Source organism: Thermobia domestica, chromosome 3 (assembly GCF_964235325.1).
Source record: "Thermobia domestica chromosome 3, izTheDome1.hap1.1, whole genome shotgun sequence".
In the NCBI taxonomy this organism is placed as follows: domain Eukaryota; kingdom Metazoa; phylum Arthropoda; class Insecta; order Zygentoma; family Lepismatidae; genus Thermobia; species Thermobia domestica.
In genome coordinates this window covers 120,727,437-120,871,615 of record NC_137456.1, presented here as the reverse complement: position 1 = coordinate 120,871,615, position 144,179 = coordinate 120,727,437, and the positions used below count along the sequence as shown (strand labels likewise).

General features: G+C 35.0%; 2 protein-coding genes across 3 annotated transcripts; both read right to left on the bottom strand.

The window, feature by feature from the left end:
* Positions 1-34,647: 34,647 nt before the first annotated feature.
* LOC145680686 (somatostatin receptor type 1-like) lies at positions 34,648-37,636 on the bottom strand. The gene has a single exon (XM_081751576.1). The coding sequence runs from the start codon at positions 37,634-37,636 to the stop codon at positions 36,362-36,364; it is 1,275 nt and encodes a 424-aa protein (XP_081607702.1). The 3' UTR covers positions 34,648-36,361.
* A 622-nt stretch (positions 37,637-38,258) lies between these two features.
* On the bottom strand, positions 38,259-110,258 carry LOC145680685 (somatostatin receptor type 2-like). 2 transcript variants are annotated; one of them, XR_014130660.1, is made up of 2 exons: positions 108,016-110,258; positions 38,259-38,392 (listed from the first exon to the last, which is right to left on the bottom strand). XR_014130660.1 is itself a non-coding variant. In XM_081751575.1 (1 exon), the coding sequence occupies exon 1, from the start codon at positions 109,886-109,888 to the stop codon at positions 108,578-108,580; it is 1,311 nt and encodes a 436-aa protein (XP_081607701.1). In that variant the 5' UTR covers positions 109,889-110,258; the 3' UTR covers positions 103,532-108,577. The 2 variants fall into 2 exon arrangements, 1 of the variants encoding a protein (XP_081607701.1); XM_081751575.1 differs by lacking the exon at positions 38,259-38,392 and having other exon boundaries at positions 103,532-110,258.
* Positions 110,259-144,179: the final 33,921 nt, after the last annotated feature.

Sequence of the window (144,179 nt, the reverse complement as noted above, 5' to 3'; positions counted from 1 at the left end):
TGTGTGTTATATCCTATATCAGCGTTTTTTAAATGCAGGATCGTATATTGCAGTTTACTATATAAAATCACAGAATTGCGATGCAAACGAAAATTGCAAGCCAAAATGCGATGCATGTATGATTATAATTTTCTAACGAGGTGAGATACCTTAAGAAGAAAGTCAGCAAACCATAACCTTTCCTCCATGTACTTAGGAGTTCTTATCAAATATTAAATATAGTTATGGTAATTCTGCCTTTGAAAATGCGATGTTTTCCTTTAGGTTCTACTTTGGCTCTCAATAACACAAACCAATGGATTAAAGACTATAGACTAGATATTACTTTAGACTGGCTGTAGAATTGTCGACAAAGAAACAATATACACTTCAACATTTTATATGAAAATAAAGCACCTCAATGATCTTTCAAAATGCAAAATCTCAGCCTTCGTTTTGTAAACTAGATATCTAACAAAAAAAAAAAAAAAAAAAAAAAAACTGGTAACTTTAGCAGTATCCTCCTTTTATGTTTTCTTTTGTTTAAAGCTCTGATTAGTAATCCATAAATGACACATCTACACAATTATTTCATAGTGTTGATCCAGAAAGGTTCTTTTGTTACTTCGTCTCGTTTTCGATTGAAATGGTGAAAGAAATAGTATTCAGTTTAGAATTTTTTAAAAAGTGAACGAACGAACTCGATCAGGCGACATTTGGCTATAATATAAGTTAGGAAAGTAACAATCGTGTGATTTACGTTATTGAATTTTTACCATAAATATGAAGGATCCCTTTGTGGGATACCTAATGTCAAGTGTCCTTTATTTGATGATATTTCAGCTTCAGAGAAAAATTCCATATGAGCACATTCTAAACCAGCTACCATCTTAGGCAATCTACAGAATGACAATATACACGTTTCTTACATACAAAAATTGTTTATTTTTATTTCATGTCCACGTAAACAATAAAATACATAGATAATAATTAAGTTCTCTTCCGAAATTGCGATACAAAAATTATAAATTGCGTTTCAAATTGCTACTCAAGAAGCAAAATCTAAAAGCAATGCTGATATATATACGCATGTAGGTATGTATGTATGTACAGAATTACAAAAATTATATAAGGAAAATAATATTTAGTAGGCCTCCAAGAAGAAGATGTGCCCCAACGAAATAACGCTGGCTACGGACTTAGTTTGGAAGGACAGTAGAGGAGCGGATATTGATGGAGGCATCCGCACTTTTAACTCCCTTTGGCATGGTCGATGAATGTACGTAACAGCGTAAAAAATTAAAAAAAAATACTACTAATCCACTAAAAATATGGAACTAAATCCAAGATCATACTCTTATATCCACGTAGAAAAATATATTCTGAATTCATTGTTACATAATCTACAGAAGCTTCGATTACAGATTCAATAACCAATATTATCACCAAGTTTTGTAACGTACGTAACATCCACTTCACTGAACATTTCTAAATACTTCTTGCATTTATTAAACATATTAATATATGTTCTGCTGTAACATACCTTCAATACTATCTTCCCGTAAGTTTGAAGTTACATTTGCTCTAATTCTTTCGTTGTTACTCAGAATTAAGCATTGTCTACATGTAACGTATGTAACAACGAAATTCTCCAGTAGCAAAATTAAGTAATGATATAATTGATAGGTAAAGCGTCACAAATTTTATTGCACTTTTTTATAGTGAGTTCTTATATCTATAGTTGCTTTTATCAATTAATTCATTAGAAGTTTAACATTTCGTGTTGGTACCAATGGTACGAATGAGATCTATTATTTAAAGTGTAATCTGAACCATTGTAGTCCATCCAATGCACTCGAATCGAACCTGGGACTTTGGATACACCAAGAGCACACGCTCTACAGTACCAATTTAGACTGGGAATAATGTTTACTTACGTTTTTAAAAAGCACCTCTTTTCATTATAAGGGCTGTTAAAAGTCGAAACGATGACCATTTATGACCACGAAAACAATGATTGATTTTCGAAACATATTCATATAACATAGATGAAACTTTTAAAAGCACATAACTAATTACACTGTAACCTCTGCGATAAATACACAGTTGACAGAATTGTTCCGAAATTCGATCCGGGAATCATAAACAGTGGAGTCCCTAAAACTCGGCACTCGATTACCCGGCATGCCGGATAACTCGGCTACACCCTGGCAAGGCTAGAAACACCCCGGGCGCTAGTTAATTTACATTATAGACAACTTTATGCCTTGATAAACTATTTTTCTGAGCTCTGTCTTATCATGTAAGTTACTGTACAGTGTGTACAGTATTCATTAATTTTCATTTTCATGTATAGTAAAGGCTCTATGCCTTCATAAAGTACGTAATTTTCCTTTGTTTAAAGTTAACTGTACAGTTAATTCTATAATTATACAATACAGTAAGTACAGTACTGTATTTTCTGTACTCCTTCCTAACCCCATTCTCGATAACCCGGCATTTTCAGAAACTCGACCACCCTTCGGTCGACTTGAGGCCGAGTTTTCTTAGCTCTACTGTACATATATAATAAATTTTATACATTCTTTGCTAATAGTTTTGTAAAAATTAAATTATATTTAACAATACTATTACAAAAAACCTATTTAATATAAAATAAATGTAATATTTTTTTCAATGAGCATACCTAGGTTATACGAGAACTTTGTTCGCATCCAAATGATGGAATTTTATATACAGTAAAATGTTATTACAAGTTTCTGATTAATGAGTGACGACTATTTTACAACAACTCATAGATATTTACTGTTCAATAAGACTACTAAAAAAGAGAGAGAGAGACAAAACATTGCGGTGATTAGTTAACAACCTTCCTCTTTCCATACATAGGACACAGTCTCTGCTTCTACTATGACATGTAAATCCACTTCACACACCAGTTATCAATGACAGCACTGTAGGTTTTTAATAGCTACGTTCTATTCTGTTGGTAACAAACGATGAATTTTTGTCCTGACAGTTCTTTGAAATTTAATTCAGATAAAGCCCTCCCCCCCCCCCACACACACAAGCCTTTTCTCTCTCATGAGTTTTAACTGAGTTGTTCTTGTATCCCTATATATATATATAAACACTTTTAATTTTTCAATGTAGTGAATGCCTCGATTTACAAATGGACACGAAGTTTGGAGTCCCTTTTCATCCCTTCTTTTAACGATTTTGCAAATTTTCAATGTAATCCATTAAAAAAATACACCATTAATGGTCGCTTGAAAATAGTGTCAATTAGCTGAGAAGCAATTCACTTGAACGCATTACTGAAGGTTTCATTACAGTATTTTACTCTTCTTTTTCTTTTTAGACGATCAAACCTCGTGCTCTGTGTTGATTAGATTAAAGCTGAGAAGTTTATATTTTAAATGAGTATTTACTGTGACTATTAGAGTAACAATGGTAAATCTATGTTTCTTTCATCTTTTTGTAGTTTTCAATATTAAGAGTACCAAGCAGGAAGGATGCCACGGGAGGACGAGGGTGTTTACCCCCAACAAAATAATTAAAGAATAGCATTTAGATGATTTATTTCTACAAAAGAATTAACATATAATGAAAGATAAGATGATTTGTGCGAAGGTGAGAAATGTATGTCGATAGATATCAAAAGTTAAAGAAAGTTACATAGTTGGAAGCAAATCATCATTGTACTTTACTCTCTCAAAAAGTCGATACACGGTGCACTGTAAAAACTGTATAGTTGGAATAACCCAGAATTCTGGGTTGAAAAAGTGACAACCACGCCGTATTGTCTTAGAAATCAGAAAATATGGTTATAATAACAATACGAAAAGTCAAAACTAGTAAAAAATAAAAACCTCTGGCATGACCTGGATTCGAACTCACACCGCGCGGCTGTTAAGCGCGTGCGTTATCCACCAGACCAACCGGAATCTTAGTTTAGGCTGTGTGATAACAAGAATTACAGCATACTTTGGAAGCAATTTTTAGTCACTTTGAATTTAAAACAAGTCAATTAAAAAAACTAAACCAAACCAAACATCACCCGGAATATTGAATCAATGCCATTAAAAGCTAGTTTAGTACAGCAGCTATTTATCAATGTTAACGTATGTTTTGAGAGAAATTGTCTTCACTCTTGGCGAAGTGTACTGAGTGAACTGCAGTGCACTTCGCCAAGAGTGAAGAAAATTTCTCTCAAAACATACGTTAACATTGATAAATAGCTGCTGTACTAAACTAGCTTTTAATGGCATTGATTCAATATTCCGAGTGATGTTTGGTTTGGTTTAGTTTTTTTAATTGACTTGTTTTAAATTCAAAGTGACTAAAAATTGCTTCCAAAGTATGCTGTAATTCTTGTTATCACACAGCCTAAACTAAGATTCCGGTTGGTCTGGTGGATAACGCACGCGCTTAACAGCCGCGCGGTGTGAGTTCGAATCCAGGTCATGCCAGAGGTTTTTATTTTTTACTAGTTTTGACTTCTCGTATTGTTATTATAACCATATTTTCTGATTTCTAAGACAATACGGCGTGGTTGTCACTTTTTCAACCCAGAATTCTGGGTTATTCCAACTATACAGTTTTTACAGTGTGAAAACCCCGTTATTCGGACAGCAATATATTGTACAAAGATACGGAATCTATAAGTTTACTACGGAAACCTGTACGGAATATAAAGTATAAATATACATACATACTGTCTTTTTCCCGCTTAGATGTTACATCATACTGGAGCAGGATGTCTGACATCTAACAGTCTTCTATATATTATTACGTTATATCGCTATATATCTCTTAATCGACCCTCGTATACGAAGAGGATTTCTTGGAACTGCTACGCACCAGAACAAAAATTCTTAGAAACCGAAATGCTCTTCTGCTCACAAGTTTCTATGTGTCTGTGCATCCACTCACCTACTCTTCTCTTCGTACGACCAAATACGGATGGAAATTCAACTCAGCTTAACTCTTCTCACTTCTACCCAAAGCTGAATTCCTAAGCTAAAAGCAAAGGTGGACTCTACGTCATAATGTGCATTTTTCACAATAACATCTTATTACTTATATTATTATGTGTTTAAATGTGATTAATATGCTCCCAATAAGACAACATTCAATTAATCAACTTTTATGAGGGAAGAAATTACTTTAAAACTAAGTGTTGTGTGGGAACTACCGAACTATCCACTAGTGTTCCACTAGTGTATCCATACGTCTTCACAGTGACTATGAGCCATAACACGCAGAAGACGTGCCAGGCGTAACACCTCTAAAGGTTAAAATATATGCATTGAAAATATTCATCGTGAGTGTTAATCTCTAAATCAAGTGATAACATGTTAATAGTGCAATTGTGCATATATCATAGTGATTTTTTTATTTAACAGGATAAGTATTGTCGTATGTTGCATGCATGTTTTAATATTTCATTTTTGCCGTAGTGATAATGTATTTAACGTAGCGTAGTGCAAGTGTACATTGGTTCCTCTCTGCAACCATCAGGTGCTTATTTTACCTCTTGTGCTCCTCATGAGTTTCCTTCGTGAGGCTATAGCAGACACTCGGAAATATAAGTATAATTTATATGAGATTGTTGATAAGAAAAGTTCTAACCCTACTTTTGCAGTACGATCTGCCCGTCAGCAATGGTGGGTACATGACCAAGTCTCTTTTAATTAATTCGATAACACCCGAACCTAGAGGCCGTGAGTGTGTATTGTTCCCTCACAGGAACATGAACCCCGATACCGTCATGGAATGGCTTATCCCAAACGGGAACACACGGTAATCGAACCACACCCTCTCATAAAATGGTGTTCCTTTCCAGGGACTTATGCTTTAGTAGGGAAAGGTGAATCTTTGGACTGTGCTACAATATATTCAATGTCATTTTATTAGTTTAATATATATTGTGTTTTTGTAGTGTGTCATAATTTTACCATGGCAACAACGCGTGAGATAGAAACACTGCACGAAACAGTGAAAAAGTTATTCCCAGAACTGAACGAAACTAACCAATGTATACAAAATAGTCATGTTGAGTTAATAAAACAAGTCGATACTTTAAAATAGAAGTAGCTGAATTACGTGAAAAACACGATGCGTCAATTCAAGAGATTACGAACGGTATTTAAGGAATACAAATTTAGTTCAATGCTTTTAAATTAGAAATTAAAGCCGAAATAGAAAGTGTGAGGCGAGAACTTAGGAAATTCAAGATAGAAGTAAATGATCGATTCAGTGAAACAAAAATTCAAACCTGCGATCAGTTGTCAAAAGTGCGGTATGAGTTGTCACTAGCGATTCAACAAGTCGAAACCCGAAATAGTAGTTCTCTAACACAAATAAAGCATGACTTTCAACAAATTTCTAATATGTAGGACCGCAGAATTGTAGATCTTGAAAAGAAGATATGTTATAACCAAAGCATGTTAAAAGACATTCAGGGTAGGATTCAAACCCACCAAGCACAGGTGGTACAGTGCATGCAAAAGGTAACATTGAATGAAAGTAGCGTAAATAATAGTGGCATGAAAATTGATCGTATTAATCAATCCTTACTTTTTCTCAAAAACACAGTAGATCGCTATAACAGTAGTGTAGTAGAATTAACTAGAGACAGAGAAAAGGAATCAAAACAGTATGTCCAAATTCAGAGTACTGTTTTAGAGGTTAGAAAGGAAATTAGCAACCTCAAACAAGAATTACACATGTTACAAACTCAGTTGTCACTAACACAAAATCAAATTCTGAATTTGCACTTTGAGTCCAGACCTAGTAGCGTCAGTAACTAATTCACTATATGATAGTGTAGCTAGTACTTCTCGAACACGCAGTTGTTCTAGTCGTAGTAGTAGTGGAAGCACTAACAGCAGCTATGAGACTAGCGTTAAATTAAATCTAAAATTAAACTGGTTTTCCGCATAGTATTGCTAATTCGCTATTCTAATTCCGTGTAGTGCTAATGCTTGAACCTTTCTCTTTTATTTTCAGCTGGTCCCGTTGTTCTGCAGTAGTTGCGCCAGCATAGGAGTGTTCCAAATGGAGCCTGATTGGACGTGCGTATAAAACAACGATGTGTGATTCAATTCCTCATTGCTGAAGGAATTGCGCCAATTAAAATCCATCGACGCTTGGTAAAGATTTATGGACAAAATACAATAGATGTGAGCAATACAAGGTGATCGGTACGGCATTTTCAAGGTGGTGAAAAGGGTTTTCGTGAAACGCCACGGCCCGGTCGACCCTGCATAGCTGTCATACCTCGCAATGAAGAGCGCCTTGATCAACTCATCCGTGCTGATAGCCGGATAACGACCAGAGAATTGTGTACAAAGCTGAATGTCGGCTGTATTGTCTTGAAAAAAAAAATGCTAGAACATCTTGGTCATCGCAAAGTCTGTGCGAGATAGGTGGCACGGATCCTTACAGAAGAATGCCAAAACTTAGCGAATGGAAATTTGTTGGGATCTGCTGGACCACGTGCCTCTGAAAGATGGACTACGTGGGGTTCATTTCTTAGACAATACATCAGAAAAGAATTCCATGATGCATATATTGCCGCCATTTTAAAATATGGCGTTTAACAATAAAGGAAATCGACTTTTGTAGTGTGCATTACGGTGTTTAATGGTAAATAACTTTAAAACTGCTATACATATGCGCAAGTATATTTATATCAAGAACATTCAAACGAGCCCAGTACCAGTATTGTATGCGTTAAGATGGCAGAGATGTAACCTGTTTTATAGTGCAAGGGTTTATTTTCTCGTTTAAAGTATTAAGCGAATATGACTTCAGTAAAGTACTTATAGTGGAACCATTTCGAGAAGTACAAATAATTTCTTGCAGTAAATTCCCGGTCATCACGATTGTGGTTGCAGTATCTCGACTATGTGGTAACTGTGAAATCATTTGTTCATTCTGAGCGTATTGGTGATTGACACTTGCAGTTGTTTCTATCAGTCGTATGCTCAATCTCTTTGCAGCAACTGGACACATACAATACTCAAAATAAGCTAGCCTGTACTTGCAATTCATGTACAAACTTCCGGCATTTCATCCCTGGTTATCTGAACAGTTCATATCAAGTGCCTTTACAATCCGTCGATTAAGTTGTGAATGGGCTTGTTTCTGGCCAGACCTTATCATTGAACAAACGCTAATTAAGAGGTGATCTGACTCAAGGAAGGGGATTGTCTGACAATGTAAGATTGCTTTGGGTCCACACTATGCATATGTGCTTCGATGTCCACGAAGCTATGATTTCGTTAATTGTAAATCGTCACATTTCCGGATAACAACACATTGAAATGAGGACAACTAGAAGGAACCGTGATGCAGTTGATCTAAATCAGGTATCTGAATGGTTTAAAGTTCACAATCCATTTGACATCAGTGACGACTCACCTCGAAATTCGTGATCAGTACTCGTGCTCTTTTGGAAGATGTGATTAATTGTGATGTCGCTGAAGATGTTGGCACAAGAATAAAGAAGACGTTGGATGACAAAAATAAAGTGTGCAAAGCGTCAATTCGAGAAGCAGACCAAGTTCAAACGCTAATAACTTCGCAGAAAGGAATCAATGTTAGACACACAGTGCTCCACATTGATCCGTCCGTGCTGTTTTTAGGACTAATTACCACTGCTTAACGAAATAGAAATGTGGTTGAGCAACTCAAGTATGAGTTTACTGCTAAGCCTGCAGCATTGTTCAAAGACGGTTACATGAGAAAGCCCGACAAGGCTAACTTAATAATATTAATGAAGAACATGCCTGATGCTTCGCAATCTAAAGTGTGACAGATATGTCTTAGATGATGGAGCTCTTCTTCGTTACATTCAGTGACCTACAACTAGAACCTACTTAGACATCTGCCAACAGTACAGACAGCATTTTTTATTCAAATATGGAAGGTCCAATCAAATTATAGTAGTATTTGATGGCTACGGTGACTAGTCTTCCATTAAAGACCACAAACATCAACGGAGCTCTGCTAAAGTCAAATCAGTCAACGTAAAAGTTACTGAAGACACGAAAATCCAAACAAAGCAAAATGCTATCATCATAAATAAATACAACAAAAGACAGTTCATTTCCATACTCAGCAAGCATCTTCCAGACGATGGCCACAGGGTGATCGAAGCTTTTGGTAACGCGGACACCGAAATCACTACAACCTCACTTCAGATAGCTTTAGAAGATCAAGAAGTGACCGTAGTTCCTGATGTTACAGATATTCTCATTATGTCACTTTATCATTTAAAATCGGAAATGTCTAATGCCTACTTAATGTCTGGAATTAGATAGGAAATTGCTACTAAGAGTATTAGTATTAGCCATGTTAATGTTCCTTATATAAAGCGCACTTAGAAAAGTCGATTTATTTTATTGTTAGACGCCATATTTAAGAAATGGCGGTAACATGGGCAAGATGTTTTTCACAGAAGTTCTTTTCTCATGTACTCCCTGAGAAATAAACCGAAAACGTAACTTTTCTAATGAATGGCACAGGTTTTATGCATTTTTCAATGTACTCAAGTGAAATTTACGGGCGGCCATTTTGATGACAGCATATCTCGATATTTCTGGAAGGGATTTTGGTGGATTTGGTTATGTCGAAGTACAAATATAAACCTTTCAAACAAGCTATAAATCGTTTCTGTACCATTTTTTTCTACTGTACTATGTGTTTGTAGCTCTTATAGGAGTCTCATGATTAATTGTTCATTCTTGCTAGACGGGTGTGTGTTCTAACGTAATGGAACGATCCATCTTCTCGGAATGTTATTACCCAGTGGTTGGAAGAGGAAGAAGGGAGTGATGAAGATTTGACAGTTGATGAAAACTTTGCTTTAGAATCAGACCATGACACAAATTCTGAAGAAAGTGAAGAGGAAGAATGTGAAGATTTTCAAACATGTGATCCTGTTTCTGCCGCTGCATATTACTGTAAAAATGGATTCAAGTTCAGTAAAACAGCGTGTGTAAGTTCTTCTCGAGTAAGGGAATATAAATGGTGCTACAATTACCTGGATTACGTTTTAGAGCAAGTGATAGTAACAGTGCAAATTCTGCTGAAGTGTGGGAATTTCTTGTAACTGATAATATGTTGAAATATGTACTAACGTGGACAAACCAAAAATCTAGAAAAGAAAAGTGCTGTCTGAAAAATGGAACTTGCAATACTATAATGCCGCGGACATGACGGAATTGAGGGCATTCATTGGTTTATTGATATATTCAGCAGTTTTTAAAACAAACTATGATTATTTTAAAAACTTATTTGAAACAGACAGGGATAAAAGGGACATTTTTCGATGTGTGATGTCTAGAAACAGATTTTCAGTACATTTACGATTCAACAATGCACATACCGGAGAAGAAAGAAAGGCAAAACAAATTAACACTCATTAGTGAACTTTTCGAACAGTTTATAAAGAACTGTCAAGAGGTGTATAGCATTGGCACTTGTGCTACTGATGATGAAATGCTGGTTAGTTTTAGGAGACGTTGTAAGTATAAAGTTTATATACTAAAAAGCCTTGTAAAGATGATGTGTATGTTGGAAAAGGTAGCGATGGCTTAACTTTGTCTCCGGATGAACCAATGCTAACCATACCTACACAAGCTGTTGTGAGATTAGTTAGACACCTTTCCCATTCTAATCGTAATATCACAGCTGATAATTGGTTCGGTTAGATTGAATTAGTAAATATTTTGAAATCAAGAGGACTGACATTTGTTGGAGCACTTAAAAAGGAAAAAAAAAGAAATTTCGCCGGCAATCCTCCCGCAAAAGTCACGTAGAAGTAAATCCATCTTTATTTGACTTTACGCATGATATGACTTAGATATCCTACGTTCCAAATAAATAAATAAATAAATAAATAAAGTCTGTGATTCTTGTTTTCCCAATGCACAAGACAGGATTTTATGATGGAGAAACAGGCAAGCCAGAGATCATTTCTTATTATAACCTAAGAAAAGATGGTGTCGATTCCTTAGATGAAAAATGTGTCATATGTAACACTGTTAGACGCACTCGTCCTTAGTCTATGGCTATTTTCTTTAGGATACTGAACATAAGTATGGTTAACGCCTTTATTCTTCAACAGGCGTACAAAAAATAATTTTAGTTATAATAGACTGAACTTCATCAGGGAACTTATAGTACATTAGTACAGGCAACGTATAACACCTCTCATGCAAAGAAGATTGGCAAGTGAAACTCTTAGTTATAAAGTTAGGCCCTCCATAAGGCGTGTTTCGGAAGAAAAGAAGGATCTTCCTGTTTTGGGGAAAAAGTTTGCCAAAAAGAAAACATGCTACACCTGTAAGCCAAAGAGAAGAGAATGACGGGATACATGTGTCCACATTTCAAAAGCCAGTTTGCCTTGAATGTTTTGTTGAAGTTTGCCGCCATTGTACAAAGTAAAAAGTGGAAAAAAGCGATACAAATTGATGTTTTTTTTAAGAACATTAATTAATCTTGATCTCACAATGCAAAGGGAACAAATATTGATCTTTGGTACACTTTATAGTCACTCAAATTTTGAAATTTTTAGTAGAGTTTAATTTATCATGTAAAAGCGTGATTTAATTTATCATTTAAAAGCGTGACTTTTTAGACGTCCTGTATTTTTCTTAAAATGTGTGTCTTTTTATAAGTTTGTGTATTTTTCATAAAAAAGGACTTTCTAATTTTTTTTCACGTGGATAACAATAGTAGTATAGTACTATTAAAATATAGAGAAAATTTCGTCAATATATTTTTTATTTGTAATAGTTCTCATATAACAAATTTTGTAACGGCTACTTGCATTTATTTTGTTAAGTAAACATTGGCAGAGAATAAAAATGTACAACTTTTATTTTTCAGTACAAACATTAGTTCATAACAACTGTAAAGTCCAAAGGGAGTCTCACAGACGAGCCTGTGTTGTTATGTAAAAAGTTCTCGCGTTGTGTTGTTACGGATTAAGAAATGATATTGACGTTGGAAATAGAGGTATGCACGAGCCGGAATTTTTAGCCATGAATTTACGATGTGAGGCCTGACCCGAATCCGAAATATGATTTAGCATTTAGGCCCGAGCTCGGCCCGAGCTTGTGTGATAATCAAATAAGCCCGAAATGAGACCGAATTACAGAAACTTGATAATTAACGCAAAATTGTATTTTTACTTACAGCAATTAGAGGTTTAGTTTGCAGTTGTGCATTAAAAGTTTCCCAGAAAGAATTGGTCTAATGAATATCGTTGTGCAGTATATTTACAAAGTTAGGCCCGAGAAATATGGTTGTATATTTAAAAATTTACGGTCCGAGCCCGAAGTAATATATGCTTTGTAGTGCCGAGTTTCTGAAGACCTCTAGTTGGAGATTATTTAACTAGAAGGCTTACGCAATTTAAAAGAATGTAGCATAAGGGGAAAGGAACACTAATTTTTTGTTTGCTTTTTGTTTATTGGCTATTTTATACAATAACGAAGAGAATATGCAATTTTCTAAATATTTGTTTGACAATGTATATTTTTAATTAAATGTTTTTTGAAGTTGAATTAATAAATTAAAAGAGATTTAAAATGATGTAAATAGTTGACAAAATTGTAGTTGTAATAGTTTTTGGCTATTTTACAAAGTAGCAGACACTGCACATCCTTGTGGGGTATTGCACACAAGTTACGAACACTAAAGATGTAAATTTTAAGTGATCGCTAATATAGTAGTGGCTAGTGTGTGAACTTTCGGTGCAGGGGATACTGGGTTCAACTCCCGGTGGGAGAGCCACGAAAACTTTGAACGCATTAGTGAGGTTCGGTTTCCGCGTTAAACTACAGGTTCGCTTCTCATGTAGCATTGGTGTTGGAAGGGTTAGCTAAACTTCAATAAAAGAATAAACATATCACTTCCATCTCATTTTTATTTCATTTCCAAGTCATTGTAATTGAAGCAACGTTGGCGAAACTTCTACCATTCGACTTTTTGTTTGGCATTTCTATATTTGCCCATCTGTCGTCTGTTTGTTTCACGATTACTTCCGTAAAATTTAATAGATTTTAACTAAATTATTTGCGTGCCTTCTTTCAACTGGCAGAAGTAATACTGTTGCTTGAGGTTGCAAGCCATGAAAAATTGGTGGTAAAATCGCTTCCATTTTACAAGTTTGAACTTTTTCATAGAAAGCTATTTTGCAGAATAAACTACGCAAAAATGGTTCGATTTCGACAATTCGCATTCAACAGCTTTTTAAGGAGAGTTCGATGATCCTCACAGCAGTGGAGTTAAAATCTTCCACTAATGATAAGGTGAATTCCTATCCAAATTTAAGGCTGATCTTCCACGAAAATTTTATTTGAAAAACGTACTTGATTGTGATACAATATGTCAAATACTTTCTTTAAGAATTGCTAATCATTTCCTCTGGATGGACCTAGCATTACACAAGAATAAAAGGTGGATTAGACCTCCTGATCTACGTTCAAAAGTTCCACTTTAACTTTTGTAAAAATTATTCGATTTTGTTAGCAAATATGAACGTTTTCTTTGAGTCTACTCTACAGTATTCACTCCTTGAGATTAAAAAAAGTCAGGGGTGAATTGTGAACTTACCCTGCTGATGGAGAGTAAATACCCGTTCCCTTTGATTTAAAAATATGCACTACCATAAAAGAATAGATTTTGATAGAATATGGTCATATTTTGTGAGACTTCACAATTCTCTGCACTACTTGATTGTAAAATCGGTTGACAATGGAAGAGTGAACTTTTCTCTCCTCCGCCCGTGATATAAATTCTATGTTTAAAGATTACATACGTAATAGCTGTTCTATTTTGACACAATATGATGTACTCTATATGTTTAAGTTCATTGAGGCTGTCACAATCTCTAATACTTGGAGTTGATGTCAGCCAAAAATGAGCGACGCAGCGTCACTAGAAAACTAAAAATATCATTAAAAGTAATTGTGTTTAGTTTAGTGCTCAGGGGACTTGAATCTCCTTAGGTCCATGAATGTTCCATAGCTTACCTTTCAAAACATACGCGTAGTGAAGAAACCGTCATTTAAGTCTATATATACAACTATAAAATAAACAACATTTCTGTGGTGCAAAACGCCTTACATTCATTATGTCTTACAAATATAAATGTATGGCAACATAGACTTCACCATTGTATTTCTCTCAAAATTCTAGTCCAGTTTGGTATATTACATAATCCTTTCGTACTTAATACGAGTGAGCGAGATACAAGGTGGCAAACTTAAAGATGGCGGCTATGACAAGCTTACCTCTAAGGCTTCTTTCACATTATCTGGCGATTTGCCGGATTCGTTTTCGGCAGTATGCCGGAGAAGAAGTGTACCCTTTCATACTATCCGGCGCTTTGCCGTGGATAAAAAATATGCGAGCAGGGTTGCTGTGCAACTGAAGAAACAAAACCTTGTGACTTGTCGTGTTGTGGTAGTTGCAATGGACAGATGCAAAAAGTGTCTTCTACTCGCCTTGTTAAAACAGACAGAAAAAAGTCAGAGACACATATGGGTTCACCATTTTTTTTTTTTTAAGAGAGAAGTAGTATCTTGAAGGAGATTTTTCTATACTGTTTCCACAATAGATAGACTTGGCCAGGTTCTGGATATTTAAAATACGATCCCGATATTCACCTGTTGTAACTGGGAAAACCAGGATAAAGTTCCTTCAAGATAGTAGATGGTTGAGATCTATCCCGAAATCCAGTGGTGAATCTAGAAGGTAAAAACTGGGGTGTGGGGCTGCCAGATCCCAGACTATGATAAATATATCATGAGTTTACTTAACTGTAAAGTTTCAAAAATATATAAATAATAGCTTAAATTATTTTCGTCAACCTTAAAAGGGGGGGCTAGGCCTCCCGGCCCCGGCCTAGATCCGCCGCTGCCAGAATCCCAAGTCAATACAACTACTGAGCCCAAGGCTAATCTGTAGGCATTATTATTATTATTATTATTATTATTATTATTATTATTATTATTATTATTATTATTATTATTATTATTATTATTATAGTATGTCGGGTTTATCTTTTGTTTTAAGCGTTCCGACTATAGACTCAAGTCTCTTTAAAGTAATGCTCTAGTCCCTGTATTCAAAGGAATATTCAAGAAATTACACCCATGGAAGTGTTAAAGATAATTATAAAATATATAAACTACGGTATATTTATCGAATATAACATCCTGAATTCTCTCCTGCTTTGCGAAAGTACATAAAGCTATTATTACTAAATATATTGTATTGCTGAAATATTTGATAGTGTATATTTCAGCTTTGGGGCACTACAAATTTATAGAATTACAAGCTCATTTGCCCAGTGCTACTCGAACATTTATTCCATAATCTTCTATTACATAGAAAAATATAATTTATATTGATTTGGACTCTTTTAATCAACGACCTATGGATTCAATACTTTGGTAGTATCGGTCGTTTTCGATTATTTTTACATGTGATCTTTTTCCATATATTGTATGTAAAAAGTTTGGTTAAATTACTCCAGGTGTACTGGGCTAGAACATAACCACATACACAAACAGGCTCCACACACACACACACATGTATATATATATATATATATATATATATATATATATTGATAGATAGATAGATAGATAGATAGATAGATAGATAGATAGATACGTAAAACACACGCATCCATATTATCGCAGCCACTCTCTACTCTTTCCTGGCAACACTGCTTCCTCCCCCAACACCCATCCGGCAGTTTGCCGCGTATATGTGAAGAGCTTCATTGCTTGTAATGTCCCGCTTGGCTATACACGGCAATCTGCCACGCCGGATTCTAGCAGGGAGAGCCGGCTGTTTTTGCTCGCCGGATAAATGTCCGGCGACCACCGCACATATGTGAAAAGCTCCATTGCTTGTAATGTCTTTCTACCTTGTCCGGCAATTCGCCGGAACGGATCCGGTAATTCGCCGGATAATGTGAAAGGGCTGTAATAGAAGTCTCTTTCTCCCGGTGTCTAATAATATGCTTTCTATTTTCCATCTCTTCACACATTTTACAAATACCCTGACATTTTCAAAATTTGAAACACATTGTTCTGACTTATTCTGATCAATCATTTTTTTTTTCTACTGCGCCCGTCTATTGGACGGAAGTACGTTAAATTTTGTTTAAGCTAATTTCTTGATTTCCCCAGTTTGCTGCCAATTTTGGTCAACAAAGTCGATTTCGACCTCGCAAGATTTAATTTGTTATATGCTCATACGATGGGTTCGAATTTCGTGTAAGACTGCGATCTTAGACGAGTTCTGCATGGAGGAGGAACCAGAAATACTGCCCGACGCAACACATGAGGAAATTTGCTAGTGTGTGTGTCAGTTGTTAGGTGTATCGCACTTATCGGATTTTTATTTTGCTTCCTTGCCATTGTTAGCATACACTAGCATTTCCCATTAGATGGCGTCATGTGTTTACATTGCTTCAAATTTGAAGCTTAGGGACTGTTCTTTTCCTCTCTGTTTTCTTACTTGTGAATAAAATCTCCCAACTTTTGAAAACTTTAAGAGAAAGGAGAGTCGTTTGCAGAGAACTCCATACATAGAAGCACCTTCAACTCTCTGCCGCTGGAGAGTCATTTGGAACTACAAAGTCTGCAACAGAAGAAGTATCTGGGTCATTGTTAATAAAAAAACAACCTGAGAAACAGAAACATCAAAATGAAAGAGAAGGAAGTTTCAGGTGCTGTGTATTTCCCAGATGAGTCTCAAAGGAAGTTGCATCTGCTTACTCTAGTAAAGCCCTTTTTTGCCACTACTAAAGAATTTGAAAGTCATTGCAGTAACGAAGAAGTTACATTAAAGAACATGTCTTTCTGTATATTTTCATGAATGTCTACATAAAAAATACATGTTATGAGAATGTCTGTGTACATTCCCAGTTTATTTATTCATATTTTATTTAATAACAGCAAAACAATGAAAAATATACATATATCAATTTAATGAAAACATCTGGAAAATATATACCAGATTAATATGGTGCTGGGTCACCTTTCGCCTTCATAACATCTCAGATGTGACGTGGAATTGAGCCATAGAGATCATGCAAGTGGCAAGTGGAATATTACACCATTTCGAGTGCAGTGTGCCATTCAGTCCCGTGAGAAAGGATGGAGGTTGAAATTTGTGCCACTTTCGTGTCTCTAAAATGAACGACAGATGTTCAATTATGTGCAGGTCCAGGGATTGGGTAAGCCAGGGAAGGTTTTCAACTTCATTTCGTTGTTTCTCAAATCACATCACAACACCTCAAGCTGTATAAATAGGCTCATTTACTATCCTGGAGTATGATGTCATTGACCAGAAAGAACACCAAGATCATAAGAGACCTATGATTCCTTAAAGTGGCGATATAATCACGGTTAGAAACGCTATCGGTATTCGTCAGCACATGATCCACCTAAAACCAGGATATTGTGACCCACAACATCGCACAAATGCTGCTATATTTCACGGTTGGGCGAAGACACTGCAGATGATACGCTTCTCAGGACATCCGCCATACATAAACGGTCTTTTTTTTTTTTTAAAAAAAAAAAAAAGGTGAACCATAATTCATCCGACTATATCACATGTTTCTAGTAATCAGTGAGCCGCGTTACATTTTCACGGCACTACTGACGTCGTCATAAATCGTTATGGTCTCTTATAAGCAGTCTCGCCCGAACAACACAATTCCGTATGCCCACGTCATGTAGCTCGCGGTTGTAGGTCCTGCTTGAGTTCTCCTGTCACTTTCACTACAGTCCCATGAAGGTTCTAAGTAACAATCCGCTTTTATGTTCGGCGGAACTTGTCACTGATGGTTGTCTTCCGATCAGTATTTCTCTTCGCCGATATGATTTTGCTTTGAATTTTGAAAGTCGTCATTACTTTGGATGTTGCCTCTTCGAAAGTACCTAACATGTTTGGTACTTTTGTCACACTTGCCCCATGTAACCAAGCGCTAGCAATTTGATCTCTGGAAACCAGAGACGTCGCCTGTTTTACATTATTACTATCTGCTCAGTTTACTGCATACTGCCGTTATACAGATCCTCATATAGAGCGGAGTTTGCGATAACAATGACCGTTATGGCAACCGTTTGCTCAACCTTACAGCTGGCGTGTTGCCAATCTCAAGATTTTGTATTAAATTGGTAATGCGTCCGTAGTATAACAATACGCTTGAGGGCGGAGTAATATAGAAATAGTAATATGATTTTTCTTTTGCATATGACGAACTTAAATCAATGAAACAAATCAATGATAATATACCACTTTTTTTTTACAAGCCTCCTGTGTTAAACAAGTAAAAATAATATCGTTTTCACAGTAAGTAAATGAATTTTTAAACTGTTTCGAAGTATTTGGACTTACATTTCAATATATATGATGTTCTACACTTATATCTTGTAAGTATATTGTACAATGTTGCCTCCGGAGTTCAAACGTACCACAACTCGAACAATTTGGAATTCAAACAAACGAACAAACAAAGTCCAGCAAACTCTTCCTGGAAATCCAAACGCAGAGTACATTGTTCGTGTTTACGTTTTCCCAAAAAGTTCCCAAGACCTTCTCCCAAACAGGAAGGAGGATTATAATATATTTCGATATTATAATTGCCACTTGTATAAGCCTAATAAGTTATTGGATGGCTTTGGATCGACATTGGGTTTTCTCATTACACTTCTATTGAAATGCGTATCACAAACTGAAGATCGGCTTCAAAATTTCAACGCATAATAGCGATTGTGCCGTTTGAAATGAACTCTTAATAGAGCACTTGGGCCGAGATGAGATTTTATAAATTCTTTTCGTTTTTAAATACACATCCTATGGAAAAGGTGGAAAGGATTTCAAATATGCCTCTCAAACAATTTCTATAAACCCATTGTTTCCATGAAAACAACGAGCATTTCCCCTAGTTATGTTAGTATATGGTACTATGTCTGATAAAAGCAATGATACAGGGGCGTAATTTCTGACTTCGTTTGAGGGGGGGAGGCAAGAGCACCACCGAGATAACAATTTCACGTTTTGTATTAGTATATTAGTATACAATCGATTAAAGTGTATGTATTCCTCAAACTCTTGTGGTGGCAATTGCCCCTCCTGCTCTTCCTAACTGACGCCTCAGATGATAAACTGCAGAAAGTGTAAAACAACCTATTCATACTTACACAAACATAAAATTTAATACGTGCTAGAGATGCAAAAAGTTTTTCTTTAAGGATGAGTTTTATTATTGAAAAACTGCTTAAGAGGAAAAATAACGGATTTTTTTTTAATGTGTTGTTCAAGTACGAAGAAAGTGCATTTACCGGGTTGTTAAAAATGACTGATCCGATTTGATAAATTAACTGTGGCTTTGTTATTGGATATGTCACAAAATTTGCAGCCGTACTGGAAAATTCAAACAAGTTTTTTTTTTTTTTTGTCTCTGTGTGTGTGTGTTCGAGGTTCGCTTCTGATTTCTGCCACAAGAGATCAGCGGCAGTGAGCATTTGTTCGAGATGGCGACAGGCGCAGAAAAAGCTTATATTTATGCTCGAGTTTCATTCACATCACTCTGTACTAACAGTGCAAGGACACTTCCAAACGAACTTTAACAAAGATCCACCAACTGCAAAGTCTATTCGTCGATGCTATGCACAATTTGCGGCTTCAGGATGCCTTATTTCCATCTCGATTTTCGTGAATTCCTAAACAGGAAATTGAAACACCGATAGATCGGTACTGGTGGGGATGATGATCAGCAATTCCTGTCATGGTCCAGACCTACATCCATGAGACGTTTTTGTGGAGTTGTGGGAAAGACTACGCCTCCTCTACCAACAAACGTAACATAAATGTGAACTTCCATCAACAGTGCTTTCCAAGAAGCTTTCACTGCGCCTGTCACCGTCTTTAATAAATGCTCACTGCTGCGCTCTCGTGGCAGAAATCAGAAGCGAATCTGCAACACACACACGCACACACAAATGAGTTTTTCAATATGTCTGCAAAGTTTTGTAACAATATGTCCAATAATGAAGCTACAGTGATTTTATGAAATCCAATCATTTGTAATAACCCAGTATAACATTCAGTGCTTGTGAATCCAATATTCAGTTCGGGTCTGGTTACCTTGATTGACCTTTAACCTAGTGTTGCTACCCACAAATGTAAATTATGCAACCCACATATTCCAAGCGTTGTTCTGGTTGCCTAAATATTGTATCAAGTATCTGGAACTTACACATCTTGAAATACAGTATGTGTTTTATGATCTTGCATCGTTTGGCCTAATCCTCTTTTCGCCTAACCAATTATCTGACACTTTTATGACAGATAAAAGATAAGCTTTATGTCCGCCATTTTAGGCGAAATAAGGATACTCGTTTGGCCTAATCCTCGTTTTGCCTAAAATGGTGGACTATAAAAAAATCGTGAAGATAAAACTGGAGGGAAATTTTTCGAAAAAAAAAATATTCCCTACTATGTGAAGAACTGAGAGATACAAATTAGTTTTCCCATAACTAATTTGTAATAGGACTATTTGCTTTCGGAAAAATGTTTCGACAATTGTACAGTTACTTTTCCGTTCTATTTTGAGAATATTAATGCCCCCACAGGGTGTATAGTGACTATATTTGAGATGAGAGAAACACAAAAAGTTGCACATGTTATTAATTTTGTTTAAAGGTGAGTGCTGTTCAAAAGTAACTTTTAGTTTGCAGTTTGTTTCCAAATATCTGATATTGTCAAATGGTACTGCTAATCGGTACATTAAGCTGGATCGCTAGTCACCTTTAGGGTAAAACTTTCTCACTAGATGGCAGAGCACATTGCGATACATGCGATGTTGCCACATGAGTTACGGGTAGAAGAGTGTTTAGACACGGTCGCATTTTATACATGATTTACAACAAAGAGAAATTAGAGCTTTTATTTCCATTTTACCCAATACTGCCTGCTTTAAAATATGAATTAATTATATTCTTTGATCAAAAGTGATGTTTTAACTCATGAAACGTTATGCGTATCTCTCAAACTAGATGTCTTTATGGTGCAGATTAATAATGCCTATACTAACACAAAATCATTACATAAATTTCATCTTTTGGACAAAACAGATTCTCAGTACGCTCAAAAATGGTGTTTTATAAGCGTAGTTGTAATCCTTGGTGTAAAACATCTCTACTTTAGAGATTTAATATATCATGGCTAAAATTCCATTGTTTTCTGGTCAAAGGTCAATTCAATTTGCATTTAGGGGAAAATTATATCATTTCTATGGTAATAGTTTCTTAGAAAACGGCAGTTAAACGTTATAAGTTACATTTATTTATAATTAGATGCCTCTACGGTGCAGATTAAGGATACGTGTACAAATACAAAATTATTACCTAGGTAGATAGGACAAAACAGATTCTTAGTATGTTCAAAAATGTTATTTTATAGGCCAAGTTGCTATCCTTGGAGCAGCTTTACTTTAGGGGTTTAAATATCATGGCTAACATTCCAGCGTTTTCTGGACAAAATTCGACTCAAACTGCATTTAGGGGTAACGAAAACTACTTTTATAGTAAAATTTTCTCTGCAAATTACAAAGATATGCGTTTATCTACAACTAGATGTCTCAAAGGTGCAAATTAATACAAAACCATTACACAAATCCGATCTTTTCAACAAAACAGACTTAGGTCTTTCAGGCGTGGTATTTTGTCAGTTGTATTCCCGTGCAGGTATTTTGTAAGTTGTGTCCCCCAGTGCATATATTTTGTAAGTTGAATGTCTTAGTGTAACTTTACTTGAGATGGCATAATCATCAGGCCCGTATCCAGGGGGTCTAGGCGGGCCGGGCCCCACTAAATTTTGGCTGGCCCCCTAAAATTTTCACGGTGGCTTGCATATGAGCTATAATATTGTTGGATCGAGCCCCTCTTACTTCAGACAGGCCCCCCTACAATTTTGGAGTGGCTACCGGGATGATAATCATTATGGCTAAAATTCTAAAGTTTTTTGGACCAAACATGGCTACGTTAAATGAAAACTATCACCAACTTTTACTAGGTTGCTTACTTACATACACAGATTTGTTCCATAATCCAGGTGGAATGAGGAATCTGAGATAGGGCTTTATGCAGAGTCGTTTTGACGTATGATTAGCGTCATACTAAAGGCCTGACTACTGCAGGAAACATATGTTAGTCGAACTCTAGTAATCACGAATCAGAATGACTCTGCATAAGTTCCCGCAGCGAGTAAAACTGGGTGTTAGGGTGCCGAAGGCGCTATTTGAAATTTTCTAGTTTAATATTCCACGATTATAATCCGAATCTAAAAGGAGCAGTGATGATGATTATAGAAATGGTGGACTGAAGGAAGTGGGAAAACACCGAGAAAATACACGCACACTATGGGTCCTACAGAAAGTCTTCCTGGCAAAAAGTGGGATCGAACCAGCGATCTCGTGCTCCAGAGGTGATCTATCTACCAAGCTATTTACAACAAATTTTATTAAAATCTACTAGTATATTTAACCTACTTCATTTCTCCAGGTGTTTTGAAAGTACTTGCTTTTGCACCTTGATTGCTGTCCTTCATATATCACATGATCTTCAACAATAATAAGCTCAAATATGAATTCTGTAATTCTTGTTTATAGTGGAATATATTTAAAACAATTTCACGCTATCTTTTAGTACTGGTTCATACTTTATATTATGCACACCTGAAGATAATAACAATTCCGAATAAGAACACTTTTATCCAGAAACACCCGCAGGATTTTTCCAAGGTCGGGGAAGCGGCAAAAGCCCGACGCATATTGATGCGCATAATGCATGATGCAAAACAGTTATTATTGAGGCATATTGCATAACTTTGTGGACTACATTAAATAAGTCTATATTAAATATTCTAGTAGGTGTAACCAAATATAATGTTCCTTCATTTGTGTTTCTGGATAAAAGCGTTTTGAAACAACCAAACACCTTTCGAAAATGCAGGGTAAAGCGATTGTTCCCTTGCTTTCGCTGCGGACGCTCATGGCCTTATCGTTGACAGCGCATACGAGTCTATTGCTTTACTCAATGGTGTCATTCACCTAGTTCGCCCGAACCGGTTATTAAAATTTCTCAGGTTCTTGGAACCGGTTGTTAAAATTGTATCTCCACTTCCATATCTGGTACTTGCGGAAACAACAATTTTCTAGTGTTACGAGGTGTCAAAAAAACCTTTAAAACTTAAAAAAGGAAAATATTGAGTGAGTATGTAACAAATGAATTTCATTTTTCTACACAATCCACTTTACGCTCAATGTAAGTTTCTCATTACTTACAGTGTCCCAATGCCTCTAAAGACCTTTTTTTTATTATTTATTTATTTATTTATTTATTTATTTATTGGATACGCAATCAGTCATACACCATTCGTTGCACCTCTTCATCAGATTGCAACTTCTTTATCTTTAGTGCCTTTCACCACTGAGGCGAGGTACGAAAGGAGGATGAAATGATTTTCAATGATCGCAGCCATTGCACAGGCAGTAGTGTGAGGCCGAGTATTGTTATGTTATAGAGGAAATTTGTTTTCAGAAGTCCGTGTTACTTCGTATAGAAAGTTTAGGATCTTTTTGGAGATCGGAACACAAGATATTATTGACTATGCGTTCCCTATGCTGTAACGCTCCAAAATGTCACCCTTTTGGTACCAGAAGAAAGTACTAACTTTTCTGTAGATGGTTGTGTCCGATAATGGATACTGCCATTGCATGCTCGCTTTCTCACTTTCGGAATGTAATAATGCACCCATGTTTCATACCCAGTAACGAATCTCTTCTGAAAGTCACTACCTTCTCGTTTACGGCGTGGCAAAATCTCGTGACACATCAACACATCGCTGCTTCAGTTCGTCTATCAACTGGCGTTATACTATCCTGGCACACACATTCAGAAATCTGAGCACAGCGTGGATAATGTTACAGATTGAACAGTGACTTATGCCAATGATTGTAGCTACTTCATCCAGTCACTCTGCATTGCCCCTTATCACACTTTCAATTTACATTTCAATAAAGCAAAACGGTAAGCGATAACAAGAAATTATTTGTTGATATAGATTCAGCGTCCCAAGCATGGGGTCTATCTCCGCTCCTTATTCTTATGTTGAAACCGCAAGCGGTAAACGTATCACTTAGAATTCGGAATTCACGGATAATATTCGTCAGAATATTGGATCAATAAGATCTAGACATAGATCACTCACTTCTGGTGGGTCAGGTTTTTGGCTGGATCAGGTTTTTGGCGCCAAGTGAGCTTTGTGGTGGACAAACCATAAGTGGAGCTTTCTCCGGGTCCCTCCCTTTCTTTCATTCAACCATTTCATTCGTTGTCATCATCACCTTCTATCCTTCCTTCAAAGCACAATGATAGGACGTTACAGAAAAAAAAAACATTCATGTCTCTCGGTTATGCCATATTGGCTAAACGAGACGGTGATGATAAGAATGAATTAAATGGTAGAATGAGAAAGTAGGATCACAAAGAGAAACTCTGAGAAAATCCACACACACACATGGCGTGTGTCCACCAGAAAGCTCACCTGGCTAAGCTGGGATCGAACCAGTGACCCCGCATGCAAGATGTCAATGCTCTACCACGGAGTCATTGCAGCTCCGAAGTAGAAAAAGGATTTGCATTTCTACATGAGTAGTTGCGTTTCTCCAATGAAGCTATAGGGTCTGAACACTTTCTTTTCATTATAGGAAAAAAAATCAAGCTTTACAGTTTTATGAATTTTTCAATACTAACTAGAGAAGGTCGCGGGATATTGCTCTGACTTCATTTTGATATTATGCTCAGTCGACGCCTTTTTACATATGAAACAATTAGGCAACTGGAGAAATCCTCGATCGCAAGCGTGTTCGAATTATGAGCGTTAAAAGTTCAAAATTGAACAGATTTTGCAGAAAGTTTGAAGTACCATTTCTTGAGATAGACACTTCAGTTTTGATACCCAACACAGTAGTAAGATCAAAACGTATTCATTTTGCAGGATAAGGGCAATTATTTGGAATGATGTGAAGGGTAATGGCGTCTTGCACCTTGCAAATTGCCTCTCATTTGGCATAGTGGGCCAACCAGTAGTAAAAGTGAATCTGAAAAGGTGGGGGGGGGGCGGTAGGTAGCGTCATGACGCCACGCCGTTCCCCTGCATATCTATACCCATTATAGTTTTTTCGGAACTGGGGGGACGCCTTAATTTTTTCGAGGTGGGGGTGCGGCGTTCCCGCATTCTCCTTCACTTTTACCCCTGGGGCCAATAGGCTAAAAAAATGTATGTGATACCCCTATTCGACTATGTTGTTATTCAAACATCACTTTCCTGTGTGGCCACCTTCAAATTGAACAATCACGTTTGTCTTGGAAACGCTTTGCCAGGCGTGCAAAATTCAATGAAGAACGACGTGATATTCATAATTAAACTTGTGATGATCTATATTGTTGTGTTCTTCCCATGTCCGTATCCCCGAGGGGTCTAGGGAGCTGGGCTCCCCCTAAACTTTTACTGCTCCCCTAAAATTTTCACGATAAGCTTGCAAATGAACAATAATATGGTGATGAACTATAATTTGGCTGGATCGCTCCCTCTAACTTCTACCGCTTCCCTGCATTTTTGAACTGACTACTGGCCTGGTTCTTCCCCTTCTGTAGCTAGGTCCAAACAGCTCGAGCAGCGCCAGACAGGCTTACCCTGCCGCGGTACTCCGAATCCTGTCGGCCTATGCTTATGCATCGCAGAATACGGTGTTCGAATACATTATCGCTAGCCATGTGCTTAGTTTTCAGCAATTGGAATGTCGATTATGGGGAAATATTGGTCAAACTCCAGGAAATATTTTAAGATATTCGACGAAAAAATAGACCGAAAAATTTAAAGAAGAAAAAAATGGTTAGCGGGAATGTACGCTCAAAGTTGTGAACCGGGTGACTTTTATTCTCGAGAAAACTGCTGTTTGCATACATCATCTCTAGCCGATTGTTTGTTTTTTGGTTACATTTCTCGCGAAAAACCGTAAATATTGTTTGAAGTTTGGCCACTATTTTCAAACAATCGCCATTGAAATCCGTTGAAAATTTAAAAAAATGGCTAGCGATAAAATATTGAAACACCGTCTTCCACAATGGATACCATCATGTCCATGGATTTTCTCGGGGTACTCCTGTTTCCTCCCTTCTTCTCATCCCATCAATTCTTCCGTCATCATTCACTTCCTTAATCATCGTGTTCCTTAGCCTAAAGAGTATAATCATCGGATGTTAAACTGAAATATTTCATTTTTTCCACAATGCACAGAGGCTGGCTGGGTTGGAAGTCCCGTTGAAGTTAGTTCCGCGGCTAAGCGTTCTCGGAGACAAATGTCATTGTTTAGTGTTTAGATTGCCACACGAGAAAGTGACATTTGAATGACAATGCAGTTGGTTTCAAATAAATTTTATTATCCTATTTATCCTGTGTGCCAAATAGGATACAATTTCCAAGTTGTAATACGCCATTACCCTTCAACCCTTCCCCAATAAGTTCCCTAATCTTGCAAAATGCGTACGTTTTGACCTCACCATTCCGTCGAGTACCCAAAAGAACACCCCAGTACCAAAAATGAAGCGTGTATCTCAAAAAATGGTTTCTTCAATTTTTTTCAAAATCTGTTCAATTTTGAAATTTTAACGCCCATAATTCGAACAAGCTTGCGATCGAGGATTTCTCCGGTTGCCTAATTGTTTTATATGTAAAAAGGAGTCGACTGAGCATAGTATCAATATGATGTCAGAGTAACACCCCACGATGAAATTGGTTTCGTAAATAGCTTCTAAATGGAAGGACAGTTTGAGTACAGTTTTCAGTAAATTAAAAAGAATGTAATTTTCTGTACCTTCCAGCCATACCACATTTGTACGTTCCATCCCTACCACTGTTATTCCAAAAATTAATTTTACTAAACGGAAAGAACTTTTGTCGCTTACTGTATATACATTAAACTAGCAACAGTGATTAATTCGAAGAAAGATGTAATCAACTTTAATCTAATGCTACTGTTTCTTTAAGAGTGGTTCTTAGCGAAGTGATAACTTACAAGTAAGAAATTTAACGAACGAACTTACCTTAGTGTTTTTCAAATCTTTTGGATCTGGATGCCTATGTGACGTTACAGTTCGATGCTCTATAATCAGTAAACTCCTCATACAAAGCAAGGAGAAGGCAAAAACTTATCGCTGACAGAAGCCAGTAGTCTTAGGCAAACAAGACGTACATTGGTTTTACATATTCATTACAAATTGAACACTGCCAATATTAATTTCGTTTCCTATACTACTTACCTCATCACTCCACTTTCTCTTTCCTTTCTTTCTTTTTCTTTTTTGTTCAATTTGATTTCTCTGTTCATTAAAGCCCGCTTCTGTCATAGATCAGCGAGTTGAAAATATGACTGGTCTTTTTGTTCAGACACACTAGTGTTTTGCGTAAATCGCCGTAAGACGTCTCTTCGTCGAAAAAATATTGATTTGTCTTCCTGGTAATTGTGACAGAAGCTTGTTTCCGTACTCATTAGATCGTTCATACGTCTGGTTCTACTAAATTTAACATAGATAAACTCATTTCTTCACGTAAATGTGAAAGTAGCGTGTCTGTTCTAGGTTTTTACATATTGCAACAGGTATGTTTTTGTTGATGATCTGTACAAATTTTGATGATGAATATGGAATATAAGTGCTGGAATTTCTTTGAGTGGTGTTTAAGGGTAATAGTACCATATTTCACATTTACTTCAGGCCTTGTTCAATAGAAAAAGAGATTATACATTGTGAAAGATTACACAAAAAAAATGCCAGAACTCCCAATAGTTGAAGAAATAATTGATTTTGTTTTCTGGCAACGTGATTTTAGTAAGTCTTCTAGGGTTATCAGCCAGACGAAGGTATTAACACCCAATGTTTCGAGTGCAGATATTGCATTCATCTTCAGGGATTGTAATGAAGATGAATGCAATGTCTGCATTCGAAACGTCGAACGTCAATACCTTCATGTAGCTGATAGCCCGAAAAGACTTACTAAAATCCGAATACTTGCAGTGGCGGATCTAGGCCAGGCCCGCGGGAACCTAGGCCCCCAGTTTTTTGAGTAACAAAAATAATTTAAGCTATTACTTATATATTTTCGAAAGTTTATAGTGAACTCATGATATACCTATCATAGTCTGGGCTCTGGTTAGTCCCCCAGTTTACACCTTCTAGATTCGCCACTGAATACTTGATTCTTCTTGTTAATTTAGGCTGAGTAAATACAGCTTATCCTGCAAAGAGCTGATAAAAGTCTGATAGGTGATGAGTTATAACTGTTTAAACGTCACCAAGGAATTGCATAAAACACGTTTGTCCAAGTTTTCCGCCAATGTTTTTACATTAAAATATGTTGCATAAATGTTGGACGAGGAAGTACCGAAGCCAAGGCAAATGTCGTTGGAGGAACAGATTACACTTTACGACTAAAAGTATTTTATTTGTGTTAATCCTTAATTTACATGAACTTATTGGTATGTAGGAACTAACAACTAAGACTTCTTAAGAAAGTTCGTACGTACAGTATTAACATGATCTAGCTTGTATTCTGAATTGCAAAAAATGTTTGAGATGTTGAGGTAACAACAACAGGAAAATGTAATTTGTAAAATATGCAAATGACCAGAAGAAAAGGAGTGAATGCATCTTTTATAGGTGAATAATATAAGTAGAAACGATTATTGTCTTTCATTAAAATGAACCGTTGTTAGTTCCTTTAAATTTAAGGAAGTGAAGTATTTTGTTTCAGAGATTGCTTTTTGAGAAATATTCTATAGAAATCACTCGCAATGTTGCTCTTAGAAAGAATTTTAATTATTACATTATCGAACATAACTCACAAGAAATAATCGCTTAGAAATGGAGGAGATCATTATTTTATTTTGTAGTTCTCAAACACAATTGCGAAATTGAATATTGGAAGAATGAAAATCGTTTGAAAATTTAAAGAAATTGATTCAAATTCAAGTAAATAGGCACAAATGGGGTAGCTGAAGTTTTGTACTTAGATGATAGTAGAGTTGAGTGTTCTATGGTGTGAGACTGAAACCAGAATCTAAAACAGAATGAAAAAAAAAGATAAAGCTGTGCAGGATATGGTACAAGGATAATAGTTAAAATGATGACAATAATAATGATCTAAGATAAGGGAACTGTGTCAAGTAAACAGAAAAAAAGAAAAGAAAAAACAAGGCTAGAAATAGAGCAAATGAGATTAGTTTTAATGAGGCTTATGTCAACAGTAGCTACTACTAGAGAAGATCTAAACTGTAAAGAGAGAATAAAACGAAGAATTGGAATCCTACAGAAGCTTAAAGGAAAAAGAAAATCACATGTTATATGGCATGATAAATAAAAGTTACTGAAACTCATACTAAACGTTTCACAAACAAATTTACAGTGCGGATCGGAAATATTTACGTTAGGGTCAATCCATCTGAAGAGTTCCAAAGATGGTGAAAATGGTTGCTCGACCATATGCAAAAATCATAGAAATTGGACTGTGACGAACCGTGTGTATGAGAAGATCAAACATCATCCACGTTGTCGTATGTACAAGTATTGCTGAATGGCAGCCATCTTTGTTGAGGGTGGAGTGCCAATTTTTGCATTTGCAAGCGTTTAGGAAAACTAGAGTTATTTAAAACGTACGAATCACACAAACACCAAACATAAACGAATGTTTACAGGAGCCATAGAGATACACGGAGAATATAAACGTTTGCTTCTAAATAATTTTGCAGTTTTGCAAACCAATAAATGAAATCACCTGCAAAGTACAGAAAATTACACTTTTAAAGGGGCTGTATTTTGAAATGGCATATAGTAGGGGGTTCGTAAGTTTTGTGCTAAATACTATTATATGTAAAGCGTCTCCAGAAATATCCACAACTATGTTACTACTGGCACCGTAGGTTTATGGGGTCCGAAAATTGAAGTTGTGATTCAACAGGGTATACAGCAATTAGGCTTGCTTTCGTTTGTGTTCAGTTGTGCAAAAGCTTGTGAGTAGCGTTTGTTCCATCTTTCTAGCTCCATGATCATTGCCACGTCTATATGGTAAGGGGATTATCTCGCCCTTGCACAAACGACACCCATGTCGAACTGGACCGTGGTATTAAGGCACTTAATATATCAGCAAAGTATCATTGAAATTAAATCCCAGTTTCGAAAGTTAATATGTTTACATCTATCCTGTTGTTGTGTTACATCTATCCTAACTATATATAAAACTACATGAACTGACATAAAATAAAGGGGTACCTCCGGTTGACGTTAAAAGTTGAAATTTAGTATGATTATAGCTTCCAAGTACTAACACATGAGAAAATTGCCGAAAGTGAATTTTTAATTTTTAGGGAGTCTAAAGGAGGGATAAAGAAATTCCCCCTGTTATTTCAATAGAATTTTTTCTGACGTATAATTTGATATTTTAGTTACTTGAAATTATAATAAAAATTAGAAAATTCGACATGCTTGCATGTTTCCATTAGCGTTACTTAACTAAATGACCAAAAATAAAAATTTTCAAACGTAGGTAGATTTTATAGGGAACTGAAAAATCTTCCCAATATTATTTAAATGGGAGATCTACACCCCAAAGTGTTTAGGCACTTCCGGAAGATTAGAATGATGAAATTTAGCATGATTGTAGATTTCCGGGACTAGCCCACAGGAAAATTACCAAAAGTGAATATTTTTAGTTTTTAAGGTGTCTAAAGGGGAGATGAAGTAATTCCCATGTTATTTAAGTGGTTGTTTTCATGTGATACAAAATCCTATCTTTTAGATAGTTGAACTACTAAATGAACCTTGAAATTTGGTAGACTTGTAGGTTTTAGAGGTTCGAGGTCGTTGGCCTAGCAAACCCGGGGGACTGGGGGCGAAGCCCCGCTAGTATATGTAACGCAACCTTGTGATGTATAACGCAACCTTCAGAACATATTAACTTCCGTAACTGGGATTGGGTTTCAATGATACTTAGCTGATACATTAAGTGTCTTAATACCGAGGTCCAGTTCGATGATGGGTGTCGTGTTTGCAAGGGTGAGGCTAATCCCTTTACCATATAGACGTGGTAATGATCATGGAGCTAGAAAGATGGAACAAACACCACTCACAAGCATTTACACAGCTGAACACAAACAAAAGAGGGACTAATTGCTGCACCCTGTGTAGTTTTTGAGATCTAGCATGAAACATATCTAAACATTTAAATTTTTTTTAGGGATATGACCATAGTCACGCAGGTGTTTTCTTCGCGTTTTTACCATGTCCTCACTTTTTCTCCATGTAATATTAGTCATGAGTTTTTTTTCAATAGTTTATTCATATACATAATTACTTTGTGTCCTAAGCAGCAATTTTTAGCACTTTGCCCTTATAAAATATTACACCCCCTAAATGCCATCAAAATTACAAACTTCAATTTTCGGACCCCTATAAATCTACGATGCCAGTAGTATCATAGCTGTGGATATTCTACAGATTCTTTACATATAATAGTATTCAGCAGAAAACTTATGAAACCCCTACTTTATGTCATTGCAAAATACAGCTTCTTTAAAAGTGTAATATTCTAAACTTTTTCTGGTGATTTCATGTATTGATTTGCAACCATGCATATTTATTTAGAAGCAAAAGTTTATAATCTCCATATTCCTCAGTCTCTCCTGTAAACATTCGTTTTTATTTGGTGATCGTCTGATTAGTATATCCTGAGGAACTACAGTTTTCACAAACGCTTGCAAATGCAAAAATTGGCACTCCACTAACAACAGGGATGGCCGCAATTCAGGAACATGTGTACATACGACAACGTGACTGATGTTATTGACCTTCTCATACACAAGGTTCATCATACTCCAATTTTTATAATTTTCGGAGATGGTCGAGTAACCTACTCTGGACCCCTTCGTATGGATTGACCCTTACAGAAGGGCTATTAAACATTATCTGTAACTTCAAAATGTAAACATAAATGATACGTGTGAAAACTAGCTGGCTGGAACGGAGAACCAGTGATGGAATATTAGAAAAGTGGGAGTAATAGAGAAGAAACTCAGAAAGGAAGAAGACACTCCGAAAGACATTCTTTGAGAACAACTTCTATTATTACGGATGTGGTAGAAACTGTCAAAATGCAAAAGATAGAGGGAAAGAATAAGAATGTAATTGGTGGACGATGTTAAAAAAATCTTAGATCAAATCGAGATTACCTAAAGATTGTAATGTATAGAAGTTTCTAAATTTGTTACCAATGATATGATAGGGATAGGAGTGACGATGATAAAGAAAATTTTTAAACCTATGCTACATGTTTTTTTCTTTTTTTTTAAGTGTGTTGGTCTAAAGTGCAATTATTAAAATTTGGAAAACTAGCTTGGATTGTAATGTATAGAAGTTTCTAAATTTGTTACCAATGATATGACAGGGATAGGAGTGACGAGGATAAAGAAAATTTTTAAACCGATGCCACATGTTTTTAAAGTATGTTGGTCTAAAGTGCAACTATTAAAATTTGGAAAACTAGCTTAGGACTTATACACGTATTTTAGAGATACTTCTGTCTTTCTGGAGTATTTTAAAGACGTGATTTTGAGTAATATAGAGGTTACTATAATATACCCTAAATAAAGGGAATTAGATGTACAAGCAGTTTAAGTATGTCAATATGTAATGAAATAATAAATAGAGTTATGAATGATGAAGCTGTATAATTGGTACACTCGTTTAAATAATATTATTGTAGATGTGTGCGGTAGGGTGGGAAGTCATTACAGTTGAAGTGAAGAGAAAACAGGAGAGTAAAAATATCCTCGCACTGGAATGCTTAAACACACGAAATCCACATACATACGATGTCCACATGTATTTGAACATCTGTAATAATGATTACTAAACTATGAAATATTAAGGATGCAACTAACCATTAAATTCACTCATTAACTAAATATGAAATACACGTTAATTACATATGACTTACTATCATTGATTCATAAACTTCTAATAATAGTGCCAGTTTATTGGGCTGAATTTTCCTCCAATATATTAAGTGAGGAATCACCTCAATCTACCAGGATTTCCCAACTTGGTGGTAGATGAAGAAGCTCGGGCACACTCGCTACACATATTAAATGTTACTTTGGAGTGGTACAACCAATAATGGAGTAGTAACCGTATGAGATACTCGTGTAGAGGAAAAATTAAAGTAAAATTCATATGTTTGTGGAGTAGTAATTCTAAAGGCTAGATACCATGATAAAAGTTAACCGCAAGCAATTTAATCCATAACTTCCCAGCGTGTCCGTATGGACACGCAAATAGGGATAACTTTTTATGCCTGGGAGATTTTGTGTGTGAAATTTGTGGCACGGCTCACAGTGAACCCATTACAACAATAACAACAAAAATTTCGTTATTTCACATTTACTACGATCATATGGAACAAACGTAACTGAAAATATTATAAAATCAGGAAAAAATTAATTCGGGCAGTTATGGGTTAAACAACATATGGTCATTATTGCCCGTACGTAAAGGGATATTGGATTTTTGTTCATAGTGCTACAACTGTGAGATTTGATGAACTTTATGATGTACATATATTATGACTGTATTAATTTGAACCCAATAATAATGATCAGTATGTAGGAAACCATATAAATCGCTTCAGTGATTTGACATCTCGCAGGTGGGTTAGATTGTGTATTTATAAGACATCGTCTCAAATTGCAAACCTTTTTACATGCAGAGGAAAAACAGTTATGGGATAGATTGTAAGTTATGAAATAGTAGTGCTTTTGCTGTTTTCCATATTATATTTTTTAGGTTACTATCAAAATTGTTTCTATGAAGACAGCACTTGGGATCGCAACATATAGATATCCTTTTAGAGCCGTGAAAGTAATATAAAAGGAAAAAATCAATTTTCAACATGGCAGAAACTTTTACATGAATTCATTATCAAAATTTAATGAATATATTTTGCATTAAAATTCAAATGTTAGTCTAGGTGCAAGGATTTCTCTTAACTTACGAACCAACTGAATGATGATTGCTGTGCTTGTTGAAACTTACCTGCGTTAAAGATAGGAAAATTAGAATGACCACGAAAGGATATTATGAACTGGGTTTTGTATAACTCCAAATTCTAGGCAGGAGAAAGACAACATGCCATGATATTCTTAGTCAATTGATAATAAAGTGAAATTTGTGTGACAGTGAATTTTCTGAACACGTTCAACATAAAACTTAGGTTCAATATTCAGTGGGATATCTGAGTCTATGAAGAATATTTTGGATTCCTTTTCAATTCAAAATCTGGGAAACTTGATATCAAGCACCGTACTATCGGCGAGACAAATCAAAATTATTGCAATAATCATTGATACTACGTGCATAAACAAAATTAACACTTCTGTTGAATGATAATTTTGTTTACTCTTTTGCTAAAAGTACAAAATGAAGAAAAAACTATTGTTTTTGTTTTGAAATATTTTAATTCATATGTTTTTATTTTTTGGTTTTTACAGTAACAGATAGGACGACATATGATGACAGAACCTATTGTTTCTTTAGCATTTGGTGTAATTATAAGCGTTTGAGAAGAAAGAAAAATAAAACAGAATATAAGATTGTACAAATTATCATTACAAAAGTTTTCTTCTAGCAATGTACCAGCTGTAGCTTTAAGATTTTGAATATGGAAAACAAGTACTAAAAATATTAGCGTCATTTGTTCACAGAAAAGCTAAATTACATGAAAGTACATAAATAAATACATGTAATATTTATTTTTTATATAACGTGATTTTTCATTGACATTTCTTCTAATATATATACCTATGTTCTTTTATGATAGAAAATAAGCTGTATCATATTTTTGTGTATATATATAATGTAAGTATACCCTTCTTATATGTATAGTTATAAAACACTCATGAGCATATTTTGGACTCTTTTGGTTCAATTAGGTTCAATGAGAATGAACATCATACATTTTTATTAATTATTACATTTTTTGTTTGTTTAGTTTCGTAGAAAAATATTAATTAAATAATGCCATACTCTTTTGTGCCTTAGTAAGAGATGATAAAAAAGCAAGATATTTTTCCCAATCAACATGTGTTTGTACGATAGATTTCAAGGGCTCAATAAAAATCTCACCGTACAATAAAGCAATCAGGAAAATATCTTGTGTTAAATATCGTTTATCTCAAATCCTTTGTTTACTTCATCTTAAGTTGTCATTTGATGCTCAATTTGTCTTTTTTTATACATCTTAATCACTTTACTTTCTCTGTTTATGAAACTGTGACATAGAAACACGGTCGGATTACTTTCTTAATATTATTTTCTTTTTTTCATCTACAAAATATGTTTCACAATAAGTATCATATGTTGTTGTTTGAATGTATATATATAATATATATATGTATATGTATCTGAGCACCATTTATATGAGCTTAAATATTGATCTGTATATAGTACCCTGCATGAAACATTTGTGAACACATATATATATAAAACCATCCACAAATTATATTTATATAATATTGACATCCCTTTTTTCAATATAGTCGTTGATTAGTTATTTTGTTCAATAAATCACATTAAAGTTTAACATATTGAATTTATATCGTACATATATATATGTAGATTTATACATAATGATCACAATATAAATAGTACATAAACGGATTTGTAGGTCATACATAATAAAACATGCACATTTTTACTACATATGACGACATAAAACATTTTCCATATTTTCATGATATTAATTCATGTTAATTATTAACCGAAATTATATGCAGGATATGTTTTGTAATTTTTTCATACTATATAGAACACACATATATGTACATAATTTTATTAATATTTATCTTGTTAAGGTATTTCACAGTTCCTTTTCTTATCGAAAGACAGTTTGTGATATGATTTTCTTTTTTTATTTTTTTAAGCGGAAACGAAAATGTATTTACAGTGGTGATATACAATAACGACACATAACAAATAACTTCAACATAAATTAAGGAATTACATACAACGTTCATTCATACGTACACATACTCAAATACTGCGCTATGATTAATTATGTTTCGCTTAAGAGTGAAAGAATGATTCGTTTCAGGGGCATTTGTTTCCGTATTTTTTTTCTTTTTTAAATTTCAATGGCTTATGAACATTGTGTTTTGATAGGGTTAAACTTGCGTAGGTTGACTGATTTTAACACCGTTCTTGGTACTGTCTTTACCAACGCTTGTTGACATTGTGATGTTTGTACGTGACGTCATAGTGATTGAACTTGATGTTTCTTTGGCCTCTCTCAACAAAGGGCCTTCTTCATTTCCCTTGTCGCGTGGGGTTCTGATTTTTTCAGAACCTCCCCGATGTCTTCTGGTGAACACACTGTTTTCCATATGCAACTGTGCATTGACATCATTGCCAGCTGCACAAGTACAGGCTTTCACAAAGCTTTTCTTGAAATTGTCACTAAGGAAAGCGTATAAAATTGGGTTCATTGCTGAGTTAGAATAACCCAAACATCCCGTAAGGAGGTGAATGTTCAATGCAATACGTGAATGACATTCTTTTTGTGAATCGTCTTGAAAAATAAGAACTAACTGGGCTATCCAATATGGCAGCCAACAAATCACATACACTGTGATAACGGTAAGTACCAACTTGGTAACTTTCCGATGTGATTTCTTTTTCTCTTTAGACTTATTCTTAGGCCCTACAGTTTTGAGTTTACGGATTACCATCACATAGAAGAAGAAAATTAGCGCCAATGGAATTGCAAAACCGAGGATAAAACAATACAGAGTAAACGCTTTTAGGCCGCTAACTCTACCAGTATCTGGCCAAATTATGTTACAACTTGGTCCTGCAAGTCCAGCGTCCACAGTAGAGCTGTACAAGAAAATTGGAACCATAAACAGCGCACTGGCCGTCCACGCTGTCAAGGAGACAATCTTCGATATAATAGGCGTTCGAAGTCTTGTGGCTGATATAGGATGACACACTGCTATGTATCTATCAGCACTCATAATAGCTAAGAAGATACTACTGGTAAACTGGTTTATACTGGTCGTTGTCATAAACCATTTGCACATTAGATTCCCAAAAATCCAAGTTTTGAGGTTCATGGTGGTGATTAAAAATGGTATACCAAGAAGGAAACATTTATCAGCTACGGCGAGATTCACAATATACAAATTCGTTACAGTTTGCATTTTGGAGAAGCGTAAAACCACATAGATAACAAGCGTATTTCCAAGGAGACCAACAATAAAAACCACACTATACATAATTTGCTGGATAATAATGGCAGACTCTGAGTTAATTGGATCACATGTCCTATTACGAGAAAATGTGACATTTCTTTCTGATACGTTATCAAAATCTGAGTAATTTTCAGACAAGTTAAAATACTGTAATTCGGAAAAACTATCAAAAGTGTAGTTGACATCCATGACCAGCTAATGTTTAACAATATTTGGACCACGATTTTCTCAAAAGAGACTTTTGTAGGTTAATCTTTTGTTAAATGAATGATCATATCGTAATTTAGTTCACCATTACTCCGGACCAATTAGCAAATAGACGAAAAAGTATAAAAAAGATACAAAGCAACTAATAATTAACTATGTCTTTGTCTAACCAACATAAGATAATATTATTGTAAAAAATATCACAGAAAATTACGAAAGTGGAATTTATAAATATGTTCTTCGTCGTAAGAATATTAAATTGCTCAAATTAAAAACTGCAAAATTCATAACTGTATTATGAATTGCCCAAAAAAATACGTTTTAGTTGTGTGTCTATAATTATTAATACACGAATACAGCCACAAATTGTTGACTAATAGCGGTGGATGATCTCTTGAACCTCGAACATCAACCTAAGATCCACACAATTGCATCAAACATGTTATTTTATAAGATCTAACACTCTGTCCACATTGCCTTAATCCGAGCATTAAAGAAGATGAACAGAATCCAAAGGTATGAAATATTTGTTATATGTAATATAATAAATATAGTACATATGAGTGTGAATGTATGTACAGTATTTATGTCAAAAAAGGCGATGATTATTTATTGACTTTTTGCAATGTTCTTCATCTGATTTCACTCAGCCAACCATGTTGATGATTCTTGTTTAAAACCGTAGAAACATTTTTCTAATGTGTTTTGTCTTGAATATGCTGGTGTTGTTTAGAAAACCTGTGAAGAGAAAAGAAGAGAGAGTTGCTATGTATTCACGTGTCATAGAAGTATAGGTGAACAAACTACAGAACATTCACATCCCTCCAAAATAAAGCAAACTAAACTAACATTACGGCATGTATTAGCATAAGAAAAGCTTTTATTGAAAGGTCACAATAAGCACATATATACATATCTTCTTATTTTCTTATTGGTATTGAATATTTTCACAGTTTTCATGTGTTTCTTTCCGAATGAGAATTATTTTTCTGCTTTCTTTGAAATAAATTGAAATTTTAATGATTTGATGTTCTCATGGCTTCTTCTTCAATTCAAGTCCTTTAACCCATTGAATTTTAGGCCTAAAGTTAGAGTGCAGAGACCATGCTAACCGGACAGCATTAGGCAACAAACTGTGCAAACAAATAATCAATCACATTGGTTGCTAATACCATAATTGTTTTAAAATTATTGCAATTAAGATTTGGGTTTCCTGTAACCTAGTGGATGGAGCATTGAACTCATTGGAACATAATCTGATGAGTTATAGCCCTTCTCTTCGTCCATATTCTACTGCTTTTGTGATACAAAGTACAGAAGAACAAAAACATACATCTCAAACAGCAGGGGTTCGTACTCTCAGCAACAGATGGCCTAACAATCAATGACTACAGCAACGACAAAAGTACATAGACTTTGGTCCTCCCTGACCAAAATCATTCGTAAGTTTTCATGGCCATTGCCGTGCAAGAATTATTTCCTTTTCAGCCTTTGGAACCAGCTACATACGTAGTGGTGCAGGGAGGAATGCATACCCGAATACGTACAGGTCGTACATAATGGTAGTCAAGCGGTTAAGTCATAAAAATTAAACTTTTTGTCATTTATATAAAACCTTAGTGTTCAATTTAAACTTAAGTGATACTAATCGATGAAATCGAGCTTTTGGTCTTCAGAACACTGTAGATCAAAGTCGTGCTTAATGAGTCCTAACTGCTTATATTTAACTTTTTTGTTTGTTTGCGCATCAACTAATTTGCGCTCACAAAAATATTGGTGTCACGTCTAAACATGATTACAGTCCTTTTCCTAATAATAAGCAGCAAAACACATTCACATGTTGTATAATTGAATTGACACAATTGTTTTAACTCCTCAAATTGCTTCCATGCTAGCAATATCTATTAGTGTCAGCGTACCTATTAGCGTGACTATTACAGTAGTATTAAATATGCAAATTCCCTGCATGCTAACAACGTCTATTGGTGTTCAGTGTACCTGTTAGTGTGACTCTTACAATAGTTGTAAATCTGCATATTGTCTGCATGCTAGCAATATCTATTGATGTCAGTGTATCTGTTAGTGTGACTGTTACCATAGTTGTAAATCTTCAAATTGCCTACATGGTAGCAACATCTATTGGTGTCAGAGTGCCTGTTAACATGATTGTTTACTATTGGAAATTAGTATAACACACTGACATGTTTGTTTCTTATTAACAGTGTTAAATTTATATATGTAATGCAAATTAATTTTGAAAAAGCAAGGAACATTTAATTAGAGTTGAAGAAGATATAAGTAGCATCACTTTATTAAAATTCAAGTTCGTTTCAAAGAAGACAGAAAAATAATGCCCCATATTAATCACAGCGGCATAAAATTAATACATATGGCGCAATTACTCAATAGCGTTAAATGTTTCTAGGTAAATAAATCTGTTAAAAGTAATTACGAAAGTTCACAGCTATTTTGAAATGTGTGTAAGATTTAAGTTAATGGTTATTCTAAACTGTGTTTCGAGCTCCTTCGTAGCTACATGGTTAGTGAACGTGCCTCCGGCACGGGAGACCAAGATTGATTTCCCAGTGAAGGCTCATGTGGTTCGGATCCAATGTTAAGATGTAAGTATACGTCTCTTATAACCTCGTTGTTGAACGGGACGCTAATCTTCAATCCAACCGGCAGCCCTGAGTAGCGTAGTCACTAAAGCTATTGCCTTTGTCCTCACCCGGGATCGCTCGCACCAATTGTTCGAAAAGACACAACAGCTGTTTCAGGTTAACTATCTTGAGTGAGGGTTTTCTTTGGTTTCCCTCATTGACACCATGGAAACACCGAAATGGTACCTAACATATATGTTCCAGATCGCTTCCTTCCTTCCCTTGTTCTCCGGACAGTGTGCTCACCGACGGACATCATCCCTTATACGTGACTGGATTAAGGCTAGATGTCGGTAATCCCAAGAAATATATATAAATAAAATAAAAATCCGACTCAATCGACTGTATTTCGGTCAAATTACAACACATCGCTTACAAAATAGGATTAATATGCGACATCACTATTAAATAATAAGGACGGTATACAACATGATGGATATGTTTCATGTTAAAATAACAGTGATTGATAACCATTATTGTTGCTATCAATCGTTATCATTAATGCCGTTGTTATCATTAATATTGATCAGTCGTTATTGTTATTATAACATCAAAAGTATTTTTGTGTGTTCTTCTTTATTGTAGCCCAACAGTGATGGCACATCCGCATATTCATACGTTTCGTTGTAATTGTCTCAAAAATATTAAAGTGTAGAATGATCAAGTAAATATCTAAATTCTTCACTAATACACCTAGAGTATTCAGGGCTTCAACTTTCGCCTATTCAAAATTCGCCTAATACCCCCGAGCTTTGCAAACGCCAATCAAAGCGATGACATAGAGTTAATTTTCTTATTAGGCGAAAGTTGAACTTTTTTTTAAAAAAAAAAAAACTTTGTTTAGCTCGGATACGTTGGTAGTCTGCACTTCATTAATTGTTAACATTCTCTATTGAAACTATTTTTGCTCTTATTAAATGTGGGGGGAAATTTTGACAAACCCAGCAAAAATAAGAAGGTTCATTAAACTTTCAGGATAGTTTTCTTTCATCAAATATAGTAATATCCAAAAAGTCTCCGACTCCGAACATTTCTCTTGAGCTTCATCCAATATGGCGGCCATATCCAATTTGGCCACCACTATCTATAGAGCAATCATGTTTTCCTCTGATTGCTTACCTTAGGTGCAATTCTACGGTCTTGGAACTTATAACAACATATTTTGTATACAAAATTTCCTTTGTTTGATACATAATTCACCTCTGTATACAAATGATAAAGTAGGCTTGTATCGCTTAACCTTGTACCTGTGCTTTTCAGGCGTATTTTTTCTGATTGCACATATAATATTATAGATATAATATTTATATAAGTAAAAAATTTTAAAAAGGCATGTCAAGGTGCTATAATTACAATTGAAATGTACAAAATATGGTACATTTGAGGATAATGGGCATTATACGGCAAGCTCTGTAAACTTATTTAGCAAAATAATCCATAGAGAAAACGATATTTAAGTAAATTTCATGTTTTTACAAATGATAGAAATAATTTATACCACATAAAAGACACAAAAATTAAGCCATCTCTGGCACGGTGGATTGTTGGCACATAAAAGATACGGGTGTGTTGGATCAGACTCACTGCTGCTTCAGATGAAAAATGTCGTTAAAACAACGAGCTTTTAGGAGAGCGTTTATATTTTAGTAGGTAATTTACGTTTCATATAATAAACTCGGCTCCTTTCAGAATAGGAAAGGTGGTTATTATACTGAAAGACGAAAAAGGAAAAGAAAGAAGGAACTTCGAAAAATTCATGAAAGTAACTTATACTCGTAATTTAACACTAAGATAACGACAACATGTCATATTTTCTCGGTCGGTTTTTGATTCCCAAAATGTGTTTTCCCTACAATTAATACACGTGTCTAAGTAAATATATCTCGAACTGAATAGTTGGATTACATGAGGGTTTTACATTTGCAATACATAAGCTTCAGAAAAGAGTTTGGAGTTGGTATGTCCAAACAAGTAATTATGTAGCATTCTTCATTTTCTCCTCCGATCTCGGATCAATTGCTGAAATATCTTGCTCCATCCAAGTTTGCTCCTGACGATACAGCTTCAAACGTGTCGGCTGCTCGCACTTGCTCTTATGGGTAAAACTGAGGGATGAGTGAGTGGTGTGAAATAAGTTTTCTGTATGTGAAATATCGAAAGAAAGCCAGTGCGTCACAAACATGCGATGCATAATAGTGTAGTTGGAAATGTTATCCCACTTTTACCTAGCTCTTCAGGATTCATTGTTGAATATACTCATAATGTGTTGCACCTAACTGTCTATCTCTCGACTAGTTTCTAACAAGTTTACTACCCTTTCTGGAACAGAGACAAAGTAGTCATTTCTTGAAAATTCATGTAAAAACAGTATAACATTATCCATGTTTCCTCCTGTATTTTCATTATAAATTAAAATTTTGGTTGGTTGATGAAAGAGTTCTAAAAAATCAGAAAAATACGCTTGAAAGAAACAGATACAAGATTAAGTGACACAAGACTATTCTATCATTTGTAACATTACCTAGCCTACAGGCATTTATATTTAACTAGACTACGTATTCTATACCAAATGAAAGGAAATTTTATGTATAAAATATTTTGTTATGTTTCAATACCTTATAATAGAACCTAAGGTAAGAAATCGAGGTAAACATGATTGTTCTTTAGACGGCAGCAATCAAATTAGATATGGAAATCATATTGGGTGAAGCTTAAGGCGAGTATCTGAGCACTTCTAGGATATACTATACTTGATTGAAAGAAGATGTCTTCAAGTTCATTAAGTTACTATATTTTTCCGATTTCAGAGCCCTACGTACTAGATTTAAAAGTTTGCATTTAATTAAAAATTAACATTTTTAATGTCGATGCTCGATGTCAAGCATATACTATCGATCCATATACCGTAATCGCGCTTATATTGATTTTTGGTGCTTTGTTTAATTTTATTTTATAATTAATGCAAACACTCGTAGAATTTATGTTACTTCATTTTATGTTTTTCGAAATAAATTTTGTAACATTTTCATATGTCAGTGTCAAATATGTAATACCTAATCATAATCATATACTATAACTGTGCTTATTGCGTTTTAATATGCACTTTTTAATTCAGATACTACAATATTTTGTGTCATTTCTTGTTACTACTACCAACATAATTTCACATTAGGCAAATCTTGGAAAGGTGAATCTTAAATTCAATATTCGCCTACACTTTCTCTTGAGTTAACATTGGTAAATTCCATTGACTGAGGTTATTAGGCTAAACTTGAAAGTTGAAGTCACCAGAGTACCTAGTAGGACACACAATTAGCGATGCAGTGACACTACTGAATATCTTTAATTATTTTATGTATTTCTTCAGAAAGCCAAGATGATGATTATGATAATGCCTTACATAAAATTACTTGATAGTAAACTACGAACTCATAACAAGTTATTTCTTGTTAGCTGTCAATAATTCTATTGCTAATGAACATTTTTTTGTTTGGTCATACAGTGCGAACTAGGGTAGTACTAGTAATATCCACTGGGGTAATTATATTGTCATATATTTGCTTAAAGGTAAAAGTTTTGACTAATCGAAGGAATTAGAAATCTGACAAAATGCAAGTGCGCTAACGATATTTAAATCAATAAAAGCTGCTTGAAACAAGTAGCCATACTTTTGTTTGATTCATGGATGGATTAGAGTTTAGCGTCCCTTTCAGCAGCAAGACTATATGAGACGTAGATTTACAGCTTAACTTGCAATCCGCACAACATGAGTTCCCATCGGGTATCGAATCCAGGTCTCCTGAGCAAACAAAAATATAGTCACGAGGAAGCTCTTTACTTGTATTTGAAATAGACAAAACCATGTTATTAACTTCCAATGGTGAAACAGTAATCAATCGCAAACTATGGAGATTACAGAAATCAGATGTTTCAATAGGCAAAAATAAACATATTTTATAGAATCGATACAAGAATAATTTCGTTTTAGTGTTTAGGTATGTAATATACCGTAAACAGCGAAAGTTGATACGTCCTCATTAGTTGTACTGTAAGATATTTTAGTAAATTTGCGAAAGTCTGCTCAATTGCTGAAATTTCATTTGTTACGTTGCACTTATGTCTAATATATGAATCGGTTGATTTAAAATTATAACGAAATATTATAATCAGAATTAATAATAATAATAATAATAATAATAATAATAATAATAATAATAATAATAATAATAATAATAATAATAATAATAATAATAATAATAATTTGTTTATTTTAGTTTCGAACTTCTATTAAACTTTTTGGGTTGTATGCAGAATCGTTTTGATCACTGTATTAAGAGCTTGACTAAGGCGTGATTCTAACTTCATTATTTAGTAACACGTAAGTGAAATTAAGAACGATTTATATCTAGAAAGGCCAGCCACGACTTTTTTACAGGGTTGTCCAAACACATTGAGAGAAATCTAAGTAAGAGCGACATGTTCTTTCTTACATTCATCTCCACAATTTTGTTTGGACAACCCTACGGCGAAGTCGTGTCTGGTCTTTCTCAATATAAATCGTTAACTTTACTAACGTCATTCTAAACACGGAAGTTAGCATCACTCGTTAGTCAGACTCTAAATAGGACGCTGAAAACGATTCTGCATTATCTCTAATCTTAATATTTTGAACACATATCGTAAGATGGCTGACGATATATGACTTCTCTGCTTAGAGCACAGATAAAATTATTAAATTTTACCTCCTAATAACAATCTTATCATGATCCGCAATAAGGATATTAAATTCTAATTAACCATGTAGAATCTTGAATTTAATCAAAGTCTCTGAAGATTTATGCTGTTCTCTGCTCTAAATACAATAATCTGCATTGCCTCTGTGTACAACCAAAACTAACTTATAAAACCTTTACATTTCATGTATTTAACTATTGCGATGCAATGGACGGTTTCAATTTGAACAGAAGAAAAATCATGGTTTTCTTCTAAAAATAAAAATGTGTATATTTTTTTTTTACTAAATTAATCGAAAGTAAATGTTTACTATTTTCATTGAATGGGTTGAAAATGCTATATGTGAGTCATGTGAAGAATAATGTGTTTATGCAGTTTTCTACATAAATTATGTAAAATAGATAGAATGACATTTTTCTATGGAGAAACCTTCATTTACAGGTATATGATACATGGCTATATATTTTCAATACCTCATAGTTTTATAGTTTATTAGCTAAATAGATACATATTCTTCATATGGTAAGAATAGGTGTATGGGAAATGTATGGATCCTTTTCGCTCTTAAGGTGCGCATTTCAATGAAACTCTAATGATATAATCCATAAGATACTTTATTTTTACAATAATTTTTAAACACTCTATCCTTATAGAATAAGAACATTAATCAAAGTGACCTGATAATGACACACCTTGAGTTGGATACTGGGTATGTTTCAAAAGTTATTTCGAACAGGTCAGTCGTTTTTACGACCTCGAAAAGTAAATAATCGACAGCATTCTCAGTCATGTTGGATATTTTATTTCTCTTATCCCCTCTCACCTATGATGCCCATGCGAGCTGAATGTGGACTTAAACGGTATTGGGAGAGTCAGTCTTCCTCTCAGCGATTTCGAAAACAATGGAATTGACACTAAAATAGATCTATTCGATTATTTTTACATGTTACGCTCCTCCAACCCCATCCTAGAGTGCTACGGGTATTTTACACCCACTTGGGGATGAACTTGGACTTAATGGCGTCGGAAGTGTGAGTATTCAAACCAGTAACCCTTAAAACAGTGGATTCGATACTAGTAGAGCTAGAGGTATCTTACTGTACAAATACTTAGGTATATGTGTATAACAGAGATGTTACTCATTTTTTAATGAATCATGATAGCAAGAAACAAACAAGAAACAAGTTGTAAGACGTTTAAAATAGGAACAAACGTTTCATACATATTGTAGAAAGGAAAGATTACAATGCTACTTGAAACGGAAATGCTTCTCAAAGCGAAACAAAAATAAAAGCTAGCCAACTTTCTTCTCGATATGGACAAAGACACAACTGTACATGACAAACTTATAGATCAAACCAATTATGATCTCTGTTTCTCTGATCAACGCTCAAGATTCATTATTATGATTTTATTTTTACAATAGAAAATAGCATGTATTTGTATCCTTCCGTCGTATACAAAGATTTATTATATCTTCTTTTTAACGATGTATATATGTTTAATACTATTTTAGTTTACTCACAGCGAGCTATTCTTCTACTCGCTATGGTTTACATTTATTTGTGTGTATTTCCTATTAATTAATTATTTTACACTTATTTATCTCTACTCAATTACCACGGAAAATATGATGTTTGTTAGTAATTTGAAAACACCTTGTTCAATTTTGAATTTATGTCTACTAGAATTTCTATTTAAAAAAAAATACCATTCAAAATGTCCAATCATATTAAAAGGTGAACACGAAGCAGAGCGATTACAATCTTACGATCAGGCAAAGTTCCAAGTAATAAAAGAGATTACAGTTAAATGGTAAGAACTATTAAATTCTAGTTTATTTATAATACAAATACCGTATTTACTTCCTATCCTCCACTCCCATCTTTTCCCCCTCGCTTTATAGGAAATAATTTTGATTTTTTAAATTTCACTTGCGTAATTTTTTTGTTACACAACCTTGATAAACTACTAATACAGAAAGATGTAGAATTACCATAAATTGCGCCAGGGACGGATTCAGGACGGACTTCTGGGGGAGGCGGTGGGTTGTAATACTGCTACTTAGAGCTACTTTTAAGAGCTCCAAACTCTGGGAGAGTTCTATTTATATATATAATAAGAAAGTTTCTTCTTCTAAGGGGGGGGGGGGCGATTGCCCCGATCGCCCCCTGAATCCGTCCCTGAATCGTACTGTAGGCTTTCTTTCCAATAAATAGCAAATCAACAAATTTAAACTTTTTGTAAACACATGGACGACAGTAAGTCACTTTTATTAAACCAATCCTCCTGAACACGGAAATGCAAATAAAAAGTTCGTTACACGTAACGTTTTTATATGCCACAATCAAATTGGATTATGTCAAAAACTAGAAATTTATTATTATTATTATTATTATTATTATTATTATTATTATTATTTATTTATTTATTTATTTATTTATTTATTTATTTATTTTGTTACACAATTTTAATTACGCCACCATGATACTCATTTCACTATTGAATTTGATTAGAAAATATATTTATATTACAAACGAAATAACAGATTGTTAGTCTCACAAAATTAGCCTTTGATTTCAACACGATTTAATAAATTTCTCTCTTTTGCCACTTATTTAAACTGACTTTAACATATAAAACAAACAGTGAAGTGTTCTATATGCAATTTTGATCAATATTTTATTTTATTCAGTACATTAAGAAAATATTTTTTATAGTTATAAAATGGTTTATTATTCTTCTTGTTATTTATGTAGTAGTACTAAATCAAAATATGCAGTTAATGTACAAAGTGTTATACATTTATATTTATTACAATTTTATATTTTTTTTAAAAAAAACTTGCACTTTTTTCTTTTTCTTAAAAGTACATATCAATTTTTTTAAAACTAAAAACCAGGTGTAGATACCCATTATATGGGAATTTCACCTGTCTTGATACCTGTGTTCTATTATTTAAATACTATGATTGAACTTTACTTTTTACTCGTCGCCTACAGCTCCCAAGATTTTGGAGGAAATCCTATGTTAGAAAATACTAAGTAAATTTTCAATCGAACTGTCTATCGCTAAAACAAAGTTTTTCAATGGGGGCCCAATTTTGTATGTGAAGAAAATAACAAACAGTATCTTTATGTTAATTTACTGGAGCATACTTAGCATTGTGATGTATTTGTGTGTATGGATCCTTCAGAGAACAGCCTTTACAATGCAGTGTAATTCAATTACTCTATTGTTTCAGAAGCGAAGAAAGCATTTTCTAAATTATTCCTTTAATCTTAGTAATACAGTAATATTCTTCAAATTTCCATAAATTTTCTAGCAGATTTGTAATAATGATTCATATCTACTAATAATACAGACATTCTATCCTGTTTCCTTCTTGTCTATGGAATAAGACAATGGTATTGATGGCTTAGTGTTCACGTTGTGTAATAGTATTAGTACGGTGATACCTAGTTTAAAAGAATTGATAAGAAACTCCATTCTTTAGGGTATGTTGGAAACCTAGTATCTAGATTAAATTATCTATATTTATACAAGTACAAAGTGCTTTTTCATTGCATAATAACTCGAAAATTGCACATGCATTTTCTTTCAAAGATGGAATTTTATAACTGGAACCCAGTAAATTAAAACCCCTTCAGTCTATACCCAAGTACTTCAGCCAATACTTGCTGAAATTTAGTTTTCAGAAAAATTGATCAGAAAAAAATCTTTTCAGGTTTTTGACTATAGTTTGGGTCCAAGAAGTTCCGAATAATCATTTTATCTATTCTGCTCGAGAGACTTGTTCTAGCTTTGATGGAACATTAGCACATTTAATATTATTAAATCTTGTTCTTTTCGAAGCCCCCTACCCCCAACTTTTGTTAAGCAAGTGCTAGTTATCATTGCAAAGGAAACAAAGCTTAACTCTTAAGCATATGAAACCACTTGTAAAAAGGAAAGCCAAATATAAAATACAAAGTTTTCAGAATAAAATAGCATCTTAACCAATTCCCGTTTACAGGACTCATAAAACAATAAAGCAATAACATTCGCTAATTTAATCATATTTGTGGTAATTTGAATTGGTATACATCAGCTGAAATATTTTCTCCTTGCTATCTATATAATCACAAATTATAAAGTAGAGAGCAAAAAATAAATAAAATTTTTTAAAAACTTTGTATGTTGGTTTGGTCGAAATAGTTTCTTGAGCTAGAGACCGGTGCGTTTGCTGACGCCATTAATATGAGACATGCTATAAAAAGGAACAACAAAAGCATTGTGTACGTTTCTCTACGACGTCTAGGTCTTTAAAATAATTACCGCTTCACTTTTGCCATATTCTCAAATAGGTCAGTAACTAGTGTTCCCACCTGAGTTATAATACTTCGACACGAGAAGGTTTTCCCATTTTCCTTAAATATATATTACTCTGTCTAATAACTAACTGACTCTCACTATCTTTGCTATAATAAATAACTTAAACTAGAAATAGAAATTGCTGAAGAAAGCGACGTTTATTTAAAAAAAATAATAAATGCGTAACAGTTTCGCCAACTAACTGAATATGTTGGCTTCATCAGACGCTATCTGATAGTGTCTGACGAAGCCAATATTTTCAGTTAGTTGACAAGACTGTTACACAATTATTATCTTCTATCTAATTCATTTGATTAGTACGAAATTTTCCAGATTTGTAGGTGCTTGAAAATATTTTTAGAAGGCAATTTTCAATTCATGAATACTTCTCTTTTGTAGAAGCAAGGGCCAGAAAAAAAAATTAAAAAAGGAGATCCTATATGAAATTTCATAAATTACCCCCCAATTTAAGCTAAATTAGCAGTCTTATTTAGAAGTTAGGCAACATTTCTCAACACATTGAAACAAATAAAACAAGGTATAAGATACACGTTCTTCAAATACGATAATTCTGGTAGCAAAAGCAAGCAATTGTCCAAATACGTGTTTTTCTTTAGAAATATATATGCCAGTTTGAAATGGATTTTAATAATTTTCTATAAAAATGAAGGTGTTCGAACATTTTAATTCCACATTCGTCAGTAGCATATAAAATTGACCTAGTCCGCCTGCTTTCATCCATGTGGCAAGAACGTTTATAACTAGTTTAATATTACTTGAAATTTATTCATAATGCTCGTATGTATAGTCATGTCCAAAATGATTGTCGCATGTCTATAAATATGTTGTTGTAGGAATATAATTTGATAACGATTTTGCCCGTTTTTCTTACAATGTTACTATGTGTATAATCGGCAGAGATATGTATGTGGTAAATTTCATGTCAAATGAGCTGTAAATAAGAACAATATAACGAAAGAAAACTTTTCTTGTCCATTTAGCAACATTTTGCTGTGCCCATTCTAATTTTCGTATTTATGATTTTTTTCTATGAAATTTACCACATATATAAATTTCCCGATTATACACATAGTAACAGTATTAAAAATACCTTGTGATATCAGTATCCAATTATATTTGCACAACTAGACTGTTATAGATATGTGACAATCATTTTGGACATGAGTGTACATACTTCTTTTATTTATTAAATATTTCCTCTAGCTCTTTTTCTCAGAAAACAAAAACTGTGTAACTTTTCCTTCTCGATTTTTGTGTAGAAAAATATCTCTTTAAAAAGATAGGAGGAAATACGCAAGTAAATACGGTATCTACGAACCGTCATGCTTTGAAGAACTTTTATTGACTTTGTGTTACACACATATTTATTTCATGAAGCCCTAAATGACTGTAAAAGTACTGACGCTCTTATTTCAATGGAAAATAAAATTTAATCTTCAATTCTCCGTTCACTTCATACCTATTTTTAGTTTCTTTGAAGATCTTCTTATGTACCAAAATGATATATGTGAACTCGCGTAGGGAATACTTCAAAGACAGCGTGTGTTCATTTACTTCAATTTGTTTAATAGAGATGGCTTTGTATGAATACAGAGACGAGTCAAAATGCGAAAGAAACTCTACAGATTATGATATAAGAGAAACGATAATATTCCCATTAATTTTAATATTATTACCATTAATAATAATATTATAGTTCCATGACACAAATGAGCATTTGTCATATCCAATCAAACTAACATTCACTTGTTTGTTAAATTAACCTCTACCTCTTTTCAGAATAACTCTAATTTCATAGTTTACGTCTTCTAAACATACCAAATCATTGAGCTTTTTGCACACGAGATGGCATTAGCATCACAAATCTCAAGGTACGAGTCGCAGCGGGTCAGGTTCAACACAATTTGTCAGGTGTCTTTTCAAGCTAATCCATATGCAAAAGTGTTGGAATTCTTATAATCGGTAAGGTATTGTACCGTGAAAGTGAGCGAACTTTCCGTTAAAACACACTGATTTATATAGTTTTATATCGATAAAGACTCAAATGCTGTGCTTAAGGCCAAGATAAGGTATGAAAAGCAACAGTCAAAAGATGGTTTAGTTGTTCCTTTTTCAAAGTTACTTTTTTATGTCTAAAATGCCCCCGTAGTGTGCAAATAATCACACTAAAAGTGTATGATCCTCTGGCAAAGGTCGAGAAACACTGGCATATAAACAGTCATGACATCACCAACGACCTAAACATTCACCAACAAATACTGTACAAACTATTTGGAGAAAGTTGGCTACAAAGAGGAAGTTCGACGTTTGGGTGCTACATGCTCTGACTCAAGAACATTTACTCGATCGAATTTCTATTTACAAATCTCTACTGAAACGTAACGACATCTACACTAGCCATTTCTGAAGCTGTTGAACATGAATGATTAACAGTGGTTAACATACAACAACAATATGCGTCAAAGCGAGAAGCTCCACAGCCTGTTACAAGGCGCACGCTGACATCCAGGAAGATTATATTGTGCATTTGATGGGATTAGAAGGGTACTGTGCAACACGAGCTGTTGCCGCCGAGCAAAACGATAGACTGTGACCTGCAATGTCCACAATTAGCATCTAGCAATTCACAGAAAGGCCCGGAACTGGTCGATAGAAAGGGTGTCGTGTCCCAGGGAAACAACGCCAAACTAGATTCATCTTTAATATGACATGAAAAATTGAGAGAATTTTCTGGGAGGTTTATATACATCCACCGTTTAGGTTGTACCTAACATCGTCAGAGTATCATTCGTTACGTTTTCTCCGTACAACTCCCTGAACATTATTAAGCGTCATTATTATTATTATTATTATTTTGCCAGAAACCATAGAAATCTGTAGCGACTCTGTTATGGTGTTGTAGAAAACTGACAGAAGACCACGAAAGAAGTGGTTTTGTAATGTTAGTTTCAAATAACAATAAACATCTTCTCAATTTTGACCTTCAAAGGCCCAATACTTTTTTTTTCAGACAATCTGATGTTACAATCAGCATCTGATGTGACATGTGATATTGGATTGAAACTATTTTTGAAGTTCCTAGTTACATTTTGACACAAACATTAAGAGGGCCGAACATTCTTATGACAGTTTCTTCTTTACTTGGGAATGTTGACCAAATAATTTCACTACTCATGCGCAGCGTTTCTTTCAAAACTATGTTCCAGTAGGGCACACTTCGTATTCTGGGTGTCACTGTTGGTATTATTCTATATATTATTATTATATAGACATATTATTTTGTTTTCTTCCGGGGGCACTCTCAGAGCTCCGGGGGAGCAGTGCCCCCTCAAAACATTTCTGGAAGAAACACTGCTCACGCGAGTATATTGTAAACATTAATGGTGTCATTATTCAGATTTTCATCTTCTCTACTTGATTTAATTCACAGAGAAAAGAGAGCTATTATATATTACATACTGAGTTTACACTAAATTTAAAATAAAGGAAAAGAAACTTTAAATTTACTCTTTTTTTTAGGTTATGCTCTTCAGACTAAAGGAGAGGAATGACTAACGAAAGCAAACGATTATAAAATAAATAGTGGAATAATGAAATGAAAGAAAACAGAATAATTTATTGAAAACACACGAACATGATGTTCACCATGAATACTTATATGGTGTAGGACCCATTGTACAAAATATGAACGTTCTGTCACTCTTTTAAATGAAAGAATTGAACTACAGAACAATACTTTAGTTTTTTATATTAATTGTCCTTACTCTGAGTAACCTGTTTTTACATTTTGAGTTACTACAAGACTCGACAGAGATACGAACACAGCAAGATCGAGGACAGTTATAACCGTCCATACTCCTGGGCTTTCCATCCTGTTGCAAGAACGTTGAACATTGGGTCGCCGTCCGATGAGACTGGCAGAAGTACCGTATCTCTGAGGTTGCGAAGGGAGCTTGATTTAAAAAAAAAAAATATATATATATATATATATATATATATATATATATATATATATATATATCACGTAAGTAATGTTGAGGAAGTGGGTTTCCTTGTGAACATGTGTCCTGGTTCTGCACTCTAAGTCATTTATATTTTTTTTCCTATTTAAGTATCATTACAGTAACGAAAGAATGTGTTCTTCAGCTGATAAAATGCTTTACTTAATAACTCAGCAATAAATTAACCTTTTACAGTACCGTTTTGGTAAGTTATCAAATTATAACTATCCTATGAATGACAATAAAAAGATTCAAATTAATTCATTTGTTCCCGACTTATTGGCAAAAGAAAATTTGTCAACAGTCAAATACTTTCTTTTCCGTGTGTAACAAAAAGCACCTCTCACTGGAATAGATGGAATGTTATGTTTCCACGTTCCGTTAGAATATTTATCACATTATACATATTTCCAGGATTTAGCACCGAGTATCTATTAAGTGCTTGGTCGGCTAAAGGAGTTACTAGGAGGCAGAAAGTTTCGCATTAATGATTAAGTTGAAGAATTTGTTCAGGGATGGTTACACAGTCAGTCATATATTTATTTTCTTTTCTTGGCATCCAGGGACTGATGAAACGATTGCACGCCTGCATTTCAGGCGCAGAAAATAGTGTAGATTTGATCTTATTTGACTTTAGCGTTCCATTCAGCAGCGTGGTTATATGAAATGTGGATCTACAACTTAACGTGGGATCCGAACTACATGAGCTCTCTCCGAGAATTAAAAAAGTAATGTAGAGTTTTCGATTCCATTTTACATATTAAATGCACCAATAAAATGTAATTTAGAGTAATTTTCCATACCTCTCGTGGTAGATTTACTTCTGACAGCAACCAAAGCAATAGTGATGAAAATGCTCACCTGATAGGTGCTATACATTAAAAATTGGTAGACGTAGAAGTGTATTTAAAACAAGGAGAAAAAGATGTAATAGACAAGAAAATGTGAAGTAACAAAGTAGAGAGATAAGAAAGAATGACAGATAGGAACAAGGACAGTTTTACAACGAAATTCGTTCTTCTGATTTATATAGCGGCAGTTCAATTGACAAACCCATTTTTTCTCCACGTGGCGTTCTCTTGCGGGGAAAATCACGTCGTTTTGCCCGCTAAGACAGCGTTTCCCAACCTTTTTCAACTTGCGGCACACTACGGGTATAACTTGAATTCTCGCGGCTCACTCATAGATATTATTACGTATTTGTAATTATAAAATACCGTGGTATTTTTTTCTGTGATTACTGGTCTCCTTCTCATAGAGAAAAAGCTCGATCACTGGTTTTCACCCGTGGTAAATCATTATGCTTATTTTTATTGTAATTTAAAAATAAAAAACAATTGCAATGTAATGTTGGGTTCAGGTTTTTAAACATACGCTTTCTTTTTCGAAAACTATATTCAATCTTTCACTAAGAAGAAAGATCACTAAATAACGTAAGAACAAACAAATCTATTGTTCTTTTAGAACACAAATGTATGTAATTTATATGCATGTTTGGTTTGTCGAAAGGATTGAATGATATTTTAAAATTTTAAGTTACGAAATAGTCTGCAACAATAAAGAAGCAATAATGGTCATAAAATGATATCAAATACTTTTTTAACATTAAAAATGTACACAAAAGTAACAAGGTCTGAAACTTAAAATTGTAGATTTGTAGTAGAGGTCCATAGTTACGTTAAATACAAATATTCATTTTTCTCTATGTCTTGCAATTTGATTGCTATAGAGTTAATAACTTTATTTCATTTCCTCGCAGCACACCAGCGGCTCATTCACGGCACACCAGTGTGCCGCGGCACACCGGTCGGGAAACGCTGCGCTAAGATCCAACCAACAAAAGGAATGTGTACGTAAATATATAGTAATTTAATTTATATAAACTAGCACGATTGACAGATGAAGCGCCAAATGGCAGTTTCTCGCCATGCTTCTAATTTGTTTTCTAGACTAACAAATTATGTAAACATTATTTATTAACCATTAACTTTTGAAATACGGTTCGTTATGCCAAGAAATAAAACGGATTTTTTTTTTTTTTAATTTAGGGGCTCATGCTTATGCCTCTTAGCTTAGAAAGATTTTATTGGTTGATTAATCGGATTAATCACCCTACTGTTTTATTCTAAAGAGCTTCCTCTGATTATATTGTTAGTGTATGCGTCCTCTATGTAGGACATCCGGGTTCGATTCCCGGTTGGAGATCATTGTGTTCGAAACCAACATTAAGCTGTAGGTTAGTGTATAATATAGCCTCGGTGCCGAAATGGACGCTAAACTTTAATGGATATGAACCATTACGAAAGAACTGATGAATTGAAAATGCGGGAGGAAACGGGAGAACCCCGAGAAAAGCCACGAACATAATACTGTTTATCCATGAACTGACGTTTCTTGAGATCAAACCAAGAACTTCATATATCAGGTTCACTTCTTATACCAGTGAGCTCTCTACCATTGAGCTGCCGTGTCTACTGCTTATGCCGTTTTACAACTCAGAGATAATAGAACTTCGTTTAGAATGTTGATCAAGGTCTAGACATCTAAATATACTATGTCAGAATCAGCGGCGCAAATCTGTTTTCAACATAGGGATGGGTAAAAGAATTCCCATAATCTTTTTTTTTTTTTTTTTTTTTTTTTTAAGCGATGTTCAAAATGTTTATGAAATTGAAAAACAATGCTGTTCAGAAGAACAGAGTTGTCTACAACATTGAGAGCTGGTCAGATTTGAGACTTATTCTGAAGGAGAGATGCGATTCATATTACGGTAGATGAATCTGATTTTTGAGGTGAACTTGTTGTATATTTTGTATCAGGCGATGTAGATGAGGTAGTGGTACATATAATTGTTACAAATCAGTGACGTGAACAAATTCTGAAATTTGAAACGTATGGCAAGATAGCCCCCCACTTTAGAAAATTGAAACAATGACTAGGTCATTCGTTTGTACTATGTTTGTACCGTTTGTACCGAAAATATTTTCGTTTGTACCATTTTCCTTATAGGGTTACTTGAGAGGTCGACTGGAGGGGCTATCTTGGCGCCAAGATAGGCCCCCCGTATCACGGCACAAAAATTGGGAATACAGCATTCGAAAGCAAATCGTTTGTACCGTTTGTACCGAAAAAAGTTTTGTTTGTACCCTGATAGTTTCCGAAAAACAGGAGATGACGTTTGGGGGGGCTATCTTGGCGCCAAGATAGCCCCCCCCGTATCACAGCACAAAAAATTGGAATACACCTTTCGAAAGCAAATCGTTTGTACCGTTTGTACCGAAAAAAGTTTTGTTTGTACCCTGATAGTTTTCGAGAAACAGGGAATGACATTTGGGGGGCTATCTTGGCGCCAAGATAACCCCCCGTATCACAGCACAAAAAATTGGAATACGTCATTCGAAACAAATCGTTTGTACCGTTTGTACCGAAAAAAGTTGTTTTATTTGTACCCTGATAGTTTTCGAGAAACAGGGAATGATATTGTAGGCGGGGGGCTATCTTGGCGCCAAGATAGCCCCCCCGTATCACAGCACAAAAAATTGAAATACACCATTCGAAAGCAAATTGTTTGTATCGTTTGTACCGAAAAAAGTTTTGTTTGTACCCTGACAGTTTTCGAGAAACGGGATGAAATTTGGTGGCTATCTTGTACGCAAGATAGGCCCTCTAATGTGTACTTTTCCAAGTCCATTAATTAGTATTATATGTTTATCCATGTGAATTGATGTGTATTTAGAATTCTGGTTGTGCATATCAAAATAAAAAATGAATTTTTCAGTAATAACTCAACGTTAGAATTGAATCGGCGAGTGAGAAAACATTGTGATTCCAAAATAAACCATTTTGAAGTAAAGGCAAAAATAACACTAAAGATGTAGAACTACAAGTTGTAATGAAGAGGAGTGCAATTTGCAAGACCTTGCACGTTATAACAGAATGCTATAATGTCGACTGTACATTTGTGGCATTAACAAAAGAAAGTTATTTTTTCAAATATCTCAAAATGCGTTTTGTGGACTAGTAGTGGTTTTCCACTCACCGATTCAATTAAATTCTGTCTATTTCTGCCCTTTTCCTTAAGTAAATACGTGTTATTCAGCAATGACCTATTTGGTTTCGTCTATTGCCTATGAAACCGGCAAACTTCTCGAGCCGTTAATGTGACAGATATAAACAGCTAATTTTTTCAGTTGATGTAAAACTGAAACGTGGAAAGACGCAGTTTAGGTGAGCAAACATTTCATCTTTTAGTTTTCTTTGTTTAATATTATTTCTGTAAATCCAGTTTCTTTCTGAATTTGTACACACTTTGTTATTCTTTTTACGGTATTTATTTACGGAAAAGGGCACAAATAGAGAAAATTTAATTGAATCGTTGAGCGGAAAAACACTACTAGTCCACAAAACGCATTTTGAGATATTTGAAGAAAGAACTTTTGTTTGTTAATGCCAGAAATGTACAGTCGACATTATAGCATTCTGCTGTAACGTGCGAGGCTTCCAAATTGTACTGCTCTTCATTACAACTTGTAGTTCTACATCTTTAGTGTTATTTTCGCCTTTAACTCAAAATGGCTTATTTTGAACTCACACTGTTTTCCCACTCGCCGATTTAATTTTTACATTGTGTTATACCCAACAAGTCCTTTTTTATTTGGATATGTACAACAAGAGTTCTAAATACACATAAATTCACATGAATAGACACATAATACTTATTAATGGGCACGGAAAAAGTACATATAAGAGGGCCTATCTTGCTTACAAGATAGACTCCCAAATGCCATCCACTCTTTCTTGAAAATTATCAGGGTACAAACAAAACATTTTTCGGTACAAACGATTTGCTTTCGAATGGTGTATTCCAGTTTTTGTGCTGTGATAGGGGGGGAGCTATCTTGGCCCGAAGATAGGCACCCCAAATGTTTATCCCCTGTTTCTAGAAAACTATGTGGGTACAAACAAAACTTACTTTCGGTACAAACGGTACAAACGATTTGCTTTCGAATGGTGTATTCCAATTTTTTGTGCTGTGATACGGGGGGGCTATCTTGGCGCCAAGATAGCCCCCCGCCTACAATATCATTCCCTGTTTCTCGAAAACTATCAGGGTACAAACAAAACTTTTTTCGGTACAAACGGTACAAACGATTTGCTTTCGGATGGTGTATTCCAATTTTTTGTGCTGTGATACGGGGGGGCTATCTTGGCGCCAAGATAGCCCCCAGCTCAAAATATCATCTTCTGTTTCTCGAAAACTATCAGGGTACAAACAAAACTTTTTTCGGTACAAACGGTACAAACGATTTGCTTTCGAATGGTGTATTCCAATTTTTTGTGCTGTGATACGGGGGGGCTATCTTGGCGCCAAGATAGCCCCCAGCTCAAAATATCATCCCCTGTTTCTCGAAAACTATCAGGGTACAAACAAAACTTTTTTCGGTACAAACGGTACAAACGATTTGTTTTCGAATGGTGTATTCCAATTTTTTGTGCTGTGATACGGGGGGGCTATCTTGGCGCCAAGATAGCCCCCCCAAATGTCATCCCCTGTTTCTCGAAAGCTATCAGGGTCCAAATAAAACTTTTTTCGGTACAAACGGTACAAACGATTTGCTTTCGAATGGTGTATTTGAAATTTTTGTGCTGTGATACTGGGGGGCTATCTTGGCGCCAAGATAGCCCCCCCAAATATCATCCCCTGTTTCTCGAAAACTATCAGGGTACAAACGAAACTTTTTTCGGTACAAACAGTACAAACGATTTGCTTTCGAAGGATATATTCCAATTTTTTGTGCTGTGATACGGGGGGCTATCTTGGCGCCAAGATAGCCCCCCCGGTTGACCTCTCAAGTAACCCTATAAGGAAAATGGTACAAACGAAAATATTTTAGGGAAAAACGGTACAAACGTAGTACAAACGAATGCCCTAGTCATTGTTTCAATTTTCTAAAGTGGGGGGGCTATCTTGCCATACGTAATTTGAATACATGCATATTTATAATTGGTATGTTTCTACTTAGGTAAAAAACCACATTTCAAATAGGATTATTGGGGAGGCAGTGCCCCCCAGTTCCAAGATTGGAGGACATGTCCCCTCACCCCCGGGATTTGCGCCAGTGGTCAGAATAGTCCTAGTAGAATTGTCAAAAAAAAAAAAATACTGGAGAATGTTAGTGAGGGTGAGAGGCTGTGTATTTTGGACTCTGGATCACATTTTAAAAGCATCAACCGCAGGAGTATTTTGTGACTTTCGATTGGTGGTTTAAAAGTTCAATATCAAGACGTAAAATATAGGTATATATTAATAATTTTGATTTTGTCAAAACTCTGACATGTCGATATTTTGATCAAGTTTACAGTACTGTTTGGCTGATAGTACGCTATACAATATGATCCTTATTTTTAATCAGTGCCCAATAGCTAACGCGTGTTGCTTCTTGTATACATGGTCCTGAGTTCTATTCTAGGTGAGGCTATTTGGCATGGGATGCAAAAACATAAGTGGTTTGCATCTCATTTTGAGCAATAGTATCCTCTTCGTTCAATCTAGGTACAAAAAAAAAAAAAAAGAACTTCAAACTTAAACTAGCCAATTAGAGTTGCCTATGAGACGGACCTGAGGTTGTCTCGTCTCGAAACCTTATTGAATAGGCGTAGCTACCTGATTCTCTTTTTTAAATATCATTCATTCTAAACTTCTATTTCTAGCTTTTTAGTTCACTAAAATAAAATTTTATCTGAATATACAGGGTGTACCAAAAGTCCCTTATTTCCCTTTTAAAATCCACATGGATCTAGTTTCATTTAATGTTGGATCAGTGAAACACATTAGGCTCAGGGAGACACTTTTGGGAGTATGTCACATGTACGACGGCCATCTTGTTTTCGTCACCTTGGATTCGAAATTTTTATTATGAGCCATAGATGGGTAGTGTGATATATGACTATAGACTGGAATTATCTGAGGTTGTCAAATATGCAAACAGATTTCATGTACCTTAAGTTGGTAACTGGCAATTGAAAGTTATATTTACCTGTTACACAATGTGTTTTATATGTCCGTGTTGAGCAATGCATGTTTGCAGACAGTTCTCCCAATTTCTGTGAACATCGAAGTAAGATGTCGAATGAAATATGGGCACAGACCGGCAATACGTTGTTCCAAATGACGAAGATTACGTATTGTTACAGCATAAACCGTTACCTTGACATACTCCCAAAATTAAAAACCAAGAGGTGTTAGGTCTTGATTCGCCATTCATCAGACAGGCCATTCATCTGGCTCACGTTGACTAATCCTTTCTCAGAAAATTGTACTTCCAAATGGTAATGCACCACGACGGCATAAGAAAGTGAGAGAAATCGTATTGAAGATACCGGGGAATACCGTCTTCGATCATTGCAGCTGGCAGTAGCTGTAACAGCGCGAGATATCGTTCCGCAGTTGAAGTTCCTGGATTAAAAAAGGGATCGATTATCCATGTTACCCATATGTCTTCCCACACTGTAATCTCTGCACCGGTCGTTTTGGAGGGATCTGTCAACGTGAGGTTGTCAGGTAACTAATAGCGCATGTTCTGTCTATTAACCTCCTCATTTACGCAGAAGTGAGCTTCATCTGAATGAAATATCTTCGTAGCGAAGTTAGAGTTTAGCTGTTATTGCTCGATAGCACAAAACTGCAGTCGGCGATCAGGATTGCCTTAGGAGAGATATTGGTGCATTTGTATCTTATACGAATGCCACTTATACCCGTGTATCATTCTGTGCACTAAACAGTGATTCGTCACACATCGCATTCATAAACGACGTGTGTTCCGCTGGGGTGACATCGAGAAGAAGGTCAGCACTGCCGTAGCTGTTGCTTCCTCCGTGGCTGTCTGTAGTCGTCCGCTACGAGGTCTCTCACGACTGTGCCTCTCACCTAAAATTTGGTTAATACTCGTAATTATGACACTGCAACATATGACACAGAGTCATGTTGTGGATGACGCTGGTTGAAATTAGCACGCATTACACGAGCGCTCCTTACACTCAACAGTTTGATTATCTGGAGGTGTTTCTCACGTTTTACGACATGGTTCCATACCTGAAAGAAAGAGGTAAGCATAACTTTCATTTGCCAACAATATTTTACCAACTTAAGTTACATGAAATCCAATTGCACATTCAACATCTTGAGAAAATTCCAGTCCATGGTCATATATCACACTACCCACCCATCGTTAATAATGAAAATTTCGAATCCAAGATGAAGGAAATAAGATGGAATCCGTTCGCGTGACATATTCCCAAAAGTGTTCCCCTAGGCCTAATGTGTATCGCCTATCTCACATTCAATGAAATTACGCTTGTGTGTACTTTAAAAATGGTGGTACGGGACTTATGATACAATCTGTACACACAGCTTTCAATAAACTCGACTATTTTTAGTAGAGAGGATCAAGCGATTCCGTATCTTTTTATTATAGGTAACCAACATGTCTTTGTTACTGTGCAGGTAGCATGGAAAATAGTGAATTTTATAAATTTTAAACAGAGTAAGGGTAGTCACCGTTACCTATGGAAATATTAATAGACCGTGGGCTAGGGGGGAGGGAGGGAAAAGGTCCCCCATAGAGAATTTCTTAAACTGGAATTTTCAGTTACTTTAAGTTGGAGAGCGATACAACTTGTTTGCCTTCCACAGTCTTGTACGTTAAGTTACTAGGCGTGCTAGTGTTGCCAGATATCAACTTTTTATTATTTTTGAACGGCCTAAAAAGTTTTGTCTTTGTATCATTATAACTGATTTTTTTACTGTCTTGAGGTTAAGGAATTTTTATATTTATTTATAACCCTCGTTATTCAATTTGACGTCCCTGGCAAGAAGAAGGAAAATTTTATGGGAATTTTACAGGCATTTTGCAGATGGTCTAAAAATATATTTTCTAAATGAAATATGAAACGGATTTCTTAGTAGTAATGTATTATTTAAAAATAAGTTAATTTGTGACACCTGCTGTACAATTTGACTTTTCAGACAAAATAAAGGTAATTTTCCGGGATTTCCGGGGTATTTCGGGGAGTACGTTTCAAAGTATAGTCTTGTAATTCATTCTTGAAATGAAGTTCGTTGGCGTTCTTATGATGTATATATTTTATTTTTAAAATAGTTGATCTTCAATTTGACTTTCTAATCGAGAAAAAGGGAAATTACATTTGGTTTACGGAAAATTTTTCAAGAAAGTTCTAGGCTTATGTTTTAAATTTGTTTTTAAAGTGGAGGAAATAGTGTTAGCAATTGACAACATATCTATAATTACTAACTAATGATTCATTATTTATTGTTACTCAATTATGTTTTGGTTAGTAATAATAATAATAATGCTTTTATAATAAGACATGATACTAATGCGTACCGTCAACTTTTGTCATTACAGGGTATAATGTACTATGCTAAAATGACTGACGAACATCCTGTACAACTAAAAGATACGCAGAAACGTAGGCGAAATGTGTTACCTAAAGACAATGTAAGTACACTGATATGTATTATACACTCAACAAGAATTGGAGCAAATAGTGAAGCGAGACCACTGACTCCAGCGACTCGAATTAAAATGGAAGTGTGTAAACTTCGCGAGAAACAATGGAGCGCATCTTTACGTCTGGATGAGATTTATAAGTTAATTCAGAAAATGTTAGACGCCAAGTTTCACGGGTTCCATCGAGAATGTTATCAACTATTCACAAATGTAAAATATTTAAAGCGTTCCCTAAATAGACAAGAAGAGCCATCAATATCAATGAAGCAGAGAATTTCTCGAGAAAAGAAGTTGAATACTTTACTATTTCCTTCTAATATGTGCATAATTTGTGGAAAAGGTACAAAGTGGGTACAGTAGAAACAAAAGAAAACCCATGTTTTAAAACCATTAACTAAGTGTGTTACCCTATCAGCCCAGGAATCAATTCGAAATGCTGCATTACTTAAAAATGACCAAAATATTCTTCGTGAAATTTGTGACGTTCATCTCATAGCAAGAGAGGCACATTATCATAACACCTGCAGGCTAGATTATACGTGATCAGAAGACAGAAATCCATCCCATCCTGAGTCAGCAGCATCTGCAATGCTACTAGCACATGAGAAAGCATTCAATTATATTTGTGATTATATAGAGGCGAATATAATTGGTGGTTGTGTGGTAGAGAGAATGACAATGTTGAAGGAGAAATATATATCGTATATGCAATCACATTACCCAACATTTTATAATCCAAAATATAAAACAGACAAATTGAAACACAAATTAATCAATCACTTTGGAAAAAGAATCTATTTTTGGCAACCAAAATACAGAAGTGAACTTGTTTATTCTGAAGAAGTTCCCAAAGAACAGGCTATAGAATCTGCCTTCGAACTTTCATCGTCTGATGATAGAAGCTCACAAGAAGCAGCACTTATATTGCGCAGACATTTAATCGACGCGTTTAGCAGTTCTTACGAATTGCCATGGCCACCTTCTGTAAAGTTTCTTACATCTGAATCCGTGAAAGTTCCACATTTCCTAATCACATTTCCTCAACGTATGATAGTCAGTAATACAGATAATGGAATATCTGTTAGAAAGAAAGTTCTGATAAACTCGATCGATGAAGATCTATGTTATGTATTAAGCAATGGACAATGGAAGATGCCAAAACATTTGCTACTAGGAATGTCAGTTCGACACATTACAAGAAGTGCAGAAATGATTTGCTTGTTAAATTGTTTAGGATATTGTGTTTCTTATTCCACTCTTCTCGAACTAGAAACTGCTATATGTGAGAAATAATCGACATAAACTCGCTTGTGCCTTCTGAAATAAGATCAGATTCAAATCTAATTACGCATTTTGCTTGGGATAATTTTGATAGTAATGAGAAAACACCAACAGGAAGTGAAACAACTCACTCGACACATGGTATCCTTATTCAGGAGAAAATAAACTCTTTTAGTTCTTCAGAAGGTATTGAATGCAAAACAACAAAAGAACGAACAAAAAACGATCTGTCTCTCCCAAACAATCCGATTTAGAACCATGTTTCCTGAAGTCTAAAAGTGAGATCTGTTTGCAGATGGGGTCAACAATTAATATCACATCAGAATCCGTGAACATACCTGAAATATCAGATTTTCTCTGGATACTTGCACGAATGAAGTTTTCTAATAAGCAGTGTGTTCCAAGTTGGTCTGGTTGGATCATCAAAACGAGGGGCAGTGTTCTGAATACACAAGTCTTATCATCAACGATATCTTATTTGTCACCCACACCACACCCGATCACTGACAATAAAACTGTTCAACATATACTTAAAATATCACAAGTGTCCTCTGAGTTGGGTCAATATTATACATTTGTTACTCTTGATATAGCTGCTGCCAGGATTGCATATTCTATTGTGTGGCAACATAAGTCAACCTTCAAAAATGTTATTATCCAACTTGGTTCCTTTCATATAATAAGTATTTAGGGTGCATTGGAAAGTTCTTAAATGGAAGTGGGTTTTCTGAAGTATTAACTGAATCGGTAATACGTGCAAGTGGTTTTATTGAAAAGGTTATCAATGGAAAACATTATAACAGATCAGTTAGAATTCATAAGACTTTCTATTAGTCGTTAGAGAGACTTCCGTTGAAGAAATTTGTTGAGGAAGAAACCGATGACGAAAGGCTTTCTTCTGTTATGAACGAGTTAATGCACTTCAGAGATTCTGGAATTAGATTAACTTTATAACTAGAACAAAATAGAAGTTCTCGTTGAGAGATATAAGAATTTCAAAGATAAAGTGCGAAATAGAGCACTGGGGAAAACTCCTCAATTTTGAGTTCAATACATGGATAGAGTAGCGTGTTTATTGAAGTTATTGAGATCAGTCAATCAATGTGTTTTCGATCTTTACCTTGCCAGCTTAACTGCTATGTGTCCTGTATTTTTTGCTGCTGATCATCAAAACTATGCAAGATATTTATCTGTTTATATATCAATACTACAAAATTTGGATTCAACTCATCCTGGAGCAAAAGAATTAATGAGAAATGGAACATTCAGCGTGTCAAGATCAGCAATTAAAAGATGCAGAATACCTGCGGATATGACAATAGAGCAAACAATAAATCGTCATGGGAAAACAAGAAAAGAAATTATTGGATTTAGCAGAAACTTTCCAGCATATTTTCGATGGTATTCAACACGACATGAAAGAGCAAACTATACAAGTACCTTGATGGAAATTTGTGACATGGACGACTCTTCCCATGGTCACAAAGACTGCCGCGTATCTTCCATCGCACATTGCGAACAAGACGTATGTAATATTCTACGTTCAATAGAAAATTTCATCAACCTCTTTGACATTGATGAGAAAAATACGTTATTTCTCAATTTCATCTGGCGTCCCTGCTACACACGAAATTGAAAATGATTTGATCAATGCAGATACAAAAGGAAAGGCTGTCTTTGAAGAATTTGTGGAGAAAAGATTACAAACAAAAGATCAAAAAATTAAAGTTAAAAACATTCGCTGAATTTACGAAAGTAAAGAAAGTAACCTCAAGTGAAAAGAAACTTGTACAGTTATCAGCTCAAAGAAATGTATTTTGTCAACTCATTCTGCTTTGAGAAAAAAAAAATAATGTAAATTTGCAAAAAGTACTATCTTTTCCATTTAGTCCTGTGTTATTTAGTTTGGGAACTCCAGATAGCTTCCCAGTCAAAACTGACAAATAAAAACTTCTTCATCAACTAGAAAATGGAGCAGTTTACACGGAAATTGAGTCAGTGTCAGATTCAGTTCATATAATTGATGGAAATTCTGTAATGCATTCTTTGACACAGCTACCAAATACATTTGGAGAAGTAGCTCAAAAAGTATTCAGTCTCCTTCCCAAAGCTAGAAGACTAGACTTTGTTACTGATAACTACTTGAAACTGTCTATAAAGTCATACGAATGAACAAGAAAAGGAAGAAGTGCTCCATACATTGTGAAAGGATCAGCCACGAAAGTTCCTAAAGATTGGAAATCATTTCTTTCCAATAATAGCAATAAGTTGAATTTTCTGAAGTTGTTATTTTTTGACAGGATAAGGAAACAGGATAAGTACGCTCCACAATTGAAAGGTCTTATTTTGCTTTTTGTGCTTGAGAAATCGTGCATGAGCTTAACCAGTTTAGATGGAGTGAGAACATCCGTTACTACTGTTGAACTACATTCTACTCAAGAAGAAGCTGATTCAAGGTTTATTCTTCAATGTTATCATTCGGTGATAGAATCAGAATCTAATATTGTTGTAAGATCTCCCGACACTGTCGTGTTCATCTTATTGATTCATCATGGTTTTAACTTACCGGAAGAGAAAATTTATTTTGACACAGGCACGGGAAACAAACGTCGGTTGATAAATATAAATACTGTGATGGAAAAGAATGGAGAAGATAAGCTCTGTAAAGCTCTTTTGGGATTTCATGCTTTCACGGGAAGTTATAGTACAAGTGCGAATGTTAGAAAGGGAAAAGTGAAACCTAAACATATTATGTAGAAGAAACCAGAATTCGTCAAGTTATTTCAAGAACTGGGAAATAATGAGAATTTATCGGAAGGGCAATATGATTTGGCCGAAGAATTTACTTGTGCTTTGTATGAAAAACGTTTCTGTAATGATATCAACAAATTGTTCATGGAAAGATATGTTCATGATACAATATGTTCATGGAAAGATATAGCTCTCGAGAAGACGGACTCTTAATTCCAACAGAAGGAATTGATGTTAGTCTGATACCTTCTTGCAAGTCAACTCTTAACTTGCATGTTCTTCGTGCTAACTATCAATCATTAATTTGGAAGAAGGCTAATATTAGAAATCCCGATATACCGAGCCCTATTGGACATGGCTGGAAGTTGGGAGATAATCAGTTAGAAATAATGTGGACAAATGATGATATTGTGTCCAGGGAAGTTATTTATATTTTTCCTGAAAATTTTGAGGGAAATCCTGACGATTCTGATAGCGATGCCTATAACGGTGATAATAGTTTGCCGGAGAGCATGGTAGATATCACATTGGACACGGACTTTGATTAAAACATCTTATTTTAAAGTTAAATTCAGATTATGTGTTCTGTATTCCTTTCATGTGCCTAGTTTATTTTTGAATATCAGAATTTTAGGAGCCTTTCATATGAATAAGGATTTTACATATCAGTATGCACGTAGAAAATGTCAGTTAATTGGCTACAAATGTATATTAATTTGTATCCATATGTATACGCAAATAAAACTTACATTGATAGTAGACTTAAGCTGTCGCTAAAAGGTTTCTTAAACTAATATTCATGTACAGTATATTGCGTTATTGTAATCTTACTACGTGAGTTGTAACATGTTGAAAATGTTTACATTAGTATTACTTACTATGGTGAAACATTTTAAAATGAAACTTATATTGATAGCAGATAAAAGCCGTTGCTAAGAGGATTCATAAACTAACACTTCATGTGTATTACGTGATTTTAATCGTAATGTATAAATTCTAAAGTGTTGAAAATATTACATTTGTATTGTTCAGTGTGGAAAATATATTTTAAAATGTCCGTTTTTTTTTGTAGATAGTGTGTATATGAGGATATATGATGTTCTTTAATGTCTCATGAAACTTGTTTTAAGCATTTTATTAAACTTTCATTGTAAAGAAGAGAAAATATAAAATATAGCCTTTACTTATGTTAGAGAACTTGCTATGTAATACTTAATAATTCTATTGTCGAAAATAAAAAATGTATCTCTATTGAAGTTTGTCTCTTGCATTGACATGCAACTTATTTTTGGTCAAAAAACTAACGATGCAATTCTTAGACCATCCTGCATCAGGATACATAAGTGAAAAAAATATCCCTAAGGGGGGGATGGGAGTCCCAAGCTGGCCCTCGGTCTATAACGGATTGACTCGGCGAAATAATTGCTCTAGCTGTCGATTGAAAAAAAAACTTTTCATTCAAGAGTTACAATATGGAGTGACAGATGGACAAACGTACTAACAGTACAATGTTGTAAATCCCACTGCGTAGTCCTAATAAAGTAAGCATATGAGTAGTTACAGTAACAGAGTGGATATACTTTCAATTGCTTTTGAGTACACCCATATCAAAAGTTCCGCTTTAATTACCTTTGTTCACAATAGGAAAATATCTGCTTTAATTACGTTTGTGCACGTCCGTATAAAAAGTTCTGACTACACTTACGGTTGTCGTGAAATCAGTAAGGTCGGTGCCACTAATGGTACCTTTTCCGCACTAGCCGTCATCGAATTTCCAACAAAAGTGCAAAACGCTCCACCCTAGTGAATAATATCCAGGATAGTTAAAAAAACCACCCTCAACCTGCAGAAATAATGTTGTTGTTGTGGTAGTCCATGTTGGGTAGAAAACTTATGAATTCAATGAAATTCTGGGAGAGAATGACAGAAGCAAGATTGAAGAGAAAAGCCGAATAATAGAGAAGAAATTTGGTTTCGTGCCAGGACGATCGATAATGGATGCAATATTTACACTTAAAATGTTAATGAAAAAGTACGGAGAACACAAGAAAATTTTCATATGGTTTTCATCGAACTAGAGAAAGCGTGCAATAGAGTATCACGGCCTTTTAGTTGGAGAGAACTGAAGAAAGAGCGTGTTCTGAACACATACATATCTCCATAATTCAAGAAGAACGTGTGTTAAATAACAGAAGAGTTCACAGTAAAAGTGAGACTTCATCAGGAATCTAGTCTTAGCCCATGCTTTCTGAAGTTGTAATGTACGAGCTTACAAAGGATATTCAAGAGTTAGCACCTTGGAATATGCTATTGGGGACGAGATTATGCTGGTGAGAGACCAAGGTAGACTGTAGGAGGAATTAGATACTTGAGGAGGAGCATTGGAAATCAAACAGCTTAGAACTAGTAAAACCAAGACAGAATATTTGCATTGTCTATGCAGCAAAAATGTAATGTGGATGAATACGATTGGAAGAAGAGGTGGTGATGACGAACAAATGCAAGTACTTGAGATAAATACTACAAGAAAATGCAGGAATAGAAGTGGATATTGAAATGTTTTATAGGTAGAGTCAATAATGGTTAGAGATTTAGCCCTTCACCTATTTTATTATAAAATAGTTCTTTCATGTTTTACAAAAGTTCTTATAACAATGTCTCTATTATGACCAAGGTTGAAGGTTATATTGTTTCGTACGGGGAACACCTTCACTTCATAGTAGCCTCCAGGGCTGTCCAAGGATGCGGTTCTAGGAGACTACAGCTTATAGCAGCCTTCTTGAGGTACGGTAATGTTTAAGGTATACCCCTTCGCTTCATCAGCCTCTAGGGTATAGTTGTAGTTAAGAGGACCCCTTCGCTTCAGAGCAACCTCCAGGGTTATTAGAATAGGTTGCGATCGGTGACCGACTGATGCTTGTTTTCTCCGTGGTTCCTCTTTTATATGTCCTCTTCGGGTAGCTCGTCTTCTTTCGGTTACTTTCGTCTGACTCGTCTCCTTTCGGTTCCCTCCGTGTCTTCCCTTTAGTGTATCGTTTGTTTATTTGTACATATTAGTAAGTGTTATTTATGAGCATGTGCTTGTGTTGTGATGTGGGGATCCTTGCAATATAAACAGTAGAATTAGCAATCATTGGACAAAATGGAGAGGAGCGGCAGGAGTATTGTGTGACTGCAAGGTACCAATACGTCTTAGAGAAAACTTTACAAAATAATAGTGTGACCTGTCATATAATGCACAGTGGAATGTTGGACGACGAGGAAGAGAGAGGAACAAAAATTGCGTGTTGAGGAGATGAAGATGCTGCAGTGGATGTGTGAAGTGACGCGGAAGGACAAAATTAGGAGCGAAGTGATCCGAGTAAGAGTAAAGATGAGGCCAATAGTAGAAGAAATGCAAGAAAGTAGACCTCGATCGCTTGGACACATAAGGAAAAAAACTTCGGAGTACGTAGAATACGTTATGCTCATTATATTTAGTTTTACTTCACTTGGGACTAATGGAGATCGTATTCTGAACGAATGACTATCATGCACAAATGGGTATGTGCGAGTATGCAGTAGATAAGAATCCTATTCAGCACAGATCATGAGTTGGCTCATAGATTATGTTTTAAAATAAAGATATGGGACTAACTGGAAAGTACATAAAACAATAATTCGTTATATATACAGAGTGTTTAATAAGTAATGGTCATAAATTAAACCGTAGATAGTACACGCCAAAACTAACAAAAAAGTCTTAGTAAACATGTGTCCGGAAACGCTTCGTAACGGAGATAGGGGCTGTCGAAAGTGTACGAAAATGAAGTTTAGAGACGAATATCTCAAAAAGTATGAATCGGACAGAGGACGTTCCAATTAATGACTATCAAAGTCAGACCTGCGCTATGCAGAAATGCATGCTTGAGAACTCTGCAATGCGCGCGGAAGGGATTCCCCAAAGAAGCGGAAGGATTCCCGGAAAATTGTCCAAGGAAAGGGGGTTCGAGATGAATATCGAGGGCGAGTCTATCCACCAGTAATTCATAAGTCGTGGTACCAGGTCGAAAAGATACAAAATGGCGGACAATGTTTACGTGCTCTGTGAGGTTGCATAACCAGCAGGAAATGAGAGAGGCAGTCAAAGAAAGGTGGTGGTGCATGTTGTGAACTACTTCAGAGGACATTCCTACGACGAATGCACAAGTGCGGAGTAGTGCTTTACTGTACCAATACAAAGGTAAAACAAACGATGCGCGAAAATGAATGGAGTGGCCGAAAGGAACAGGATGGGGACGAAAGTGGATAGGACGTGTGGGTCCTATTGCTTGGCCACCGCGCTCCCCGGACTTAAATCATTTAGATTTCTTTCTCTGGGGCCATGTGAAATCGCAAGTTCATTCTACCCTTGTTTCAACATTAGAAGACCTTCCAGAAAGGGTGGAACAATGTTGCGGACATATTCAACAGGATGCCGACATGTTATCACGAGTACGTGGATCTTTGCAAAGACGGGTACGAGCATGCATTAGCATGAATGGACGACACTTCCAATATTTACTTTAATGATAGACATACGTTAATTTCTCATGCATCTTTTCTGGGGTTACACATCTGGGTATTTACTGTTTACCTTATGATTAATACTGTACACATTACCAACATGACGATTTCTGTTTGTTGATATGGACAAACACGACATGTTCATCATTTTTTGTTTGTTGAAACACTCTTACGCGTTCAACATGCGGAATGTTTCAGATTCGCCTCCCACATACTCGAATATTGTCATGCTTTTCCCATTGCAATCCAGTTTGCGGATATTCGTTACGTTAACTGCTTAGCACATAATGCTTCATCAGTGCCTTGCATATCGTTTGATTTACCTAAGTGCTGCCACACTTGTACGTATGCATTAGTTGTCGGAATTCTTCCTGGAGCCATTTACAACGTACATCACCATACTTCGATTGCCTCTCTCATTTCCTGCTGGTTATGCAACCACACGAGGTAAGTAAAAAATGTCCGTCATTTTGTGTCTTTTCGAGCTTTCGACCTGGTACCACGACTTATGAATTACTGGTGGATAAATTCACCCTCGATGTTCATCTCGAGTCCTCTTTCCTTGGACAATTTTCCGGGAATCCCTCCGCGTCTTTGGGGGATCCCTTCCGCGCGCATTGCAGAGTTCTCAAGCATGCATTTCTGCATAGCGCAGGTCTGACTTCGATAGTCATTCATTGGACTGCCCTCTGTCCGATTCATACTTTTTGAGATATTCGTCTCTAAACTTCATTTTCGTACACTTTCGACAGCCCCTATCTCCGTTACGAAGCGTTTCCGGACACATGTTTACTAAGACTTTTTTGTTAGTTTTGGCGTGTACTATCTACGGTTTAATTTATGACCATTACTTATTAAACACCCTATATATAACGATATCATAACAGAGCAGTTGTAGTTTTATAAATGTTGCCTGCTTTGCTGTCATCCGGACCTTTAGGGAGGTCATCACTACAATATACCGGAAAAGTTCATCCAATGATAGTACTAAAATATCCTAATACCTACATTTCATTCTCTAAATAGAAGGCATAACTTTCTAAAGCCCACCCATATTTTTTGGGGAATTAAATATCTTATTAAAAGAATTTACGTGCGTGAACCCTCTCTGGTGTTTAGTACCACTTTACAAATTGCCGGTATTTTTGCTAGTAGCAATGATGCCTGGAGCTTTCCCATACACTTTTGTAAAATAGTAAACATGGCAGATTACAAGATAAGTGTTTAACAGAGAGACAATTTATCACTGTTTGGTGTGGAGTAGGGATTAATGTGTGTGACTGTCAACCTAGTGATAAGTGTTAAAACTTCATCCATTTTATTTTTATTTATTTATTTACTTTACAGTATAAAATATTATTGGAAGCTAAATATGAAAGGAAACAATTGAACAAAGTGGAAATAGGTGAAGCAATAGAAATAAGCAAATTGGCGTACCACCCAAATATGTGAACATGTTTAATTTGTGCAACACAGTGGACATTATGGTTGTAGATGTTGTGACAAAGACACAAGTAAATTACATACATGTGGATTATATGCGTATGCCTCGCGTAACAAGTGGCTAGGAGGCTAACCTCCAATGTGTATGAACTCCCTTGTATTTAAATGGTTAGCGTACCCGCCTTCGGCGCAGGAGGCACAGGTTTTATTTCCGGTGGGAGCTCATGTGGTTTAGAACCAAAGTTAAGATTTACTTCTACGTATCATACATCCTCAATGACGAATGGACGTATTTCTGATCCTTTACACTATTTCCATTTTTTTCATTGGTTCCTTCCAGATTTGGCTTGCAATAATGTTTTGCACCTAAAGAAATGTAATGGGATTTGAACACGGATCGCCTAATTGAATGTTATCCAAATAGTGGAAACTTCTCTCTGTTAGATACTTATTTTATAATATGCTATTCAGTGTTGCCACATCGCCATATTATTTACCGGATACTACCGCCGAAGCAACGCCCCGAAGGTGAAAGGCATACTTTGTTCTCCTCTTCCTTTTATATCTAGCACTTTCCTCCACTGAGCATAGGCGGAAGTTTTGGGCCACTAGTATGTCGCGACACAACGGTTGAAAACCAGTGATGTAGATGTTTTAGATTTTCTGGCTTGTTAAATCTAGATGACTACTTTATGTATACCACATAAGTGTCAAAAGCAATTTTGAGGTTTATTACTGACTTGCTAAAGTGTTCCCAGTTTCCTTCAATACAAGGACTGAGAAATGTTAGATTACAATGTGTTTTACAACTTCTTTCTGGAAGGAGAGAAAGTCCTTCTCCTTTTGTAGGGTTAATAATAAGTTTACCGAAGGAACGTTGACCGGTAATTAGTGTTCTTGATTCACAATTGGGAAGTTCCTGATTCGAATCCGGTGACCGGCCGTTCTAACTAGAGGTTTTCGTCAGTTGAACCTGTTGACAGAATACCGGGATTATAACATGTCTTTAAATATAGAACTGATCGACTTCCTTCCGCCTTCTTTCCCATTGTTATAGTTTGCCTTGTTTTTAATTGCTAATTATTTCAGTGTAAATAGAGAGCACAGGTTAAATCTGGATGTTTGTTAATAAATAAATAAATAAACAAAGCATCACCTCAGTAGTTTTTCTTTCTTTTTTTTTTAAGTTTCTCGCAGATGATTATGCTATACCCTCGGTATTGAAAGTATAAACTATACATTTTTTTTTCTTTTTTGTGGATGACCAAAATGATTTCTATTTAATTACAGATTCTTTTTTACTAGGAAGATAGAATCCATAAATTGGGAGGATAAACTGTTAATTATGTAATATAGTACGAAAGCAAATAGAAGAGATGTATAAAAGTTGAAACTTAACTACAAATTGAAGTGATAGGTGGAATAATTAAAGTAAATCCAATTAACGTTAATAACTAAAAACCTGTGAATATTTTTAATTATTGCTCTTACTATTCACCCCCTTTTATTTTATTTTATTTTCGTTCTACACAACACGAAGCATATCGTTCACTGTGTAAAAAAATGAGCTATGAATGAATAAGTACAAATATAGTGAAATATTGCAATAATTAAATTGAAACTTATCGTAATGATATTGAAGAACTACTGATACATACTGTACAGGGTTAATATAAATGATTCATTCGTATTTAAAAGGCTATATATTCAAAAGTGTTACATGTAGAAACACGAGATATTTATTAAAATAACAAGAAACTCACGAAGTTTTCTGTTTTGTTTACATGGCAGTTCTTTTCCTTGTTCACTTCTGAAAGCGTGTTATACTGCTATAACAGACAAATATCTCGTATATTCTAACACACAAAAACTCTTTTTTTTCTTCTTTACCTCCATTTCGGACAGCTACAAAAGTTGTGCTGCCATCTAGTGCCATCTGGAATGCAAACTTGATGAGTTTATGGTTATTGAATCAAAAGGTCCAATATAGCCTATCTCAGGCAAAAATTTTCTTGTAATCCTTATATCTGGAGAACTACATATAGTGTAGCCAAACCAAAATTATCATTTAACTCTGTATGATATGTTTATTCCGTGAAAAATACGAAAACTCGATTTAGGGTCCGTTTCAAACTTTAGTGGGCCTTGATCCAAAAACTAATTATTGGCCATGACGCAATCTTTTGATTCATTATTTTGGATCATTCCTAAAGTTCTTGTTTTCATATATATCTCATGTTTTTACATTTGAAAGGCTTTTGAAAATATATCCTTTCGAAAACGAATATCTCATTTATACTAGCCATGTATTTTGTGTGTCAATGAAGTGGAATACTTTATGAACACAATTAAATAGTTAATTGTAATTTTTACCTTTTAGTTTTCCCCTCAGATGGTTATGCTGTAACCAGGAGAGCAACCATAGGCATATAGTACATGCAAAATCAGTTTGGTAGCAGAACCATAGCTAGAGATTTCGGCGCTTGGGATGAAATAAAATTCTGTGCCCCATACGCTCATCTCACCAAGCTTTTCCTTCTGTCTTTATATGTAAGAGAAGCAGCTTTTGTCGTTATGCTACGCTGAACTTTTATCAAGCTGTTTGGACAGACCATTGCAACAGCCAGAAGCGATCATTATGTATTCTTTTACCAATAAGAGATGGTTTCAAGTGGCTTATTTTAGACGTTTTGTTGTTCTCTCATCATTTTTCCATATCTTCAATAGTTACGAATGGTCCACAAGTCCCAGGGACACTTATGGGACACTCTGCATATAAAACGGCATACTTGTATCTTATACTATAGAAATCTATTTCATGGCTTGGCACATTCTTACCCGTTAGTCAACTGTTATTGAGACCCTAGACTATTTAGATTTGTTGTACCCATATTACAAGAGGGACGAGGGAGTTCAAAGAAGACAAAATACAGACGGAACTCCTCGTTAAAAATAAGTTGATATATGTTCAAGCGTTTCCGATACTTCTTATAAGAGGGACAGTGTCCATAAATACAAGACCCTGACTAAACTGTAGGTAAATGCAACTGTAAGGCTATTTAACTTTTATTATGGTTACGCAGTGGGGCCTATAAAATTGCAAACTTAGGTCCGTTCGTCCGTTATTTCACAGCATAACTCTTGAACAAAAGTATTTTTTCTTACTTTACAAGACAACTACAGCGATTATCTCAGCCCAATTAGATAAAGAAGTCTATTCATTAATGTCTTCACTGTTAATGATGAATTTAATGGTAGTTATCCATACGGCATGATCTTATTAACATAATTCCTTTTATTTTAGAGAGACAATGGAAGAAAATATGAAGATTCTGCGAGGTTTCAATGCATTTACACGTTTCATGACCCTTCCAAAAAAAAAAAAAAAAACATAAAAACTGATTATTCGATGCATGTCTGTGAGTTCGTCCGTCTGTTCCTTTCGTCATAATATAAATGTGTTCATCAACCTAGACACCAAACATAAGCAATCTACATTTACCAATGACGTACAATAGATTTATTTATGTCTGTGTGCTCGTCCGTCTGTTTTTTTCGTCACGATGTAAATGTGTTCATCCGCCTAGAGGCCAAACATAAGCAATCTACATTTCCCAATAACTAGGGATGGGCACGAGCGAGTTCGAGTGAGTTTTCAGTGAAAATCGACTCGACTCGAAACAAACATCTTTGAGCTTTACTCGAGAACTCGGCTCGAAAAATTTCCTCTAGCTCGACTCAGAACTCGACTCGAATTTGACCCGAGTTTCTAGTCGAGTCGAGCCAAAACGAGCCAAACCGAGCTAAATTCTGTGTGTAGTTTCATTTATCCTACATACTACAAGTATCCTTTCTACAAGAATCCTAGGTAGGCAATACAATTATTATCAATGATACTACAATACTACTACTACTACTACTTCTTCTTCTTCTAATAATAATAATAATAATAGTATTATTATTATTATTATTATTACTATTATTATTATTATTATTATAACAATATCGTGTATAAACACAAAAGTTAGGCGGTTTGTATCTGAATACTAAAAACTAGTTTACTGCTGAACTCGGTAGTCGTGAAGTATAGGATTCGTTTACGAGTTGCTGTGTTTGAGTTCCAGAGGAACAAGTATCCGTCTCGAGCCAAAAATTGTTAAAAGGTAGAGGTCGCCGGCCAAACGTGTTCAAAACTGCTCAGCCCGGGTTTAGGATTGTCAACGGCAAGAGCGGCTCGTCTCACAGTTCATTCACTATTGAGCTAAGCCAACGGCTCACCCAACCGAGCCGGCTCGAGCCGAAACAACCGAGCTGATGGCTCACCCCAACCGAGCTGGCTCGAGCCGATGGTTCACCTGAGCCGAGTCGGTCCCTCAGTTCAACTGAGCCGACTCGAGCTGTTCGCACAGTTGAATGGGCTTCTGCTTGGGCTCAAATCTTCGACTGTGCAGGTTTCAGCCTTGGTGGTAAGAACTACAGTATATTGTAAAACTCTGTGCCATATAGGATGTAGGTAGAGCGAGGTAATAAAAATTGTGTCCGGAATCGACTCCCACTTCCGGCTTTTTATTATAAAATTCACTAAAACAGTATTTTACAGAAATACTAAAAATATATTTTCTCTATACTTGTGAGGTTGAAACAGGTAGTCTTTGACCGAGTGGTCGCAGACAGGATCTCCACAAAGTCCCGTAGCAGGCTAGGCAGAGTGGAGTGGAGTTTCCCAAAGCTCCGTAGCAAGCAGTGAGGAGGTTAGTAGTTACAGAGCCCCGAAGCAGGATAAGCAATTGGGTGTAGGATTCCCGACAAAGCCCCGAAGCAGGCTAAACCAGGTGAAAGGAAAACCCAAGAGTCCTGGAGCAGATTAGAGGCTTGGGGTTAGGTTACTCCGAATGTTAAGAAGCAAACAGTAGGAGGGACACCGGAGAACTTGTCCTGGTTCAGTGTCGGCTGCGAATTTATAGGTCCTCAGACGGCGGTGGTGCTGCTGCTCCGATGTCGTCGTCTGCTTCGTAGAAGCCAAAAGTCCGTCGTCTGCTGGTTTCATATGAATTCACGTAGTGCGCAGTATCTTGACGTAAAACCATGTGGAAGTGTTTATAAACAAGCGTAAAGTGTTGTTTGTACACAATACCACGTGGGATAATACAATATACTTATGTTGGTGCTAACAACATTTGAGGCTGTCTCGTTATAAAAATCCATTGCCATCTTGTTAATGGAGACTAGATGAGATGCGAGCAGTGTCCCATCTCGTGAGCAACACTAAAAATATTACACATTACTGCTTACATTTCTCATAACTTTCGCTTTCCAGTCTAATCAAGTAATGTTTTCAAAACGAGTTAAAACGAGCGAGCCATTTATAAAACTCGACTCGACTAGAAACTCGACCTTAAAACAGTGACTTCGCTCGGAACTCGACTCAAGAATATTACCTTTGACTCGACTCGTGCCCATCCCTACCAATAACGTACAATAGGTTTATTTATGTCTGTGTGTTCGTCCATCTGTTCCTTTCGTCATAATGTAAATTTGTTCATCAACCTAGAGGCCAAAAATAAGCAATCTGCATTTCCCAATAAACAGATTTATTTATATCTGTGTATTAGTCCGTCTGTTCCTTTCGTCATGATATAAGTGTGTTAATCATCCTAGAGGCCACACCGTTCAACGTATCTGCACCAAATTTTAAATTTAAAGTTTCTATAAAATTTTATAAGGATGTTTTCCTAATTTTCTTCTTACCCTAAAAATTAAGAATAGTTTACTGAAGGATGAAAATTGGAAGTTGCAACTTTCTCGGAAACGGCTCTTACGATTTTCTTTAAATCCCGTAGGTCCATATTTCGTTAACAATCCTCTACTGTGTGGTATGTCATTTCTCTGGAAAAATACAGGAAGGGTAGTTTACCCTTAGGAGTGAGTTCTTGTAGAACGATTTTATCAAAAACGTCTGAAGCGATTTTGTTCATTTTTCATAAACGAGTAATTCGTTAGTAACCTGACAATATGGTATAATTCTGAAATTATCCTGAAAATGTTCAAAAAGTGTATATTACTCTTGGGGTGAGCTTTCTCCGGGCTATTATTTGAAAAGGGTTTCAGGCGATTTTGTTTCTATTTCATAAATAAATATTTCATTCCTAACATGACAATGTAGCATAAATCACTTGTTGCGAAAAAGCATACAAGGCGTGGTTTACTTTTTTATGTGAGTTTTTCCGAGTGATTTTCTCAAAAATGCCGCAAGTAATGTATTCATATTTCCTAAATATATATCTCGTTAGTAACCTGAAATGGCACAACTCATTTGCCCTGAAAATATACTCAAGAATTAGTTTACACTAAGGTGAGTTTTTTCCGGATGTTTTTTTTTTAAAAAAACGACTTAGGTGGTTTTGCACATATATCATTAAGAAGCCCACATTATGGCATAATTCATTTTTCCAGAAAAATTCCACAAATGGTGGTTAACTTTTACGGGTAAGATTTGTTTGGACGATTTTCTCAAAAGCAACTCATAATTCAATTCATACTTCATAAATAAATATCTCATTAATAACTGAAAATATGGCATTACTTATTTCTCCTTTAAAAATCTACAAGGGATAATTTAATCTTCAGGGTGAGTTTTTTTCGGTCGATTTTCTCAAAACCAATATCTGACTGAATTATGTTCATATTTCTTAAATAAATGTTTCATTATGGAAATTCACATGGGGTAGTTTACTTTTGGGATGGGATTTCTTCGGTTAAAGTTTTTCTTCGAAAACGCCTATTATTCAGTTCATATTTTACTAATAAATGTTTCAGTTATAACTATAACACAACGTGATTTCGTTCAAGAAATTGGAGCGAAGAAGTTTAGTGCAGTATCCAGTACAATTTTTTACTTGTGTCCTCTTTCAGCTGCGAAACTATATAGAAGAAGACTTGTAGTTTTAATTACGATCTGAACCATTGCACTATGTTCGAAGCTTTCCCCTCTGGTATTTGCTGATATACTGCTTTCCGCAATGTAAACCTATGCATCAAAGCCATTTGACTAGTTATGAGGGCTGTATTATTTACAGTTTGAGAACGGAGACCCCCCAAGGCTTTCCATCTAATCACTTCAAACAATTAAACCTGGCTATTACTTACGTTTCAGTATTGGAGAAGATATGTTTGAAGAAAATTCCGAAACAAACATAGCTCTACATATTGTACACGGAAGTTGGCAGATATGGTACTTACTTTTGCGTAGTGACGAAATCTGTTGTATATTTGGCTTCAAACCTGCAGTGACCGGATGACTGTCTTATGCTGTAGAACTAATGGTATCTTAAACTCCCAACTCCTATATCAGACATAAATAAATCTATAGTACGTTATTGGGAAATGCAGATTTCTTATGTTTGCATAATATAGACGAGAAGTTGAATGTGGTCCACAAAAGCGGATGGCACCGTTCGTGCTTCACTTTCATGCGTGATGTAGGGGGGGGGGGAGGTAGAAAAGGAAAGCAATCTAGTGTTTTATTTCTGTAGGGTGTAAATGGCAATAATTTGTAAAATGACAATATACTATTTTAAATTTTACGCTGAAGGTTGGTCTAGCGCAGTATCTACTGTCTGCATCAAAAAGTATGACCTTCAAAAAATATTATATGAGTTAATGTCATCTACAAAGAAAGAGTAACCAGGTGTAGTCAGACTTTTGTTTGGTAAACACGTTTTTGGGTAAAACTCACAAACACATGGGAAAGTGTACGGTGTCCAGTGTCTTGCATTTCAAGATGTTGTAAGTTCTCTGAGGAGAAACTGACAAATTTCACCAATTCGCCATGTTCCAATCGATCTACATAACTTGCAATCACTGTTTGAAGTATTTATGATGTTATACGGTATGACTTACAGATCTAACGCTGAATACTGACACAGTATTCAGCATTTTATATTGTGCAGGATGTGATGTTATATATGAAAAATTATATTTTCACAAAGTCAGTGCGTGATGGGTACCCAAAAGACAAATGGATGAAAAGAAGAGGAAGAGGATGATATCATTCTTAGACCATTTAATGCATCACGCACAGAAAGCACATTCCTTTCTGGAATCTACATTGACTGGTGATGAGTCTTAAACATTTCACTATACTTCCGAAACAAAACATTCTAGTGTGATATGGAAACATTGTGGTTTTTATCTTATGCATCAATTTCGTCACTCACTCTACTCACAAAGTTGTGCTAATAGTACTTTTGAACCTACAAAGCGTTCCTTTGGTAGAGATTCGTCCATCTATGACTATTACAACGGTTACCGCCTATGCTAACACGTTAACCAAAGTGAGTTATATGCTTCGTCAGTAGCGTCACAATAAGATATTCTTAAATGTCAAATGACCTCATGACAACGATGACCTCCCTTAAACACGTTTGTACCAAAATTGTTAAATTTACCTAGGAGTTTGTGCTTGAGCACCCAAAAGCCTTCAACATCCATAATTTTAAAAGAGTTCACCACAAGAGGCATATTTGTAGGTAGAAATCTAGTAGTGTAAAGGTATGAGGATGGGGTGGCCAGTCTTAGTGCCTCGGTGGTCAATTAAATTGTTTGGAAACTACACATACAAGTGTTAAAGAAGATAATTTTCGTAATTCTGAGTGGGGCATTGTTCTAGTAACAAGAGAATATACAGTGTCAACATTGACAGCGAGATATTTTCTGCTAATAATCAACTATACTTCATCATGCATAGGTTTCCGTTGACAAAAGAAACAGATAAATACACGAATATCCCTCACAGAATACCACATCATGAATTCTCTGGGAAAACCTGCTGATGTGTCAAACTAATGCGTATTACTATAGGACTAGTATCGAAAGTTTTGCTCATTCACCTTGCTCATAACGTAAAAGTTCGCCTTATCTGCTGAATAAGTGAACAGAACTTCGTACGTAAAACCTTTTTTTTTCATATTTGTTTTATAGACCATTTCACAAATTTCACACGACGATCAGGATCTTCTTCAGAAAGGTGTTTGTGAGGGTGCAACTTATTCTCGAAAAAATGAACATACCAAGTTAATGCACGTGAATTTAACACCACTTTCATATGCCTCACGACGAATTTTTCACCTAAAACTTCTGTTGAACGTGGCGTATACACTATTTAACATTTAGTTTGGAGGAGTTAGTTGACGTGTGTTTTTTTGACTGATTTTGTTAATCGGCCAAGGTTCCAGTTTCTATAAATTTTGCTATCAGTTTAGAAACGATACCATTGTTGATAGGGTACTGTTTGGGCGACTGCGGCTGAAATCACTTGCAATACTTCACTCTCCTAAGTACAAGTCTATATTGATAAATAGTTAAAAATGATTTTAAGAAGATTGTACTCTTTATATCTTTCTTACCGATTACTATTCTAATTCATGAGAGAAAGTGGATTTATTTTTCTTTACTTTCATGTTATTATTGTAATTACTTTCATTTTATCAAACGGCAAGTTTTTCCTAATCATTGTTCTTAGAAACTAAACTTGTCTTTTATTAAATTCTTACATTTCACAAAAGCTTCTATTCCATTAAAAATACCTCTTCAACTTACTCAGACACTCACAAGTGATGCTTTACTGATGTGCCCAGCTAAGTATGCTACAGCCTTTCCCACAGTCTATGCATTCTGCGAGTATCTGCTTTATCGATTTCTCCTTCCTAGTGTTACAATTTTAAAGTCAGCAGTGTACATAATTCTCTTTGCCTATGGTGTATAAACCCAGCTTCTCCTTTGTACTGGTCTTTTATATTTAAAAACACCCCAAAAACATCTAAAAACAAAGTGCAATTGTATCCCTTCGTTGGTCATTGATTGGAGACAAAAGAATAAAGCTTCACTACTAGTCACTATGATGATGATGGTACAACTGAACTGAAGTGAAAGACCAGCAATTGCTGAGGAGACCTCATAATGACATAATACACGATTGTGGAAATTTCTCGTTAGATAATAGCTTTTACCACTTTCATGTATGGATCTCGATATTTAGGAATAAATGAAAATACTTATTTATTGGATTATTATGGTTTTTAAACTTAGATCTATTTTCTGATGATGCTCCCTTCTACATTACATTTCAGATTCTGTGGCGAAACAAATGCAACTGGCTAAGTGGTTTTGATTGGAATCACTCTAATAGTGAACCAGCTTAAGTGTATACAGGTAACATTTCTATTTTACACCTTATTTATATCATGCGCTTAATAACTTTATATAATCAGCTGTAGCTGGACATTTCGAAGTTCTCCCTCTCTTTTAAACTCGATATTATTTACTTTTTCTTTCTTCAAATAATTTCCTGTGTGTAACTTGACTTATTACCTTTATGTATTCCAACTACTTAACGCTTTATAGAGCACTTACATTTCTCTGAACGTCTTTTAGAACCACAAATAAACACTGTGACCGTCAGGTTGGCCACACAACTCACTTATTGGACGAACTGTATATTTTCGCTGACTCTAAATTATCATGCAAAATTAATATTTTATTCAAGTGAAAAAACATTTTCTTTGTTCGTTCTGGACGCTTTGTAGCAGTAGAGAAACTACTTTCCTTCTTTTGCATGCAGGTGCGCTCCAAACCTGTTGGCGTCGAGAATAACACAAATGAACCACTCTTTATTGAACTGAATGTTTATCTAATTAACAGAGTACTTCGGAAAAGCAAACTTTCTATCTTTTCTTGAGTGAAGTTATCAACTGACGATTTTGGCCACTATGTGTATATTTCCATATAAATGATTATCAACGCCTAGAAACCTTTCTAAATACGAAATTGTTCCATTGACAGACAAGGTGCACAGCTCTTTACACTTACGCTTTGTTATCTAAACTGCTTGGAGTAACTTGTGGAGACAACGCTTGCAGTCTGTATGAATTGCAGGTGGGAAGCTTACTATCCAAAATTGCCAATCTTCATTCTTTTCTATTAAACTGTTTTCCATTTGACTAACATACGATATATTCTTTAGTTATAGACTCAATTTCTAAAGATGATCTGCAACACTTGCTCCACCTCGATAACTTTTACTTTCTCACGGGACAAAAAGACGAGTTGTCAGGACTACTTAATATACAATAATTATATTCTTGCATAGATTGTGAATGTAAAATTTATGATTTCTTTTTGAGTCATTTCTAAAGGACACTGTTAACTAGAAACGTTCTTCAGGGATATTCCCAAGTGTCAGTGGTAGCGAGGAGTTCACGTCTATTACTTAAAAAGGAAAGCACTTTAAAACCTTCTTAGAACAGATTTACTTTCTTTAAGTTGGATGCGTACTATATCTCACATACGGCCTCGGTCAAATATTGAATATATTTCCAGGACTACAACCCTATAGAATACAACAACTGATAAGTGAACTCAAAATGCATTCTTCATAACTTGGATTACAAAAGTGTGTCGTTATTGGAGGAACAAGACTTCATTGGAAATTGGTGTGTTTTCCTCAATCCCAGTATTCACTACGTCGTTTAAAACTGAAAGCTACTTACCCAAGTGAATAGTGTTTTCGCGTGTGTGACGTAAGGAATAACTATGCGTTACGGGCTATATTCATAGTTCATTTACTTTTTATTCGTATATCTTCATATTTTTTTTATTGTTCGTTGTACCAAGTGTTTCATATTTCAAAAAGTGTGTGTGCAGTGTTTTCGCTCAAGCATTCGTGCTTTATCAAGTTCGAATTTCTGTGTACTTATCAGTATCCTTTCTTTCGGTATATATATATATATACATATAAGTACACTTAATAAATATAAATTCGTTTAAGGTATTTTTTCTTTTCATTTATGTGTGTACGAATACTTATGGAATTAGCAACTCACCAGTCGTATATATGCATACATACGCAAAGGTGTAAGATACAATGAAACCTTGATTTCCGAACTACTGAGGCTATCCATGTCGTAGTGCTTACTTTCTACTTTTGAACTTGCGCTTGAAGGGAACATGAACTCTGAACCAGGTTGTTATCAACTGTTTCCCTGGGGACTATTTCAGAAGCCAGTATCAAAAGGAGACGGTAGGTAGCAACATCTATTTTATTTCCATCTGCCCAGTTTTGTCGGACTGCTGTAGATGCACAATTAACGCTTCGTTTTAAGCAGTAGGTTCCCAGAACTGACTGGAGAATGTGAAACTCATGATTGAAACCAGGAGCTCATCACACATAATGAGAATATATACAGATGCTTATCAAAATAATGAAAATACTTGAAGAAAATGAAACTTACCTTAATAATGCGGAGTTTGACAACCTCTAGGCTGCAGAATGGCTCTGGTTCGTCGTGAATCGCGGACGTATAAGTCATAAATTATTTCCAGAGCCACATTATATCATTGCTTATGCAGTTCAATTTCGTGAGCGAGGATGTTCCAGAGTTTAAGGTCCAAAACTGACCACCGGTGTTGAATAACGCAGAGATCTGGGAATTGGGTGAACCACAGATGTAGCTTATTTCAATGTTCATGAAAACATACCTCAATAGCTCCACTAATGTGGATATCTTCATTAATGTGTCGTATTGTTATTTTGGAAAATTTCGTCTCTAGCAGGACCCAGGTTGCGCATCGACACCTAAACTGTGAACTCAGAATGTAAATGATTCCAGGAAATTGCGAACCTCATAATCACAAAGCTACTGTCTTGTTAACAGTAGGGAGGAGGCTATTCGAAGCATAAATTTCTTTGGGTGTCCACCACACAGGACACGGACCTGTTGACAGCTTGACACGAATGTTCAGGTTTTGCAACTATCATCGAACTGTGATTGTCAACAGTAGACTGCTCAAGGCGCTGATTAAGTTCTACAGTCTCTTTTGCCGCATTCTCTCTCTATGGTCTTTGCAGACAATCTTTTTGAATGATCGGTGATCCTACTCTTTCTTGATATTGCTTTGCCATGACTTCTATTAGCCATCATCACTTTGGCCATTGTTTCTTACGGCGTATAGCAAATACATTGCCTACTTAGATACAATTGCTTCAAATAATGGTGTTGGTATCTTTGAAACTCACAGAGGTCCTCCTTTTGCATTACCACCGTCTGCTTTCTTTAACACATCCAGCACCATTGGTTTCCAGACCCGGCTACATAATATGGAACTCATACTGTAAATATTATGACTCATTGTTTATAACCTAGTAAGTCAAGCAACCTTAATATGAACGTATTTTTTTCCTTTTCTAAATTTTTTGAGACAAAACCAACTAATCATCGAAGTAACTAACAGTTCTGTAGAAATTTTAAATCATAGTTGAGTTTCTTAATTCTATAGCAGATACTGTATTCTACAAAATATATATATCTTTGAGAAAAGTTTTGAATTGATATTTACAAAAGAAATAGGTTCAAACAAATGCGAATCTTTTGACATCATTTTCATTCCGATGTATTGTTACCAAAATATGACCATGATAACAAAGGTGGAGGGGTTCTGAATAAGAATGTGACAATTTTAACTTTTACTATCTGCTCTCACGTTGTATATGTGTGGAAGATTTTCATGCCAGTACAATGACAAAAGATTTTTTATATATAATTCCTCTATCTATTCCTATAACCATCACAATCGCTCATTAATTTCTGATCGATGAGGCAATTAGATCCCCGCTTGTCCCTAAGGAAAGAAGGGTATTTAAAGTGTGTATCCTTAAAACATTGGTATCCTCCCAAAACTTCATTTTTATTATGATAAAACAGAAAATTGTATTAAACATGATTCTTTCCTGTTGTTATGTACGTGGTGCATTGCGAATTTCTCCTATGACTCTGTGTAATTTTAAACCCGTCGAACATATTGACAATGTAAATTAAGAACAGCAGGATCACAGGTGTAACAATATTTTTTTTATGGATGTATGTATTTCAAGCTAGAGTGACAAACAATAGGTGGTGTGGCGGAAGTCGGTTTTATAAATATTAGCTGTAGTATCGCGTATTTCGGTCACGATTGTTTGAATGGCTGTTGTGATGAGTCATAAATAACAATTATGAAATATTTCAAGTGTTGTATAAAGGAAATAAAATTATGTAATCATAATGATATGGCTTATATTAGGACTGGTACTATTTCCGTTAGTTCTGTGAGGATGAAGTCAGAGCGTGAAATGGGCTTAAATTTAGTCTTGACAGCTAAATTATGGTAATATCAGGTCTGGAAACTGGAACTTTTCATAGAAGTAGGTAAGATTTTTTATACAGAAAATATATAGAAAAATAGTTGTAATTATGGATAATATAAAAATTGACTATTAAAATTAAATATTAACTAATAAGTTACCATAAAGAGCATCGCTCATTTTCTAATGTGAGTTTATGATTCTGACAATCTGGGGACATACCACAAATTCAAGTGAAATCAGATAACCTCTCAGGTTCTCTGGGTCTTCTTCAAAATCTTTAAATGTTGCCTTCCGATAATGGACAGTAAACAAAAGAAAATAGCAATTATATAATGTATGTAAAATATTCGACATTTTCTTGTCGATGACTGTACCAAGGACAAACGATTATGTCTTGGACCTTGGTAACGTATACTGGAAATGTGTTAGAGCCTTTACTTTAAATTCATGTTGTTACTATATTTGGTACTCTAGTACCTAAACCAGATTTTTGTCTGCCACGTATTTGATAGCAATCTTCCATTACCTTACGAGGTAGACATGAAGCGGTTGAGCCAAGGTGCTGCACTCACCAGTTACAAACTCCCTTATGACCTCAAGCCTTTGAGTAGCAATGTATAGTAAACAGCTGTATCTTTCCATTCCATCTCTTCGTCAACACTAAGGAAAATCATTTCTCTATCTTTCATCATTTCGTAATACATAACTTAGTGGATAATGGCCAACATCTTATTAATTATGATTTGCATTGATTTGAGTGCATAATTCTACACTATTTTACGAATTTACTGAGGAATATTTAATTTAGTTCTCAGTCTAAAAACGAGAACTTACATAAAGTCTTTCGTTTGATAGTCGTTTCATCGTACAGTTCAGGGGTATCACTTGGAGAGTGCAAGGGTGCAATTGATCCCATGAGTTTGAGAAACATGTGCGGTTTAATAAATTGTATACTAATAAAAAACCTGGCCAATATTGCTCCCCTCTCCCCTGACAAACCTAAAATGATGTTTCGGGTACACTTTTACTCTGACATATAGGTTATTTTCGTACAAGATAAAAGAAATCACTCATCAGTAATGTATTGTTTTGGCCTGAAAGTTCGTGCGCTTAAAATGGCTTTAGTATAGAATTTAATGAATTCTAAATGAAAAACAAGTTTCTTAAATTGTGAAATGAACTGAAAATGAAATCTTTGAGTTTTACCGACTAGGCTAAAGGAGATGGCGATGATGAGAAATGAATGAAAGGGTGGAAAGAGGAAAGTGGAAGAACTCCGAGGAAACTCATGCACACGGTGTTTGTCCACCACAAAGTTCACTTGGCTCGAGCTGGGATCGAACCAGTGACCCCACGCACCAGAGGTCAACGCTCTAGCACTGAGCCACCACAGCCCGGTCTCTTAAATTGTATTGTGACAGTTGCCATATCAGCAGGTATTCTGTTTTAATCTTATCCAGCTTGGTTCAGTTTCATACAGTCAGTTTACTACTGAACATTGAAGAAAATTAACATTCAAGAAACGTGAAAATGCATCTGAAACAAATATTCAAAAATATGCATAAATAGAAGTTTATCCTCTGTGTTGACAAGAAATTCTAAGTGATCCAATGTTTCATAAATAGCTTGCAAATTTCGTGATTGAGATTCCTTGCTAAACAAAGATATCACTTAAGACTCAATGAGACAAACATTTAACTGTAGCAGAGAACAGGTATGCACAAAAAGAGAAAGACAAAATAAGATGCAGACTGCCTGAGTCATATGACATTGTGGTTATGGTTGATCTACAAAAATGTTTACCTCCCCCTAACCTGAGTAATGCGCAATCATTTTATCTGCGAAAACTTCGGACATTAAATCTTACTATTGTAGATGTAACAACTCAGGAAAACCATTGCATGATTTGGGATGAGTCAATTGCAGGTCATGGAGTGAACGAGATAGAATCGTGCATTGGAAAACGAGCCCAGTGTTTGCTAAATGGATTGAAATTCATTGAAATTGTCTGGTCTGATAACTGCGCATCCTACAAAATAGAAACATGATGCTTATTTTATCATACTTTTGGTTGCTACATATTCACCCAATTTTGGAAACAATCACAAATATTTGTTACGTGGGCACACTCACATGGAAGCAGACTCTGTACATGCAGTCATTGAAAGAAAGAAGAAAACCTTACCCAGTATGTCTGACATAGTTACACATGACTGGGCACAATTGATAAGGTCATGTGGGAAAAAGAAGCCATACAATGTTACAGAGATGAACCTTCAAGATTTTCAAGACTTTACATTTTTAGCAAAATCAGGATCTTCTTTCTTCATTTCTAGAAAGAAGAACAGTAATGGAGAACAAGTTCTCTGTCAAAAATTGTACATTTACAAGTTTCAAAGGACACTTTCGGTATCATGAAATACAAAATAAGCTTCCAGGAAGATTTTAAAGAAGTTGACTTCAGAAGAAGCCCAAGAAGACCTTTGACTTTACCAGAAAAATATCCCCCAGGCAGGGAAACCTTAAGACCTATCAGTACTTCCAAATACGATGACCTTATGAAGATGCTTCAGTGGATCCCGCACAGCTTTCACAGTTTCTTCAGACTCCTTCCCCATTCAGGAGAAGCAGCGGAATTCCCAGAAAGCAATAGCAATGAAACAGCTAATGAAATGTAGTAATAGGTAATAATCTTAGATTTAATTCATAATTACTTAACACTAACGTAGCAGTCTTCATGCAGAAACAAACTCTAAGAAAAGAGTAGAATGTTGTAATCCATTTTTGTACTGTTTTTCATGCTGTAATCCATTTTTGTATTTTCTTCATGTTGTAATCCATTTTCGTATTGTTTTTAAAAAATAGTTTTAATGCATATTGGACACCTGCCGAATGAGATGAAAGGAAACTAGAGACTGATGTCCATTAACTGTAATAATAATACTAAAACTGGCATTGTTATTAATTCAGACCAACATAAAGATGCTTTTATTATCACTTCAAATAAATAGGTATTCATATTAAATGTGTAAAACATTCCAACTTCAATAGAAATGTAAAATTAATAAAAAGTTCACACCTTGATTTCGTGTTTTTGCTTCTCCTGAGAAACTTGATTTTGTGACAACTGCCCTTAGTGAAATAAGATACTTTAAACTTAACATAAATGGTTAGCATAAACTATTTTCAAAAGAATTCTGATTGATTCATAGTATCCAAATAGCGGGGCACAATAGAATAATAGCTGGGTACAATGATAATAAACCTCTTGTATTTATGCCTGTGCTAAAACTGTAAATTTGACATTATATTCGAGAGAGACAAATATCACTGGGGATACGGACAAAATCTCGCGGCCGAAACATCGCCGCCCAAAACCTCGCGGGACAAAATCTCGCCGGGCCAAACCCTCGCGTGGCCAAAACCTCGCCGCCCAAAACCTCGCGGGACAAAATCTCGCCGGGCCAAAACATCGCCGCGAATGAAACTTTTATTTAAAATTTACCCAATGAGTTTCTTAATATGCAATTCCATATTACAAATAATAATAAGAAGAAGAAGGAGAAGAAGAAGAAGAAGATACAAAACATCGTGTGCGTGGGCTTTCTCGGGTTATTCCCGTTTCCTCCTACTTTCTTTATTCGATCATTTCCTTCATCCTGGTCATCTACGTCTCCTTTAACCTACAGGACATAATCAAGGAACGTCGTAAAAACTCATATATTATTTCATACTTTCATAAATATTATTAGATTTTTGCTAAAATTTTAAGTTTTTGGATGTTCTAAAGTTCACGAAACTAACCCCGTTAGTTGTTATTACTTTCCTTATGCAGACTTTCTTTCCCTATAACCAGTTTAAAAACATTCTGTTGCCCTACCTTCACATTGAAATCCTCTAATACAGAAATAGAATTTTCATATGGTATCGCGGGACTTGGTCAAATACCCGTGATACTTCTTCTGAAACAGCGTCTTTTATACCGTCATCCTTATCATCTGTTGGAACATTTACATTTTGGTCAGGCGAGATTTTGGGTATGGCGATATTTTGGGGCGCGAGGTTTTGGAAGACGTGGTTTTGGCAAGGCGAGGTTTTGTCCCGGCGATATTTTGGGGCGCGAGGTTTTGGAAGACGTGGTTTTGGCAAGGCGAGGTTTTGGCCTGGCGAGATTTTGGCCCGCGAGGTTTCGGGTGGCGAGGTTTCGGCCAGGCGAGGTTTTGGCCCCGCGAGGTTTTGTCCCGCGACGTTTTGGGCGGCGAAGTTTTGGCCAGGCGGGGTTTTGGCCCGGCGAGATTTTGTCCCGCGAGGTTTTGGGCGGCGAGGTTTTGGCCAGGCGAGGTTTCGGCCCGGCGAGATTTTGAGCCGCGAGGTTTTGGTCCGAGACGTTGTCGCCGCGAGGTTTTGTACCCAAACCATATCACTGTATACTTACATTAAAATAAAAAAGCTTTCTTTTGCCAAACGAAATGCCTCAAGAGGCTCAACGAATATTGACATGTGAGAATTCAACAGCAAATTAGTATCAAATACTTCGCTCTTTTGGTGCGACCGAAGTCATGTTGCTTATTTTTCTGTATGTAGCAGAACTAATTTTAATACTTGTAGAAAAATACAATGAAACAATCGAAACTGGTCGTAATGAAACGTTTCATTGCACAACAAATCAAACTGTATCATTGTACCCCGTCTGTAGCTACTAAGAATAATATCTAAATTAACAAACTTCGTTAAGAGATATGAAATTTACACATACATAATATTTTTTTTTCGAAAGAGAGTTGTAACCTATAATTTGTATCAACTCTTCTCTGTTGAGTGAACATTTTAAGTAGCTCTATGTTTCAATTATAAACTTCAAAATTCTACATTCCGTCAGAAAGGTTCCAATAAACCGTATGGAGCACAGAAATCACAGTTGGTATGGTAGGGATTGCGAACTAGTATGAATGTCACTTTTACCACAGTTTTGCTACCATTTGAGTTTGAAATGTTCACTTCCGATAGTCACTGAGTAAATCATACGATTATTCAATGTGCCTCTTTTCATTGTACCTCACTTTCACCTATTCTTGTTTAAAGAAACTTTATGCAGTAACCGACGATAAACATCCTGAATTAATCAACACAAAATACATAATCTTTCATCAATATACTACAAAATTAAATACTTCTTCAAAAGCATCAAGTTAAATCTATTACAACTTGGTTATGATATTCTGACTCCTCCGTCGTATTTATCATATAGCGCACTGCAGTATATATACTTAACCAAATCCTTTTAGTGGAAGAAAATTAAATTTCCAAGAAAAATCCAAAGCTTTTTTTTTGTTCAAAAAGATTAAATGTTCTGGGAAAAGAGAAATTAAGAAGTTCCCTGAAAAATAGCAGAAGAAAGTAGTAGAATAAACTGCTGAGTAAATTAAAGTAAATAGAGCACAGAATACAATAAAGTAAAAATGCATTCTGGCGCTGTGGAAACTAGAGTTTAAAACAAGGTCTGGTCTATGTTTTCATTCTCTATGAACTAAATACCATAAGGTTCGAAATGATGGCTCTACTAAACACTCTGAATACGAACCGCTAACGCGAATGATTTTAGAGCACGAGAGAACCGGTGAAAAAGCCTCGGACACACTATAGTAGTTCATATCACACTCTCGTCCTATGTACAATCGCTGCTGGTACATAAATCAATTAATGTGAAGCGTACTTGTAAGAAAATACAGATCCTGGCGTTCAAGCACGAAGGAAATATGACAGATATATTTTAACGTAGATCATACATCTCAATGTAGTTTAACCTCCACTATGTAAAAGAAAATAATGCAGTGTTTTCAAAAAGTTATGTAATCTTATGAACAATTTCATGAATTGTTTATGTTTTGTTACGGGTGCTATCGCCGAGTAGCCATGGATTATACGTTGCAACGGTGTATATTCATTGTGACAGAATATATCCGTACCAGCAGTTATGCTTCAGCACGAGGGTCTTCACAGGAAAGAATGGAACAGATTCTCCTACCAAATCCTCATCAAGCGGCTGTAGAACAAGACACACCGAGAAGCGGTCACAAAGGTTGATAAGAGAAGAACAGTTGATCGGTGTTTAAGCTACATTGTGAGGCAGAAAAAAAATCAGTGCGACGACTTTCGAATTAGTCCGGGTTTTCCATTGGCAGTCCATAAACAGCCTTGCACAATTGTTTGAAACTGTGGCTCTATAAAGTTAGAGCAGTAGAGCAACTCCAGTATGAAGCCATGGATGTAAGAAAAGACTATTATCATTGGTTGATGGAATCTGTAACACCAGAAAGGAAAGAATTCGATGATTAAAACTGGATTTCTTTTTGAAGGAATACCTAAAGAGCTTCTTCTACAGTATTCATCCGCACGATATTAAGAAATACGAAGTGCAATATTTGTTGCTCTGTTCGTAAGATCTCATAGATATCCTTCGAAAGGATTATCAACAAAATCTTTGTAGTGTCCAGTTTTATGAAGAACAAAATCGCAGTTACTTTCAGTATTTAATGTTGTAAACGTAATATAAAAGAATAATAAGAAATAATATGAGTTTTCAAAGATGGTTGCAAAACTTTTTGAACACCCTGTATTTGGATAATTAATTAGTTATTGAACCTTTAATTGGGCAACAAAAGCTTAACATACTGTAATATTAATTTTCTAATGCCAATGAATAGACAAATATGAGTAAGAAGAAGGGTGATCATTCTGCTGCAGAAATGAAAATAAAGATGTTGATAGAAATACCAAGCATCATTATTATTATTTCGCATTTTCTCCACTCCTCATCTGACTTGCGAGTAAGCAATATAATAATACACAGGTTATTCATGTATATTATTGTTTTTATATATTTTTTCATTCATTCTGGGGCTAGCAGGAAATTACTTATAGCTCTGCATGTGTCAAATATTACACTCTTCTGTATTATTTATGTCTTCAATTTCAATCAATGCTACTATCTTTTTCAAGGTTTTGTGGAGCACTCTGGTATCCGATATTACTATTGGTTTAATTTCCCATTCTTGATCTTCTATATATTCTGTTTTTGTAATGCTTGTATCATTTTCGATTCTTCTGTCTGTCTTAGGTGGAGTGATGTATATTTGTGGTCCGCTGTTACTATTGCTCTATTAGGTTTGAAGTGTTTTGCTTTTCGTAGAATTGCTTCTAATGTAAATTCGGCTATTGATTAGTCTTCGTCTTTCTTCCTTTCGTGGATGTAGGATATGTTCTCTGTCTATATTGTTTTGGTTTTCATTTCAAGTCTGCTAGTTCACACTCTTCCCATTTTATTACTCCAAACAAGTACGATAAAACCGGTATTTAAAGTACTGCTTATGTTCTTAATGTTGAAGATAGTTTTCGAATCTTTCGATTTTTGTTGGTGAGTTTGTTATTTTTCTCTTTTATATTACTGCATCGTGTTCTTTTGGATTGGTTAACATATAGACACATGCATACTTTTTTTCGTTTTATGTCTTTTATTATCTCTTCTGTGGTTCATTGATATTTTTGTTTATTGATTTCTCTTAATTTACTTGTACTATTTTAAATTTCTCTATTCTATAAAGGTAAACAAGAAAGTTTTGTCGCTTTTGTGGAGGTATGTGTTCAGTTAGCCCTCAAAACGCGAGTTGAATGCGAATGGAGATAAGGCGAAGGAAGGTCAGTTGTTAATGTGGGTATATCCAACATACTACCTGGTTGTGGCAGTTTAGTTACACCGTGAACATGTCTAAGGACAGAGTATGTTGGATATACCATGGACCTCCACAGAGCGTCATATTGTACGAGTTCAAACTTGGGTCAAACGCCACTACAGCGGTGCGGAAGATATGCCTGGCCTTTGATGAGAGTGTCATGACGACGTGAACAGTGCACTGGTGGTTTAACAAGTTTAAGGATGATGATTGAAACACTCGAAGACGCACCACGTGCCGGAAGACCAACACATGTACAAAACAAAGGTTATTAGGCAGTAATTGAGGCGAACAGTGCCCAGACATGTGAAGAACTGGGACTACAATTCAGTGTGAGTTCATAAATCACTCGGCAGCAAATCCATCAATTTGGGAAGCACTACAAGTAGGGTCGATGGGTCCCACACGATTTGACTCCGGGCCAGAAGGCAACACGAGAAGACACCTGTGTTTCTTTGCTGTGTTTGAGGAAGGAGCCATTTCTGGACAGGGTGTTGAGACGTGACGAGGAATGGATCCTGTACCAAGCTCCACGGCGAGATCATCATTGGTTAGCATCCCATAACCGGTTCCAAAACAGTCAAAACCTGCACTGCACCAGAAGGAGGTCCTCCCCTGTGTTTGGTGGACTGCTCGCGGCATTGTGCATAAGGAACTTCTACCAGCTGGTCAGAACATCAATACAACTATGTACTGTCAGCAATTGAGCCGTTTTCAAGAAAAACTCAAAACCCTGGAGCCAGCACATCTGAATCGCAAAGGGGACCTCCTGTTACAGGACAACGCTAAGCCTCACGTGGCTAGAATGACCCGAGACACCATTCTACGCCTTGGATGGGAAACACTATTGCATCCGCCATACTCCCCGGACATTGCACCGTCCGATAACACCTGTTCCATTTCTTGAACAATCAAGTTACGGAACGCCAATTCAAATCCCTAATAGAGATGCAAAATGAACTTGATCCTTCTTCGCTTCGCGGCACACCAAGTTCTACCGCGGTGGAAACTATGGCCTTCTAGAACATTGGCAGGAGGTCGTCCATGCTGATGGTGACTATTTTTGATCTTCCAGTTACGTCTTAGGTGACATATTGATGTTCAAAACTGGTGGATGAAAAAGCGACATAACTTTCTTGATTGCCTTTATAAATTCACTCTTACATCTGTCGAGAACATTTTAGTGATTTTTAATAGATTCCTTAGTTGGCTTTTCGTGCTGGCGTACACTTTTAAATCGTCTCTAACCATTAGACACATTACTTCAAGTTATTTTTGTTTTGTTTAGTTTTCTGTACACTTCCATTTCTACTATCATACTTCGTGTTGTCCATTACTAATTATCATTAGTGTTTGTATTGCTAATAACAGTAGTAATGGTAGTAGTGTATTTTTTAATATTACAACTTCGTATTAATTAATAAGCTTGGATAATGAACACATGTGCCATATTTGATTTCAAACTTGTTAAGTCTTTCTCAGTTCAATCTTTACATGTTACAATTTGCCTTTAATTGCATTTTCTTTTTAACATCTTACATAATGTTAATGTGGGATTGTCATGCAATATACAGGGTGTTTCAAAACAACAACGACAACGTATGGGAGGTGATTTCTGACATAAAGATAAGAAGAAAAGTATAGACCAACCTGGGTGCACAAATGCTACCTTTCGGAGTTATAAACTTCAGAAACCTGAAGAAAAGCACTTTAAAAGTCCATAGCTCTGATACTATGGGACCTACCGTAGTCGGACCAAGACTTTATTTAGGAACTACTATATGCTCTATCTAAATATCAATGTTTCAAAATCCTGCGCTACTTCCGCAACAATTTTTATAGAGGTATTTGGTGAGTACTTCAAATTATATGCCCGTATCCAAACTGCCTCTATAAAAATTGTTGCGTGAGTACCTTAGGATTCTGAAACATGTATTTTTGGATAGCGCACATATTAGTTTTGGAGCTATGTGCCTTTGGACTTAATTTTTCCATGTTTTCGGCAGCCTATAACTCCGAAAGGAAGCATTTATGCACCCACGTTGCTCTATACTTTTCGTCTTATCTTGGTGTCAGGAATCACCTCCCAAACGTCAGTGTTGTTTTGAAACACCCTGCATATTTTTCACACAGATGTTTGAAATTAAACTTACAACTATTGTAAGGTTTAAAATAAAAATGATTAACCAAAGTGTATAAATGTACTATCTGTTTAAAGCTAGAGTTACAATCCTGAAGTTTTTCTATTTGAAATCAAGCATTATTTGCCTAGTGAACTGACAAATTTACACGAAACTCTATCACGGGAATCGTTTGCTCCTACTTTCAACGAAAATTTCTTGTTATTCATAATCTTCGTAAAAGGAATCATTCTGGTCTTGGAATGAAGTGAAATGTGTCAAGGATATGGATGATTAAAGAAAGTGAAAGATTATAAACTATTTGGTGGAATGAAAATGTGGGAAGGAACGAGAGAACCACGAGAAAACTCACAGATATGGTGTTGTCTACCACAAACTCACTTCCAGTGAGGGATTCCTAGCACAAGATATGAGCGCTCTACTATGGAGCAGCCTCCTCCTAGTCTTGTAATATGTATTAATATATTATTAGTTTTCCTTTCACAGAGAGTGCGTTATCATTTGGCAGTAGTATCGGAAGCAAAACATTTTTCAAATAAAATTCATATTATAAATAAACTATAATAAATATATTATAAATAAGTACTTCTTTAGACTCATTAAAAATGTGTTAATGAAGAAGTACTGAATGTAATATGTTAATTTTATAATTGTTCTCTTAAAATCGAAGTTAATTCTGAGAATTTGTAAATTATATTTCAGAGATAGGCTTACACTGTTTACAAAATAAGTCTAAGTATATTAGTTCAATATTCACCAGGTTAATATTAAGAATAAGTCTGCTAACTATATGTAGCCTGCGGGACAAAAAACTTTTTTCAAGGAAACAAGTTCTAATGAACCTAGATTAAAACGCCTCCGCTCAGAATTATAAAAAAATGAAAATGAAAAATATATATATATATAGTGGCCTAGCTTGAAGACTATGGAACTCATTGCAAGCGATTCAGGGAATTATCCAGGAACTAGTATGCATTCCAACGAAATATACATGTTTCAGAAAATCTTTATATTAGTCCAACGAATCGTATAAAGGATCTGGGTAACGGGAATACACTTTTAAGTAACTATTAAGCATTAATAACAGTATTCAGGTAGATGGTATTTTAAAAAAAATGTTTCATTTTTCTGAAACAAATCGAAAATGAGTAGTATTCATGTTAAATGAAGGAACGATCACATATTTGCCATGCTTCTTGTGATTTTTTTTACACACGTTTGGACGGCTCTGTGGATACTACAGAATTTTCCCCACAGGTACACTCATGTCCAAAATTATTGTCGCATGTCTATAAAATGTTGTTGTAGGAATATAATTTGATAACGAATTTGCCCGGTATTTCTTATAATGTTAGCATGTGTATAATCGGCAAAGACATGTATGTGGAAAATTTAATGTCAAAAGAGCAGTAAATAAGAACAATAAAACGAAAATAAATATTTCTTGTCCATTTACTAACATTTTGTTTTATTCAATCTAATTTTCGTATTTATATCTCTTTTCCTATGAAATTTACTACAAATATATATTTCCCTATTATACACATAGTATCAGTATTAAAAGTACCCTGCAAAATCATTATCAAATTATATTCTTACAAGAAGACAGTTATAGATATGAGACAATCATGTTGGGCATGAGTGTACATCTGAACTTGTTTTCTTATTTTGATCATCTTTATATATATATATATATATATATATATATATATATATATATATATATATATATATATATATATATTATACCGAACTACCAATATTCTGCATTCAATGAATCGACATAATTGAAGTAAATTAATATCTATCTATCTACCTATCTATCTTAGATATATATTAATTTACTTCAATTATGTCGATTCATTGAATGCAGAATATTAGTAATTGCAGTTGGTAATTCGTAATCGTATTGGTAATTCGTTGAAGTTTGTCCTCGTAAAAAAAAATATCTTTTGAATATATGCTGTACTCAGGTATCTACAAGACTCTACAGATGTGTGAGTTGAAAACTGGGGAAAGCGCGCTTTGTTTCATGATGTCTGGCACAAACATTGTTCTGACTTTGTAGCGAGAAATGGGAAAATTGTGTTGGCAAAAAAATCAAAAGATTTGTACCACTACATGACGACGCAGTTTTAAAGAATTTTGTAGGTTTAATTATGTGAAGAGTAATAAAGTTAGTCATTTTACTAAATAAGCTGGGAGCAAACTATCAGAGACACTTTATTACATTAGCAATTAATCTGTGAATGATGACATCTTGTTTGGTGCATATGTTAGAAATGGAAATGAGAATTAGCTTATGATCGTTAGGCTCATCTCTTATTACTCTAAACATACAATTTATTTTATATTTACTTTTGAAATCCGTTTGTGGGCTATGTACTGTATGAGCTCAACGTGAACTTATGAAGAGATTCCGCTGTTTTAGCTAGCTTTTTGTGTTCTTCTGCATCCAATATGTTTTATAAGTTAGGTAATATACAAAATTTGGGTTGAAAAAGTTTGATTATTTTCTCACATATGTACGTACCAGCTGTTGTTTTGTGTTGTTTGTGTTTTAATTTCAGGTTTATGAGGAATTTTATGGTTATAAGCAGGGCCCGGATTTTGTTGACAAGTTAACTTTTTTCGGTTACGCATAGGACAAGGCAAGTTCAAATAAAAACGTTATCCATCAACTCTAGGTTTTAAAATTATAATTTTTTAGGGTCAACTTTCGGGCACTTTTTGCCGTTTTGAAGTTTCAGGTCATTTTTCACTATTTAAGGTCACTTTTAGGTTACTTATGGCCTTTTTATTCTTTTTCTTCTACATAAGTAAATCTTAAAATGAACACTGTTTACAGATGTGAAAAAGACGAAGTTAAATCATCTCCTTTTATGCTTCCTGATTATTGGGGTGGAAAAACTGCATTCTTAACAAGCTAATGAAAACAAAGCTGTAGCGGGATGACGAAAAGTGTGGGTTGGTAGGTGGCCAAACAGATAGTTTTGGGTTGTTGACCACAAAGGATGTGATCACGTGAATAACTAAAAATGGATTAGAAGGCGTTCAATGATTTTAAACAGAGTTTTTATCTATTATTCTCAAGTAGTCTACACTTGCAAACTTTTATTGTTTAAGAGTGCTTCCTAGTTTCAACTCGGGAGTGAATTGACGCATTCAGTACGTACAATGCCGTACAATGGACTGATCAATGGACATAAATGATCAATGGACTGCAACTAACTGAAACAAAACTTTGTGAATATGAGTGAGAAACGTTAATTAAAATCTAATAGATATTTTTAAAATAGTCAATGTTTAACGAAATAAACATTTTTAAAACACGCAAGTTTTAAGGTCAATTTTTGTGATTTTTAGGGTCATTTTACAGGAATTTTAGTGTCTTTTCATAGGTCACTTTTTAGAAAATTATAGGTCAACAAGATTCGGGCCCTGGTTATAGGTAACTCAAGCGAGTACAACAATTGATACGTCTTAACTATTTTTTTAACAAAAATGAATAAAATTATTTAGAAATGAAGAATATACTAAGAGTACCATAATGTTTCATTGACTCCGTAAAGAAAACACAACAATTTTATATTTGTTTCCTGCATCTGTCAGGTGTTTCGAATATCTGTAATTTCCTGCGTCTCAACCACGAAAGAAAGAAGTTATCAACGAACAATTTCAAAATTGGATTCAATATTCTTGATTTACCAAGCCGATTCTTCAATACTATCTACTAGTGACATCATTTGAAGTCAGTCTAGAATGTTCTATCACTGTACCTAGAGAACGAGTGATCTCTCCCCGGTGTCGATTAAAATCTAGGAAGCAGCTTCAATTTTACCTAAAGAAGGAAACTATAACCAGATCTATTGTAAAAACAGATTTTAGATTTGGTATCATTCTCAATGTCATGACCTGTCTGTCACAGGGTCGTTAGAAATCTAACTGAAAGATACTGATTTTGAGTTGAGTTGAGTTGATTTTGAGCTTAATGTTCCTTTGAACAGCGAGACTATGTGAGGCGGGACTTACTGATTAATGTGGAATCCGAACCACATGAGCTCCGCTGGGAATCGAACCCGGACCTCCCACGCCAAAGGCTCGTACGCTAACCGCTTAGCAGCGGAGGAGCTCTGGTGCTAATTTTGAGTGTGTATCTTATATCTTATGCCAATCCAAGAGTAGAGTAGTTAACTAGGATACACCTGATTTGTGGAAGATTGAAGTTCTCCTACTAGTTAGTTACCGGTAGAACGATATGTTGGAACTCACTATCAAAACAATCCTTTCACCATTTCTACGGTTGCTGCTAACACTCCTCAAAATGGAGGTCGTGATGGAAAATCTTCCATAGCGCAATTGCTCAAAGTCGATCTCCCGTTATACTTACTGGTGAGGGAGTTCCTTTAGTGAGTAAGATTCAACAGGCATATCACGTGTCGGCATCGAGTATTATAGTGAGTTTACTTCCTGTCAGTAGTGTCAGGAAGCGTCCCAAGACCACCAAGTACTTTACCTCACAATTTCCTATAACCAATCATAATTGAACTCAATCTAATAGGGAGCTTCAACTGAAGGAGGTCATATGCTAAGTGAGTGACAAAAATTAACATATTTACACTAAGAGCTGGGCTACCCAATTAGGCGCAGCGGAAATCATTCCTCTTTTAGCAGGTTCTCAAAATAACTGTCTAGATTTAGTTGCAAACTTACCTTTTATACTAAAAAAAAAATCTTCCAAGAACAATCGAAGACCAGTAATATATTGTAATTCATGTAATCTTTACAATGTGAGACATGTTATTCGATATACTACTCAGTCAGTATTATATGAATTACGTTATTTGTTTCGCAATTAACGTATATATAGGAATAAAAATGTTTTCTGGCACATGCTTATTTTCTTCAATACATTACAAAATGGATTAAATTTATATACTACACAATATTTCATCACACGAATAAAAAGGACTATGGTTCCCATCTGTCTGGCTTGAGAAACGTACTTTGGAATGAAAATAAATTTAAATTAAGTGGACATTAAAATATCACGCAATGTTATAGTAAATAAGAGAAGATGCTATAGTTGTACGTAAGAGAATGTTTAAAACACATAAGAAATGATAAAATAATTACATTTTGCAGATACATGCCTTCCATTTTTGTGGAGTTATACATGTAAATGACAGATGCAGAAACTAAAGAAGAACGGTGATGTTTACATAGAAAGAAACGAGATAAAAGAGGCTTATTAAACGTATATTCGGTGAAAAGATTACTTCTTCATTGAAACCAAAACATTACATTTTGAATTTAAATTACGTCTTGAATTTTTAAGCCCATAACGTCAGAAGAATATAAATATTATGAAAATGTTTATACAAACTAAAGAGATAATTATTTGAAGGAGAGAAACACACAACAAGTTAACGCCCTCACAAAAGTTAATATGGAACGTTTCGATCTCATGGTGACTTATGACATTTCTCTAACCTTATCAATTAACAACATCAACTAACTTTGATATAGTTCGTATCGTAGGTTGATGAGGTTAATGAAGAGCTGTACTGATGAGCTCGAAATTCTCAGTATTATTTTTTCTTTTGAAGACTACTTTGTTTTATATATATATTATTTTTTCTTTTGAAGACTACTTTGTTTTATATATATAAAACAAAGTAGTCTTCAAAAGAAAAAATAATACTGAGAATTTCGAGCTCATCAGTACAGCTCTTCATTAACCTCATCAACCTACGATACGAACTATATCAAAGTTAGTTGATGTTGTTAATTGATAAGGTTAGAGAAATGTCATAAGTCACCATGAGATCGAAACGTTCCATATTAACTTTTGTGAGGGCGTTAACTTGTTGTGTGTTTCTCTCCTTCAAATAATTATCTCTTTAGTTTGTATAAACATTTTCATAATATTTATATTCTTAATATTTATATATATGGTCTCAAATATATATATATATATAAATATATATATATATATATATATATATTTGAGACCATATCTTTCGCCAACGCTCTTTAAATATCAATGAAAATATCATTACTAAAGGCACGAACGCGGCATTGCATGTTTGGGTAATACAGTGTTGCATTTATATTAAACATATTAATTGTAAATTTTCCTGAAACTTTCATTATTATATTAAAATATATTTGTGCTATTTTCTCATAACTCGTACCCTGACACAATTCATGCATTTTCTTCTCCCTTCCGAGCAATATTTTTTTCTTAAATTTCAGTTCCTACTATATCCAACAACCTCTTTTTCTTCCCCCTAGTTCAAGTCGTGTGTGTTATAGATCGCTCAATCCAAATTTTGTACATACTATGTATTTCGCACATTTTGTCGTATGACAAAATGTATTCTATCATTATTTTAAATCGTATTTGCTCACTTTTCGAAGCACAATTTTTTTTTTCACTTTCTTCCAAGGAAGAATATGTTAATTACTATATTATATAATGTTACATTCATCCGACGTTTAAGCACTCTACAAATTTACAGCATTTTAGGCAATCTCTCTCCCCTGATATGCATCTTCCGTCAAACCACTTTGTATATTCTGACAACTAAAGATCTTATATGTATTAACAACTTATTACGTACAATTATTGTAAATATCTACTGAAAAATTATTAAGATATCATCAACTCAATTAAATATTCTACGCATAATAATATTTAACATGTACACGGATTTCTTTTCAATATCAATTTATTTCATCAAAAGTTGATTAAGTTTTTCGTTACATTAAACTAGAAATATATTTTTAAAAAACATTTTATACTGCAGTCAATAAATAGGTAAGCATTACTAATAATATGTAAAGTTTATTTTCGTTTAAACAATAAATAAAATATATTGTATTTTAATAATTTTCAGTTTAAATTCGCAATTAAAATTATTTTTGTTCTAAGCATGGCTATTCTACATACATATACGTATATACTGCAACAAGCATAAGCTGATTCCTAATTTACATAACTTTTGCTACATTTTTATTTATGTATATATAAATGCGTTATCTCTACCGAAAAGCTTCAAGCAAGCTTTATATAAGTAGTATATACAATCAACAAATATTGTTAGTGAATAGCATACCTCACCAACATAGTAATGAAAATTTATGAAACAAGGAATTAAACATATTTTCTTTCGAGGAAACCAATCTTGAGTATATCATTACTTTTTTATAACAACAATAAGTAGAACTTATCTGTTTGCAGTACTAATAGTAGGCACGATGGATACTGAATTAATGTGATCAAATTATTTCAAACAAGAAACTAAAAAAAAAAAGAAAACTGTGGTGTTGAATGTCAAAGTTGTCTCGTCACAGGTCAGTAGGAGCAGTGGTTAGCATGAGACAGTAACGCCTCTCGTGATAAATATGTAGGGAAAAAGAATGTAGGTGATGTAGCCAAAAAGAAACAAGTCGTGGTGTTGAACATCAAAGACACCTCATCACAGATGCATAAGAGCAATGGGTAGCTTGATGAGGCAGTAACGCCTCTCGTGATAAATATCATAAGTGATGTAGATAGAAGTACCATAACATGATGTCCTGTAACCTCACAATTTGTGTGTCCTAATACCAGTGAGGACACATTGTAACACCAATTAGATTGGTTTAGAGTTTAGCATCCGTTTCAGCACCGAGCTATATGAGACGTGGACCTACAGTTGAAGGTATGATCCGAACCAGATGAGCTTCCACCGAAAATCAAATCCTGGCCTTCCGCGCGGCAGAGACACATATGATCTCCATATAGCCACGAGGGAGTCCTTTAAAACACATCAATTAACATATACCAACACCTGAAAAACTTTTTTTTTTTATAACACAAGTTGTGGTTTACATTAACATCTTAATGTACATGTACATTTAAATCTTAATGTACATTTAATGTACATGCACGTTACATTAGTATCTTGGTGCTACATTAATTCTTTTAGTGGGAATAATTTAGTAGTTTCTTAGCCTTTTGAGTTCAACCAACTACTCAGGTAACCTCGTAGAAGCTCATGTAACTATATATATATTCTTCCCTTTTTTTATGATTTGGTGAAACATGTTAACATGAAATAGTGTGAGTTCGGAATAGCATCTTCCTTTATTGCTAAAAAAAAAAAAAAAGAAAAAAGCAAGAAATCCACGTTCGAAATAGATTTAATTTCTGAGTGCTAGTTACATGATTTTCAAAGGGAACACTTTATTTCCTTCAATTTGGTATGTCTATCAGATTTCAGAACCATTCCTGCTTTTTCTTTGCGGGGAGGAAGAGAGGAAAGTAGCCTCAGGAAGGGATAAATCAGAAAGCGTTATGATAAAAATTATTCAATTTCTGATAGGTTCCTTAGGCTACGCTTGCTAGAGTGAGCATAAATCATACCTGTCATTAATCTTTGATCTCTTCTGCGTATTCTACTTTTCGTTTCATATCTCTATAACGATTATAGAATTAGTGACTGGCATTCGAAAATAACTATGAATATTGAATTTCGTTCAAAAAGCTGCTTCAGTTACAAAGGAGTTTCGTTGTAAAGCCGGCTCGGAATACGAAAGGTTAATTTTCAACCATTATGTTTAGTCGATTTCAATCTAAGAAATTAAGGTCATTCTTCAAAGAAAATACATTCTATATTTCCCAATATTCCGGAAACTTCTACAAAAGTTGACAGAACCAGTTTTGTCGTAATATTTTTTAAAGGTATAAGTTTCACGTTAGTTAGCTTTTTACACTCACTTTTCTAATTCTTGCTCTAAATAGCAATTTCAGGAATCACCCATTTTTCGGAGGTCTACATACGCAAATATTTCACATGTGTACTAGGCAAGTGAAGGTCTGCCTTTATGCCAACTTGGGTCCAGGTTGAATAAGTACTTTAGATTGCCTATCACGATATACGGAATATTTTCCCTGTGAATTAATTTATTCTTTTTGTTTTTATAAATAACAAATGAAAGATAACCTCATATAAGTAAAATAAAGAGTTTATTTGTGTGTCTGTCTGTCTGTGTGCGGCCTGAGAACCAGATGAGTGGACCGAGAGTTACTAAATCTTGGTCACAGACTCCAGACCAAGACGAAACTTTTTTTTAAAAAATCGAACCAGGGGGTCTCAGACGCTTACTGGGACATGTAAAAGTAGTAGAAAATTAAATATCACATTCATAGTTTTCGCGGTCGCTAAGATCAATGGTGAACCTCGGATCGCATTAACTTCCCATTCAGCTCATTCGGCTGCGCGCCGGGGGTCACCGGGGGAAAATACAGAGACATGTAAAAATAATCCAAAATGGCCGATATTAGTGTCAAATCCACCAGTAAAATAAGTGTTCTTTTTCTTTCGTTGTTCGGTTTGTTCACATAGATCTGGTCCCTGTAAAGTGCCATTTCAGCTAGTAACCAATAAAAGAGTGAAAGGTTATCTCGTAAAAATGTCAGTATTATGTTCTTTTTAATATAGCAGACTCTCGACTATTTCGGCCTAATGTGCTGGAAAGGCAAGATAAAAGAAAAAAGTAGGATAGGCTAGAGTTACATAATTACTCATTTCTTGACCCATTCATACCATTAAAAGCACAATTGCTTGTGTCGAAACCCGTTCTCATTCATGTGTTTTGATCTCATAGTACAGACCAGTACATTATAAATGTTTGTTATGTACCATAGTGCAAATTTTAAAATTACAGAAATGTAACTCTAAGAATAAGAATATTGTACACATTATAAGATAGTGCAGGAAACATAAAATTGTGTACGCTGTATATATATGTACAGTACATACATAATTTTAAAAATAAACAAAACACTAAATAAAATGTAGAACCAATTCTTAAATATATAACTTAAACTTGCTTCAGTGTTCATTGATAAATAATTACACAAGTGTGAAAAAGAAGGTTTGAAAGTCTTTTACTAAAATATCCTTGATAATTACTGCTTTTCTTCGCGTTTTTACAAATGCGTTGCAAGTCGAACATATTATGCAAAAAGTATTCCTAATTTTATTACAGAGACTTTTATTGGAACTAGGCCGGAGAATCGAGAGTCAACTATACATATAAATATATATATATATATAAGCATGCCATTACTAAACATATGACTGATCGTCCACAAAATTTAACAATAGTAACGTATGCTACAAATTTCAAAATAAAATAATTTAAGATTTTAGAAACTTTTATGCTTCGGGGCAAAGCGTAGCTCATTGGAAATTTGTAATACTGTAATTATGACAATTTAAGGATACACTTAATGAATTTCTTAAGATAAGAAATGAAATAACATAAAACATTTTTTGCTTAATATTTTTGACACCACACTACAAGCTATGGATTTGAAATTATTTTAATTACAAAAATTTACTAAATTGTATTGGCACAGAAACTTAACTATTATGTCTATTTATATCTACTTGATATTGTAAATAGATGTAATATATACTGGTAAATTTAGCTTAGATGAATTTTTTTAACGTTGACGTTTTATTATCAGATTTTAATTTGAACTTTTGAGTTCATTCTTCGCATCAACCAGCATCAATTTCTTCCGGGATTCTGATACTTCCTGGTTGTAGCGTAGAGCTTAGCTCAGATCTCCTTATGAAATTCTTTACTATGTTATTTCCTTATAGGAAAACTTTTATAATAGTGGTGTGGTGCCTATGTTACCCGTTTCTATTCTTTTAAACAAATAGCTTGATTATTGCTTTTTTATTTTACAATAGCCAAAATAAATTTTCAAAATATTTGTTTGAATTTTGGGTACCTTACATTAGTTGATGATATAAAGCGAAATATATTTATTATGACTTTATTTTTGTCTTACCATTGAGGAACAAGCTAATTTAACATACTGCAGTTATAGTTAGTGAAGCTCTAATTGATTGAGGTGTCTTTTCTTTTCGCTTGCTTAAAACTCTCGGTAGAGATAAAGCACTTATATAACACTCATAAATTTACCTGACGATAATTCAGCGGTAGACGTGACTGATATTTCGACGACTATCCACCATCTGTTGATAAATATATATAGGCTATAGGTTTGTAATTTTAGACGTATCCTCATGCAGTAGTGGCACGTGATCCAGATGAAACTAGAGATAGACAATCATTCCATTTCACACGTACACTCACGCACATTAGAAAAAAGCACAAATCTTCTGCTGTTAGGACGATGCTTGTTTTCAAAACACTGAAAAATAAAATATCAATTCGTTCTCAGTATTTTCGCCATTTGATTACCCAGATAATCATCTTGGTTAAAAATGTGACAGGATTAAGTATTAACATTAGTGTTTGTGAAAGAAATCCAACGTATTTATGGAGAAGAAATACGTGAATTTGGACGTGCTCATATTGACTGGTGCTTCGATATTAAATCTGTTATTTGCCCAGAGGTAAAATTGGTCGAAATATTGATAGAAAAAGGCTAATTTGTTTTGGAGCCCAGAGTGTTGAATAAAATTGTACTTGGCTGTATACATTTTTGGTGCTGTTTTGGATATAATGATTCCTTTTTGTTTTATAAAGAACACACTGCAATATTCTGTTCCGATTCTTCTGGTTCATTCGTTTGTTCTGTGTGTGTTCCATTTCTGGTAGTGCTTTCTTTCTCTAGACTGGTTGGTAATGTCAAGTTCGAACGTGACGTCATTGTAATCCCTGTTGAGGCCTCAGTACCATCTCTAAGTAGTGCACCCCGTTCTGAGCCTCTATTTCCTTTGTTACTCCTTAGCTTTTCGGTGCACCCTTTCTTTCTTTTCTGGTACACACTATTCCCTGCATTGAGAGCCGCATTCACTTCATTGCCAGAAACGCAGGTACATGCTTTGACAAAACTCTTTTTGAAATTGTCACCAAGAAAAGCGTATAAAATGGGATTCATAGCTGAGTTGGAATAACTAAGAAATCCCGTGAGTAAAGAGATTATCACAACCACTGTGGAATGACATGCAGATTCTCCGAAAACAAGTGACAGTTGAGTTATCCAATAAGGTAACCAGCAAATGACGTAAACGGTGATAACCGTCAGAACAAGTTTGGTCACTTTTCTGTGTGACTTTTTCTTCTCTTTTGATTTGTTTTTGGGACCTACAGTTTTCAGTTTAAGGATCACTTTAACATAAAAAATAAACATTAATTTTAACGGGATTGCAAAGCCCAGGACAAAAGTATAAATAATGAATGCTTTGCCGTGTGCTCCACCATTTGACTCAGGCCAAAAAATATTACAAGTAACTTTATTTTCTACTTCTCTGATGGACGAGTACTTAAATATTGGAATCATGATGATGGCACTAATTGTCCAGGCTGCCAATGAAATTAACTTAGATATGAATGGTGTTCTTAATTTAGTCGCTGATATAGGATGACACACTGCTATATATCTATCAGCGCTCATAATTGTAAGAAATATAGTACTTGTAAACTGATTCACCCCTGTACTAGCCATGTATATTTTACACATTCCATTCCCAAAAATCCAGCTCCTAACAGCCATTGTATTTACAAGGAACGGGATCCCTATAAGATTACATTCATCACATATGGCAAGGTTAACGATGTATATATTGGTCACAGTCTGCATTTTGGAGAAGCGTAATACAACATAGATAACCAAACTGTTACCGATAAGGCCAACAACGCACACTAATACATACATTACTTGTTGACTGAAGAGCAGCCAAAATGATTGGGTGCTTGGACATCCATCGTAGCATGAATAATTGCCTGTGAAGTTGCATGTGGTGTTACCTTGAATATTCGACAGTGAACAGTTCTCCGTGAAGCAGTCGGGAAAATCAAGACCAGGAATTTCAGCATCTGATGTCATGGTGTTACGTAAAATACATAAAAAGAAACGACACTTAATAATTTATAAATATTACTTTCCTAATACGAAGAATTTTAGATGAAGCGTGTCTTAACACAGTTGACGTTTTAGGTAGTTCATCATCCATGACTGATTATCGTAATACAGTATTCACAAATTTTCGTCATATAAATACAGTTTTGTTTGCTTAGATCAATCAATACTGCTCAGTAAATATCACATCGAGCACACACATTTACTAATTTTTAAGTCGCTATCAGCAACAAGTATTAAAAGACCGGGAAGAAGACGATGAGGGGATCACTGTAACATGGAGAAGATTTTTTAAAAAGGAAAATTAAAAGTTACAACACTCAGATCACTCACACTCTTCCACAGTCACACACGCATCGTAGATTCAACTCTCATCCAATTCTGAGGCGAGAATTCCTATGTGATCAAGTATGATGAAGAATCTTACGAGTGACTACTTCAGAGTCAGCAAACAACCGTCTTCTGGTGCTGATCCTTGCTCTGCAAAGAGAAAAAAATATAGAAAATGAAGTTTGTAGTGTACTTAGCACAGTTATCTAGTTAACAATAAAAATCTAATCTACTATAAATAGTTGTAATTAAATGTTAAGAATAATATACTGTGCTATACACAATACAACCTTACAATTTAGTATTCAACGGAAACTCATGAACGATAAGGAAAGTAAATAGAATCAATGTAATTGTGCTGACGGATAAAGACGGCTGAAATTTCTGCTTGAGTTAATCTCCATTAGTTTATTTGAGTTGGCGTTCATTAGTTTACTTGAATTAACATCCATTAGTTTACTTATGTTAATGTCCATTAGTTTACTTGAGTTAACGACCATTAGTTTACATGAGAAAACGTCCATTAGTTTACTTGACTTAACATCCATTAGTTTATTTGACTTAATATCCATTAGTTTGCTTTAATTAATGTCCATTAATTTACTTTCGATAACATCCTTTAAGCTACCTTGTCATAATATCTTTTTTTTTTTTTTTTGGTATGAGTTTGCGGTTAAGAATATTGTGTCCAAGGATTTTTTTGAAGTTCTATCGTTGCTTCCCATCCTGTTTGTTTCACCAATTGTATTGCATTTATTCACTTCCAGTTATAATACGTCCCCTTAAGCTTATAGATATACCATGGGATATTTTTCATGCAATAGATTGTTCTTTATCTTATTTCTTCTTCATGTCAAACATCGTTAAAAGTAGTAAAGTATGTTAAAAATGTATTTTGGTTTCCTGAAGTATGCCATGAAGCAAAAATAAAATAAAGGATCTCGTTGTATCTATTAAAAGAAGTCTTTTGAAGTTTGTCATGAAGTAAACAGAAAGTCAACATGTTATTATTTCATAAAGAAAATACGTGGTTTTAGTTTTGTAAATAACTTGTTTCTATCTTGTTTTCTATAGAACAAGATAAGTTGAACCTCAGTTGACGATTTGATATCAATACAAATCAATCAATAAATTCAAAAAAAAGTACAAAATACTGAATGTTATTTGCTGTTATCAAAGAACAATCTCAGTATAATTGAACACAGACGAAAGAACGATCTATGAATTGGACCCAGAATAAAATGTATCAGTACTTAGCTTGTGTCAGTGTCCTACCCCGAAGATAGATTCGAGAATATGACCAAACGTAGGTAGATGGAGTCGTTAAGCAACTAGAGCAGTGGTCGGAAAGTGACTTTTGTTCCCGTTGGGTTGTAGCTAAAAGGCAGGAGTTGGTTATGGCTTCATTACAGAAAAAAGGAACACTCGAACACTCTTAAAATTCGTATGGTATCAAAATGCCACATCCTTACAGAAAGATGAACAACAGTATGAGGTGTTAGCTTTTTAATAAGTGAATTTTAACACCAATATCATCAATAACAATAACAATTTTAACAATAAATAAGAATTATATTATAAAGTATAATTTACCGTGCAAATTCATATAATTTTACAATCCTGTATCTTTAAGGCAATTAAAGTCTTTGCTAATATATGTTACATCTGAACATAAGTGGAGATACTTATTTACTGCACCAAGTCTAAAACTACACACTTTTTAATTAAACAACTGTTAAGCATTTTAACTAACAATGAATTTTTATAACTACCTAAATAATGTAATCTCCTTGTAAAGTTTATTTTTAAAAAATTATAAATATAATACATATCTATTGATCGAATTTTAAAATTTTCCATTCTGAAGAGTAGTGCTTCTCAACTATTTTGAGTCTAGGGCCCACTGCGGTGAATGCAATTGTCCGGTGAGTGCCCAATGTCATCTTAACCCAATCCAGCCATGAACACCGAGAAAAATCATCCCTATCCGGACAGCGGTATGTTGTACAAATACAAGGAATCCGCATGTTTACAATGGAAATCAGTACGGAGCATGCGTTATCCATATGCTACACATATTTTCTTGCTTAGAAGTTACATCATGTCAGTGCAGAATGTATGGCATCTAAGAAGCCTTCCGTATATTACATACATATACCTATATTACATACGTCAGCTATGTGTTACATACATCCATCTCTATGTGAGATCCTGACCGCCTATATACAGATGGAAAATACGTTTATTCGGAACACTTGTACGGAAAGTACGTCTGAAATATACTTTTTTACTTATACGTTTGCTATACGTTAAATCCAAAAACTACAGGATTTACACATGTAACCTATGTTTTTACGTACGCCACATACGTTCAGTGCACAGCCCACCCACTTGGATGACTTTTATATTACTAAATTACTGCTCAGGTGAGGAGTGGGAATTATATTATTATTATTATTATTATTATTATTATTATTATTATTATTATTATTATTATTATTATTATTATTATTATTATTATTATTATTAATTATTTGTATAAGAGATCAAAATTGTAAAATAAATAGCGGCTTTCATCCAATTATAAGAAGCAAGTCTGACATCATGAAATCTCAAACGCCATCCAATGCGCACGTTGAGAACCACTGTTTTAGATGAACATAAAGGAAACACGTTTTGTTCCGTACTCTATTGTACATATTAATTTCTATCTCTGCATTTACTTCCTAATTTAAAACTTGGAACTCCGAATGGCTGTTTTCCGAGGCAATAAGCCTGTATTTCATTTTCAAGACAAACTGTTTATTCAATTTTCGAAGACGTGAATTTCATTCAAGTTTAAATGAACAAGATTCCTTTGCAAAATGGCTGTGTTGTTTCTGCGCGGTATGCATGAAATGAAAACATAAATGTATTTTGCATAAAAACAATTAGCGTGTTCTGTCTAGTATAATTGAAAAGTGCACGTCGTGTACCTAGTTAACAAATTAAATTTTACTATGCATTATTCGGTCTACTGCAATTATATATTACTGAGCAAAAATATTACGTATTCATCTTATTTCATTTGCTTGTTGATTTTATTTTTATTTTGAAGGAACTTTATTCACAAAATTTTCTTTCTTGTAAATGGGAATTACAGTGAATTGTCGCTTCCACAGAACAATACTTGTATTTTCGATTATGTTAGTGTGAAAACCTCAATAATACAAAATTGGTTCATAAAATTTGAGTTATAATACGCTTAAAGAGCATATGCAGCACAGTCAACGTTTGTGGTTCAAAAGGTATTATATTATATGCTCAAACAAATTAGTTTGGTTTCATAATGTGAATCTGCGGTAAATGTCCATACTATAGAGCAAGGGCGCCCATCAGGGGGGCAAAGTGGAGCGCTTGCCCCCCTAGAGGAAATTGTACTTCAGAATATCGAAAATCCAATAGAATTTTTACATTAATTACAGCAAGATTTGAAACTATTTTTGAAATGTCGCTTATACTTGCCCCCCCCCCCTTGGAAACCACAACATGGGCACCCTTGCTAGAGCAATATAGAGCAATATTCAAAGAAACAATGCAAGTGATAGATTTACACGTCCTGGTTTCAGGTAAGAAGAATAAAAAGAAGAAACCTATTTTAGGAATGTTGGATCAATATCAAAGACGATTTCTCCCTATCTCGTAGCTCTTTCTTTATGAAAACCCAAAATTGAGACGGGAGCAGGTCAAAACTTCCACACTCAGAAAATGTCAAAACGCCCACACAAACGGTCATAACTCTCACACAAATGGACAAATCTCCCAAATCCACGAACGGTCATAACTCCCATTACCAAAACTCCCACGAGCTCCCTTGTGGCTAAGTAGTTAGCGTACGCGCCTTTGGCGTGGGAGACCCGGGTTCTCTTCCCGGTGGGAGCTCATGTCGTTCGGATTCCACGTTAATCAGTAGCCCCCGTCTCATATAGCCTCGCTGCTGAAAGGGACGCTAAATTAAATCAACTCAACTCAACCAAAACTCCCACACTTAGAAAATGTCAAAACGCCCACATAATCGGTCATAACTCCCACATAATCTCTCAAATGCACGAACGGTCATAACATGTCCATTTATGTGGGGATTGTGACCGTTGCTATGTGTGGGTGTTTTGACAATTTTTGTGGGAGTTATGACCGATTCTGTGGGCGTTTTGACATTTTTTCAGTGTGGGGGTTTTGGCTGTGGGAGTTATGACCGTTCGTGCATTTAGAAGATTTGTCCGTTTGTGTGGAAGTTATGACCGATTGTGTGGGCGTTTTGACACTTCTTGAGTGCGGGAGTTTTGGCTGTGGGAGTTTGGACCGTTCGTGCATTTTGGAGATTTGTCCATTTGTGTGGGAATTATGACCGATTATGTGGGCGTTTTGACATTTATTGAGTGTGAGAGTTTCGGCTGTGGGAGTTTTTACCTAGACCCGTTGAGACGGGACGTGTCATATTTCTTCAACTTACGATTTGGATAGTAGGATTAAATCCGATACTGAATTTTTCTCTCTCTCTCTCTCTCTCTCTCTCTCCCGACCGACTGATCTCGATCTAATTTTCAACATAGGTGAGGTTCAGGCTTGGGGTGGTTTCTATCATTTCACTTTGACGGTGGAACTTAGGGAAAGGGAAGGAGGAAATATACAAAAATAATTGAAAAAACTGATATTAGTGTCCAATCCATACTTTTCAAGGTCACTGAGATGAACAGTGACACTTCTGATGACGTTTAAATCCAAAGTCAGTCCAGCAACTTGAGGGAGGTGGATTAACTTTATATATGCATAATGATCGAAAATAAACGATACTAGTATCGATACTAGCAATTTTCGGGTTCGCTGAGATGAACAGTGACAATTACGATGCTCTTTAAATCCAAATTCTACCATGCAAAATGGTGGAGAATGAGGAGGGAGATATATATAGAATTGATCGAAAATGAACGATATTAGTGTCGACTTCATAGTTTTCAGGTCTCCCTTAGCGTAAAGGGCATAATCATGGGATGTTAAATTGAAGATTTCATTTCATTTCAATTTCATTTTCTTCCGATTTTAACGTTATTCTCCGTACAAAGAAAATGTTAAGAGATATCGAGAAGTGGATTTTTGGAATCCATTCAGCATGTCAAAAAAAAAAAATACTATTTCTGCATGTCTTATTGTACTGAAAACTGGAAGTGGTAAAGTTAACTAGGTATTTCAGAAACTGTAATTGAGAGTGACCAGAGTTTTCTACACCAGAATGATTCAGGGTTCAAAGAATAGATTCCATATCCACTCTTAACTCTCTATTTAAACCGGAAGTGGTAGAAATAATCAATCTTCGATTTCAACATTTATTGTTTTTGGTAGAAATAGTCCATTTCTGGTTTCAACATTCATCGCTATAGTAGAACGGAAGCGGCAACAGACAGAGACAAACGTTTTCTTGTAATCGATTCAGCTTTTTAAAGAAAAGATTACCCCCTTATCTTGTATCTCTCTACTACGACCGGAAGTGTTAGAAATTTACTACTTAATATCTTTAATTTACCTACCTAGTGCAATAGAAACTTATAGATCTGTTTCAATATTGATTTGACATAGTTTGGAAGTCTACCACAGTTCCACAACTGTGAAATAAGACTACGTTATTATTATTATTATTATTATTATTATTATTATTATTATTATTATTATTATTATTATTATTATTATTATTATTATTATTATTATTATTATTATTATTATGGAGAAATATGGATAGAATTAGCTGAGTCGAGCGGAAAACGAATGAGAGGGTCTTAGAAATGGTGAGGGAGAAAAGAAAAATTTTATATATTACTAAGAAGAAGAAGATAAACTGATTGGGATATTGGCTAGGAAGGAACTGTATCATGAGGTACGTGCTAGAGGGTATGATGCCACGAAGGAGAGGGAGAGGGCGAAGGAGACTACAATTAATGGACGATATAAAAACAGAAATATCGTACGTGAAGACAAAGAGGTTAGCGGAAGACCATGGAGCATGGAAGCTTCTCAGTTGCCGCAAATGGCCTGCCAGTAATGGGAAAATACCTATGATGATTGTTATCTTTATCATGAATTACAACTTAATGTTTTTCATGTGATAAGTCATCAGTTATTATTAAACAAATGTGGGTAAAGAGTACAGAGATTTAAGATATTTGTAGTAAGTTTTGGTGATTCCAGACAGTCGCTGAATCCGGACACCCTAAGCTTATGATAATACTGTTCTTTGCATGCGTAATGTGGAGACTTATTGGGACGCCTATTTGAAGCACCGTACCTTCCTACAGTTCAGTGCTTAGTAGGAAGTGCAAAAAGTATTATACGTAGTTTCCAAGGTGGGGGAAAGAAGAAGAAGCAAGAAAGTTCATGCACGTTTTTTTGACCTGATGTAAGTTTTTAGTGGAATATGTTATGGTTTTACACAGAAGTGGTTGTCAGCAAATGGTTAAGTAACTCATATATCGAAGCGAAGACTTTATTTTACTCGTTGCATATTCGAGGAATTCTATTACTTTGCGCGCTCCTGCTCAACGCGTGCACAAGTTTACATGCTCAAAACAGGTGAATCCGGACGTTTAGGGAAGGGTGAATTCGGACACGGTTTATTACGTTAAGGTGAATCCGGACAATGTCATTAATGAACTAAAAGGATTCAGAACACTCACTCTTCTCGCTTTTTGCTTGATGAGTGTGAAATAGTACGTAAGTCCTCTTGCTTATTTCTAGCGTCTATTCATTTTTGCCATAAATGGACTTCGAGGGATCACCAGAAAAGCTAGAAAATTATCTTAGGATCTACCAACACAACTAAATTACAAAATAAAGTGCTCAGAAATTTTATACTACTGAATGGCTACATCATCTGGTATATTCCAATTTAATCCGCAATTTAATTCTGGAACATGAATTTCTTTTGTCGAATGAACATGATCCGCCAGCAGGTAGAAACAATTTCTCTTCTGTGTCATCAGACTGATCCAAAAATACGTGTCAACCACCTTTAGAGTCCTCAATTAAACAGTTCCTATCTTTTCCTGCTGTTGCTTCTCGCAAACCCACATCCCTAAGTCAGGAGCTGCTAAAAGATTAAGTATCACGAAACACAGTTTGTTTGAAACTGTCTCCTCAAACACAATCGAAGGTATGGATGAAAACAACTGTGGATTTTGTGGGAAGAATTTTATGCACCACCATCAAGCATATACCGTTCCTGGATGTCCTGTACTGTGTGTAAGACCTGGTTTCATGAAAGATTCGTGGGAGGTGATAAAGAACTGTATTGTATCTGTGCACGATGTGTCTGAATTATGACTAGTGCTTCACGAAATTCACAGACATCATTAACGCAAGAAAAATAAATGCCTGTCTCAGTGTACACAAAGCATACATTTTACTAATAATCTAGTTATTACAGCAAAATCAATAGTAGTACAATGTAGTTCTAGTGGAAACAAATGTGATTACTATGTTTAATGATCAAACGCTATAGTGATAGTTACGCTACTGTGTATTTAGCCTACAATTTCAACAGAAATTAGTATAGAAATTGCTGTTAGTAATTTGTATTTATTTATCATGTATTTGTTTTTATATTTATATTCTGTACTTATCATGTTAAAAAGTTAGTGTAGGAAGATAGTAAGCTAAAATAAACCTATCATGTATATATATTTTCCTTCAAAGTTCAGTGTCCGGAATCGCCAACCTACTGTCCGGATTCACCATTCCAAATTTGCAAATCAAAGATTTTGTCAACTTTCAGAAAATTATTATTTTTATTTCTTAACATGCCATTCCAGGAAAACTATTTCAGTTGTACATGCATACCAACATATCATTAAATAATATGACGAAGTATTGGATATTTTCGTTTAGCGGGGTAGTAGTAAAAGAAAGAAACATCAGAACTGTCCGGATTCACCCAAACTTACCCTATATGCAAAACAAGATATTTATTTATACCAAAAACACTGTTTGTTAATTGTAAAGATTAGTTATATTTATTTCCTCTTTCGTGCTGTGGTTTATTGGCAAATTAGCAGTACGTGTTCCCTTTCACAACCTGGTGGAAATCGATTTTTGATTGAAAACCAGACAGAAGCAATTTAAGATAGTAATTTACGTTACCCATGATTAAAGGTTCCCCTTCAAAAATGCAGCAGAATTTTGTTGTACTGTATATAGACAGTAAGAAAAAGCTAAATATTCACAAGTAAAGATTAGTGCAGTCACTATTTTGTTCTGCGAAAATCCGATTATGTTTTCTTTAACGACTCGTTAAAAATAATTGAATAAGTGCATATATTGAAACTATATAAACAAAATTACAAATTTGTTGTAGCAAACGAAACTCTTTTTATACGAAACTGATAGGGTCTATCATGAAAGAAGCAGAATTATGCCTTTAATATCTTCCTTTTATAACGATATGTCTGGTTCTCAAACATTAATATTGAGCCATTAAACATACAAAATTACAATTTTGTACACTTTGTTTAATAAATGTAAAGGAGAAGCGTACAGTTTACTTTCTACACAAATTTCTAAGATGTCTGCTTAAGTAACTGCCTAATTATATTTAATTTTTGTTGTCATGACGACGACATCAAGATTAGATTACATAAAAACATTTGAATATTTTTATATATTAACATTATAACTATATTATTTCATTGTCTTTCTCTTCTTCTGTTAACAGAATCTGCCTAGTGTACATTTAAAATACATTATGGCCCAAAATTACAAGTAAATAATAATTATTACAAGTAAAAGTATACAACATACTGTTGTACTTTCTTTCGTAGGCTAGAAATAGATTTTAGCACCTAAATACATAAATAAAAGACGGGCCTCACTACTCATGGGCATACCCACGGAGGGGTTCCGCAGGGTCTGGATCCTTCCTCAAAAAGTTCACAACTCAAAATACATTGGTACGCTTTCTCAAGAAAACTATACTTTTTGAACAGGCAAAATGATTGATATTGCTTGAAAATTTGATCTTACACTTCATCTGTAATTTTTTTTTTAATAAAAACAATTTAGGTCTATCATTTTTTTTTTTTTTTTTGAAAACATAGGTAGAAGTATTTTACAATTGAAGGGTTAGATGCAAATACCAGGTAGATACATTTCCTTTTTTTTTTTTTTTTTTTTTTAGCGAATTGATATTTTCACATATTGCAGTAGGAAAGCATAACTCTATATTGTGTGCAAAGAATCATGTGGATCCAATGATTATATTCAGTGTTATAACGTAAAAGGAGGTATCTACATACAATGCCCATCGTGAAGTTAGAGCAAGAAGCAGGCAGCTCCGAAAAAAAAATAATCTAAAAGTGGACATACCTGGTTCTTGCATCCAATTCTTCAGTTACTTATCGCGGGTGCAAAATAATATCCGTTCAATACTATACAGACGTAATGACTTGTAGAATTGGACCCCTTCCCCAAGAAAGCATGGTCCCCTCTCAACAAAAATTTCTGAGTGCGCGCCTATATCGCCTCTGACTACTGCTACACAGGTAAATAATGTGTCATTTTAAATCAATAAAACAATCATAACTAGTTGCGTATAGCCGTTTGTTGAAACGCCTGATCAGTTAAAACATTAGCATTAAGTAAATTAGTTTGAATCTATACAAAGATTCTTTGTAATCATAACAAGTCGGAAGACATTATATATATATGGGGGGGGAGTTGAATATCCTGTTCACTTGAGAAAAAAAGGGGTAAAGCACATGTTTTATTTTGAATTAACTATTCACAAAAGCATGGTTAGGGAACAATCAACAGAACAAAGAGAAAACTTACAATGTTTAGAGTCCTTTGATATGGCAGACTAAGCAGAAGATTTGAAATTTAATAACAAACAAAAGAACGTGTATATGAAAACCAGGTCACTCTGAATTGCATTACGTGAAACAAAAGAAGACCAAAGAACATTCATAATTTATATGGCTTTGCTGATCAAAGTACACGATTGGTACTGTGACACGCAGACATAAAGTTTCTAAAGCCATTGGCTGCACTTGAACATGCTTTTGCTGGTGCTTTCTTTTTTTTTAAAAAAAAAGAAAGAAAAAAAATGTTCATACTAAGTTTTATTCGCGGGATGAGTTTGGAGGAATTTATATCATAACTTTGTGTTACACGTTAATTCCATAATGGCGATACTCTGTGTATCATGGATCAGTCGAAGTTCGAGGCAAATCTTTGACCGTATACGTGTAATGAATCCAAAGCTATATACCAAGAACAAAATTACATTTATCATTTATAAATTTATTTCTGATTAACCGTTGTGTTGATAATTTCAATGTGCTAATAACCTTTGGTTAACTAATCGATCTAATAGATGCTGTCTTAATAAGAGCGACGGATTTAATATGCTAATAATACACTGTAATTTAGGAAATTTATAAATATTAGAACTAGGGCCGACCCTAGGCAATTTGTCTCCCCATGCAATGGCATTATTTGCCGACCCCCCTTCCTTATCCAGAAAGAACGAATCTTCAAAGCCACGATTTTAAGTATGCTACCACATCATGAACAACGAATGGAGAAGCGCACTCGCTCTCAGAAAGGCCTAAACACTACAAATTTAATCTGGTTGGATCTGCTTTTTTTTTAAATAATCTATTATGTTATTGAAAGATAAACCAAATACACATGCAGAGGAAAGATAGTAATTCTTATTAAAGAATTCCATATCAAGTTTCAATCTCAATATATAAATTTGCAATTCCAGTGCAACTAGCCGTTTCATTTTTGTTTCTTGGTTTTCCTTTTCATCTGTTAAAAAAAACTAAAAATACTTGTTCCTACTTCCAATGATAAGGAACTTGTTTGTGACAAAGACAAGACTAGTTTTCATATCAAAACTTTGATAACTAACTAAATGGAACAGGCGATTGCTACTGTTCGAGAATTAAGTTCCTGTATTTGACAACGAAGAAGCAATTCATGCTGGGATTTGTTTAACCATTTGTTTTAGCGCTGTCCTTGATGCTAATGTGACTTAAGCATGATTTATGAATATAGTATTCAAGTAGGTCAGCTTAGTAAATTTGACTATCATCATCATGAAGTCTGTTTCCAACAAGAAATATTTATTTTAAATAATATAATTATGACAGATTTTACCGCACCTTGAAACTTGCTACCCCGTGGAAATGTACGTGTAGTATATATGGTAGAGCCGGCCCTGATTAGAAAACTATCACAAGCGGAAAAGGTTCTGATCTAAGAAAGAAATATGACTCAGACTGTATCCCTCTCGACTTGCTCTATAGGTATTCACACTGACAAAATTCATAACATTTTTTTTCCACACCTGTTCATCAATTTTGCTGATAAGTTGTTGAATTTCTTCTTGGATGTCTTGTACTTTTCGGGGTCTATTTGCCTTGATCTATGATTTGAGAAACACCAAGAGGAAGTAATCGTGAGAAGTAAGGTCATGAAACTTTGCAGGCCAGTTTCGATCACTATTATGAGAGAGTATCCGCTCTGGGAATCTTTCACGCTACAGGGTAGATTTGTCAGGTGGCACAATCTTGTTGAAACCATATACGTTCACTTTAAACCAAAGGTTCGTTCCAAGGGTTGCACGAAACTTCCTTTAACAGTCTCTGCGTAATACTCACCATCCTGTAATACACTTTCATACTCAAAACGCGTTGTTCCATCATGTAGCGTTTCTGACAACATGCTCGTAACAACAGTTTCCAACGAAACGAAAATAGATAAAGCGCCAATAACTTGCATTCTCAAATCGGAACATTTAACCTCAGACATGTTTAACTATACAAACTTTTTAATAATGATATCCTGTTATCAGAAGGAAACTATCAATTTATGGCACGATTGCTTTATAAAGTTCCAAAGTAGATTTTACTTAATAAGAAGTGACTTTCTTAACATTGTTTGCGGTCACTCTGTTTATTATCGCATGTTTTCTGCAGTTTTACGCTTATGATACTAATACTTCTATGATTTGTATTTTCTTTCTTAATTTTGACGTGATATCTATATATTAAAATGCTAGGAAAGTTTATGTTTATGGACGTTTATATGTTTAAGGCCAATTCTTTCGAAAGTGAGTTCCCAACAAGCATAGGCTCTAGAAAGATGCTGGTTTCACTGATGGATTGCAAAGTTTGTGTAGATTTTCCAGTTCTAATTGAATATTTTTTTTAAAAAAAAGCATGGCCGTTATTTCTTTATTACATTTTTAGGGATAAACTGCAAGTGTTGAAATTTTTAAAAAAAGTAAAGCATCATATCCTACATTATATACTCCAAATCAGTGTTGGGAAGTAACGTAACGCAAGTAACGTTTCCTAGTAACGCGTTACATTTTTTCCAAAGTAACTGTAACGGTAACGCGTTACAAATTTTTAAGTAACGTACCTAGTTTGCGTTACTTTTTTCGCGTTATATTTCGGATGAGTAACTACAATATATGTATATGTATATGTATATGTATATGTATATGTATATGTATATGTATATGTATATATATTTTTTTTCGGAAACAAATGTTTCTTTCCTGTAAGTGAATTTCTCAGAATGAAACAATCGAGCATGAACTACGTATGTCAGTGACTAACAGTCACAGACATACAAAGAAACAGATAAGTTCGTAGTGCCACTTGCTGTTTTTTGAAGATGAGGACAGCTTTAGGGAAATCACGTGTACTGATTGCAAGCACCTGGAAGATTTTGTAGTAGATTTTGACAGCTCCAAATCAATACATTCAGTGAGTGACCTAGGAGTGAAATGATACCGGTAGTCTATTTTACTTTGATTGGTGTTGTTTTTATAAAGATGGATATCGAAAATATTTTACCGTTCGAACATTTAAAAGAATACTTTTTTCTTAAAAGCTGAGGATGATGGTGGACAGAATTTAAAAGCAAAGTGTCTGAAGTGTCCCGGCAGAAAATATTTATCATCAACTAGGGTGCCATAATTAACGATTTACAATAAGGGGTTAATATGAATAAACTGTGTTCTGATGAGCAGGCGTACTTTATTACTAGATAATAGTTTGCTGATGGTATGTAATATTGGAGTTCTTTCAGATCACTTTGCTTATCCCACAGTCCAGTTTATTATAGAGTAGTGTAATGTTTCTCTATATTCTTTATTTTTAATTTTACATAACAACATTGTCGAGTTTCGAATTCAAGTCGAGTTTCGAGTCAAGTCAAGGGTAATATCCTCAAGTCGAGTTCCGAGCCGATTCAGTTTTTCGCGTCGAGTTTCGAGTCCAGTCGAGTTTGATAAATGGCTCGTTCGTTTTAAGTCGCCTTGAAATCGGCCTGATTACACTGGAAAACGAAAGCCATGAGAAACGTAAGCTAAACAGTAATATGGAATACTTTTAGTGTTGCTCACGAGATGGGACACTGCTCGCATCTCGTCTCGTTTCGATAGCGAGACCACAAGAGACTTTTTATAACAAGCTCAGCTCGGCTCGGCTCAACTGAGAAGATGGCTCGAGCCGGCTCACTTGGGGTGAACGATCGGCTCCAGCTGGCTTGGTAGGGATGAGCCATTTGCTCATTCGGCTCAACTGAGCTGAGGGCTGTAGCCGAGTCGGTTGAGTGAGCTGTTGGGTCGGCTCATTTCTCGGTTCGGGTCGATAGTGAATGAGCTGTGAGTCGAGCTGCTCGAGTCGTGAACAATGTCCTTGACTCCTAGACTTCATGACTACCGAGGATGGCAATCAACTAGTTTTTTAGTATTCAACTACAAACCGCCTATCTTTCATTTTTATATACAGTGTTATTATTATTATTATTATTATTAATAATAATAATAATAATAATAATAATAATAATAATAATAATAATAATAATAATAATAAAATTTGTAATAGCAGTAGTGTCATTGATAATAATTATACTGTCTATGTAATATACTTGAAAAATGTACTCGAAACTACACACCGGATTTGGCTCGAGTCGACTCGAAACTCGATCCCAATTCGAGTTGAGTTAGAGGAAATTTTTCGAGTCGAGTTCTCGGGTCGAGCTCAAAGATGTCTGTTTCTAGTCGAATCGAGTGTCAAAGAAAACTCGCTCGAACTCACTCGTGTCCATCCCTACAAGTAACGCAGTATGGCATTTTATGAATGTTACATTATATGAAAATGTTCATATACCAAGTAGAAATTTGTCCTTGCAATTACATAAAGGGTTTCAGAACGTGCAATAATAATAATAATAATAATAATAATAATAATAATAATAATAATAATAATAATAATAATAATAATAATAATAATAATAATAATAATAGCGGTAGTAATAGTAGTATGGAAAATTGAAGTCATATTTTTTTTCACATTTTTAAAGTTTCGGACCTAAAAGTAACGCGTTACTTTCGAAGTAAAGTAACAGTTACTTTTTTGGGGCAAGTAACGCTTTACTAACGCGTTACATTTTAAGAGAAAGTAAAGTAACTTGTAACGCGTTCCATTTTTACAAGTAACTTACCCAACACTGCTCCAAACCACATACTGTATTTAAATAGAGGAGTTCTATATCTCTCAGGCGTTTGTTTCATAGCCAAATGATGATGAAAAACGAAGGATAATTATTTCTTCAGTCTAAGACGAATCTTTATCGTTTGGAGTGTTTTGTCCAATGAACACCATATACCACTAACATTATAATTAATTGTGTAGTAAAGTATTTGCTCGTTACATACTGCATGCAAGAAGAAAGAAAATGCTAATCATAGATGAATTAGAAACTCCAACCGAAAGCAGGCACAAATCTTGCAAACGGTTCGAGGTATTGAAAAAGTAATCAGAAAATCTCCCCTTATGATACCCCTTGCCGAGGATATCAAGACATCCTTTACTTATGACTGTAGAGGGACATGTACAGATGTTGTACGGAATGGAAAGGAGATTGATGTTCATATGTGAATGATGCACTGCGTAGAATGCGCAAGTTCAGCTAGTGGTTATTGCAAATTTCAAAATCACATGTATTAGTTAATATTATTTACAATCCTTAATGAAGATTTATGTTTTTAATGTGAACTGTTGGCAAATTAATTAGATAAAAATACAATTAATATGTTCATTCCTTCAGTATAAACTGCTATTCTTAATGCCATTTTAAAAATTTATTTTGGCAATTTGTCTGTCATTTGTGGTCTTTTATTTTGCCACAACTGACACTCTTTAATAATGTTCAAAACTATAATACTCGTCGCTTATATGCTATCAGACAAAGATAGGGAACATAGTCTTAAACTCATGCTTTTGAAGTATACGATTATGTTGCAGCCCAGAATTCGTATTGTAACAAAATTTCCGGTAGCGTATTGTATGTTATTTGTTTAAAATTATGTCTGTTCTTTTAAGTCTAAATATCCATTTCGGATTTATTACATTATTTATTTTTGTTTTTACTCACGTTTATGTTTCCTGAATCAATTAAATAATTTTATTATGTTGAGTTGAGTTGATTTTGAGTTTATCGTCCCATTCAGCAGCAAGGCTATATGAGACGTGGACCTGCTCCGAACGTGCAATCTGAACTATATGAGCTCCCTCTGCGAATCAAACCCTGATCTTCCACGCCAAAGACACGTACATTAATCGCTTAGCCACGAAGGAGCTCTATTATATTCTGTATTCGTAGGTTATAAGTATGTAATGTTCATGTCTATTTACGTAAATGGTGATAGATTATTATTTAAGCTAAGTTCCAGTGTGATGAATGCTTAATATTCTTTTATAATCTGATTTTTTTCGTATTTTATATATTTTTCTTTTTCTTTCTTCATTTTTTGTAAACATTATGTATTATATACACACTTATTTACAGAAACAAAATATTCATTTAACAGCATATCAGGTAATTAATAATTTTGTATATTTTGTAAACCAATGTAATTTAAATATCGTAGATTTGTTGCTGATAATAATGTTCAGTATGGCAACGTGTGAACTAGATAATGAAATCTATTGTGTTAGCTTTAAGTCTTTTGCTATTTTTGTGAGATGTATCCATAAAGAATATTACCTCAGTTTACTACTACTACTACTACTACTACTACTAATAATAATAATAATAATAATAATAAGAATAAGAATAAGAATAAGAATAATAATAACAATAATAATACTAATAATTTTTCTATGATGAAAGTATCTGACGTAGAGGTAAGAGTAGATTTATTCCTGACGTATGAGACCCAAATAATGGGTATTTGAAATGTTGTGAACGATTGGAATTGCAGTTGGAGTTCTGCTTTCATGTTGGTATTAAAAGAAATAAATATCATAATTCTAATTTTGGTGGTTTTCATTAGCAAAAAGTGTTACATATTGGTTCCCGTTCGAATAAGTTTCTTTATTGTCATCGCTAAGGGATTAGCAAATGCGCCTTTGGCGTGGAAGACTGGGTTTGATTCCCGGCTGTGCTCATCTGGTTCGGATCACACCATACGCTGTAGGCTCATGTCTCATATAGCCTCGCTGCTGAAAATCAAATCAAATCAATCTATTGTTATCGTAATGCTTAATTAGGTTAGATATGATATAGACTGATTATATAGAGATTAGAATGATATTTGTAACATTAACATTTGACATTAGTATCTTAAATCTCAAGGTATATGAATAGCAGCGGAACAGGTCTAATCCCATTTGACAGCTAAAAGTTGAAGTTAGTAGCTTTGCACAAAGTGTTGGAATTCTTATATCGAAACGTAAGGTATGAAAGTGAGTTAATTTCCACAAAACTGCGCTACATTTTACAATTTTATATCGATAAAGACACAAATGCTTCGAAGACCCGCGAAGAAATTTGTGCTGTTTATTGCCAAGATATGTTATCAAAAAGTAACAATAGCCAGAAGATAACTCAGTCGCTTTAATACTGGAAATTTTGATGTCCAATATGCTTCTCACAGTGGGCGTTCATTCACAGGAAAAGTTGATTATATTCAGGAAAACGTCAATCAAGATCGGCATATAAGTAATCATGACTTCCAATGACCTAAGCGTCCATCACCAAACAGCGTTAAACCATTTGGAGAAAGCTGGTTACAAAGAGAAATTCGACGTTTGGGTGCAACATGATTCGTTTAAAAAAAATACTCGATCGAATTTCTATCTGCGAATCTCGACTAAAACGTAATGAACTTAATCTTTTTCTGAAGTGGTTGATTATGAGCGGTGAAGAGTGGATAACCTATGGCAATAATATGGGATAATGATTGTGGTCGAAGCGAGAAGAAACTCCACAATCTGTGGCAAAGTTCGCACTGACAGGACGCTCAGGAAGGTTATTCTATGCGTTTGCTGGGGGTGAAAGTGAATCGTGTATCACAATCTGCTTCGGCTGGAGACAACGATAAACTCGATAATTAGTGCGAGTACATCTAGGAAATGAAAACAAATAACCGAACATGGCCAACAAAAGGAGTGTAATATATCACGCTGACAATGCTACAGCTTTAAATGTTTATTGAGAAGTCAGAAGTTGGTTGGAAGACATTAATGTGTCCACCGTACAACCCAGATCTGGCACTATCAAACTGTCACTTGTTTCGATCTCTACGAAACTTTCTAAATGGTGTTAAGTTAGTTTGGAAAGAGATTTGTGTTATAATTTTATTTTATATTACTTTTTTAACCAAAAACCACAGGAAGCATATAGCGACGAAATTATGATGTTGCCAGAACAGTGGCAGGTTATTAAAGAATCTAATGTATACCTAGGTATATTGTTTCATATTGTTATTTGTAAGTCTTAATAAATATATTACCAACTGTGACCTCTAAAAACTCAATACTTGACAACGTGATATATTTTGTAAATGTATCAATTAATGATTAATTGTATTTGGATTATGTTGTTCCCCTTCATTGCTCCGATTACTATGATTTGGATACGTCATGCTTTACGTACTCAAATTACTTGTAATCGGAGCAGCGAATCGGAACATTGCGTTATTTGTATCATAAATTATAATTGCTCTACTGAGATTTATAAAACTATAAGTACTATCTTTAAACATGTCAGATATATGAAATAACAGATACTTCGTCATATGCCAGTTGACGATGAATAAAGCACATTGTTTCAATCTTTGATTTAACAGGCAATAGGGATACCTATTCTTCTACTTCTTTAATTCTCAACAGATTTTACAAGTTAAATAATGGCTTTTATCTGCTCATGAAAGTATTTCTACCAGTGGTGTACACAGAATTGCATTAAAGAGGATTCAAGCTCTCAAGTTCGGTTCGTTTCAGGAGTTTTGAGATAAATAAATATGTAGTCAGAGATAATAGAAATATAGGTTGGAGCTATCATTTCTTATACCTCCAATCTATACTTATATTGTTTCTAACTGTATATATCTTAATAGGTAAATGTTTATTGTATCATATTGTCTTGTTGCAGGGAAGGAGAGGATAAACCCGAAAAGCTCCTTTTTGTTACTTACTTTCCATGACTCTCTATTGTAATATGCAATGTATGTTAACTTGAAGGGTAGCTCACCAGTGTAAAGTCCATTGAAAAAGAGGTTTCCCGAAGTTGGTAAAGAGAAATTATAAACCGTATCTCCTGACCAGTTTCCCGAAGTTCCACAAGCCTCGTAAAACATCTCCTTCAATCCCCTCTTTCCAGCAGCCAAAACCGCGAAATCCATTATCGAGGCATTGAAATACTTCAGTTAATAGAAGAAAACAGGATGGGGGCCATCATTTCCAATCATTTTGCCTTGGTAGTAACCTATAGACGTTTGACTAGAATGAGCTGTTAGCTTTGTCCACAGGAATCTAGAACTTGGAAGCATTGTGCCGCGCAAATTTCGGTTATGAGCGATAAAGTTATAAACGTTATTCTCCTCTAGCAAACATACGCTCTTGTAGCACATATTTTGGGACTTCGAATCATAGTGAATGTGAGGAACTTTGTTAGCAAAATATACAAACGGTGTGGTAGACACAGAAATTGATTCTCCTGCTAAAAGAAAAAGCACTCGGATTATAGAAAATTACAAGTAGAATACACGTGAAGGAGTATGTGTCATCTCTAGGTAGCGACGTACCACAGGGAGTGGTCCTCGAGGTCCGAGGCCTCCCAAATCAGACATTTTTTCAAATTTATTCTAATTTTACTTTTTTTTTTTTTTTTTTTTTTTTTTTTTTTTTTTTTTTTTACAAATGTTAATGTAAGTTATCCTCATATTCAATTTTAATCCTTCCCTCGAAATAAAATTCGACCTATGTGCCTGCCGTTAAGAAAAGCTCAAGAATAATATATATTTAATGTATTATGTTAACACTTTAATTTGCTATATAGGTATAAATAGTAAACCCTATATAAATAATTTATTTAAGGAAAATAAGAACTGTCAACTCTTATTTATTGGTGACGTACGACATATTTTTCAGTGCCACAAAACTTTTATAATAATAATAATAATAATAATAATAATTATTATTATTATTATTATTATTATTATTATTTCGAAAACTACACATGTTAGTTTCTCTCAACTATGTCAATAGTATTATCGATAATTAGCGTAATAACTTAAAAGAATCTGTCCACAAACGGCACAAAATTACGTACTTAATCAAACTGGACAAAATTGCAAAGTTGAGAGCAAGCTCGTACACAGAAATTTTTTTTTCGGAAGTGGTTCATTGTTTCTTTTTTGCGGGTGGGGTGAGGTGAGAGTCAAAATTCAATATGAGCATAAGTTTGATTAAAAGTTGTAAAATCACTCTTAAAATTTGACTAAATTTACGGAAAAGTTGGGATTTTAGAACAGGAATCTTGACCACCAGGATACACATAGAGCGATTGTTAAATAAATTAAATACATATTATAGAAAGTAACACATTTATACATTTATAAATTAAATACATAACACTAAATTTCTTGAAGTGGTGAATTTCTAAATTTCTTTTCTCAACACCTAAATAGATTCGAAGAAAAAAATATTGTAACCAGTTCATTTAAAAGAAAATAGGAAAATAATTCCTCATATACAGAGACTTATCAATGTAATGGAAACACCTGAAGTTGGAAATGTCAGATATCTGGGCTGGCAACGGTGAGACAGAGACCACAGCGCAAGGTTGTTCATGGTGGTGTTAGGGGCAACTCCGTACTACCTAAGCAGAAGTAGAACGGCAGTATGAAGTGAACTGAGCTGACGACAAGAGTGTAAAATATCTAACCTCTCAGGTCAGATTTGCTATAACAGTAAATTGTTGTCGTTGGTTATGTGGTACAAGCGTGACGAAAGCGACGAATGTGATAAGCATATGTGCAGGACAATGCTTAAGGTGATGATGGCCTCTGAAACACATGCCAAATCACACCGGCAAGGAGAAACGGTGCTGGGAAGTGAACAGTCACTGACCGTTCCGGCCAATATCAAAGCGGATTCTCACTCTGGACCTTAGTGCTACTGTGGTGAAAACGGCAGAGGAATTCTATCAGCACCTCCTACTGCAAATGTTGATGATCACAGTCCACCGCGAGTTACATGACATGGACATATCGAATCGATTGCACGGACGAAACCGCTTATAATCGGCCATAACGTTTTAGTACGAAGCTAATTTTGCCCCAAACGTACAACATAGACCACTGATGACTAGTTAAATGTGATATGATCAAATGTTCACTTTAATTTAAGCCACGGGACGTCTTTCTGTGTTGCAGACACCCAAAGAAGCATTTGACCCTCTGTTTCCGCTCAACCGCAAAACAGTGGCGGTTCTGTGATGCTGTTGGACACGATATCCTCGATATCAGTAGGTCCTGTACTTAATCACTGCTGTGCTGTGCTTTTAATCACTTCACTCATAATTATGTCACTACTTTAAGGACCCATGTGCATCCCATGATCCGGATGTTGGTTAAGCCAATTTCCAGGATGAAAATTCCCCTATTACACAACTGGAACCGTGTTGTGGTTTGAGGCACATCGGGATGAAGTTGGTCGGCCCCTATTTCCGGACCTAAACATGATTGAACATTTGTGGTTCGTTTCGAAGACATGAACCCGACAAACTCCATTGTCTCATGCGAAACTAAGTTATGCACTGCATGCTTAATATTCCACTTGCTACCTTCTGGACCTCTGACTCCGTTCCATGTCGCATCAAAGCTGTGATGAGGGCGAAAGGTGGTCCAACGCCATATTAACCTAGTAAGTTGCATTTTATTAACAGTATTTCATTAAATTAATAAGTATCTGTAAATGAATGGGCCAAGAAACAAATATGGCGCTGGTATCTAACCCTGTTAAATTGCGTTAGCAGTAATTTAATATCATTGACATCATTCATTTCCAAATCATCACTTGTTAATTGTCTCTTTAAATATCTCTTATTCCCTTTAAAAACATAGAAATAACGAACGTAGTAAAAAAAAAAAAAAAAAAGAGAGAGAGAAAGAGAGAGAGAGAACTTTTATTTTTCGCTCGCTCGTTTTCATGCCCGTGCATGCATAGTTCATTATTCAGTCGCCAGAGGGCAGTAGCAACAGTACGAGATAGTTGAAAACGGTTAATTCAACATGAGATCGCAATCAGAAAATAAAGATGTGACCACCTGCTGAGCTGACGTCTCATCCATCATGGAGTTAGGAACACGCCCTTTCACGTTCTCTCCCGTTACTTTTAACTATTACGTGAAACGGATACAGAGACGTGGAAAGTCAGATTAAAAAATAAAATCCCCCTCGAAAGTTTTAAAGCAAAAGAATTCTCTGTTAACTTTCATGTATAGAAAAAAAAAATGTCTAGAGTTTGCAATAAAAACTGACACAACACTTTTGTGGTTAAAATATTTTTCTTTGTTTTTTTTTTTTTTTTTTCCTGTTCCTAACTTGTATTCGTAGTTTCGTTTCCTGCATGTCTGTCAATTTAGTAGTTGCTATATAACTTAACACGCGAAAAACAACTTAGTTCTTTGTTATATAACATGTTGACAATTTCTCTTGTATCTTTGTTATACGCCCTTTCTTTTGGATTTGTTTTTTGTTAATACCACAATAACATTAGGGGTGTCATATTGAATTAAAGGCAAGCACAAAGACTCGGAATATTTGGGTCATTAGAACGCATACTGAAACTGAAGTTTTCAATGAACTGAAACAGTTCGTTACTGAATTATTTATGTGCGTGTTTGCATGAGCTCACAAAGGGGAGCGCAGGGCGGGGCCCGACCCCCGCTGGCTCACGAAAAATGTATTAAATTTCTTAAGATTTTCTTAATACAAATAAAGAGATTTCCAAACGTAATATAGCAACCAGGGATTTGAGCCACCGTTAGATAATTTTCTTCGGGTGCCCATGTGTGTTTGTGTGTATTACTTGGGAATTTTTCAGTTTTGACTCCTCTATTCGATAGAGCATCAAAAACTATTTAAAAGAAGTGATGGAATTTTTCGCGTCATCCTTAATGTTTCCGAGATATTGGCCAAAAAAGTTCCGATTTCGGAAAATTTAAGGAGCCATATCTCGGGAACCGTAAGTCATAGAGAGGCGATATTTTGCGATTTTTTTTTTTTTTTTTTTTTTTTAATTTTGAGCATGTGTCTTCGTAACACAACATGTCGCAGAACGTTTTAACAGAACTCTTAAACAAAACGATGTGGAAAAATTTAGTACTCAAGGAAAGTATAATTGGATAGATGTATTACAAAAATTTTTAAATGAGTATAATAATGACGTACATAGAACAATTGATATAAAGCCAGTTAATTCTGGCAATGCTCTTCGAGCATTCTCGACTGGTTTTTGCTTGTTTTCGCATGTTATTAAAATTATTGCTTCTAATACTTATAACAATTATTACTAATTACTAAGACTAGTTATGTAACTAACCAATTGTAGGGTACTATAATAAAGTAAACGAAAACAACACAAGCAATAAGTGATTAATAAAAGCCTTTCTTATTTTTCAAATTTTTTTCGGAGCTCCTCTGTGCTGAAGAAAAGTTCTGTTTTTTCCATAATCATTTCGTGGGAAAAGACTAATAGATAACTTCACATGAACACAAATTTCGGCCATCACAAGTTCTCTTTATGTTCTATCACCTTATCATTCAAAGCTCTAATTACACTAAATAATCGTTCCATATATATTGTAATGTCTATTTGCTAGAGACAATAATTGTTCGGGATTTAACCCTTCACCCAATTTATTTTACAAAAAATATTACAAAATGTCTTTATATATATATATATATATATATATATATATATATATATATATATATATATATATATATATATATATATATATATATATATCAGAGTTTTTCTTATTATATGCACAGTTGAAGGAAGGAAATGTTTTTGCACGAGAACCCTTTAGTTCATAGCAGCCTCCAAGGCGTTTGTAGCGACTTTAGGGTACGGTATATTTTTTATAACCTCCTTAGCTCGTAGCAGCATTCAGAGATTTAGGTTGTAGTTAGGAATCCCCTTAGCTCATGACAGCTTCCAGAGATTTGGGCAAGATAATACTACTTCGTCCAGAGCGATCTCAAGAGCAGGTGTAGGTTATGTGATTAGTGATCAGTTGATACTTCGCTCCTCTTCAGGTCCATTCTAACTGATTTCTATAGGTGATTTCTAGGTGGATCGTTCCTCCAAAGGGTTCCGTCGTGCTGGCTTCGTGTCTTCCTGCTTACTTTATGTGTATCGTCTGCTTATATTGATGATTGTAAACAATAACACGTGTTATATAGATATTAGATATAACATCTGCTCGTACTGAAAAATGCGGATCCATACAATATTATGGACTAGTTTAATATACCCATGCTTCGCACGGGGGCTGTATTTGGAAGTGAACGCCTGTGGGAGTATTACCATTGATCTCAGCGACCGTGAAAACTATGGATTTAATACTAATATCGGTCATTTTGGGCTATTTTTACATGTCTCGGTATCCCCCCCCCCTTGCTGACTCCCGGCTCGCATACAATTGTAACTAAATTTGCAAGTCATCGCTAATGGAAGTGTCACCATTGATTTCAGCGACCGCGAAAACTATGGATTTGACACTAATATCGGTCATTTTGGATTACTTTTACATGTCTCGGTATCTCATCCCATTCCCTTGGTAACTCCCCGCCCGGAGCCGAATAGCGTGAATTTGGAAGTTAATGCGATCGGAGTTTCACCATTGATTTCAGCAACCGTGAAAACTATGAATTCGACACTAATATCGGTCATTTTCTACTACTTTTACATGTCCCGGTAAGCGTCCCACTGAGACACCCCTGGTTCGAATTTTGACGACAAAAAAAACGTTTAACTCTGGTCTGGAGCCTGGACCAAGGTATTCGTCACTAAAATTTGGTAACTCTCGGTAAATTTGTCTGATTCCCAAACTGGTTCCGGTAAACGCCCCTCCTGGTTCGAAATTTGAAAAAAAAGGGCTTCATCTTGATCTGGGGCCTGGGCCAAGGTACCCCTGACCGAAATTTAGTAACTCTCGGTCCACTCGTCTGGTTCCCAGGCCGCACACAGACAGACAGACAGACAAACATACAAACAAACTCTTTATTTTATTTATATTAGATTACTGATTCGTAAAAGTTACAGTTGGACTTTATTCAATTATTTAGGTTAAGTTTGGTTGCATATGCTTTCTCACAAAACGCATTCTATGTCCTCTATGTATTATAAATGACATAAATAATTAATTATATGTAATTTAATCCGAGATATTTAATTACTTAGTTGGTCCATAGAATGTATTTCAAACCTGACACTCCAGGCGACGCTTGGAAATCTTACGACTGTAAATAAGAGTGGAAATATTTCTAAATTTGGCAAGATAGTTTCATATTTTTCGAACAGATGACTCGGTAGTAAACTTCGTGTGTTGATATATTTAATAACCATCCGTAAGTCGATAATGAAGGTTACTTATTCCTCACTGTCGTGAATAACTACATAACTATTACTATACCTAATTAGATTGTCAAACTGTCAGTTTGCTGACTGCCTTTGCCATTTCTAACTCTTGCCTAAAGTGAAATTCCAATTAAAAAGGGCTTTCTTTAAATTTCACCTAAGACACACTTCTCAACCCTTTACACTAATGTAGCTTTTCAATTAGTACTTATGGTGGCACTAATTGCGGAACTAAAACTCTGCCTTAGGTGAAATTAAAAGAAAACTTTTTTTTTTTACTGGAATTTCAAATGAAATGAAATCTTTGTTTTATGTCCCACGTTTATGCCGATTAGGCTAAAGGAGACGGTGATGATGAGAGATGAGTGAAATGGTGGAATGAAGAAAGTGGAAGGAAACGTAGCAATGCAACAATGAAAAGTTTATTTTTATTTTGGTGTAATCCTTTGATGTGGAGAAAAGAAAAAAAGAAAAAGAAGAAGAAAACTTTCCGCCAACAATCAATAGTACACAAGAACTCCACACTATGTTGTTAAGAACTCCACTTGAACATGTTCTGTAATTTTTGGTGGCATCTTTTACTTTCCCTTTCTGTATATATACACCTCTAAAAATTCATTAAAAAAGAAAAACTGGTTGCATAAAATATTAATAAATAGATCAAGATACTTGGCATATTTAATGTATAGTAAATATTATACATTATACATTAATATAAAACAATGAATGAAATTAAAAATAAAGCATAATTTGGAAAATAATAAAGCAAAATTAAACGAAAATAAAGCATAATGTGGGTTGCTCTACTAATGAGCTCTGGCTATGCATTGTTCCGTTCGTCCCGCTTCCGTTATTACTATTGTTAAGATCTCGAAACTTTTCGTGATTGAAATACTATAATGTCCTTAGTTCGAAACACGTAATAATAACTGAGGTATTTGAAGTTTTTGTAACATGTACAGAGTGATCACATAGTACTGTTACCCATTATGTATTACAGATACTATCCTATATCCGTTAGAGAATATCTCAATGAGGTATTTCCTGATAAATGGATTGGACATGGTTCTATTCATTTACCTGCGCCTTTGGAGTGGCCACCCCGAAGTCGAGATGTGTCATCTTGTGACGATGCATTATGGGGGTTCATGAAACAAAAGGTTGCTGCTACACGTTACAAGACAGTTTACCAACTTAATGATCCTGTTCGAATGCGTTTACTGCCATCACGCCAGCAATGTTCTGGAGAACTTCACATCGTACATTTAGAAGGATCATACTCTGCTATGAGAACGATGGTGTACTCACAAACACTCTGGAATAAACAGTAAAGAACAGTTACACTACCTGAAAGTTGTCCTCTACCATGATATCACATTAATACAATGCGGTCAAAACTATGAATATGTGGACATATGATAGGAGATAACAGGAATTTGTGGTCACTCTTTACATTTGATGTTGGGTTGGCAACATTGTTAAACTCTTTAATATTGTTGAAGAGTATGGCAAACAATTGTCCTTTGTGGATACAGTATATATGGTTCGAGTGTCTCTGGCGCAGGAGACCTGGGTTTGAATCTCGTTGGAAGACAATGTGATTCAGATAAACTCCAAATGAACCAACTTATTTTCGCCTGTCAATCTTCGCATCGTGCAAAACTTAAGTTTGTCTTGTATTAGTTTAAAAGTTATGCGAAGGTTGCAAAGACTTGTAAAAGTTTTAAAAGGGCTGTTCAAGATAAATACTCCATCATCCAGTATATGCAAGCATACTTATATGGTAAGTTTACTGTAAGAGGAAATTACTTTTTTTTTTTCTCACTGTGAGCTCTTTAGTAATTTTTGATTGAGCTTTAAACATATTATTTTCCTTCTTGCCGGACACGATACAGCTCATTTAATTATACTTGAAGATTTGATTAACCTTTTATACGTACTGTATGTAAGTTTAATGCTACATAAATAAACTTTTTTGAACCATATTAACTTGAAAATTTCTTAAAACAATGATACGTAGATTAAAATAATAGAGTAAAAAGGGTTCCTAATAAAATATACCTAAAACTCCTGTGTCAATTTTAAACACACTCCATCAAAGAAACCAGGAAAAATTAACTTTTAAAACATAAGCGAAACAGAAACTTTCACGGCTCGTTAAAGAAGTTGTATAGCTGAGAAATGTTTAGTGCAGTAGTGTGCAATCACAATTCGAACATTATCGAAAGTTTCCTTCAATAACAATTGTTATCTGGCAAAACAAGGCTATAAAATTGTTGTGCACGCGAAAACTAAACTTAATCAATTTCCAGTTTTAACAAACAAAACATGAAACATACATACAATGACTGTTTCGTGAACTAACGCTGTTAAAAGCTCCACCTAGAAAATTAAACAAAACTTTGGAAACGACAGTGTTTTTTTAAAAAAAGAAGAAGAAGAAAAGAAAAATTTTGGTTAAAAAATCAATAGCTCTGCCATCTTGCGGCAGCGAGAAGAAATTAGCTGCCTCGCGAAAGTGAATATTCGAGACATGGATTTGCTTTCAGCGTCATCATGCGGCGTGCCCATGAACTAAAGTTAGTTTTAATTGTTTCTGAACCTACTTCCCACTCTTTCTGTCACGAACAGGGAAACATCACAGCTATGATAATGCTTTGGGATAATTAAACTTCATTCTTCTAGTAAAAGGAAGTACACAAATTAATTTCCTCCACTAAAGTCTTGGAAACAGGGACAAACGGAGGAAATACTATCAGAATCACGTTCCGTAGTAATTGTGCTTCATGGGAATTAGAGAGTAAGAATCTTATAGTCAAGAGTTTTATTATTATTATTTATTATTATTATTATTATTATTATTATTATTATTATTATTATTATTATTATTATTATTATTATTGTTATTATTATTATTATTATATTACATTTTTTCACTTTTTTCCCCTTTTCAGAGATGATTCAAGTTATATTCTATCGGAAATTAAAGAACACCTGATTATTAAATCCATTAGTTACACTTGTAACAAATCCTTTTAAGTGGCATTAGAAATCAGTTCAATAGTTATTCTACCAGCATACTTGTGTCTCCGTTTAGCATAGTTCCTAATGCTCTCGTTTTTGCTCCGAGTGGTCTCAGGTTCGATTCCCGGTGGGGATACTCGGTCAGAAAGCTGTAAAATGCTTTTCTCGATAGCCATCCTGAATGGAGTTTTCCTCATTTACACCACGTAAATGACGGGATGGTATCTAACAAGAGTCAAAGGTCACTTCCTTCCTTCCCCAGTTTCCGAGGTAGTGTAATCTCTGAGGGATGTTATCCCGTCCTTGACGTCCTTAAATGGTCGGAAATATAATTTATGTTCTTACTTCTTTCAGCACACTTGATAAGACCTACGCAGCTTATACCCTGGCCGGCGAACGATGATTTCTGAGGGCTCAGCTCGCGAGGACGACTGAGGAGTGCGGTGTTGCAATGTGCTTCTCGCGCAAAGGGAGAATCGTCTGCTTCCTCGTTGAGGGTGTGAGGGTGTGAGTGAAAGTTTGGCAATGTGCGGTGGTTACCATGGAGACGCGGCAGATTCTAAGCCTAAGGTTGGTTGACCTGCTGCCTTCTGCTCGCTCGCCGTGGCCTTGTGCAAAGCTGTCAGAAATTATCGTTCACCGGCCAGGGTATAATAATGAAGAAGCATTCACCTCTGGTGCTTAGAGTTCGGGTTCTATCCCAGCTCCCACCAAGTGAATTTTCTGATGGATAAACACCGTGTGCATGTGTTTCTTTGTTTTCTTCTTCGTTTCCTCTCACTGCCGTCTCCTTCAGCTTACACGGAATAACAATGGCACGTAAAACTGGAAGATTTTATTTAATTTCATTTTCATCCTAGTAATGGTCGGAATAGTTAAGAAGTGCAAAAATAAAGTTGAAAAATATGCTGGCCTGTAGTTAAAAGTGTAATACTGGCTAACCAATAATTACCCAACCAAATTTTTTTACATCGCACTCGTAATTGAAGTGACCAGATTCTGACAAGCGGAAAGTAAGACACAGTGTAGTTAGTATATGATAGTTTACTGCGTCGGCAATACACACGTCCTTATTTCATTTAACGTTAGCCTTAAGTTAATCATTCGCTTTGGTTAGAAAAGTACTGAACAAAAATATTCCAGGAATTCAACACAACTCCAAATGTTTGATGAATGACAAAATGGTTTATTTTCATGAACGTATACTGAAACCGTGATAGGGTAAAGATTTTTTAAATCGATTTTCGGAGCATGGCATTATTTTAAGGCAGCGTTTCCCAACCGGTGTGCCGCGAGGAAATCGGAACAAAATTATTAATTCTATAGCAACCAAATTGCAAGACACAGGAAAAAATGTATATTTTTGTATTTCACATTACTATGAATTTCTACCATGGAAAAAGTACTGTAATTGTAATATATTATTCTACATCTATTACTGTGTACCAGACAGTATTCGGCTCCTACACATTTACACGGTTAGCTGCTATGTTACGCTGCAATTGAGAGTCATACTAACATCGAGAAATGGAAGCACTTGTACGGTACGCGTTAAGTGAACGTTCGTAGAACACTCATTCGCACGTGAATGACAGAACAACACTTTGTTCAACAGCTGTGTTTTGACTTCGACGCATCGCAGGCTGTGTGATAGCAATAATATGCACCGGGTTTGGTTAAAACAGCAAAAAATACAAGACATTTGTTTGTTCGTTCGTTATTTAGTGATCTTCGTTCTTAGTGAAAGGCTGGATACAGTTTTCGAAAAAGAAAGCGTATTTTTAAAAATCTGAGTCCTATATTTCATTGCAATAGTTTTCTATTTAAAATTAGAATAAAAAATAAGCATAATGAATTAGCATAGGGGAAAACCAGTGATCGAACTTTCATCTCTGTGAGAAGGAGATCAGTAATCACAGAAAAAATAACATGGTATTTTATGTTTGCGAATAATAATAATAATATCTATGAGTGTGCCGCGAGAATTCAAGTTACACCCGTAGTGTGCCCCAAGTTGAAAAAGGTTGGGAAACGCTGTTTTAAGGAATAAGAAAAAAATTAGACCGGGAGGAGGGAACTTCTACTTAACTTGGTTATATATCACTGTCATAAGTTGAAAAGGAAACTTTTCCTACTTTACCAATATCTCAACAAATCTTTCTCCGTAAAAAAGTATTGTAAAACTATAGTTTGTTGATTCTCCATCCCTAATCTTTTCAGGAGTGTTAAAAAACACAGCGGTTCATTATTCAGGAAAAGAGTACCTGTGATTCAGAATGTTGTGAATAAAGAATAAAAATATTGGAAATAAGTTAACTCAAAACATTGCGCAGGCCATTTTAAAAAAGGAAATTTCTCGATTTTCTAGGTGTCTTCGCAACACGCAGCACAGCTCTTTGAAAAACAGTGCTTTACTGCGAAAATCAGTACATCTGGTCACCCTATTGTAATATTTTTTTTTTTTTTTTTTTTTTTTAGGAATTGAGTTGCTTGGGAAATGCCTAGCAAAGGAGTAAATTGTATGTTAGGCCAACGTCGGGCACGGTAGTTCGGATACAACTGCGAAATCTTACTTTCTTTTTTACGTGAGTTTCAAGATTTTTCCGGCATGATTTACTACATGAAATCACATGTGAATATCACATATCGCTAAAATAATCTTCCTTTTTTCTCTAAAAAATCTGGAAGCCCTGGATAGCCTTTTCACTGTTTTCTTACTTTTCATTTTTGATACAGTAAAGACACGGAAGAGTTGTACAATATATCGAAACATTTTTGAATACATTAAATTTTGGGATACAAAATCCCTTCACCGTGATAATACAAATTCGGTCAATAATATTTAGAATTAAAGCAACATAATTTTAAAATTACGCGAGACTTTCAAACTATGATAAATCTATACTCAAACTTGAAGTAGTACATCTGAAATTACTGGTTGCAATAAGATTAAAGATGGAACCTGTTCCTCGAATACTGAATCCATATCAGAAAGCCATTATTTCCTCTCTCTAACTGCTTTTTGTCTCTATCGGGCTAAATATTAAAACCGGAAGTGCCAACTAACGTTTATCATTTCCTGTTCCAATAATGGAATACGGATTCCTGCGGTAACTAACCCATATCAAAAAACTGGTTTTCACTATCTATTTCCGTTTCATCCATTATTTTTGATCAGTGTTGTAACTGAAAAATCTTATCACCAAGATATCACTTCCGATTTCAATAGATAGATAAAAGTCAAGATTGATTCTTGCGACGTTCAATTGGTGTCAAAAAACGGTTTTTTTCTCCGAAACGTGTTATCCTTATTTGCTAATGGAAATTAATATTAAAACGGTTAGTACTAGTAAATGTCAACCAGCACTGTTATTCTGTAGAGTGTTTCAGGTGGTGAAAAAAAAAAAAAACAGATTCTTGCTTTCAATTATCGTTTTCCTTCGATAGGAATCGGTATTGAAACCGGAAATTGTTTATTTGTACCACTTCTGGTTTGAATAGACCGTTAATTGAGGAGATAGAATTTATTCTTGAGACGGTGAGTCGATTGCAAATATATATATGGAATGAAAGGAAATCTTTGAGTTTAACGTCCCACGATTATGCCGGTTAGGCTAAAGGAGACGGTGATAATGACAAATGAGTGAAATGGTGGAATGAAGAAAGTGGGAGGAAACGGGAGAACCCCGAGAAAACCCACGAGCACGGTGTTTGTCCACCACAAAGTCCACACGGCGCGAGCTGGGATCGAACCAGGGACCCCAAGCACCGGATATATATATATATATATATATATATATATATATATATATATATATATATATATATATATATATATATATATATATTACTGTTTTTACTCTATGAAAATCAATACTGAAGATGATAATAAATTGCCGGAGTGTTCGAGTGCTGATGGTATATTCCTTTGAGACCCTGAATCAATTGCATAAAACATCTGTTGTCATCTAGGCGTGCACCCAGAAATATTTGTTTGGAGGGGTCTAAGCTTTTGGGGGAGGGGAGGGGAGGAGTCCAATACCACATGCCACTTCATGGTATCATTCTGCATCCGAAAAGACGGTAAGTTATTGTAAAATATTTCTACCTATATTTTCAGAAAAAAAAACAACATAAAATTAGATTGCTTTTATAACAAAAAGAGTACAGATGAAGTGTAAAAAAATGCCACATTAATTAAGGTAACAAGTGTAATTAGTTAAACAAGTGTACATTAAGTTAAACAAGTGTAATTTTATTGAAAAAGTGTACAAATGTATTTTGACTAACAAAGTTTTACGGGGGGATTCGGACCTGGTTTATTCCTCGTTGGAGTACCCTTGTCGACATCTATTACAGTTTTTGTTCTATAGAGACCAACATTGAAATCGGAAATAATTGATTTTTTACTATTTCCGGTTCGAATACAGGGTTAACGGAAGAGATGGAACTTATTGTTAGTACGCTGAATCGACTAGAAAAGGTCGTTTCTTGATATCTGTTTTTGCTCTGACATATGTTGACAGACAAATAGACGGACGGACTGATAAAATTGTTCTGTAAATCTTCTCGAAAACTATGGGAACTACTGCAGTCGGGTCATAACTTAACTTAGGAACAAGTATCTGTCCTATCCAAATATCCATGTTTCAGAATCCTGCGGCACTTCTGCAACATTTTTTTTAGAGAGATAGTTGGTGAGTACTTCAAATTATATGCCTATAGCCAAACTACCTCCATAAAAATTGTTGTGTGAGTACTGTCGATTCTGAAACATGTATTTTTGTATAGCGCACATATTAGTTCCTCAGTGAAGTCTTGGCCCGACTATGGTAGGTTCCATAGTTTTGGAGCTATGGATCTTTAAAATTCATCTTTTCATGTTTAGCCCATAACTCCAAAAGGAAACATTCTCGCACCCAGGTTGGTCCACATTTTTTGTCTTATTTTGGTGGCAGGAATCACCTCCCAAACGTTGTCGGTGTTGGTTTGAAACACCCTGTATGCATATGGTGAGTATATACATCTAGTGAAGCAACGCACCTATGCTTTGCAAAGAAACAAACAAAACCAATTACTTTTGACGATTGAGCCTGGGCACTGTCATATTGCAGGGAAAAATCATGAGTTTTTATTAAAGATGGACGAAGAGTTCGAATACAAACAAGTGGGCCAATTCTAAATTTCAATATTTAACACAAATTTTAAAAGGTAAAAAAAAGAAAGAAAGAAAGAAAAAGAAAACGATTGTTCGAAATATCCAGCAACTGCAACTTTACTTACATCATTGATGAACACCTCTACTATGTAGTTCTACTGTCTTTCGATAGATGACACTAGTGGCAACGTAGTAAATCATTCAATATATCCGAGGAGTTACTAAACTTCTCACTAGAGGAAGAGCTAGGGCCGCTCTCAATCTGATTACTACTACCTTGTTTGAGTAGTTGTTTGTGCCAGGCCCAGAGGAGTTATTTGGGGCCTTAAAGAGGGAAGTTTCCCTTCCATTTGGGGAAAATAACATATGTTAATTAAAAGTATAGTACGATACTAATGAAGAACGTGAAATTGTTCTTAAATCGGAATGGTCTTGTCCCCCAAACTAAACATGAAATACTGCTAGTTTCTTATGGAGAGCCAGGAGGCCATGCCCCCTTAAAAGACTGTTGGCCTCTTCGAATATATTTGACCAGAGGTGAATTTCTTTTAATACTCAGAATAAGAGGCCATTTTCCTCTAGGAAAGTGCCCTACTAAGTACCTCTAGCAAAGGGCCTACTTACACAAACTCTGACAGTTACTATAAATAGGTTACTATACTTCCCAAGGTTGAACCAGGTGATCAACACGCACTTAATGGTCCCAGTAGTGCATCTGTTCCTCTCATCTATTCACTGTGAAGACATAACACTGGAAACT

Coding starts and splice junctions, on each gene's coding strand:
- LOC145680686 (XM_081751576.1), bottom strand. CDS start 37,636: ATGGATGTCAACTACACTTTTGATAGTTTTTCCGAATTACAGTATTTT.
- LOC145680685 (XM_081751575.1), bottom strand. CDS start 109,888: ATGACATCAGATGCTGAAATTCCTGGTCTTGATTTTCCCGACTGCTTC.